Source organism: Lepisma saccharinum, chromosome 9, assembly GCF_977018435.1.
Source record: "Lepisma saccharinum chromosome 9, izLepSacc3.1, whole genome shotgun sequence".
Taxonomy (NCBI): Eukaryota; Metazoa; Arthropoda; class Insecta; order Zygentoma; family Lepismatidae; genus Lepisma; species Lepisma saccharinum.
In genome coordinates this window covers 68,959,485-69,096,350 of record NC_139237.1, presented here as the reverse complement: position 1 = coordinate 69,096,350, position 136,866 = coordinate 68,959,485, and the positions used below count along the sequence as shown (strand labels likewise).

Here is a 136,866-nt window from a genome sequence, read left to right as displayed (position 1 = left end):
GTAGGGCCTTAGGCAGGCAGGGTCCAGGGGGCTGAGCCTCCTTTGATACTGCTGTCAGTCCCACTGAAATTAGGTAAAATTATTGTAAAATTTGTTTGCAGTGTCGAGTGAAAATATAGACAGCGGATATTATTTTGTTTATAACTTGATGAGGGATAAATTCACAGAACACAAAGAGCAGCTTTATTTCCCTCTTGCTTATGAGCCAAAGTCTAAGTAGCGGAAAGTAATTAGACGATTCTCTGGGCTTCAGTTATGAGCGAGAAAAAATGGGATGTGACGACTCATTACCTAATTCCATATTTTCATTGCTTTAACTATCCAGTACATATTGTTAGGTGGATGAAATTTCTCTATCACTTTTTTGAACAGTTCTATTTTGCTCTGTTTTCGAAAAATGGAAATACTTGCAAGAAAAGGTATATTTCGTGACATGTAGAACAACGTTGATCATTACATTTAAAAGCGGCTAGGACAATATTTGGAAATTGCAGTTATCCATGTGCTGCAGTTATTTTGAAATGAATGCACTGCTTGAAGGGTTAAGATTCAGGAGAAGATTGTTGAGCGCCTCACAAGAAAGGGGAAAAAATACACAATTCCAATATTTTGTTATCACAGACATATTGTAGGACAAGAAAATTAAACATTTCATACACAAATGTTGTACGAAGCTATATCATCGTCTGAGTCTCTTCAATTTAACGATATTGAATATTTGTCAGACTTTGTAATAACCATTCGGTCAAAAGAGGAACTATATGATGCCAATGCAAAGCTGAATAAAGTGGATTCATCAAAGTTAAAATGGCCTACGAAGACATTTATGCTCTACATGCTGGGATAAGAACTTTGCATGCAGTACAGCGTTGTGTAAGTGTGAATCAACCCTCCCTGTGTTAGCCTGCATCAATAGCTCTCAGAGACTGTCAGTGTACAGCAAGTTCATATGGCTCCACTTAAAACCTATTGCCATAGGGAAGTCCCTTAATGGCTGCGGAATAAATCAACTTCCACTGACTCTTTATGATGCAATGGGACCATTTGGGAAAGCCTATGCAGTAGAAGTCAGACTGCAGATATGTCCAAAATGGACTTTAAACGTCAATGATTTAGTCGATAGAGAGGAACGTTTTCGGCAGTGGCGGCGATTAGGGGGGGGGGCGAGGGGGTGGTTGCTCCCCCACTTTTTGCTACTTTTGCCCCCACACTATGCTAAACCTTATCTAGCAAGCGAAAGTAAACTGTCCTTCACCCCCTCCCGCAGTTTTGGTTCCTTGCCCCCCTCTAGTTTTGGAACCCAATCGCCGCCACTGGTTTTCGGTAATGATTTCAGTGAGAAATTCAAGAAGGAGTTTTGAAAATTATCCTTTTCTTAGTATGTATTTTTATGTTTGCAAACATGATTTCGTTGAAATTGATAATTACGTACATTGCGCAACTACAGTTTTGTTTGTCTCATATTTTCTTCCTAAAATTATCATAGTGATACTTTAAGAATCAATATTTGTGGCACCAATTTGTTGCACATTTACCAAACTAGCTTTTTTGGTAAGTTTTGCTAAGTTCAAAAGTGCTATTTGCCACATTTCTGTTAATTGATAATTGATTTAGATTGTGATGTGCCGTAGACTGGCAGAGCTACAGTATGTAACATTCTTATTCGTAAACACGGATTTTCAAAGAAAATGCTTTAATATCTGAAAGGAAATACACTCTTTTGAAATTGTTTCTTTACAATTCAATAACAAATATCATTAGGAACATAAAATCTTTCCCAAATTCTGTATAACCAATGCCAATAATAAATTAAATGAAACTGAAAGAGAAACACAATTTTTTGTACAACTTTTCTATTCCTCCACTTAATAATATAAAAGAAAAAAGTATATTCAGAGCAAATTGACTGACAGTTCTAATACTTTGATGCGTATCCTTTGGCTTTAATTACTGCTTGACACCTGTTCTTCATAGAATTAACCAGTTTCCGACATGTTTCAGAGCTTATTTTATTCTACTCGGCTTGCACAACAGTTTTCAACTCTTGTTTGGACTTGACGCCTGCTTTATGCACTCGCCTCTTCAAATTTGCCCATAAATGCTGAATGGGATTTAAGTCTGGACTTCGAGCTGGTGTTTGTAGTAGTTTGGGCATATTCCATATTAACCAATTCATGTTAACTCGCGCCTTATGCTTACTGTCATTGTCTTGTTGGAATCTGTAGATAGACGGCATGTCCATTTTTTGGGCACTCCGCTTTACATTGTTCTTCAGTATGTCCAAATAGACATATGCATCCATGATACCATCAATAAACTGGAAGGTACCAACACCTTTGGACGACATACAGCCCCAAATCATTAATGACCCACCACGTGTTTAACTGTTGGAACTGTGTTAATGTGATCATTGTCCTTATTTGATTTTCTCCAGACCATATTTATCCCATCTGACCCGTATATATTAATCTTGGACTCGTCTGACCATATGACACTATCTCAAAATTCCTGGTCCTTGTGGATGTGCTCTTTCGCGAATGAAAGTCTATTCCTGCGATTCACCTTATTTACATACGGCCTCTCTCGTGGTATTCTGCCATGATATCCATGCTTCCACAAGGCACGTCGGACGGTTTGATCGGATATCATCTGGTCACCAACATTTTCTACTAACGGTCGTAATTGAGGAACACTTAGTCGGGGGTTTTCTCGCACTATTTTTAAAATAAAGCGTTCATCACGTTTATTCAACCGTCTCTCTTTTGGTTTTCTCGGCACATTCTGTGTTGAACCTTCCTCTCTAAATTTGTTTACTATGTATTGAACTGTGGAGTGTGATTTATTGACTGTTTGCCCAATTTTTCATAACGAATAACCTCTAAGGGCCAAATTTATAATAACATCCTTCAGATCGGAACTAAGTTCTTTCACCTTGCCCATTTCGAACACGCTGATAGATAGACGATAGGCATGCAACAATACCTACGCCAGCATTCCGCTTGACGGGAAGCGCGCCTGCATGTTCAAACTTGTTACGAAGTTGCAAACTGCACGAAATCGCCCGAATAGCGGTGGCGCTGTATGCGAGGAAGATTGAAACTCTTGCCTGTACGAATACCAATGTTGCATGAAACAGCGTGTTTTTCTCTTTTCACACAAATTATATGCTCTGTTTATAGACTTTGAACATACATTTTTATTGACATTTGTTGGTGAAACCTTCATTAACATTAATTTCCAGGTACATGTGAAAATAATTATACAATTTACTAGTAGATATGACATTTTTTCCTCGGAAATTCTATGTGTACGAATAACGATGTTACTGTATGTAATTGAGAATTGCATTTCCACTTGAATATTAAGAACGTTGCATTAAAAAATCAGCTTGAAGGTCCGACTTTGATTAATTTCCCCTGTTGATATATTCCTCTTTCCTCCTATAAAATAACATCCCATATAGAAATAAATATACGCAGCCAGAAATTATGGAAATTTTCCCGTCTTCATTGAAAAGAAATAAAAATCAAGCAGCTTTAGGAATGCATCATCAACTGCTGCCATCTGTGGGCCGAACAGCGAACTAGGTCTCGTTCCACATTTGGAGCTATGACGTAATGTCAACATGCGCGCTCCCTGTCTCTCTCTATCAGAGTCGTTTTCTTCCGACAATTAGTTGCAACATTGACCCCAAATAACAATTCTGTTTCGAAATTCTATTTTTGCTTAATAGCCTGTCGAGTTATAGCAGCTACAGTACGTAATGTGCAGAGAGGAAATATAGGTCAATGTGTTATGACTGAGCAGTGGATTTTTTCTTTACAGTTGCATATTTTTGTCGGCGTGTTAGTAAAAAGTTCCGTGAAGAGCAAATTAAATTACTTTTTCATTCAGAAAGTAGATAACTCGAACACAGATTACCCTGATAACGGATGACATTGACTTAATTATTACGTAATCAAAACAATTGCTTTTGATAATAATATAGGCCTAAAGCTTGAATGGCACAAAATCTAAACTGATTTGAACTCGTTTACGGAAGTTATGAAATCGAGAGTACTTTCTTGTTGGTTTGCTTACATTAGCAGATCATGATTTTGTGTAAAGTCTTAAAATTATTTTTAATTGCTAATAATCGCAAGAGTTTGTTACGTTACTCGGTTTTATTATGGTAAACATACACCTTCACTTCCTTCACGGAGAACAACAAGATGTTGTTCATAAACCTTTATGAAAATAAATAAAGTATGCATTATATCTTGTAACACTATTAAACAATAATAATCTGTTTTCAGTTTATATTTCCAACTTATCTTAAGTTATAACATTTTGGTTTCACTTTTCATACTCCCATGAACTTCTAAATCCGAACTTCTCATTCTTCTAACTCCAACCACAATCAGCCAATGCACAGAGTGCATTCGATTGAGGGAATCGTTTACGGAAGAACTGAAGGAAATCGTGCTGAGTTCGACTCAGTGTGGAAGGTGGGGTTCAGATTTCGATTCAATGTGGAAGGTGGATTGCAGGGTTCACCGTGGAGGAATCCATTACTTAGAAGACCCAATAGAATAAATCATAACACACATGACTTATTCACTAATCATTATATTAATTTGAACAAATTATTATATTAAAAAATCAATGTTACAGTATTCGATCCATTTGATTCATGGGCAATGCAGAGATCGATTTGTTCAAACATTAATCGATGCTTAAATATCAAACGTCAAGAGGAAAAAGTTCTCATAATTATCGTATTGTTTTTGAGGAAATCTCTGTCTCGCCTCCTCTGTATCAAAGAATTTCTCGAAACCACCGAAACTACGCATTCGAGCTGTGTTAGTATGATAAGCTAACAACCCGCCAGTATATTCAGTGATGTTTTTTCTCGCTGGACTGTACAGCGTGCAACACAAATTGTTCGAGACGAGACCATTAAGTAAATGGCTTTCCCAGAGTTGATGAAGGCTGATAATAGGACATATGCAGCGCTTCCAACAGTCTTGCAAACAATGCCGCCTGCAGGATTTTTGCTCACGGGGCAGAATAAGATTTCATATTTTGCCCGTCAGTCATAGAAACTTAAATTATTATTATCACTATTAATCAAAACTCAAGAGTCATATTTAATTTCATATATACACCTCCTCCTCACTACACTTCCAAGTTACATCAAACGTCTCAAATACAACAAATTCACTTACACAATGCAATATATACCAGCACAGCCTTTCTTCTCAAACCTCTGTCAACTGCGAGTATTGGATTTTGATTTTTCCTATTCATTATCTACCAACAAGTTGTTGGAACTGATAAATAAAATTGTATACACGTGTATGGCCTGTTTGTCACGTTCTGCTGTCGTTTATTTTTCATATCTCGTAACTTTCCGTAACGTGACAAATATTGATTTTCTTTGCTTTCGTGGTTTTTAAGCAAACTTTGTCTTTGCTTGTATAGATGTGTCTCTTTCGCTGCAGAGTATTAAATGTTCGTGAATGCATATTATTTGCATATTTCACCAACAAAAATTAAACCTAAATGAAATTAAAAATACTAAATTTCAGATTAATTCATTTTGTTAGCAGAACCACTTCTCGTGGAATGCCTCATATGTATGTTACATGTATGTATGTATGTATGTTAAAAATATATTACGCATCCATACACGAGAGAGAGAGAGAGAGAGAGAGAGAGAGAGAGAGAGAGAGAGAGTTAAAAATAATACAGTATCAGCAGTCGAGGAAGTCAATACAATAGTCATTCCTTCCTGGAAAAATATTTGTCTTCGGCATCAAGAGTGAAAATTTCAAATTGGTAGCCTTCTCTCTTCGAATACAGATAAATTAGCACTCTAATTGATAATTTCTTTCTGAAACCCGTGACCTTTATCGAACCAAACTAATCATTTCTGGACATTTGGACACAGAAACTCTATTCAGGACCTACAGCAACCTTCAAGAAAACAAACTTTCCCCAGGGTATGATGAGAATCTGTCTGCAGATAAAATGTTTCTTTTTACGAGAGCTTGAGACACGTGACAAAGCTGGAGGGATCCGTTGAAGCAAAAGATGGTTCTTCCCGCACTCCTCTGTCACCACCAACGTCCCCTAGAGAGAGAATAATATTCTCTCACCTGTAAATTCACTGGCAATCGCTCTAGCCAATGATAAGCGACTTCGTGTTTTGCCCTGCTTGGACTGTTGCGATTGCCAGCATAGTTTTGTGATTTCCGTGGAATTGGCGGGTGGTCGTGCATGAAAAAAGCTTCCAGTAGAGAGGATTATGCAAGTGCAAGGGTACCAACGTTGGAAAACTGTGTTGAGCGACACACTGAATAGAACTGGAAGTCTTCTGATTAACAGACTACCATGCATTTCGACTGAGTGTTATGAAGAAGTCTCAAAAGTCCCCTGTTCTGTTCCTTGCGCCATAGATAATGTGTCCAGATTTTTAAGACATCAAAGGGGAACATTTTTCAGATTTTCCTAGGAAGAACTGGACAAAAACAGACTGCAAGATGTACGCATCTTAATACAAAAACTTCTTCGTCATAAACTAATTAAATAAAGAAATACATGTTGTGTAAATAACTTACATAATATTATGATATGCACTGTACTCCAACCAAGCAGCCCCTTAGAATTAGAAGTAATTAACTGATATTATGACAATGAATGAATCTTCTTCAGTACATCCTTTTCAAATAACATTTTGTAATAGTTTACACACTTGTTAGTAAATCTCACCTTATTAATCTACTTCAAAGCTTGTATTGAAAGAGCGTTCTCATCACTTGTCTACAAACCATTCATGTACGAAAATACTCGTTCAGTGGGGGCATTAATTCCAGGCAAACTGAGAAGAAACGCCAGTATTTTAAGAAAATTGCAACGTGGCATATTGTTGACATTGAAATGTGAAATAATTTCTACCCAACAATACCATAATTCATAGTAATAGTAGAATCATTGTCACAAAAAGGAGACTTTTGGCGTTCCGTTTTACGTTTTAAAAAATCAGGACAGACTTTAAAAAAGGGGACTGCCCCGGCTAATACCGTACGTCTGGTCATCTTAGCCATAGCATGCGCCAGATGAGTGCCATAAATTAAAATTCGGGAAAGATTTTGACAGTCATAATTTTCATAAGCCTATTTTTATTGTTTCAGCAATGATGATGCGTGATTTACACTCGTGTTTAGAAATCTCTTGTTTCTTCCCTCTTGACAGGGCGGGATTAAGGTGGGTGCTATTGATACTGCAGCAGCATTCGGCCCATTCCTGAAATAGGCCCAGATGGAAACAGACGAGAATTTTCCGAAAGCTGAACAGTTTTCTTTTGCTATATTAACCTGAAAATAAATCTTAGAATGAAATTTGGAGCCCCAGTTTCGGACACCTAGACACAGGTAGTAAATTTTTCACCTTGAAAGTTAGTTGTATAGAAAAAATCGACGGTATACAGCATCAGGCCCAATTTCGACTTAATCCGGCCCTGCGGCCCTTGGTCTCGCATTTCTGAAATAAGAGACATTCCTAAGTAATTTTCGACACTTAAGAACATTTATACGAAACAATTCTCGACTGTCCATGATCTCGAAAATCAGGAAAATAATTTCCTGATATCGTAATATTGACAGGAAGATTGTCTTCCTGATTTCAGTACCAAAATTTCGGGATTCCATGTGCCAGTAGCGACTTTGACGTTTTTCCCATCGTTCGACGTTCCGCCCTTACTTTACAAGAGAGCTAGTGCACTTATGCACTCTCTGAAAGTTCAGTAGGGGTTAAAGAAACAAACATCTTATTGTTTTACAAGCATTCATGCGTAGTAGAGTTGATCTGTGACCCTGAAAATCCCGTCCCTGTGTACATTTAGTGTAATTTGAGGCGTAATTTTATATATTCATGCCATACTTCTGATGCAGAATGACACTTATTTACTGCAAGCAAAGGGGGCCCTAGTTTCGAATCCCGGCCTGGGAATTGGTGCTCTCGTGGGTGTAGCTTCATCCATTTCACCATATCACTCATCCTCATCTTCTAGATTAGCCAAAAGTGCAGAAAGGCGACGTTAAATAACCTAATTCAGTCAATCTCTATCTGCTTGTCTCCCTCTGTCTAATTTTGTTCATATTTCTCTCTCCTTCTATGTATGCTTCTGTCTCTTTTGTGTGTCTATCAATCTCTCTCTCTCTCTCTCTCTGGGTCTCGTTTATCTTCCTATTCATCTCTCTATCTATATCTATCTATCCCTCTGTTGCTCTTTCTATTTATTATTTATGCTGACTGTGTGTGTGTGTGTGTGTGTGTGTGTTGTCTGTTTTATTTTTATAATCTTCTAGCACTCTTGTTTCATCCCTTATTTTTCCCTCTTGAAACTTTGTTTCATCTTATGATGACAGCAAATTTTCAATTTGGACCTCTTCCCCTCCTCCTCCTGGAAAATTGTCTGCAAGTCACTTGATGAACTGCAGCAGTACAGGTTCACTACACATGCAAAAAAACACTATAGGTTACTTAATCTTGCAATTTCATAACCCAGAAGAACATACACTTATCTGTTAACAACTAGTTTTCATTTCGCAAACGTTTGAAACGAGTTTGTGACAGCGGGCACATCTGACGGAAATGGGGCATTCTTTTTTTTATCGTCAATCATTTCCAGGTAGCAACAACTACTTTCCACACTAGAGGTTCACGCACTCCTGTGTAATGTCGAGCGGTATACAGCGTCAGACTTGCAAATCAACTCGGAAAAGTGAATACCGGTATTTACTGTTATGGGAATTTGATTAATTATTGATTCTTGTTATTTAGCCTTACTTTTCTGCCACTTTTAGCTAATCGCGACAATGAGGATGAGTGATATGAAATTGATGAATGGACACACAAAAATCACTCAGGCCCCTGGCGTTGTAACGCGCTGTAATAACCATTCCCCCACAGGTGTCGGCTGAAAATTGAATACGGATTCTAGATATCAAGTCTTGAATCTCTATTTCGTCTGTTTCGCGGTTTTTATTATTTTTATTGTATGTTTATCTTTACAATCTCTTATTAGAGGATTTAGCGTGGGATACAGGAGACAAGAAGCTAAGAAGTTTCATGCCAGTCTCATATGGTACTTATACCCGTTGGAGGCACATACTGGTTCGGATCCAAATTTAAACTGTAGGTCCAGTCCCGATTAGCCTTACTGTGCATAAAGTAGACTTAAAACACCAAATCAATCAATCAATCATACGGTACTTATGTACAGTAACGGGCAATAAAAATGGGGCATCAATATCCTGAAATAACTTACTAGCTTAGATGCAATGCGTTATTTGTGTTGCATAAATATGAGGCGATAGCAGAACTTCCTATGGAAAAGATGCTATTGAACTTGGCCCAACGTTCTAGATTTAGACAACACACATTATGCATTGCAGGGCAGCAGGTATTTCAGGGTTGAAGTATGAAATTTCTTTTGCCGGTGACTATACGTCCTCACATCCGGATCGATCTCGAGCTTGAAATTTCCATAAGATTTTTTTACGTCCTCGGTTTCGGAATGTACGGAACTCACGGTCCTTAAACATGGCGACTGTACAAACACGATATATCACCTCAAAAGTTTAGATACTAACACCTGTTAAAGAAAAGGGAAAATAATATTTTCTCCAACAAATAATCAAATAATAACGTTGGCACTGTCGAAAAATACAGAATCTGTAGCAGTAGCCAATAGTAGTGGATGTGAGGAGCGAAAAAAAAACCCTTGCGGAGGCCGGTGTCTATTCTTGAAACTAGAAATCAAGTCGCCGGTGACGGAAGCCAGCTTCTTCTCCAAAGGTGGAGAAGGGTCGATGAATCTCCAAAAGGAGCTTGATCAGCAAACGAGAGAAATAAAAAGACAGACCACAGGACGGAAAATGGATGTACCTAGGTATTTTCAAGAAGGAGCAAATATACTTTCTTCTCTAGATGAAAGGTTGTGTTTTTGCTGAGTTCAGCTTCGTTATTAACTGTGGTAATCAAACTTTAAAAAAAAAAGAAAATCGGTAATTGTCTGTTATATCGGAGACACATTTCTATCGAATATTTTCAGTTTTAAATGGTTCGTACTTACCAATTGTGTATTGCGGAAACATAGTTTAAGGTGCCATTATGCTTTTTACACGAAAATAACTTCGATTTTTCACATTACGAGTAATTCTTTTGGGTCCTTTCTTCCGTTGCGGAACATACCATATGGCGCGCACAGCTGTGGATCATCGCGCGTCGTGCTTGTGTTTTGTCGATTTGGAGTGGGGTATGCAGTGTTTCAACCTTCTTAACCGAAAAATACCTACTTTCGTGTTCATTATGTAATCACAAACCATTGACGGATAGCCCCAAAAACCATTCACGATAGCCCCACAAACCATTGACGGATAGCCCCAAAAGCCATTCACGATAGCCCCAAAAACCATTCACGATAGCCCCATAAACCCTTCACGATAGCCCCATAAACCATTTCCGGCAAGGTTAGGTTAGGTAAGGATAGTTAAAAAAATAAAATATATAAAATTCTGGTAAAAAAAAAAGGGCACGTTTGGAAACACTGGCGAGACCGCATGACTTTCGACGCTCGCGGCATCTGCAGGTACATAACGGAAACAACGGCATAATGTTGTCGCTTTGCACAAAATGCAAGTTTATTATATCAAAAGTGCTTATTTCTTGTTGTGCAGCATTCTACGATGAGAAAATACCTCCAAGAACTTTCAAAATACTACAGAAACTCATTTTCGTAAGTAGTTTCTTCTGTAAAAATGAAGAAATGTGTCTCCGATATAACAGACATTTACCAAAAAATCTCTAACCTAAATGCCCCGTAGTCTCCACCGAATCCCCCCCCCCCCTCTTCTCCGAAACTCGTCCCAGCTGCGCTGCTGCACTTAATGCTAAAGTTTAAAGCTAATTGAAGATTAGAAATTGAAGTTTGAATATCGTCTTTCGGATTTCAGTAAGCTGCACAGATTGTAGCTTTCACATCTGCACGAGTCTGTCATTAGCATTTGATAATTAATGTTGATAGTGCAAATTTTGCCAACTGAAACTACACTTGGGCAGTTGAGTTAGAAATTCAAGGTCATGCGATTACTCACATTTCGTCGCGGTGCCTAACTACACACGTCGAGTATGTACCAGACTGTAAAGCGTGTCCTTTCACATTTTGTTGTCTTGAAACCACAACTGTAACTTGCAAAGAAAGTTTGAGACATGAGTGAGTCAGTTTGAACTTTCAGTATCCTAAGGAGAATTTGAGGCATAAACTATGAGTGTGTTGTGTGTACATGTGTGTGTGGGGAGGGGTAAGAAAATCAAAGTTTGTCAGATAGGCTAATCGGAATTTGATCTACAGTTTAAAGTGAGACATGGACCACTGTACAATGTGCAACCCGGGACCCTTGATTATAAGACAACAGCGTTGGCACTATACTATGACGTTTTTTAAGCACTTGATGTGAAATATATGAATATTACACGTCTCATTGCTTCGGTAAAGCACAAACGCAACCTGGAATAAAGAAATAAGAAACTACTTACAATTTCTCGATTTCAGGCTTCAGCCATCTTATTTTAGTAGTGATCATTGTTTCACCTCATTCATTATTGATATTTTTTTTCTTTCCAGAATCGGATACAAGTTGACATAATTTCTACAAAGTTTTATATTAACAAATTTGAAAAGTTTTTTACAGTATTGTCTAATTTTAACTTATTATTGAATAATTTGAAATAAAATAGGTTTAAAAAAATTGCTACTATGTTGGGATATGGTTTGCTATGGTGAACAATAGATGGCTCTAGACTTGTGAATACTTTTCTAACATTTTTCTTTATTGTTTCTGAATGTTTCACTGTGGTGGAAATGAGTTAATATCTTGATCTTTTTTACAGAATTTAGAATTTTATTTGAAATTGAGAAGATAAACCACATGTAGGAAGATAAGAAAGTTTAATTTCTAATTGCATAAAGAAAAATGTATGTAATTTCCTTTTATAGAAGTAATAAAGCTAAAATTTTTTTGCCAAATGGGTCCCATATCAATATCATTTGCATGATATTGATATAATACCATCGGGCAGAGTTGTGTGTGTGTGTGTGTGTTTGAAAACTCGTCAGATGTCATGTGATCTTTACTTACATGTTCATGATTTGAGATGTCGGCGAATTTCAGCATCCGGTTAACGTTCAACAGCGCAACAACATTTAGCATAGCTAATTTTGGAGTATTTTACATCATTTCAAACATACTATGTAGCTACACACATCCTCATTTGTACACTATTGAGGAATCGGAGCGCTGTGTACGCACGATTTCGGAGTAGTTAGAACGCGAATGTGGCTCAAAATGTCCTCACCAGCTACACACATGTAAAGGTGACCAGATATTTACAACAACAAAACGGGACAGTTTTCATATCTTCCTGAAGGAGAAACGGGACTAAACGGCACGGCAAAATGTACACATTTTAATATAAAAACTGTTTCGTCATAGATACTTACGCTTGAAAACTAATTAAATAATACTAAAGTAATTCTTGAAGTTTCCTGGCGGCGTCTTATGAAGTTCTCTCTCGGGATGTCAGCCAGGTTTTTCATAAATAAATACTGTTTAAATAACTTACATAATATGTAGTGCCGGACCTACAAGTCTTGCCCCCCTCCAAAAAAAAAGTGGTACCAAAGGCTCCCTCTACCTACCCTTATCAGAGCAGAATCCTGCCTAATTTCCCACCTGTTGTGTGCGAAGTTTCTGTGTGCAAAGGTTATGTAATATGTTGAAAGTTATACATTGGAACCCCTATGGGAGGGGGCAAACGAGAACTGGAGGGGCCCTGGCACACCTGGAACCCTGGTTTCGGCGCCCGTGGTGATGTGATATATATATATATGACACTGTTTTCTCACACCTGGAATATGATACATTTGTAACTATCATGTAGTCACAACATCATTTTTCTGATTAAAGATAGGTTGAAGAAACCTTCACCACTATATTTCTCGTGAAATTCTAGCCTAATTTGATTCTAGTCTGACTGCCACGCGGGAAACCCGGAGTGGGTGATCCAAGGTCGGATTTTTTCCGACTTTATCCCCGTATAAAGCGGCTCCAGGGCCCACCCAGCCTCAAATCAAATGGTACCGGGTGGGGGTACAGGCGGCCCAAGCGTGGTGGTGATCACATCACTTCCAAGATGTCCGATATCGAAAATATGTGGGGCCAACCCCCACATACCCTAAATGTGCCTTCATGGTACGGTGCTATATGCACATGGAACTTTAACTTTACCTGTATATATTGTATTCGTTTCTGTGCCCCTGAGTAACTACGTTTATTTTTTACATACGCATATACGAACCCTCTACTATGTCAATGGCTGAGGGCCCCATAAAGGCTTACTTGTCCCCGGGCCCCCCGCACTGCGGGGTTTTGCGGCTTGTAGATCTGGCACTGATAATATGGTGATATGCACTCCACTCCAAGTAAGCAGTCCTTTAGAATAAGTCATTTATTGGTATTTTGCAATCAATGGATCTTCTTCAGTGTATCCTTCTTTTCAAATAACATTTTGTAAAAATTTACACACATGTGATTGTTAATCAACATAGCTTTCAGAGTTCGTGCTGAAGGAGCATTCTTGTCACTTGTCCCACAAACATTCAGGTACGTAAACACTCCTTCAATGGGGGCATTATTCCAGGTAAACAGAGAAGAAACTCCAATATGTTAAGAAAATTATAATAGTAGATAAGGTTATTGTTGCAGTAATTTTACGCCGATAAGTCATTGTCACAAAAAAGGGGATATTTTCTCGTCCCGTTTTACGTTTAAAAAATCTGGATAGAGACTCACAAATGGGGACTGTCTCGACTAATACGAGACGTCGGTTCACCTTAATCTGTGTGCATGAATCTAAGACACATTCTCTCCTTCTGTCTCTCATGCACACATTCTCTTTCTATTACTCTGAAAACACCTTCACTCTGGGTGTCTCTCTCAAAACACATTCGCTCTCTGCGTCTTTTTCACACACAACACATTCTTATAGCCCTCAATTTATTTGAAGCCGACGACACTGTAGCCTTGGGATACTGAAGTTCAACCTAGCTCATATATGACTAGTGAACAAACTTTACAATTTTACAACTGTGGAACGTTACATCTCGTAAAGTTGATGCCGCCATTTTCTCAATTTCAGGCATCGATGTGTAGATGGCCTGCTTTATTTTGAGGTGGCAACACTGTACCGTGTAACCATACTATGCTCTTTTTTTGTGCTCATCACGTGATTATATTCGTGTAAAAGCATTTCGATATATGTCACTGGCTTATTTTAAAGGTTAATGACCCTTTATATATTATATAGTCACAATGCCCAAGTTTCTGGACCAATGAAGAGTCAGCGCCACTAGTAGTAGGTATGCGAAACAACAGATGCTTTTTTTCCTTTACGCTTTATCGGTTTCGTCTTCCGCTTCCTACGCTTTGTGATAACACGGAAATTGGATTTTGTGTGGCATTCATCAGACATAATGTATGGAAACATAATTCCGTCACACTGCTTCTAAAGTAACCTGCAAATCTTCTAGTTTTGTCTACATAGGCAGACAGGGCCAGATTACTTGATGCCAGCCGCTCGTCAGATATGGAGTGTACGTAGACCCGTATCGATTGGAGGGGCCATGGCACCCCTCTCGAACTCTGAAACATTATAATTTGAACCTATAAATACATATGAAAATAACATTGACGATTTTTCAGATTGTGCAAGAATTACGATTTTGTCTTTGGATAAATGAATAAGTTCTTTGTAGAGAGATACTGACTCCAGAAGTCTGCAGACTGTAACATTGAGTAAAGCCCCTATCGCACGGAACGGATTTCTAGTAGGAATGCCCTAGTTGGTGCTGAACTAACTTTCTAGGTAGCAATCATGGCCGCCTGGCTGACTGCTTGACTGATTTGGAGGAATAGGACAAGTTCTAATTGCTACTTGCTTTCCTCGACTGGATTCTGTGGAACAGCCAATCAGACGAAAGTTTCACCGTGTGAAAATAATCTGTCAGTGTGCAAAGGAGTGTTTTTGTCTGTGGTTTCCGAGTGTTACGCCAGCAATGTATAACGTAGACAGCATGAAAGGCACGTTGAGTTACACCATCTATGCTGAGTGCACGGTGTTTACCTTTGAAACAACTAAAATATTCTTCCATACGTGCACAGTAAACGTCGTAAAGTATGTATTTAAGCAGCGCCATTGTTTTGTACCTAATAACGTTTTATACGAAACGTTATTCCTCTCGGTTGAATAGTTATCGGCTTTTAAAAATGTGAAGTGATACATTGTTTACATCTCACGCGGCCGCCATTACAACTTCCCTCGTATGGGAACAAAAGTCTATCGACAAGTACATTCATAAGTATCGTGTGAGGCTAAAACTAGCAAATTGGTAGCCAGTCCAGCGCCAACTAGAGCATACCTACTGGAAATCCAGTTCCGTGTGATGCGGGCTTAATTTTAGTTTTTTAACCATAGGGGGTTATATCGATGAATTGATTTCCTCCGTTACTTTGGACCATAACCATTGCAAATCTACAATTGTACAACCAATGGCAGAGATTGTAGGCAAATTGTCCGTCACTATTTTAATTCTTTTCTTACTCTTCATCTTGTGTTGTTTTGAGTTGTTTGATACGAAGATCGACCTCTGTTTAGTGGAGTATTTTATTTCAATGCATGATCATCATTCATCACACTGTGGAAAACAGACTGAATTAAAATAGTAATGGACTATTCACCTACTGTTATCTTTGCAGTTGGATGTGCGCTTAGATCTAGCTGCAATACTACCATAGCATTGGTAGTCACGTATACTGTAACACCACTTCGCCGACACCGTGGCGGAATGGTTAGCACGCCCTGAGTCCCTGGTTCGAATCCCGGCCCGGACATGGATGTTCTTTGTGAATGTTCCTTCACCAATTTTGTCTTATCATCGCTCATCCTATTCGTCGCGATTAGCCGAAAATGGCAGAAAAACAACGTAGAGTAACGTAACTCAACGCATTTCGGATCTTCTCTTTGTTCCACATTTTTGAATCTGCCACTCCCCCTCAGAATGATAGAAAAAGATATTGAGATTCATTGCGCTGAAAGTTAAAATTTCCTTTTTCTTCTAACTTTCGTTAAGGAAGATTTCACACAGAAGCGACAACTAGACGCGACACTTGTCGGCTTGAGGATTTCGTCAATCCAACGCAGGTTTGTGCGGTTTGTCAATCTGCTACGGTGTGAAAATTTGCTGTTGATTGGTTCGTTCCTAAGCGACAACTGTCGCATGTCGATTCGGCCTGAAAGCTACCTAATACTTCATTTCCATTTTCAATATTATACGTGTAGGCCTAGGTCTATACCTGGTTTTGAAGCTTTTGCATCGAAGCAAAGTATAAACTGAGAGCTTCCCGCTTCTTTTTACCTGAAGAATCTTGTCAGCTTAGGTCTATGGGATTATTAGACTCAAAGTGTTCAGCCCCAAAAACTAACTAACTCTCTAGCCTTTTTAAACCCGAAGGTTCGTGGCTGCAGCATCAAAGGCCTTCCATCTGTCCCTATCCTGTGCAAGATCTATATACTCTTTTCCATCCCTACCGATTTCCCTTAGGTCCATCTCAACATTATCCTTCCATCTTCGTCTTGTTTTCTTCCTACTGGTCTCTTACCATCAGGTTTCCCAACAAGTATCCTGTAAAATCCTCTTTTCTCTCCCATTCGTGCCACATGGCCTGCCCACCTAAGTCTTCTTGATTAAATCATTCTAATAATATCTCGATATGAATACAAATTATGTAGTTTTAAATTATGTAACCTTCTCCACTCACCTGTCTCATCATCGCTTTTAGGCCCAAATATTTTCCTAAGGATCTTATTTTCAAATACTCTCAATTTATGTTCCTCTTTATGTGCGTTACCCCCACACCCCCTATACGCCTTCATGGCGTGGTGCTAAGCACAGGGGAGCACTTTACCTTTTTTTTTTCAATATAAGGAACTAAGTTTCGCATCCATATAATATTACAGGCAAAATTACTGTTTTGTATATTTTAACTTTCAGTTTCTTAGATATTAAACGAGAAGACAAAAGTTTATGAAGAGAAAAGTAACATGCATTTCCTGAATTAAGCCTGCTTTTTTTTTCTCTTTAATATAATTTTCATTTGTAAGTATTACTCCTAAGTACTTGAATTTGGAAACTGGTTCAAACGAGTTGTTATCAATAATTAGATTTGGATTTTTACCTAACACTTGGTTTCGGCCTGTAAGTATATATTTAGTTTTATCTTTGTTAACTTCCAAACTTATCTCTTTAGCTGCTTTGAAAAATATTTTTGCATTATTCTTAATTGTATTTATATTATCCCCTAATAAGACTACATCATCTGCATATGCTAACAACTGCGTCACACCATTTAATTTTAGTCCTTCTTTATTTTCTTTTTCCTTCCTAACAGCATATTCTAAGGCAAAATTAAAGAGCAATGGAGATAATGCATCTCCTTATTTTAACCCATCATGAATTGTAAATTTGTCACACACATTAATACCCACACGAATTATACTTTCTGTTTCACTGGTGCATACTTTTATCATATTAACAAGCTTCTTAGGTATTCCAAACTCTACTAATATATTATATAATTTATCTCTTTTGACTGAATCATATGCTTTCTTGGAATCAATGAATAGCTGATGGACAATTTGATTATATTCCAACTTTTTCTCAAGTGTCTGTCTGATGAGAAAAATTTGATCTGTAGTTGATTTGTTACGTTGAAATCCACATTGATAATCACCTATAATTTCATTAGCATATGGGGTTAGTCTTGTTAAAATAATGTTAGATAATATTTTATATGTTGTGGAGAGTAGAGAAATTCCACGGTAATTATTGGAGTTCATTTTATCAACTTTTTTAAACACAGGAACAATTATGGATTCTTTCCACTGTTGAGGGATTTCTTCTTTATTCCATATTAAACAAATTAATTTATGAATTTGACATATTAATGAATTTCCACCATATTTAATTAACTCAGCTGGTATTAAATCAATGCCAGGTGCTTTGTTATTCTTAAGCCTTTTAATAGAATCTTTAACTTCAGTCAAGTTAGGTTCTGGAACTAAAGGTTCTGCTGTGTGTACTTCATTTACTTCTGATTTATCTCCTACATGAACATTTAAAAGGTCATTAAAGTAGTTCTTCCATCTATTTAGAATATCGCTTGGATCGGCCAAAAAAGCCACCGTTTTTATCTTTTATCAAGTTTACTTTAGTTTGCCACCCATTTCTAAATTCATTTACACCTTTATATAAATCTCTGATATTTTTATTTTTGCTGTTTGTTTCAATTGCCTTAATTTTACTATTCAAGTAATCTCTTTTTTTACTTTGAAACGTGCGGTTAACTTCTTGCTTTATTCTATTATAATTGCTTAGATTTGTATCAGAGTTATTTAACCACCTAAGTCTAGCCTGATTTCTTATTTCTATTAGATTATGACATTCATTATCAAACCATGGTTTACTTTTTCTTGGTTTATGGTATCCTAAACTTTCATTAGCTGCTGATTCTATTGCATTACGTATGTGCTCCCAATTCTTATTTACGTCTGTTTCATTTATATTTTCATCATCATTTAAATCCTGCAAAACATCGAATCTATTTGCGATAACAAATTGACTGAAAGACAATCACAAGAAATATTATCATTAGTGATAGTGACCATTCCAAAAGAATGCTGGAGTGCTGCTTCATACAAATAAACGCCAATCGAATGTCATCCTTTCTTCGTGCTATCTACAGCTATTGTACTCGATGACGCATTTAGGTAACACGACTAGCATGGAATGTGTGGATTCCATGTTTTGATAAACACCATTGTCATTAAGTTCCTCTATGGCTCTCGATCATGGCTATTCCTGTTTTTATGGTGCTCACTGATAAGGTCTGCAAGGGCGATTGGAATTTATCAGCTTGCACCCCTTGAAGTTTGTCCTTTTGTTGAAGGTGTCGTGTCCTGTCTCCGATGCCGGCATCATAAAAACATAAAAGCCCCACGATTCTCTGGATAGGCTTTATAGAAGCCGCGACAGTGTCGTACCGGTGGTTGAGTCTCGCCCTAACACACCTGCTTACCATCCACTTCCCCGAACAACCTGAAAATTGCTTGTTCGTTGCCAAATACTGTCAACTGTTATGTGAACGTAATTCACTAGTCTCGACCAGAGGTCCAACGTAAGAAAAAATTGGGGGGGGGTGTAAGATCGGCATAAACAATACTTTATATATGTAAATATACAGAAAATATGTCCTTCTACGTGAATTTTGGGAGTCAGAAAAAGCCTTGCCCCGCAAAGTCTCTATGGTCTCGACCCATAGGCATTGTAAAGTTCGTTTATAGCGAACCATCAACTTCGGTTTTAGTGAACCTACAATTGAAATGTCCATGAAAATTATCATTGTTAGCATTACAATACAGTACTTCGGTACAAGCATTGGCGGCGATTGGGGGGGGGGGGACAGTTGATTCCCACTTTTTGCCGCTTTTGCACCCACACTATGCTAAACCTTATCTTACCAAGGGAAAGTAAACTGTCCTTGCCTCCCTCCCAGTTTTGACATCTTGATCCCTGTTTTGGAACCTAATCACCGCCACTGGATGCAAGCTATATATTAACATGAAAAAACTGGTTTTACTGACAGTTTTTGTTTTGGCAGTACTCAGTGCGACTAAAATTAGGGGGGTTGTTACCTAGAACGTAAACCATGTGGTGCGTTTATGAGTGTCCAGTAAAAATAGAAGGGGGGTGGGAAAGGCAAGTGTCAATAAGTGAATTACTCACACCATCTCACTATGAAACGTCCATCCCTTATAATTTTAATTATGACAATAAAGTAGCATAATAACTAACACAAAATTTATTCACCTTGGGTTCGTCATCTCATCTATAATGATATACTAAAGGTATCAAGTCATTATATGAAATTGTATTATTCATTATTACTTATTATTTTGTCCTTTGCATTTGTAGTTAAACAATTTGTGTATTCATTTAATTTTGTGTATCTCTTACAAGTATATATGTATCATTTACATGTAGCTTACTGCTCGATGTGCAGTTTATGATTTATGTAACGTTCTCGTACATTGACAAGGGTTAGGTGGCAGAGCAGCCTATAGGCTGAACCTATTATTATATTATATATTACTTTTTATCAGGTTATTATGTATAAAGTTTTTAAAAAAATCTATAACCAACATTACTCTGAATGGTCAACACATTTGAATATGTTTACCTTAGAAGAAAGAAGAAAAATGGAAAAGATAAATTTTGTAGAGAAGATCTTAACTTTCCAAGTTGATAGTGAATATATTTTTTAATAATATAGCTTATAAAATTCCCAGATATTCCCATAGGCATATCTCAATTCTCACATGCCTAAACAAGGCCAGAGGTTTAGTAGCTGATCTCTTGTTGAAACCTACAATTTGAATTTATGATGATGTATAAGATTGTAGGATCCACTATTTTATTTTGTAATTATGTATTCAGTTTCTTAATTTTGTATAACCATTTTTGACATAGTGATATACCTGATTGTTTAATCGTGATCATCACTTAAATAAATATGATTATTATTATGAGAACAATATACAGTTACTTGCACAATATTATATAACAATAAACAATTATATCAGAGATATAATGGATCTCGTTGAAAACTGTAACTTGAAGTGTAAATATGCTACTCTCACTTGTTGTTATGTTATTCTACAGCTTATGTATTTGACTTAGTGCTGTATTAGGTTTCATATTGTGCTCAACACTTAAAATAAACGATTATTATTAATAATGAAGACTGAATTACATTTTTCTTCACGTGCACTGCAACTTTAGGTTCCGTGCTACTTCACGCAAGAAATCCTGCTTTTTTCTTTTGCCGCCATTGTAATAAAAGATTTCAAAGCCTATGCTGCCTGTCTGTATAAATCATCCTAGTTTTCACGTCTTGATGACGTTCATTATAAACGGACCTGACTGTATAAACATCGCTCCGGATTCGCTAAGAAATTACAGCAAATTTCGAATTTTGATGTGTACGATCTGGGGAAAATTTAGCATCCACGAAGTGCAGAAAGGTTTATTTGAAATCTATATAAAAGCTTATTTCAGTTTCTATATGTGACGATGTATCGGGATCTGCCGATACCAGCGGCATCAGTATCGGAAAGCATCGATTGGAATATATTTACCGATACTTTTTCCGTCGTTTTCGCCTTTCCCAGAATCCACCAAATTTTCGCACAGTTTAATTATGCTAGAAATTATGGAAAATTTGAAGTTTTCATTTATTTTGCACCAGCATTTTGGGTGGAAATAGATCTTCATCCTTACTTTCAGTTAAGTAGACATTCGTGGCAGAGTCGCCGTGAGGGGTGTGCCACGCGTGCCACCACAAAGAGCCTCATGCTTTGAGGGGTCTTGAACAGAGAAAAGAACAGAAATTAAATTAACTCCATTTGTAATCACTAGGGCTAGGATTTTTAAGACCTAAAAATCATCAAAATATGCAATATAAAATATGCTCTTATGACCTAAAATTTTACAAAATATGCACTATAATTTGAAAAATATGCCTTTATAACTGGACTGTTTCTAACATCAATATCTAACTTATGCTCATACACATACTATTTTTAGTTCACTTAATGGGCCCTGATGAGTTGAAATGCACAATGAATACTTTCTGTAAATTTTCAATTAAAAATGAAAAAGATTTTGCTGCAGTCCAAATAAAAAAAAAACTCGAGTGAACGTGGGAGGGAGTAAGAACGAATCCACTTGGAAAATGACTGTATATTTCTTGAAAAAGCGAAAATATGCTGAATATGACCAAAAATTAATCAAAATATGCTTTATCACGTAGAAATGGCCAAATATGCCAAAATATGCCCTTAAAAAGCACCTTAATTAAATTAGTTTCTTCACAATATGAATTTCTATATATTTAGGGAACACATCAAATTACAAATATATATATACATATATATATATATATATATATATATATATATATATATATATATATATGGTAAGTCATTAATATCCTAACCCTAGTAATCATATCACCATACGCACTCAGGCACGTAGCCAAGGGAAGGGATCAGGGAGCTAAAGCCCCCCCGAAATCCTACAAATGTCTAATTTAAATAGTGTTAGTGGTAACTAATTTTACTCCCTTAGCAGGATTAAACATCTTGTATATAAATTGTAATGTACTGATAAATTCATCTTTCGGGGTTCTATCCCCCGCCCCTATTTCGCCTTTATATGAGCTGAGCTGAGCCCTCCCTGAAATAAGATTCTGGCTACGGGCCTATACTCAATACAGACATACAAAGTAGAATCTGAAAAACAGTGCGATGTACTTCTACGTGGATTCGAACCCGGGCCATCTTGGTTACAGGGCGACAGAATTGCCACTACATCATAGGAAAGGCCCACTGGGATTTCGAATAAACGCGATTCGGATAAAAGTTTTGATGTTATTAAGTGTCAATTAGAAAACAGACAATGATTGATTGATTTTATTATTTTACTTCGCTTCTCTGCTACTTTTGGCTAATCGCGAAAGCCGACCTCCGTGGCGGAGTGGTTAGCGCAACACGCTACGATGCCAGAAGCTGGTGTCGAATCCCTGCCTGGGTGAGTGTCCCTTCATCAATTTCATCATATCAGTCAGTGGCGGCGATTGGGTTCCAAAACTAGGGGGGGGGGTAAGGACAGTTTACTTTCCCTTGGTACATAAGGTTTAGCATAGTGCGGGGCCAAGTGCTCCCCCTCGCCCCACCCCTAATCCCCGCCACTGTCATCACATCAGTCATCCTCATCTTCGCGATTAGCCAAAAATGGCAGAAAATCTAAGTAAAATACTCAAAAGCAATCAATCAATCACGAAGATGCGGATGCGTGATGAAGATGAAACTGATGAAGGGAACATGAACACAAATAATACCCATGCCCAGGCCGGGATTCGAACCCGGAACACCTTGCGAGGAAACCCAGACTGAAAAGGGAATGAAAGATGAATGGATTAAAAGAAAGATAAAAGAAACATAAGATTGAGAGAGGGGCAGTGGCGGATTACCAAATAGGCCCACTAGGCACGTGCCTAGGGGCGGCAACTTTTGGGGGCGGCAAATCTTTTTTCCAGAATATCAAGAATAATAAAAAGTGTCTTACGTACACAGTGACAATTTAGCCCGACCCTGTGGCCGAGTGGTTAGCACATCGCGCTGCGACGCCAAGGGTCCCGGGTTCGAATCCTGGTCGGGCTTGGTTGTTTGTGAATGTCCATTCATCAATTTCATCATTTCATCACTCATCCCCATCTTCGCAAATTAGCCAAGAGGCACAAAACGCGAAGTAAAATAAACTAAATCAATCAATCAATCAACAGTGACAATTTAGACCTATGAAACCAATGTTTCAAATCAACGGGTTGCAACACTTTCGCTTCATACGAAAGAAACCTTGATGTATCGGATTTATGTGTTATCAAGAAATGTTTCGTTGCTCTGCCTCCGTCAGGCGTCAATCAATTTGTTTTTAACCCGTGCTGTGGCTTTTATCGCTTACAATGGCAATGCAAGCCTCCCCCTGCAAGCCGCCCCCAGCCTTTATTGGTTTGTTCTTGTAAATACATACCCCTCGATCTTCCACTAAGCGTTTGTTAATGGCCAGGCAGGAAAGAAGACTGATTGTTTGAAACTCGCATCTGTAACAATTCCAGTCTTTAAAAAAAAAATAAACACATAAACACTGCTGATCAGTGAGTGAGTGAGTGAGTGCAGCTTTCGCGTGGACAGCAACTAGTTTTTGTCTTACTGTATTCTCTGGCTGGTGCATTCAGTTTGTTGCTATTGCGTTTGCGATTTGGTGTTTTTTTTATGCAGCAGGCAGCATGAAGCGAACAAAGTTAAGTGGGGCGGCTTATCGTAAACTTGCAAACGAAAAGCGTGAAAGAGAAGCAACCTTACAGAAAAAGCTTGGTACAGTGGACACATTTTTTAGGCGAAAGGAACAAGTGATTTCCGAAAGCAGTTCAAAAATTGAAGTGGAACGGCTACATCGAGTGAACTCTGTGAAACGCAAAATGTCGAAAATATTGTGGGTTTAGTGGAGGAAGAAAGTGCACCTGAGGTTGTGTCCCCTCAGTTAGTAGGAGTTCCTGATTGTGACAGTGAGAGTGCAGATTTCGTTAGTGACGATCCTGCCGAGTGGTGTCTGAATGAGTCTACAATTGACATTCTTCTAAGACGTGGAATTAATCAGAATGCTGAAAACGATTTTTCTAAATCGCAAAGACTCATAGCAGGTAAGACAAGATTTTTAAATAATAGTGTTTTTTTTCGTAAACTTGTAAATGGAGAATCAATTTTGCGGAATTATTTGGTATATTCGTGCAGCACTGGTGCCGTTTATTGTGCATCATGCAGGTTGTTCAAGGGCAAGACAAACATCGCAACTCACGGCATTTCAGACTGGAAAAACATTTAAAATATTCTAGCATCACACGAAAATTCTGAAGAACACAAAAACTGCGAGTTGGCACAAGGCAGAAATCTGTTGGGACCTTGGAGAACCATTTTTAATCACATATTCAGACGGAACTTACGTACTGGGCCAGTGTCTTGAGAAGAGTTTTTGCTGTCGTAAAGAAGTTGACAAGTCGCGGGCTTCCCTTACGTGGTCACGAAGAAAAATTCCATTATCTGCACAACGGGCAATACCTGATGTCTCTAGAGCTTATTGCCGAGTGTGATCCATTTCTTGCAGAACACATTGAACGGTATGGAAATCCGGGGAAAGGTCATACAAGCTACTTGTCTTCTACAATTTGACTGGTGAGTGGTGAATTTAATTTCTCAATACATTACATAATTTTAGGTATAGCACATACAGAAAATGAATTGTTTGTTATTAATTTTTATCCTTTGTTTTTTATTTCAGTATGTTCACTAATTTTTATATTAGCCTGTAAAAATACTGCATATAAGTTACTACTTTTCTTTTGAGAAGGGCGCACATTAAGTTTGTGCCTAGGGGCGGCGAGGAAGCTTAATCCGCCACTGGAGAGGGGGAAGGGAGTCATCAACGCCTACTCGTGTTCCACTTCATTTGTTCGTTGATTGTCGACGTTCGAAAAGGATTAACCTGGAATTGTTCTTCAACAACCAATCAGAAACGAACACGTATGACCTTGATGAGCAAGCATGCAAGTGGGAGCTGGAGCACTTGTTCATAAAGTACATCCGTGCACGGCCTGTGACACTCAAATGCCTGGCACAAAATGTCATTTCCCGAACATCAGCTGGCAACATTGCCTAATGCTGTGTCCTTCCCAAGGTCATAAGACGATTGCATCATCCACGCCAGTTTCCTTCTTATCAGTATTTTTTTTCGGAGTTCGAAGTTCTGCAGTTGTATTCCTTGTTTTCAAACAAAATCACGTGACCGAGCCACTATTTGTAAGATTAGTTAACGTAAGAATTCAACAATATTTTGATACAAGTTCAGCATTATCAAAGAACAATCTTTGATTAACAATTGAGGGTTAATCACGACGATGTTTAATGATGAACTAAAGATGAAGGGGGACGAAGACATCCTTACCATGGTCATATACATACATAAAGTGTTTAATTTTCACTAACCAACAAATTTAAAATTTACTATATTATCATTATTATATTTTTATTAACCAGTTTACAGTTAGGCCTATGCTTTAAATTTACAGGTTACAGCTTCTCTGAAATGCTTTCCATATAAATATTAGTTTACGCATATTAATTACTTGTTGCGAAAAAAAAATGTTATACACTTAGAATTTTAAAAAATATATATTCATCAAAATAGCTATTAATCTTTTCGAAAATAGTTTAATTATTGCAAACACATTAAAAATTCTTAGTTTCTAATCCATAACATGATTGGAAACAATGGATATTTATAAGCCAACAAACGCTTACAAACGCAACATAACAGTAATAGTGAAGTAATTGAGTTCTGATTATAACAAAATTACATTACTGGAATCCAAGGAATAATGCCCATTAATGAATATCAGTGCAAGAAACCAGATTCCAGTTTTTAAGCCAGTTCTGGGCTCTTGTTATTGTAATTACATAATTAATGCAAAAATGGCTACTAAAGTGGTTCCTAAAGGAAATAGTCTTTTGAAATCCGAAACGACATAATCTTGAGTTTCAAAATGGAAGCCTGAAAAATTTATGAAATCGAAATTCGAAACAAACAAACAAAAAAAAGGTTTATGAAAAATCAAAATTAGAAAGAAATGTTTACAAAAAATCGAAATCCAAGAAACTACTTGTGATCTCTACAGAATCCATTACATAGTTGCAATTTTGAAATACAGATGTTTATTGAGCATGCTGGTTTGTGGGGCACGTCCATACAAGAGGTGTGCGTCTTTTGGTCTAATCTCATTGTTCTAATGGCCGGACCCTGTGGTCGACTGGTTGGTGACTCTAAGTAACCTCTAGGCAGATCCCACGGTCAAGCAAGTAAATGCCAGAGTAGTGTAGTGGTTTTCGTGAATGATTGGTATTCCGACGGTCCAAGGATCGCCAAACCTCCTTAAATATATATATAAAAGTAGTTAGCACATCGCGCTGCGACGCCAAGGGTCTCGAGTTCGAATCCCGCTCGGGCTTAGTTGTTTGTGAATGTCCATTCATCAATTTCATCATTTCATCACTCATCCCCATCTTCGCAAATTAGCCACGAGGTACAAAACGCGAAGTAAAATAAACTAAAGCAATCAATCATTGTTCTAATGCTTGAGTTTGTTTTGAAGTCCATGCGTTGCATAGAAAAGCTAAGCCTACAGTTTAAAGTGGGATCCAAACCACTATGTACCTCCTCCGGGTGATTGATTGATTTGGTGTTTTAAGTCCACTTTATGCACAGTAAGGCTAATCGGGACTGGACCTACAGTTTAAAGTGGGATCCGAATCACAATGTGCCTTCACCGGGTATCGAACCCGGGACTCCTTGATTACAAGGCGACTGCGCCATCGGGGAAGCCCTCCCTCCCGGCATTTGGATCTGTTGAACCATATTCATATATTCAGCCATGAGCTTTAACTAGTATTCACCTAGGACATAGGACTCTTGGAGAAAAATTCAAATCACGCCCCTACACAGGCCGATGATCATTTTTCTGGTCGATAGTTTTGCAATCTCTTCGTTACTTGCATAATGTCTTTGTGACTAAAAATCGTAAGAGCATTCCTCATACACTGAGCACTGTCTCTTTTCTAAGTAGCAACATGGCAGATCAAACAAATCGAACGTTGAGTAGGTAGCTTTTCTTTCCATTTAAATGTTGCATAATTTGCTTAAGTGTAACCACTAGAATGGAGAAAGGCTAAAGAGAACTAATTAGAAATTTCTGTGAATGCCGATATTGTGTTGATGAACTCAAATGAATACTCATCAGCTCCACCCTCGATTCGATAAAATTCTGTTACTTAAAAGAACACCGGATGTTATTTCCTCGGTCTTGTCTGGAGTTGTAAATGGTTGTTTCGTTCCCTGCCTTGTCTCGAGTTGTCAATGGTTGTTTCGTTCTCGGTCTCGTCTCGTTTATAAACACCAGCCTCGTTCTCGAAAGGCAGGTCTTGATCTCGCCTCGAATATATACCTAGGTAGTATCACACAAATGTTTACTCCGCAAAAACATATTTTCTTAAAAAGGTTTTACTGTTTTACATCTCGTTTCAATGCTTCGAGCCCTCGCAAAAAAGAATTTTATCCTGAATAATATGTGCAATAAAGAACAACAGGCTAACCATTACTACTAATGGATTGACCTTGTAATTATGTAATACAAGATTTCTATAAACAATCGGGTATGTCCGAAGAAGTCACATAGAAACATAAATTTGGATTGGGTAAATTGGGTAAAGTCGATCTAGACTACACCTACTAAAAGTGTCAATTTGTAATCACATGCAACCATAGTTTCTACCATGATTCTCATGTGTATACGTGCCAACCATTTTTTCGTAAGATTGTCAACTGATTTTTTCTTCTTCTACATAGAAACTCGCATTTGTACAGTGGGATCCATGAATATTATCGTGCAAATTGTCCATCACCATGTTCGTGCACTTTATTTGACCCAATAAGAGCTTCAAGAATTAAAAGAAAAGTCAAAACAAGCTGTTGACAACTTCTGCACCAGCATAATAAAAATCCATCGCTTAAAAAAACATAGGATGTAAGAAAAAAATTAATGAAAATAGTCATGGACAGTTTGCGTGGTAATACTCATGGATCCCACTGTACATAGCTGTTTCAGAACATAAATAAATTAATAGATATTTCGAAAATGTACTTACAGCAAGAAGAGAGAACCCTTCCGGCGCTGTCATCGAATTTTCAACTCTAAGCAAGCGAATGGAGCCTGGCTAGTGCAATAACATGCTTTATAATGTAATTCTGACCCTGCGCTGCAAAAATATCTGGCGTTCTCAACATGCTCTCCCCTTTATTCAGTACCAAGGCTTTGTATTATCATGAAGGGGTACACAGCGAAATAGTGTTGTTCACGGGACGGGACATGTCCCGTCTCGTCTCGTGTCTCGTCTCGAAAACGAGACGAGACACGAGACGGGACAAGCCTTTTGAAATTCGAGACGGGACGAGACGGAATGCCTTTCTAGTCTCGTTTTCGAGACGAGACACGAGACGGGACGGGACGGCTTTTGAAAAGTCTCGTCTCGTCTCGAATGTCTCGAAAAAATAAAAGCAAAATTTTTAATCAGTTGCAAATACTTGTTTGCTTGGAATAAAATATTTCAATTAGAAACGTTGATAAGCGTGTATTAAGTCAAAATAAGAAGACTATTCTAGAGAGAGGCATTGAATACCTAAACTTATTTCCTATACTCTTTAGAAACACAGCGTTACTCCCAATTTTTTTTTTAAAAATATATTCCAGGTTAATAACTTTATGTTACGATAGTACTCCAGATACTAATACAATTCTGAATAACATCAAGTAAAAGGGCAGGTAGAGAAGGTGGAAGGAGGGGCCAAAAGATCGTGGAGTGTCTGCGTCCGAGATTTATCTTGTAAAAATAGTCTCAGCTCTATAGGTTAGAAAGATAAACGGACCGACGGATAGGATTTATTATTATTATTATTTAAATTTTACATCAAAGGGTGTACAGAAGAGAATGTTATTAGGATGTAGGAAAAGCATTGTAGGAAACATGGCAGTACAAATTGATAAGGAGTTGTTGGGAAAGTTATTAAGGAGTCCAAGATATAAGCAAGACTAAGAGAAGGAGATAATTAGGGACAAATAATCTAGCATTATCCCACTCCGAACAGCTGAGAGCTAAAGAGGAGGAGAAAATACGGCAAATATGGAAAGAATGATTTGGTGATTTTAGTGTTTACAGGAACCACGACAAGATTTTACACATGATTATTTGCACGGGTTAAGAAATTATTAGAATGTTATGGAAATTTCGGATATGTCTTTGTTGAGAAAATTCTTGTTGTTTCCCTCAGGCATTCTGCAGGTAGTTGGATTCGATTTTTTTACGTCCGTTTGAAGATTATTTCCAATGTTTTTATTTTTTTATTTCTTATTTAAGGAGAATACTATTCATGCTAAAGGTCCCGGGTTCGATCCCCGGCCGGTTCAAATCCGGGAACTTTTCTAACGGTTGGAAGCGGCCCCGGCGCCCACCCAGCGTCGAATAACATGGGTACCTGGGGGAAACCCTGGGGGGTAAAGGCGGTCAGGGGCGTGATGCTGATCACATCACCCCCACTCACGACCGGATCAAGAAAGTGTGGGGCGTTACCCCCACACCCCCTATACGCCTTCATGGCGTGGTGCTAAGCACAGGGGAGCACTTTACCTTTTTTTTAAGGAGAATACTATTCCTTGGATTGTAATAACGAAATACTGAGGCTGATATAGAATAGATTACAAATGAAGGAAATGCACTAAGTTCTGTACAATCGTCGTAGAAGAAAACTTTGTTCTATGAGGGGACTCCCCGAGTACAGTGGTAGCATCGTCGCCTTGTATTCAAGGGGTCCCGGGTTCGATACCCGGTGAAGGCACATTGTGATTTGAACCCCATTTTAAACTGTGGGTACAGTCCCGATTAGCCTTTCTGTAAATCAGATGAAGGAATGTTGTAGCTGTTCTTTTTATTCTGTAAATTTAGCCTTCAAGTTTATGAGCAAAATACGAGGGTGATTCAATAATTATTGTCCCTGGCATATAAGCAGTATTATTTTTCCACAAAGTCCCCCTTCACAGTAATGCACTTCTTCCACCTATGCTGTAAAGCCACTATGCCAGCTTCAAAGAATGTCTGTGGCTGAGCCGTGAGCCATTCTTCCGCAGCGTCCATAACAGCAGCATTGGAGGGAAAATGCGTCCCCTTGAGGTGCTCCTTCAACTTCGGGAACAAATGAAAGTCACTAGGGGCGAGGTCGGGTGAGTAGGGAGGGTGTTCCAACACATGGAAACCAGCAGCATGGATTGCGGCACCAGTAACATGGCTTCTGTGTGCTGGAGCATTATCGTGGTGAAACAGCACTTTTCGCCGCAACATTCCACGCCGTTTCTCCTTGATTGCTTCGCGTAACTTAGGGATTAGGGCTGCATAATAGTCCCCAGTAAGAGTGTGACCCACCAGGTAGTCAATAAGGAGCACACCCTTCGCATCCCAAAAAATTGTGGCCATAACCTTGCATGCTGATTCTTACACCCTGAATTTGCGGGGGCGAGGTGAATTGCTGTGCTGCCACTCCATACTCTGTCGTTTGGACTCGGGATCATAGTGGTGGAGCCATGTCTCATCCACTGTCACAAATCTATCACAGAACTGCTTCAGGTCTGCCCCCATCAGCTCCAAACCAGCCCTTGATCATTGAACTCAGTTTTTCTGTTGTTCACGGGATAACATTTTGGGGACCCATCGCGCTGACACCTTTCTGAATCCCAAGTGTTCATGCACAATGGTTTCCACTGAGCCTACAGAGATGTGCATGATGTCTGCTAACTGTTGCACCGTGATTCTTCTGTCAGCCATAATCATGTCATGCACTGCATCAATGTTTTCTGGGGTGGATGCTGTTGTTGGAGGACCAGCACCAGGGGCCTGTTGACAGCTTTCCCTGCCGCAACGGAAATCGCGGCACCAATTTTTTACCACCTGGTAGGTAGGAGCCCCATCACCCAACACACTGACCATGTCCTCATGAATCTGCTTTGGGCTTAGCCCCTTTTTCTGGAGGTACTTGATGACAGCTCGTTGTTCGGTTTTCTCCATTTTTCAAACTAAGTGCCACCTCTAACACTTAAAACGAGAAAAACAAATTTACAAAAACTCCTACGGTTCTGAAATTTTGCATATAGGCATCTAAGACATTAGGCTACAATATACCTATCATTCATTGCAATTCATATACTTTAAGTATACCGGGGACAATAATTATTGAATTGCCTCCGTACATGTAGTAACATTTTCACTCGTTATTAAACACATTTCACAAAGTAGTTTTATCGAACTTCAGAGGGAAGCTGACAGCAATGTCAGGGTGGCGGGAGCCTGTTTACGACCAGGGTGTATTCCGAGACTATTTTTCACCGTTCCCCACTGACAAAGGTTTCGCTTTGAACAATGGACACCGTTGCTTCAGGGGGCAAACACCAAACATAGGGCGAGTTTGACCTGCAGTAGCGGGTAAGTGCCATAAATCCAGGCCTAAAGTAGGAATGAAAGTTGATGCAAGGGAGGGGCAATAAAAATTCTGTAATTTGGTTTGCTTGCTGACAGTAAGTTTTGCAGGAAAAGCTGAAAAGGAAAACGGCAGACTTTGAATGAAAGAGGGACAGTGAACACAAGTCCTTTGTATTATTCGCCGACACACAAGCTTCCATTTCGAAGGTGAGGCTATCAGCAGCAAAGTTATCAGAGGGTTGGAAGCAGTGACGACGCCAGAGGGGGCAGGGGGACTCCCCATATCAGACACTTCGCCCCCCCACCCGGGCCCCCCAACTGAAGTTAATTAAGTATCGAATAAAAAGAGAGTTCATTTATAAGAGTATGACGATTTTCACCTTTTCAAAGTGGTGTATTCTGCATGATATCACCTTCCTGCTTATAATACCAACTTGATTAACAAATATTAATTTGCTTCGTCCAAGATTCGAGCGCCAACCTGGGCATAGGTGATTTCTCATTCATTTATGTCCTGTAATAGCCGAGATTAACCTAAGTTTTAACCAGTCTTAAGAACTGGGAAAAAGTGTTGAATGTGGATGATTTTAAAACATCACGAATATTTTCAGGACCACAAGACATCATCTGTAGTACGGGCAAATTATTCTAATCGTGGTCGTTAGTGACAACGCTAAGTATTAAAATACATTCAAAGTTGATTCAAGATTTGGTTGGTTGGTTGATTTGGCGTTTGAAGTCCACTTTATGCACAGTAAGGCTAATCGGGACTGGACTTATAGTTTAAAGTGCCTCCACTGGGTATCGAACCCAGGACCAAAGGTGATCGAAGAAAAACCAACACTCCATGTCAGTTGTTGTGGATTCATTGCGGTTTCTTACTATTCAGGGACTTGAATTTCGAGATGATGAGTCTGAGGAAACCTTAACAAAGGGGATTTCTTCGATACTCTTGAAGCTAATGAGGGGATATTTTTTTGGAAATGTATTGAACGTGAACCTTAAAATGCAAATTACACTTAAAATTCGATTCAAAACATATCGCGGGCAGGTAAAAGAACGCTTATTAGGATTTGCCACTCTTCAATCATTAGATGCAGGTTCGCTCTTTCTCGTACATATCAAAATCGAAGAACTTCTTCCCACGAACACCATAGGTTTCTGTAATTGTGTAGCACTGCCATACGTTGGAGTGGTAGAGTAAGAGTAAGTAATGCCAGGGTCAGAATATTTCTTGAATTATGAGATAACTGTAACCTTTGTCTGATTTTTTATCCTGTGATAACATTTCCCTGAAAGGTGAAACACAAATTTTGCCTAAAACTCTTCATCGTTACGAAGATGGTTGTCCTTAAAATCTTTGAAAAGGCTTGCTCGAAACAGGATGCTGGATGCAAACTGACTCATTTGGCTGTTCTTGCCATTGAGGAGAAATGTCAAGTCCTGGACGTACCAAAGGTGCGCAATTTTCTTGCCAGGACAGCTTTTTTTTATGCGGATTTTGACGATCTTAACTACACGTAAGCTAGATATTAGCTAATATTTGTGCTGTTATATTACTATTCTTCTACCATCTTTGTAACATGTCATGCAATAACAATAATAGAATTGATTAATTTACATATTCAAGTGAATAGACCTATGAATAATATTATTGCATTAATTTAAACATTTGCTTAATTGTTGTCGTTAATGTTATTATTATAATTTTTTTCTGAAACACTTGGCTCAGACACCCTCCCCCGACATATATTTCTAGATGCGTGCCTGCCGAAGGATAAATTAGATCAAGCGGTGGTGGTACCGGACTTAGAGGCTAAAGAGAAAACAAAGAAGTATGTGCGTCATAAGCTGAGCATAAGAAACAGCACAATATCACAAAGAAACACTTTTCGAAACTTATGTCAGAGAAGATGTTTAACAATATTAAGAACAATAAATGCTTTCTATTTGTTATATACACTAAATATTGAAATTTTAAATAGTCTTTTGTGTTCGTACTACACATTTAAAAACTTTTTTGTTGCTCCCCAGCGCCAAACGTAGAATTTAAAGAAAAAATGTACATTTTCATAGTGCACGGAAGTTCGACATTCAGAAAGAAAGAAGGACTAGTGGAAAATATTTGAAGACTTCCAAAAGGTATAGCAGTAATAAAAAAGAGCACTCACTTATGTACGATGGATAGACAGTTGTATGGAAGCGAGAAAAAACACAAGGTAGATTTCATAAGATACCTAGCAATCAGTAACCAACAAACTGCATTTTTAATATTAATGTCCTCATGATTAACGAACCTTATTTATTCTCACCACGCAATGGGTAAAATATTTGGAGCTTTATCCCACTTTCCGGAAAAAATATTTCGTGTTTCTGCTATTTTTGACTTTTGTTGGCATGATATCCCGGATCACTTTTACGAGACGAGACGGGACAAAACGGGACGGGACGAGACGAGACGAGACAGAACCCTTCGAGACGGGACACGAGACGGGACAAACGAATATTTTCGAGACGAGACACGAGACGAGACAGCATTTTCACGAGACGGGACGGGACAGACCAAAGTCTCGTCCCGTCTCGTCTCGTGGGCAACACTACAGCGAAAGCAGAGTTTGAGTTTTTAAGTACACTCCACATAGGACTGAAACTACAATATAAAGTGGGATCCTAGCCATTCAGTGGCGTGCCCAAGGAGGGGGTCATAACCCCCCTTTGGCCCAGCATTCCTAAAAAGAAGAACGTCAAATATAGGAAAGGAGAGCAAAATGAGGACTGAATACCAGAAAAAAGTGTACGTAACCCCTCCTTGGGCATGCGACTGTAACCACTATGGGCCTCCATCGGATATCGAACTCCAAAAGTAGAACCGGCCCCCGTAGCGAGGTGGTTAGGACAGTAGTAATGGCAGCATTATATTCCTACGCGTCAGCAAAAATTTGATGCGGCTGGTGTTATGTTACATCCGGTCGTAGCGGGCCACGAGTGGTTTTATTGTTGAGTCAGCAGAACGTGTCTGATCACCTTGAAGACATCGGAAGCGGTGGGGGAGGGGGTCAATGGATTTGTCACGTTGTTTCTTGATGTATGCTAACCTAACACGTGTTTGAGTGTGTGTAGAGGAAATGCGCGCGCAACCATTGCGTATGATTCAAAGACATGAAGAAATGATTTAAAGATGGCGCCGAAGGTGTTGTACCCCGAAAGTTTAGCGGCTAAGGTTATTGCTCTGTAAAACAAGAGGCGTCGAGGGTTCGATTCCTGGTAGAGTCAATATTGATTGATTGATAGATTGAGTTAGTTTTTTTAAGTCCACTTTATGCACGGCAAAACTAATCAGGAGTGGATCTACAGTTGAAAAGTGGTGATTCGGACCACTATGTGCCTCCACCGAGTATCGAACCTGGGACCCCTTGATTACAAGGTGACGATGTCAATATTGAATGGTCTCGATTAGCCTGTGTGTAAATAAAGGCAACAAAATGGTTGAGTTCGAAAATCGAGTTGGGTTAGTGGTTAATGTTGTCACCTGGCAATGAAGAGGTCGCGGGTTCGATTCTCTAGGTAGTTAAATTAGGCCAATTGTTTAATCTCGCCATTATAGGTCCCCGATTAGTCCATCTGTGCATAAATAGTGTTTGAATAAAATCAATATGGCGGCCTTGGGGTTAGTGGTTAATGTTGTCGCCTGGTAATGAAGAGGTCGCGGGTTCGATTCTCTAGGTAGTTAAATGAGGCCAATTGTTTTGTCCCGCCATTATAGGTCCCGATTAGTCCATCTGTGCATAAATAGTATTTGAATAAAATCAATATGGCGGCAGCGTTTTGTGTTTAGCGGCGGCGGCGACCGGGGCGCGGGGCGGAGCGGCGCGGGGCGGGGCGGCGCGGCGCGGCGCGGCGCGGGGGTTGTTTTTTTATTCCGCGAGATGTTTTAACCAAGTGGTTGAGGGTTCGATTCCCAATGTTGGTGAAAATTGGATATTCAATTGTATTTGTTTAAAAGTTCCGATTAACTTTTTGTGCACAAAGAGAAAATGAACTAATTGGAAATAGGATGTTTATGCTGTAATGAAAAGGTCCCCGGGTTCGATTCACAATGTCAAATTGGCTGATAATGATGTTGTTTTTAAAATAAAATAAAAAAGAAGTGTGTTGAGTCCCCATTAGTATTTATGCAGGAACAGATATTAAAAATCAAAACAAAATGGCTGTGACTGGTGTTTAGTATTCGAAAGGTTCCAGGTTCGAGTTCCTAGTTATAATTTTTTTTTAGTTTACAGAATTAGTCCCCATTTATTGCGTTTTGGCGAACACGTCCTCTCTTTTTGTGGCATTTGGACATGTTGGAGATATACATAGAAATTGTTGTCAAAGTGGCTAATAATGATTTTCTGTTTAAATAAAAAAGAAGTGTGTTATCAGTCCCGATTAGCACGAACAGATATTCAAAAAGCAAAACAAAATAGCTGATATTGTTGTTTAGTATTCAAAAGGTTTTGGGTTCCAATGCTGGCAAATTTGCAGAATAACATTGATTTGTTTAAAAAGTGAGTTACTATTCCCGATTATTTTTGATACACAAATAGAAAATGGGGTGATTTTGGAGTTTTGCAACCAAGGGGGTAATGTTGGCGTTTTTTTAACGCAGTCCCGATTAACCGTAATGCATAAAGCTGTTTCAACGAATATCGAACCTGGAACCTTTTGATTACAATGCAAAGACTTTACTACTAATGTATGCTATGTTTTAAAACCAAAAATAAATAATAGTATCGATTTTTTTTTTTAAAAAAAAATGCGTTACCAGTCTCGATTAGCCATTATGCACAAACAGATGTGTTTTGAAACCAAAGGGGGGTCGAGGGTTCGATTACAACTGGGTATGTGTGTTGAGGAAACTAAAGGTCAACAGGCATGGAAAGTTTTTATTCGCCATCTCAAAATAAGTTTTTGGGCTTGGTACAGGTAGCTTTTTGTAGAAAGCCCCACAACGACATCAACGTGGCTACCATCTGTGGGGGCCTCTTTTTTTTTTTTAAAGTTGGAGAGGGGCACAAAGCCGTTTGTACCATACAACATTGCACCGAAGAACCAACTTGTCAACTAGTCACTCACTCCATCATTAAAGTGCACAACATAATATCAGATTTGCACTGATAATAAGCAAAAAATTATAGCGGCTGCATAATTATATTTCAATGACAGCAAATGGTTTCAAATGAATGGTTTTCACTTTTATTTTTTACTAAGTAACAGATTTGGTAATGAAAAGCTTTAACATTTGCATATAATATGAGATTTGTTTTGGTATCCAGTTTGTATGTTGACCAAATCACAGATATACTATTACTAAGGATAGCATTAACTTAATCTAATAAAAATATATTCCACTGCATTACAAAATTAATTCATTCTGTTTTCTGTTGTTTGAATCCATATGGTAAAGTCTCGAAACTTGATGCACATCTTTTTCTTTTGGTATATACCACTTGAAAAACCCTTATTTCCGGCTTACTAACAACGGAATGTGTTTTTGTGCGTACGATTTTGTTCGAGTTGAGTAAAGTTAAAGAGGAGGTGTTGTTGAGAATAGCATTGGTGAGTGATTCGAAATTGATTGTGCTGCTGTTTTTATGGTTTAGACATATGCCTTTCACCTTGCAAACAGTAGTAACATTAGTATTGTCTGGATTTACTACCACAAATGCATAACTTTTCGGCCCACTGGATGAAAATGCTCTGATATAAGCATTTTTCCCATAGAGTTCTAGTTCATTTGTTAACTCCCCTAGGTGGTCTCCAACAGGCAGATCAACATCACCTGGCCTTTGAATATAAATAACACTATCGGTATCATAGTACAATACATTTTCGCCTAATGTATCCAAATATTCATAAAGCTCTAATCGTGCATGTGTTGTAGTGTATGCTGCAATAACTACATTTACAGTCGATAATGGAAGTGCAGATTCTTCGAGATATTGCCAGTGAACAATCAACATATCTTCATTTATAGGTATAACTTGATGTACTTCAACATTGGGATTTTCTAGTTTATCGAAAAAATCCTTAGGATTGTTGATAATACTAACTTGACCAGGGTTTTCTCTCTGTCCAAATTTACCCCAAAATGAATTCAGCATAAGTTTTGCTAAGCTTCGTAATCCAGGATTAGCACATATTCTGTTTTCATCCAACAACACACCCTCCTTTTCAAAATAGTCAGCTATGTATTTTTTTTTGGATTCTTCATCAATACACCACAATGGCCAGCCGCTTGCTTCAACTTTTGCTTTGAGAAATGTATTGATGTACTCTGCAAAAACACCACCTGATTTTTTTGCAGGATCATATTGTTCAACATTATATTCCCATACCTCATGTAATTCTAAAATTTTGTATTTTTTTTGAACTGCCTTCTGAACTTCATCCACAACCCAGGTTCCAGTTATAGCTCTTTCCCTAGCAGTATGGTTACATTCCGCCTGGTTTATTTCATCGGCACAAGTTCTACATAGAGGGAAAGTTAATTTTGAATTGGTTCGATATGGTAACACAGGATGGTACAGATCTCTCGGTGGAAGTATTGTTGCTTTGACAAGTCCTTCAAAAGAATAAATATCGGGGCATTCTTCCCCCACATAAATTTTCACCGGATGGCCAACTGGAAACTTTTTAACTTTGCAACAATAAGGGTACAGGCTACATACATCCTTATATTGAATTGTTTCATTTTCTTTCACAGTGTAATGTAGTTTGGTAGCATTAGTTCTACCACCATAAAACGCCTCCCGGGGAATTATGGGGGCTTTAATTGATAACGGATGTTTTTCAACATAATGTTTCATGGTTTTGTTATTTCTCAACTGCTGGTGAAATTCGCACCCCCACATCTCATGGACAATGTAGTTAAGTGCTTTTAATCTGGTAATTTTATTTTCTGTTCTTTCATACCGAAAAGACAAAGTATCATATGGGTCATCATGAAGAGGTTCTGTACGTGAAGTAGGGAAACATTTGACACAACCATGTGTTCTGCATCCTTGATATTCAAATACATGCTCTTGCCCCTTTTGATCTTTAAAATATCCATCTACTTTCAAATTTCCTCCAACTTTTACTTCTGGTCCTCTGGCTGCATGTTGGATTTCGATTTTATGCTTTTTTTCCTCCCATTCCAACCATTGAATAGCCTCTATAGACTGAATATCACACCATCTGTATCCGTTTTTAGGAATAATTCCTATATGTTCTGCTTTCAAAAATCTTTTACGGAATACTTTATTACAAGCTGAAGCGATGGTGATGGCTTCCAATAATGGGTTCACTGTTGTTTCTTTTTCAAAAGTGGTCATGAATTTCAAACAGGCAGCACGTAGTACATTAACATCTTCTACACAGTATTTTCTCAACTCCTTCTGCATATCGAAAACTACCCCTGTTTTCTGTTGTTCACTATGCCATTCCAAAAAACTGGTTCTCTGATTCTCCATCATAGAATCAACAGCGTAAAATTCAGTACCAGGGATACATCCGACATATTCTTTATTTTTCAAAGTATTAAAAAAATGAGGAAAATACCCTTTGGACATTGGGAGATCAAATGCTTTCGGTAATTTGTTGAGCGCCATTGGAATAAAGTTGAGAGAATCTATGAAATGGATATTGTGCATCTTCAAAGATAATATTTTGGCTCCATTCATGATCACAGACGGTGTCCATTTCATTTTTTCGATCATAGTTTGCAGTACAAAGTGCGAATCATACCCTCTACTATTGTGTGCAATACACACAATATTGTTAATTTTGGTGCGGTGAGCTGAAACAAATTGCAGAAAATTGTAAACAGGTTCTGTACTATCAAAAATGTGCTGTCTTTTTCCGCATACACTGCACCATTGAGACATATCTTTGTTCTCAATGCAATTATAGCATACATTTTGGCACACCAAAAGATTTGGAATATGCAGAAATTTGTTTTCAGTGCCTTCTAGTTTTGTGTCCTGCCTCGATTCAATATCGTAGAAAACAAGCATTGCTTTTTTTGATATAAGAGAAGATATTTGTTTGCTATAAATTTTTTGGATGTGACATAGATGTTCAGATGGTACCATATTTTTACAGCTGACACAGAATTTCTCTCCACATATATGAGGATTTCTGTTTGTACGGATAGCATACGCTTTCAGGCATTTTTCACAACATTTTACTGTCTGACAAAGAGAGTTTTTTCTATTGTAACATGTTTTATGATTATTGTAACATTTTTGACCATAGAAAAATCTGTTACAATCAGTGCACTTTATTTTGGTTTCTGAAACAGTACATTTGGGCTTTTCTTGGCATTGTGAACAAACAACTGTACAGGATCCTAGATGTCTAGAAACATGATCATATTTTTTATGGCAAGTTTCACAATAGAAATTAGCGGAGAATGCAGCTGTAAGAGATGTTATAACATTAAAATGGTTGTTTATGTACACCAAATTTAAAGTTTCGCGCCTAGGTAATAAAGGACCTTCATATATCACATCACTCCCGGAAAATCCATTATATACGGTAATCTTGAAATCAGATAAATAGTCCTGAAATTTTTGAATTTCGGTAGTTCCTCCACCACCATTCAAATTTTCCCCAGCTTCTCTGCACAGTTTATCCACTTCTTCTTCCATAACACATTTATGTTGTCTAACATATTGATAACGTTTTTTAGGTTCATTTTTGTAAACATTAATACCTCTTGCCACAACCAACGCATAAGCCAAACACCTGCTATCGGAATTTTTAATAGTTATAATTCCTTTTTTTAGTTTACAGAATTGTTCCCCATTCATTGCATTTTGGCGAACACGTCCTCCCCCTCGTGGCATTTGGACATGATGGAGATATACATAGAAATTGTTGTCAGAAAGAAATGTTGTATTGCTCTGCAATACTTTTTCCAATGCTGCCCACAATATCTCCATATTTACCGCCTGTGCTTCCCGAAAAGATAACCAAAAAGGGCGATCAGGGTGATCTTCATTTCTGATAGTAATACCAACTTGGTCATGCTCGGCCACATCACGTAGAACATATTGGACCAGTTCTTGCAATCCCTCCTGAACCCATATCACCGGATTCTCATTGTGTGGTGCCCCCCGCAACCGAGCACGCACCATTCGTCCTTCCATATTGAATCTTTGGTAACGCCTTTTTGTCTCTTCTATAACTTCAACATGATGTAACACTGCATCATCGCCACCGCCTACCTGTTTGCACACTTCCGCTTCCTGAATACAATCCCGAAGAACCATTTGGTATAACGCTGGCGAAATATGATTTGTACATTGCTCCAATTCTCTAGTGTCTAAAACAGATTCTAAATGGAAAATATCTCCACATTTTTCATCGGTTGTTCCAATACACCCAAATATCCCTGTATCCTGGTTGTTATACTTGTTAGGAAACATTTCAACATGTTGGTTGGTCTCACTAGAAATAGAGACAGAGGGTCTGGATTGATTGCTGTTAATAGCAGTAGAGGTAGAGGGGGTAGAATGTTCTGCTGACTCAACATTAAAACCGCTACGACAGAATGTAACATAACACCAGTTGCATCGAATTTTTGCTGACGCGTAGGAATGGCGTAGAAATTATTCATTCCTACGCGTCAGCAAAAATTCGATGCAACTGGTGTTATGTTACATTCTGTCGTAGCGGTTTTAATGTTGAGTCAGCAGAACATTCTACCACCTCTACCTCTACTGCTATTAACAGCAATCAATCCAGACCCTCTGTCTCTATTTCTAGTGAGACCAACCAACATGTTGAAATGTTTCCTAACAAGTATAACAACCAGGATACAGGGATATTTGGGTGTATTGGAACAACCGATGAAAAATGTGGAGATATTTTCCATTTAGAATCTGTTTTAGACACTAGAGAATTGGAGCAATGTACAAATCATATTTCGCCAGCGTTATACCAAATGGTTCTTCGGGATTGTATTCAGGAAGCGGAAGTGTGCAAACAGGTAGGCGGTGGCGATGATGCAGTGTTACATCATGTTGAAGTTATAGAAGAGACAAAAAGGCGTTACCAAAGATTCAATATGGAAGGACGAATGGTGCGTGCTCGGTTGCGGGGGGCACCACACAATGAGAATCCGATGATATGGGTTCAGGAGGGATTGCAAGAACTGGTCCAATATGTTCTACGTGATGTGGCCGAGCATGACCAAGTTGGTATTACTATCAGAAATGAAGATCACCCTGATCGCCCTTTTTGGTTATCTTTTCGGGAAGCACAGGCGGTAAATATGGAGATATTGTGGGCAGCATTGGAAAAAGTATTGCAGAGCAATACAACATTTCTTTCTGACAACAATTTCTATGTATATCTCCATCATGTCCAAATGCCACGAGGGGGAGGACGTGTTCGCCAAAATGCAATGAATGGGGAACAATTCTGTAAACTAAAAAAAGGAATTATAACTATTAAAAATTCCGATAGCAGGTGTTTGGCTTATGCGTTGGTTGTGGCAAGAGGTATTAATGTTTACAAAAATGAACCTAAAAAACGTTATCAATATGTTAGACAACATAAATGTGTTATGGAAGAAGAAGTGGATAAACTGTGCAGAGAAGCTGGGGAAAATTTGAATGGTGGTGGAGGAACTACCGAAATTCAAAAATTTCAGGACTATTTATCTGATTTCAAGATTACCGTATATAATGGATTTTCCGGGAGTGATGTGATATATGAAGGTCCTTTATTACCTAGGCGCGAAACTTTAAATTTGGTGTACATAAACAACCATTTTAATGTTATAACATCTCTTACAGCTGCATTCTCCGCTAATTTCTATTGTGAAACTTGCCATAAAAAATATGATCATGTTTCTAGACATCTAGGATCCTGTACAGTTGTTTGTTCACAATGCCAAGAAAAGCCCAAATGTACTGTTTCAGAAACCAAAATAAAGTGCACTGATTGTAACAGATTTTTCTATGGTCAAAAATGTTACAATAATCATAAAACATGTTACAATAGAAAAAACTCTCTTTGTCAGACAGTAAAATGTTGTGAAAAATGCCTGAAAGCGTATGCTATCCGTACAAACAGAAATCCTCATATATGTGGAGAGAAATTCTGTGTCAGCTGTAAAAATATGGTACCATCTGAACATCTATGTCACATCCAAAAAATTTATAGCAAACAAATATCTTCTCTTATATCAAAAAAAGCAATGCTTGTTTTCTACGATATTGAATCGAGGCAGGACACAAAACTAGAAGGCACTGAAAACAAATTTCTGCATATTCCAAATCTTTTGGTGTGCCAAAATGTATGCTATAATTGCATTGAGAACAAAGATATGTCTCAATGGTGCAGTGTATGCGGAAAAAGACAGCACATTTTTGATAGTACAGAACCTGTTTACAATTTTCTGCAATTTGTTTCAGCTCACCGCACCAAAATTAACAATATTGTGTGTATTGCACACAATAGTAGAGGGTATGATTCGCACTTTGTACTGCAAACTATGATCGAAAAAATGAAATGGACACCGTCTGTGATCATGAATGGAGCCAAAATATTATCTTTGAAGATGCACAATATCCATTTCATAGATTCTCTCAACTTTATTCCAATGGCGCTCAACAAATTACCGAAAGCATTTGATCTCCCAATGTCCAAAGGGTATTTTCCTCATTTTTTTAATACTTTGAAAAATAAAGAATATGTCGGATGTATCCCTGGTACTGAATTTTACGCTGTTGATTCTATGATGGAGAATCAGAGAACCAGTTTTTTGGAATGGCATAGTGAACAACAGAAAACAGGGGTAGTTTTCGATATGCAGAAGGAGTTGAGAAAATACTGTGTAGAAGATGTTAATGTACTACGTGCTGCCTGTTTGAAATTCATGACCACTTTTGAAAAAGAAACAACAGTGAACCCATTATTGGAAGCCATCACCATCGCTTCAGCTTGTAATAAAGTATTCCGTAAAAGATTTTTGAAAGCAGAACATATAGGAATTATTCCTAAAAACGGATACAGATGGTGTGATATTCAGTCTATAGAGGCTATTCAATGGTTGGAATGGGAGGAAAAAAAGCATAAAATCGAAATCCAACATGCAGCCAGAGGACCAGAAGTAAAAGTTGGAGGAAATTTGAAAGTAGATGGATATTTTAAAGATCAAAAGGGGCAAGAGCATGTATTTGAATATCAAGGATGCAGAACACATGGTTGTGTCAAATGTTTCCCTACTTCACGTACAGAACCTCTTCATGATGACCCATATGATACTTTGTCTTTTCGGTATGAAAGAACAGAAAATAAAATTACCAGATTAAAAGCACTTAACTACATTGTCCATGAGATGTGGGGGTGCGAATTTCACCACTGTGTAGAAGATGTTAATGTACTACGTGCTGCCTGTTTGAAATTCATGACCACTTTTGAAAAAGAAACAACAGTGAACCCATTATTGGAAGCCATCACCATCGCTTCAGCTTGTAATAAAGTATTCCGTAAAAGATTTTTGAAAGCAGAACATATAGGAATTATTCCTAAAAACGGATACAGATGGTGTGATATTCAGTCTATAGAGGCTATTCAATGGTTGGAATGGGAGGAAAAAAAGCATAAAATCGAAATCCAACATGCAGCCAGAGGACCAGAAGTAAAAGTTGGAGGAAATTTGAAAGTAGATGGATATTTTAAAGATCAAAAGGGGCAAGAGCATGTATTTGAATATCAAGGATGCAGAACACATGGTTGTGTCAAATGTTTCCCTACTTCACGTACAGAACCTCTTCATGATGACCCATATGATACTTTGTCTTTTCGGTATGAAAGAACAGAAAATAAAATTACCAGATTAAAAGCACTTAACTACATTGTCCATGAGATGTGGGGGTGCGAATTTCACCAGCAGTTGAGAAATAACAAAACCATGAAACATTATGTTGAAAAACATCCGTTATCAATTAAAGCCCCCATAATTCCCCGGGAGGCGTTTTATGGTGGTAGAACTAATGCTACCAAACTACATTACACTGTGAAAGAAAATGAAACAATTCAATATAAGGATGTATGTAGCCTGTACCCTTATTGTTGCAAAGTTAAAAAGTTTCCAGTTGGCCATCCGGTGAAAATTTATGTGGGGGAAGAATGCCCCGATATTTATTCTTTTGAAGGACTTGTCAAAGCAACAATACTTCCACCGAGAGATCTGTACCATCCTGTGTTACCATATCGAACCAATTCAAAATTAACTTTCCCTCTATGTAGAACTTGTGCCGATGAAATAAACCAGGCGGAATGTAACCATACTGCTAGGGAAAGAGCTATAACTGGAACCTGGGTTGTGGATGAAGTTCAGAAGGCAGTTCAAAAAAAATACAAAATTTTAGAATTACATGAGGTATGGGAATATAATGTTGAACAATATGATCCTGCAAAAAAATCAGGTGGTGTTTTTGCAGAGTACATCAATACATTTCTCAAAGCAAAAGTTGAAGCAAGCGGCTGGCCATTGTGGTGTATTGATGAAGAATCCAAAAAAAAATACATAGCTGACTATTTTGAAAAGGAGGGTGTGTTGTTGGATGAAAACAGAATATGTGCTAATCCTGGATTACGAAGCTTAGCAAAACTTATGCTGAATTCATTTTGGGGTAAATTTGGACAGAGAGAAAACCCTGGTCAAGTTAGTATTATCAACAATCCTAAGGATTTTTTCGATAAACTAGAAAATCCCAATGTTGAAGTACATCAAGTTATACCTATAAATGAAGATATGTTGATTGTTCACTGGCAATATCTCGAAGAATCTGCACTTCCATTATCGACTGTAAATGTAGTTATTGCAGCATACACTACAACACATGCACGATTAGAGCTTTATGAATATTTGGATACATTAGGCGAAAATGTATTGTACTATGATACCGATAGTGTTATTTATATTCAAAGGCCAGGTGATGTTGATCTGCCTGTTGGAGACCACCTAGGGGAGTTAACAAATGAACTAGAACTCTATGGGAAAAATGCTTATATCAGAGCATTTTCATCCAGTGGGCCGAAAAGTTATGCATTTGTGGTAGTAAATCCAGACAATACTAATGTTACTACTGTTTGCAAGGTGAAAGGCATATGTCTAAACCATAAAAACAGCAGCACAATCAATTTCGAATCACTCACCAATGCTATTCTCAACAACACCTCCTCTTTAACTTTACTCAACTCGAACAAAATCGTACGCACAAAAACACATTCCGTTGTTAGTAAGCCGGAAATAAGGGTTTTTCAAGTGGTATATACCAAAAGAAAAAGATGTGCATCAAGTTTCGAGACTTTACCATATGGATTCAAACAACAGAAAACAGAATGAATTAATTTTGTAATGCAGTGGAATATATTTTTATTAGATTAAGTTAATGCTATCCTTAGTAATAGTATATCTGTGATTTGGTCAACATACAAACTGGATACCAAAACAAATCTCATATTATATGCAAATGTTAAAGCTTTTCATTACCAAATCTGTTACTTAGTAAAAAATAAAAGTGAAAACCATTCATTTGAAACCATTTGCTGTCATTGAAATATAATTATGCAGCCGCTATAATTTTTTGCTTATTATCAGTGCAAATCTGATATTATGTTGTGCACTTTAATGATGGAGTGAGTGACTAGTTGACAAGTTGGTTCTTCGGTGCAATGTTGTATGGTACAAACGGCTTTGTGCCCCTCTCCAACTTTAAAAAAAAAAAAAAGAGGCCCCCACAGATGGTAGCCACGTTGATGTCGTTGTGGGGCTTTCTACAAAAAGCTACCTGTACCAAGCCCAAAAACTTATTTTGAGATGGCGAATAAAAACTTTCCATGCCTGTTGACCTTTAGTTTCCTCAACACACATACCCAGTTGTAATCGAACCCTCGACCCCCCTTTGGTTTCAAAACACATCTGTTTGTGCATAATGGCTAATCGAGACTGGTAACGCATTTTTTTTTAAAAAAAAAAAATCGATACTATTATTTATTTTTGGTTTTAAAACATAGCATACATTAGTAGTAAAGTCTTTGCATTGTAATCAAAAGGTTCCAGGTTCGATATTCGTTGAAACAGCTTTATGCATTACGGTTAATCGGGACTGCGTTAAAAAAACGCCAACATTACCCCCTTGGTTGCAAAACTCCAAAATCACCCCATTTTCTATTTGTGTATCAAAAATAATCGGGAATAGTAACTCACTTTTTAAACAAATCAATGTTATTCTGCAAATTTGCCAGCATTGGAACCCAAAACCTTTTGAATACTAAACAACAATATCAGCTATTTTGTTTTGCTTTTTGAATATCTGTTCGTGCTAATCGGGACTGATAACACACTTCTTTTTTATTTAAACAGAAAATCATTATTAGCCACTTTGACAACAATTTCTATGTATATCTCCAACATGTCCAAATGCCACAAAAAGAGAGGACGTGTTCGCCAAAACGCAATAAATGGGGACTAATTCTGTAAACTAAAAAAAAAATTATAACTAGGAACTCGAACCTGGAACCTTTCGAATACTAAACACCAGTCACAGCCATTTTGTTTTGATTTTTAATATCTGTTCCTGCATAAATACTAATGGGGACTCAACACACTTCTTTTTTATTTTATTTTAAAAACAACATCATTATCAGCCAATTTGACATTGTGAATCGAACCCGGGGACCTTTTCATTACAGCATAAACATCCTATTTCCAATTAGTTCATTTTCTCTTTGTGCACAAAAAGTTAATCGGAACTTTTAAACAAATACAATTGAATATCCAATTTTCACCAACATTGGGATTCGAACCCTCAACCACTTGGTTAAAACATCTCGCGGAATAAAAAAACAACCCCCGCGCCGTGCCGCGCCGCGCCGCCCCGCCCCGCGCCGCCCCGCCCCGCTCCGCGCCGCGCCGCCCCGCCCCGCGCCCCGGTCGCCGCCGCCGCTAAACACAAAACGCTGCCGCCATATTGATTTTATTCAAATACTATGTATGCACAGATGGACTAATCGGGACCTATAATGGCGGGACAAAACAATTGGCCTCATTTAACTACCTAGAGAATCGAACCCGCGACCACTTCATTACCAGGCGACAACATTAACCACTAACCCCAAGGCCGCCATATTGATTTTATTCAAACACTATTTATGCACAGATGGACTAATCGGGGACCTATAATGGCGAGATTAAACAATTGGCCTAATTTAACTACCTAGAGAATCGAACCCGCGACCTCTTCATTGCCAGGTGACAACATTAACCACTAACCCAACTCGATTTTCGAACTCAACCATTTTGTTGCCTTTATTTACACACAGGCTAATCGAGACCATTCAATATTGACATCGTCACCTTGTAATCAAGGGGTCCCAGGTTCGATACTCGGTGGAGGCACATAGTGGTCCGAATCACCACTTTTCAACTGTAGATCCACTCCTGATTAGTTTTGCCGTGCATAAAGTGGACTTTAAAAAACTAACTCAATCTATCAATCAATCAATATTGACTCTACCAGGAATCGAACCCTCGACGCCTCTTGTTTTACAGAGCAATAACCTTAGCCGCTAAACTTTCGGGGTACAACACCTTCGGCGCCATCTTTAAATCATTTCTTCATGTCTTTGAATCATACGCAATGGTTGCGCGCGCATTTCCTCTACACACACTCAAACACGTGTTAGGTTAGCATACATCAAGAAACAACGTGACAAATCCATTGACCCCCTCCCCCACCGCTTCCGATGTCTTCAAGGTGATCAGACACGTTCTGCTGACTCAACAATAAAACCACTCGTGGCCCGCTACGACCGGATGTAACATAACACCAGACGCATCAAATTTTTGCTGACGCGTAGGAATATAATGCTGCCATTACTACTAGGACATCGCGCTACGACGCCAGCGGTCCCGGGTTCGAATCCCGGCCTGGGAATGTATGTTTGTGAGTGTCCATCATCCCTCATCACTATCTTCGCAAATTAGCCAAAAGTGGCACAAAAAAGCGAAGTAAAATAAAGTAAATCAATCAATCAGTCCGAAAGTAGAGGTGTAATATTTAACGTTGTTGAATTTTTTGACAACTAAGGTAGTGAGGGAAGCTATAAATATGGCAACGCGTGGGCTGTAGGGCCCAAGCAAAGGCGAATATTTTCGTCTGGGCTGGGCTTACTGCGAGAGGAGTAAACAAATGACTGTCCAGTTTAGTTCGCGAGTTAGCTGTGGTCTTTCTCTTTTCGGTACAATTGTAGTGCAATAACTTGCTTCAAGCGTGATTTCAGTAAAATAACATTTTTAATAATGTCAAAACATTTCGTCTTTTTTAATTTTCACATAACTTGCATTCTTGCTGTTGCACTATAAGTGTTTTGTTTATTATTTTCCTATAGGACTAACCTGGCACAGGTTCCCTTAAAGCGCAGGGTTAAAGGCGATGCCGCTGTTGCCCCTGCCCTCGTATAGCCAGCTATTTATCACACACAACCGCATGTTTCGCAAGTATTTCCCCAAATATCAATTTCTATCCTCCAACGGAAGATAAAGATGATAATACTAAAGATGATTTTTATACAGAGTTAGAACAGGTCTTTGATAAATTTTCTCAGTATGATATGAAAATTCTGTTAGGTGACTGTAATGCACAGATTGGCAAAGAAGAGACATTTAAACCCACGATTGGTAAAGAAAGTCTTCATGAATTAAGTAATGATAATGGTACAAGATTGATTACTTTTGCAACCTCAAAGAATTTAATTGTGAAAAGTACCACTTTTAAACATAAAGATATCCATAAATATACCTGGTCTTCTCCAGATGGTAAAACTCATAATCAGATAGATCATATTCTCATTGATAAGAGAAGGCATACTAGTATAATTGACGTTCGTACACATAGAGGTGCTGACTGTGCCAGTGACCATTATTTAGTAATTGCTAAATTAAGAGAAAGACTCTCAGTGATAAATCATAAGCAACAAAATCTAAAAGTTCTAAAATTTGATACAGGAAAGTTTACTGATGAAAGAATTAAGAAAGATTACCAAATTAAACTGTCAAATAGATTTGATGTTTTGCAGGATTTAAATGATGATGAAAATATAAATGAAACCGACATAAATAAGAATTGGGAGCACATACGTAATGCAATAGAATCAGCAGCTAAAGAAAGTATAGGATACCATAAACCAAGAAAAAGTAAGCCATGGTTTGATAATGAATGTCATAATCTAATAGAAATAAGAAATCAGGCTAGACTTAGGTGGTTAAATAACTCTGATGATACAAATCTAAACAATTATAATAGAATAAAGCGAGAAGTTAACCGCACGTTTAGAAGTAAAAAAAGAGATTACTTGAAAAGCAAAATTAACGAAATTGAAACAAACAGCAAAAATAAAAATATCAGAGATTTATATAAAGGTGTAAATGAATTTAGAAAGGGGTGGCAACCTAAAGTAAACTTGATAAAAGATAAAGACGGTGATTTTCTAGCTGACCCAAGCGATATTCTAAATAGATGGAAGAACTACTTTAATGACCTTTTAAATGTGCACGTAGGAGATAAATCAGAAGTAAATGAAGTACACACAGCAGAACCTTTAGTTCCAGAACCTAACTTGACTGAAGTTAAAGATGCTATTAAACGGCTAAAGAATAACAAAGCACCTGGCATTGATTTAATACCAGCTGAGTTAATTAAATATGGTGGAAATTCATTAATATGTCAAATTCATAAATTAATTTGTTTAATATGGAATAAAGAAGAAATCCCTCAACAGTGGAAAGAATCCATAATTGTTCCTGTGTTTAAAAAAGGTGATAAAATGAACTGCAATAATTACCGTGGAATTTCTCTACTCTCAACAACATACAAAATATTGTCTAACATTCTTTTAACAAGACTAACCCCATACGCTAATGAAATTATAGGTGATTATCAATGTGGATTTAAACGTAACAGATCAACTACAGATCAAATTTTTCACATCAGACAGACACTTGAAAAAAAGTGGGAATATAATCAAAATGTCCATCAGCTATTCATTGATTTCAAAAAAGCATATGATTCGGTCAAAAGAGATAAATTATATAATATATTAGTAGAGTTTGGAATACCTAAGAAGCTTGTTAGTATGATAAAAATATGCACCAGTGAAACAGAAAGTAAAATTCGTGTGGGTAATAATATGTCTGACAAATTTACAATTCATGATGGGTTAAAACAAGGAGATGCATTATCTCCATTGCTCTTTAATTTTGCCTTAGAATATGCTGTAAGGAAAGTAAAAGAAACTAACGAAGGACTAAAATTAAATGGTGTGACTCAGTTGTTAGCATATGCAGATGATGTTGACTTACTGGGGGATGATGTGAATACAATTAAGAATAATGCTAAAATATTTTTCAAAACTGCTAAAGAGATAGGTTTGGAAGTTAACAAAGAGAAAACTAAATATATGCTTACAGGCCGAAACCAAGTGTTAGGTAATAATCAAAATCTAATTATTGATAACAACTCGTTTGAACCAGTTTCCAAATTCAAATACTTAGGAGTAATATTAACAAATGAAAATTATATTAAAGAGGAAATAAAAAGTAGGCTTAATTCAGGAAATGCATGTTACTTCTCTCTTCATAAACTTTTGTCTTCTCGTTTAATATCTAAGAAACTAAAAGTTAAAATATACAAAACAGTAATTTTGCCTGTAGTATTATATGGATGTGAAACTTGGTCCCTTACATTGAAAGAGGAACATAAATTGAGAGTATTTGAAAATAAGATCCTTAGGAAAATATTTGGACCTAAAAGGGATGAGGAGACAGGTGAGTGGAGAAGGTTACATAATTTAGAACTACATAATTTGTACTCATGTCCAGATATTATCAGAATAATTAAATCAAGAAGACTTAGGTGGGCAGGCCATGTGGCACGAATGGGAGAGGAAAGAGGAGTTTACAGGATTCTTGTTGGGAAACCTGATGGTAAGAGACCTGTAGGAAGGCCAAGACGAAGATGGAGGGACAACGTTGAGATGGACCTAAGGGAAATCGGTAGGGATGGAAAAGAGTATATAGATCTTGCTCAAGATAGGGACAGATGGAAGGCCTGTGTTGCTCCAGCCATGAACCTTCGGGTTTAAGAAGGCTAGAGAGTTAGTTAGTTAGTTATCAATTTCTATCCCGAACGCTGTTGAAAATTCGAAAATAGAAAATATATTTTTCTATTCTGGCACTGTTTATTGAAATTCGCCGAGGCCACTACATGCGTTAGTAATTCACTTAGAATTTTCTGTACGTTATCTAATCATTAAAAATTGAAAATTTACCGTGGTGATAAAGGTTGTTCAACAACTTCCTTTAATAAACAGAGCGAGAGGGAAAGTACTTAGTATGGGGTGGTTGAACAGGCTCGTTTCAACATTGACATCCTTCATTTGATTATATTAAAAATAATCTACACGGTCAGATTCGAATCTTTACACATTCTGTATAGAATAAATGGTTCCATTGGAGTTTTCGAAATTAAGACTTTTACATGCACATCCATGCATAAACTTTATTGTTATAATTTCCCCGTAGTTGTGATTGAAGGTAGAAAATGTTTTACATAATAATGAATGGCTACATGTTAGGTTTGTTAATTCTTAGAAGTCTGAAAGAAAAGAGAAAGAAAAACAGTTGTCCAAGATATTATCTTCTCTAGTGTATCGATAATTGCTATTATTGATTAATCAACGCAACTGACGTCAGAAATTTTTATCCGTTAATTTTACTTTTTACTATTATTATTCTTAATATTTTTACTTTGCAACAATACTTTTCTCCATTTCGTATTCGATTCAAGTTTTGGTTTTAGGACCACTTTATATACAGAATGGTCAATCGGGACTGGACCTACAGTTTAAAGTGGGATCTGAACCACTTGTTCTTGTGCCTCCACCGTATTCGATTAGAATTAACGCTGACACGATCTTGTAAAATCTGCGTTAGAGCAACATACATATCCGCTCCAATAAATGTAATTTATTATCAATGGAGACTGAATTGATCTTCCGCAGAATGGGTACAGGCGGAAAACATGTTTCACAATAATCAGGTTTAGGAATGGCATAGAGAGTGAATTAGTTATTACTATAAAACAACTAATCCCCCCCCCGCCTAAATTTTGGCCACACCCGTAGTTGATGCTCAGAGTTAAAGCGTTGGCACTGCGTTTTTTAAGATGTAGAATTGCTCATTATACTTCTCTCTCTCTCTTGCTTTATGCTACGTAGACTGTTGACGAAATGTAAGGATGACTGTGATTGGTCGTTCCTTATACCAATGACACGAGAACAAGTAACTCAGCTGGGCTGAATACACACAAGGTTACTTTGTCAACTTCGTGTGTGTTTGTTGTCGTAAGTGACGGTACCGAACAACGCAAATTAGTAGCCTAAGGGAAGAAAGGTGGTAAGTTGCGTGTTTCTTCCTAAATGCCAAAGTATGATAGAGTAAAAAAACGCAAGTGTATCAAGTTTTGTGCAAAGTTCATACTATCATTTCAGCTGAGTTGGTAGGATAATATTTTGATGACCCATATTTGGAATCCAAATTCAAGATGTCAGTAGGATGTACAGGGAATATTTGAGTTGAGATTCGCATTTTGGTGTAAAAAGTTAGCTTTTACATTGGAGATAAGTTTGACGTGGCTCATTCGTAAGAATATAACCAGGTGAGTGGTCGAGGTTTTCGAATTTCATCAACCATGAATTTCGGACCAGTTGTCAATTTTCACACAGCATAATAAATCTACAATGTTTTCTTTTAAGTTGCATTACGTTCTACCTTTGCAATGTATGCTTGCATAGAAAATACTACATTACATCAAATAATTTGATGTGGACGTATTAATGTAACTACGAATGTAAAGCATTTTATCATTGTAAAAGTGTATCACACTGAAAGTGGATCTTCCAATTGGCTGCAGCGAATTAAAAAAAAATCGTATATACAAGAGAAATAAGCAAATATTTAAGGACTAAGTGCAACAGAGGGGGGGGGGGGGGTCATGTCACTATGTTTTATGCTATGATTTCATATGTTATGTTTAAGAGAGAAAAATTAGACATTTGGCAGCGTATTACTTTTGATTGTACATGCAGAGTATGATTCCGCCTTGATAGCAGTGTAGAGTTTTGAGGCAAGTGATTTATTTCCACTGTGTGTGCCAAATGTTTTGACCTCCCTGAATTCTTCGCAAGAGCTCAATTTATTCTTAAATTTAAGATTAAATTTACCATTACACCCCTCCAAGATGGGCATACACAACATCCCAGATGAACAACATTCTGGTTAATCACTTATTTGAGAATTGTCAAACTATGTGTAAATAATTCACAGCCCAATTTTAAACTAAACATGATGCACACATTGTTTATAACTTTTTCATAACTTCCACAATGCTACAGAAAATGATTTCCGTAAGTACTTTCTCCTGTAAATTTGAAGAAATCAGTCTCCCCTATACTATAATGTTAGCAACGATTTTTCCGGTACATATACTCTTATCTGCCATTCATTTGTTTTTGTTGTGCATATGTACTGCTGCTTCTAATAATCTGACGTGAAGTGTAAAGGGTATTACATCCCAAAATACTTTTGGGGGCCACCCACCCACTGTATCAATTGTGTTGATTATCTTCAGATTCTGATGTTTTACATAATATAAAATTGGTTCCGGTATATGGAAAACACAAATAACGGAGATATTTGATCTCAACATATAGCCCGCATGAGTAAACACCTGCCATCTCGGAGTACTTTAGCTGCTTTATTATTAGTAAAAGTCTTCCTCCGTAGCCGAGCGGGTTAAGGCGTTCACTCGTCTTAAGATCGTTCACTGCGGAACGGTGTAGGTTCGAATCCGGCTCTGGTCGGAATTTATTTGGCCTACGTATACGGCCGGTGGCAACCCACCATCGTGAGGAAATTGGGGAGCTTCGAATGAGTAAGCGGTAATCCGGTCCCGGAAACCTACTATAATGGCTGGGGATACGTCGGGCCGACTCCCCAACTATTCAACTACTGGTTGCAGATCTCCACGATTAGAGGTGACGAAGGAAAGCGTGGGAGGGAGACCGGCAGTCAGTAGGTAAGCCAAGGCCCTTTGGGGCTGATGCGCAAAGGATTATTATTATTAGTAAAAACCGTTTGTATACACACTAAAATAGCAAAATAATACGTCTGAAATTGCTGTCAGCCTCAAACCTTACACTCTTAACCTAACAATGTAAATTTATAGCTGCTATTGTGGAATGTTGTGTTGGGTGTATATATTCACTTGTGCGAAGCCCTCCGCCTGTTGTGGTTTAAGATAGGTAACAGACATATTTTATATAGCAATATCACATCACCCTGAGCTAGAGGCATCTCCTGAACGCATGCGTCAATTGTGTGAAAAAGGACAGCTTGCTCTGTGACGACATTAATGAGCATTTCTACATTCTAATTTCTTCATTTAGGAGAATTATTTATTTTACACGAGAGCGCTCAACTAAGATTATATTACATTTCTTGGATGTGAACTGAAAGAAAGTACTAATTCTTTTCCCACAATTGACGCATGCGTTAACAAGATAATCTTCATAAACCATGCCAAATATTACACTTTCTCGAGGGGGTACAAAGGGTGAAAGGTACCATGCTTTTGTTGTTAGCTTAGGCAGGCCAGGTTTAGGGCTGTCAGCATTTTAAAATAATATCCCTATTTACTTCCAACACACATCATGGAGTATATGGCCTTGAGCACGAAACCTTTGTACCTGAAAAATCCTGCTGAAACTCTGTGTCTGAGACAATTGTAAACAGAGAACAGTTGTTCAGTGCTAAGCATGGATGCTCATATAACTAATTTTCAAATCGCAATTTCTCTGGTAAGTAATATTTAGTGACACTTTTAACTAATTATAGTTTTTTCCAAGCCTTGAACATACCACCACAATCGTTTCCAGTGTTCTATAGCACTTCCTAACACTCTCATGTAACTGTTGCCTTATTGAATTTTTTTCTTTTTGAAACTGGTGGAGGAGAATATACCTGTCCAATAGACATACCTAAGGAAAAGTGCAACTGGTGAGGTATGACCCCACTCTCCCGTAAACTTTGGTTCTCGTGTGGACTTTCATAAATGTGAAAACATGTTGTGACAACAAAATAAGGATAATTGTTTACTAGCTTAATGTGCTTACCTGTTTTTTAGGCTGCAAGTTTTGCTGTCCCAGACTGTAAACCTGCATTGAAGTACACAATTATGCTCAACACCCAGATATTGTATAATAATCGTTTTGATAAAATACATGTTTTGATTTTACTACATTGACTAGGTTAGGGATTTGTTACCTTGATATTTCTGCATTTTATTCTCTTCCCTGTATATGTATTTTTTTCCCCTTTAGAATGTAGATGCAATTTTTTAACATGAAAAAGGATTCTGAATGTGGTAACTGCCAGGATTCTGTCTTCAGGGGTTTCAAGTTCCAAGGTTCTTTTGTTGTATTCATGATTTCATAGTGTTTGTATGACTTAAAACACTGGTGTTACCTTCCTAGACTTCTTAGTTGCCATACTATTCCTATCCTATGAGCTTTTTCCACTGCTTCCTGTACAGAATAAATCATACTACATATATTGATAATGACAACAACAGTGCATTATTATTGTGATGTACCTAATAAGTGGTTATAGCTATATATGTTTCTGTAAGAGGATTCAAATTTGGTGGCTGCATCTAGTTGGTTACACGGTGCAACACCGACTCGTCTACTTCGTCAATTTGGTGTTTGCACTATGTTCTGGAGCAGTGTAGCGTGTGTTGACAAGTTGCTTAATATGACTATACCTCTGTTCAGACAAGTACTTTCTGTAGCAGTTTTGCTATTATACTCCCATGTAACGTAACAAGTGGAGATCTGTGTTCCTTGGTTGCCCAAACTGCTAAGTTGTATCATTCTATACTTTGTGTAGTTCATCAATTGGCAGTAGAAGCCCCACAGCCTTGAAGTTTGATCAATAACTCCAATTCTTAGGGTAGAGGTCGTGCAAGTGCCTTCATACAGTTTCAGTATCATGTGCCTCACAGTTCTTGTGACCAAGCCTTAGGTGACTTGATTTTTTTTGTGTGCGTGTATTGTTGAGCTTCTGGAGAAATAAAAATATATTTTTTATCCTTGCAGGTAGCGCATCATTAGATTGTTATAGAGGGAGAGGCACCTTGACATCTTCAAAATGGCAGATGGAGGAGGATTTGATCCCTGTGAATGCATTTGGAGCCATGAATTGGCGATGAGGCGCCTCCTATCTCTGGTAAGTGTATCCGTAAATATAACATTTAAGCCCCCCGAATATATTTAATTGAAAAATTATGGATGATCAATGATGCCAAATAGCAGTGTTGCCTTTTTATGCAATGTTATAATTTTTTTAGAGATACTAAGCAATCATGTGATTTTGTTGTGCTTAAATGCCTCGATTGTATGAATTGAGCATCTTATTTCTCAGTTCCCCATTTACAGTCATGATGTGATGGGAATATTGTTACTTTGACCTGTATAATCATGCTACATAAGAACATGTATATATTGTTGATAGAAAGGGTGTGCCTTTGGAATGTTTTGTATATGGAACTGTGATGTTCCTGGCCAAGAGAGAACCGTCCACCATGTATCAAAAATCTTTCTTTTCCAATCTAGAAGGGCATATGAATGATTTTAGGAGGTGTGGACACATAAATTTAGCTTCAAATTAGACATTTGTGAACACTTTTATGGGTTTGTGTGACCACTATGCCATCAGGGAGGCCCTCGGTACCATTAACTATAAACCTGAAAATTTGCTGGGGCAAGTACCCTTTGACCCCGGAAAGTTTCGCCCATGGGATAGTCCAATTACATTGGATATAATGCTGCTATTTGCAGCAGTGGGACTGACCACGCAGGATGTGTGTTTAAATAGCCACTTGCTTTGGCTCCCGTGTCCTCCCCACGTACAATTGTGGAGAAATCAAAGTTATCAGAAGGGTGCGATGGAGAATGAGTAGTGGTGTACATAACCAGTCTTTAAGCTCTTTATATATAAGCTCTTTTTTTTACCAGTGATAACGTGGTAATAGAGAGAATACAACATTGCATACCATCTTGTATTGTTGAGGAAAAGCAATGTAGTTTGCTATGTAAATAGAGAATCGCCAAATCCACAATGAAATCAGATTCAAAGGTAGACAAGTGTATTTGAATATTAGATTCCTCATCTCAGTTTTACTACATAACGTTACAGAAGAAGCAGAAATCATGAAAGCTTTGTTGTTAAAGGTGACCTGTTACACTTTAAAAAAAAAAATTGGTTTCATATATTTATTACTCATTAGTTCTTGATTTCCACAGTTTACATCAGTTAGGAACTCTGTCGTCATTGGCACCATTTCGTGGTAGTTTGTTATGGGATTCTCCTTTGTTTAAGGCAGTCAGAATCTTGTCTCTCTTTTTTTTTATGTATGTTTTGGCCTTTTGCCAATGTACAGATGGGATGACATTGAGCTGTTACTGGCCACTGCTTATTCATATTGCTCAGTCACTTTTTTGAAGTTCACAGAATGTTCAAATGAGGCTCCTTCCCAGTGCAAAGTGACCTCTCATCTTCCTTTCAAGGTTCCTCGTAACAATAAACTTGATGTATGTCAAAGAAAATTTTGTTTCCATGGTTGAAATAGTTTAGGTGTCGATGGAGAATTATTTGCTTTGACAATTGTGTGTTTTATGCCTGGAGTAATTCAAAATGTAATTTTGTGTTTTATTTTTGCAGCTTCGACAGTCTCAGGCCTATTGCACTGATACAGAATGTTTGGATGAAAGTGAGTATATTTTCATTGCATTTTGTTAAGATTTTATTAATTTAAATTAGAATGACACGTAAATATGATGTACAATATCCTGCACCTTCCTGACATAAAGAGGCCAGATCCACAGAGCACAGCCTCAATTTCACTACCTCATTGTCACACAGTGTTTTCATTTCCTTACACATTAGAGAGGGCAAATTATCATTGTTAAATACTTTGTGGATATCATCCAATACAAGGTTTTCCAAAGGCCTTCTCACATTTAAATTCACTCCAACTTTGTAATGAACAGAGACATTTCAGTGAAATAAAGTTTGTACTTCACAGTGGTCTTTAAAGTTTTACCTGGCAGCACTGCATGTCTGTCTTCCTCATTGCCATACCTCCAACTGGGCACCATTCACATCGATGCATTCCTGCAATTTTGTCCTCAACCCACGATGACTGTAGATATCTTTGCTTTGAGGTCATCCAGATCTCTTGGCTTTTTCGCATACACTTCCATCTTGATATTTCCCCACAGCCAAAAGCCACACAGAGTCAGGTCTGGCGACCTTGGAGGCCATGATTTAAGTTCTCTGCAGCCAATCCACCTGCCTCCTGAATAGATGCAATCTTGTCTGAATTCATCTGATCGCTTGCAGTCGCCTGATCCTTTCAACGTACAGTGTTGCCATGTAAAACTTCAAATACTACTGTGCAGTACAATCTTTATTTCACTGAAATATATCGGTTCGTTACAAAGTTATAGTAAATTTAAATGTGGGAAGGACTTTTGGAAATTTGGAATTTGTGAAATTTCACATAATTTTACTAGTCACATGTTTGTATAAATGTTGTAGAATTGATTGAACACTGTCATTTGATATGAAACATCACCTTTCATATTACCTGGCTATAATTGTGGTGCTATACATGAGTTAAGCTTGAGTGGAATCTTGAATGTCTTCGTGGAATATTTGCTGTTTTGTGTTAGAACTGCATGTTGGTGTCACTAAGAAAGTTCATATTGAAGAGGTTTTATGAGTTCTAATCTTATAGCCTGTACTTAAATGTACTGCATTTTGCGACCTCTAGTCCATCAACAGTGGCGTAGCAACATATCGCGAGGTCCCCTTCAGTTTTCTAAATTTGAAACACAGTGTTGTTCGATACAAAATCCCCAGTCATACGTTAGCAAAATTTTAACAACAACAACAATAATAATGAACTTATGAAAGTGAAAATATTATCATTTTATTTTACTCACCTTAAAAATGTCATTCTCTGCTCTTCCTGGAGCTGAATTTGCTCACAATTTCTGAATAGTCCAGAGTTGAGGCGATATCGTTCTCTATCAATAGCATGGCGAGTTTTTTAGCTTCCTGAATACGTGACTGTGTTACGTGGTCAATAGAACTCCCTTCTAACAAACGCTCTTCTAATTCAAGCTACTTTAACATGAAATTGATGTGACTTTCACTGTTTACATGACTCTGTAACACACTGCTCATATGTTTCCAGTCATGACATCCGCTTAGCATTAGGGAGGTCTGCGTTAAAGAGAATAATCTACATGAAAAAAATAAACGCAATTGTTAGAGACGGAATATACTAACCAACGTCTGATCAAGTTCTCACCAGTTTTCATTATTCTGTGATAGTGAAAATTGCTAAAATGTCTACTCTGATCATCCTTTGGGTACTGTGTCTGGCTTCAAGGCTTAAATATGTCAGCAGTGAAGATCTTACAGTTACAACAATCACAATAATGCTTGTGTTTAACAAAACTCCAAAACAAAGAAAAATTGTTGGATTTTTTCAGTCTGTTTTGTTGTCGCAGTGCCGCGTAAGGTTTGGATTTCAATGCATTGCGACATCTACCGCTGTGGGTTGCAAGTTTGTAACAATAAGTAAGACTATTCTTTCGTTTGAGTTTCATGATATCAGAATTCAGATAAATATATAACACACTGCCTTAAAATCTTTCGTCAAGCTTAAACCAAGCATACCGTCGGAGACAGAAACTGGCTCGTTTTATGTTCAGAGGTTTCCAACATTGCTTCCAAGCACATAAAACGAATGAATTGATTAAACGGAAAATTATTTTATTCTTAGTTAGTTTATAGAGACGTGGCTTCTCAAATGCTAAACATGTAACGTATTCAGTATTACTTTTATTGCCGTGCAAACAATATAACTTTTTCACATATTTTTCTCACTTCTAATTATTATATATTTTTTCGTACAAACCTGGGAGTGCGAGGCCCTTTTAGGCACGAGGCCCCGGGCAGTCACCCGCTTCGCCCACCCCTTGCTACACCTCTGTCCATCAATGTGATACTGTAGTTCTCAAACTGTGGTAAGCATACCCCCAGGTGTACGTGAACGATTTGAAGGATGTATGTGATCAGCTTGGAAGAGGGATGTCGAGAATCGCACTTCGTTGTTTCAAACTCCATAGTTTTAACACTAAACACAAAAATAAGGCTGATTTGTCACTGGCACTCTTATCTTTGTTTCATATGTTTTGTAATAAAATACTTGTTCGAAATCTATAATTGGCTAAATTTGAAAGTGGATCTCCACTTGAAAGTTTCAAGTGCACAACCAGACATCAAGAAACTGTGACAGGCTGTGCAGGTACATTTATCTCACTAGAAACTTTGAGGATTTACAACAAAAACTCCAAAATTGTGCTTGGCAGTTTGCTTACAAACTTATTCTTATTCTTTACTTTTAAAGTTTTTAATATACTACTTAGCAGACATGTGTTTCACATTTTTATTTTCGACACTAATCATAAAGATTGCAAACATAGGAACTCCAATAAAACAATAAATGTAGGATTCCAATGTTTATTTGTCTACCAGCTTTCCATATACAGCCCGAATCCCATTTTGCTCTATTGCACACACACGCCTCCAACGTATATATATATATATATATATACCATGTGTGCTAGCATTGGCTAAAGTGAGTGTCATGATAACATACTTTTAGTTTCATATGTTGATGTAGCTGTTTCTTGAAATTTCAGTGCCAAATGTACCTGGGGATAGGAGTTCAGAAAATAGCTTTTACCTTATGGCTATGTGTTGGTTTGCTATTGCTTTGGCCCTGTATTTCCTGCGACCTTCTGTCATCCGTGGCGAAAGTGATGATGATGCAAAACCACATAATGGACAGGTATGGGGTATTATTTTGTAAACATTATCTACATGGCCACAAATTAGTCTCCCACAAAGAAAGTGTGGCAGTTTGATCAGTGATTAGAAGGATCCTCTTGCATGATAGTGAAAAGTCATATGTGGAGTATGTCAAGTCAATTCAGTTCAATTCACAAAACCTGTTCCGTCTATGCGAAAAGGTCAAAATGCCAGTTTCCACATTATCTTCTCTCCAGATTTGCAGATGGTTCATTTCCAGTCAGATCTCTATATTAGACAGTCCCAGAATTTTTATAGGAACATTGAAAGGATTTTTCTTTTATGTACGCATTGCTTGCATTCTAGAATTATTTCTCTTGTAGTCTATAAAAACACAGGTTTTTGTTGCTAAGTTTCAGGAGAACACATGCTCCCTTCATGAGACATTTATTTTTATTTGACTAAAGATACAGTTATAACAATGGCTAAGAATTTTTTTTAAACTAAAAAGAGAATCTGTTATACAATGGATGTTGTCAATGTTACATTGTTGTAATATAGCAACTTAACTTTGAAAAACAAAGAGTCTGTTTTATTTTTATTTCAGATAAAAATTTTGATCACATTATTTTTTATTTTAAAAATTATGAATCCCAAATATCATCAGGCAATTCAAAATTATCATTACTGTCACAGAGTTTCTTGATGTTTTCTGTTACATTAAATTTTAGAGATGGTGGCTTACTCCACTTGTGAAAAAGAAAACTCCATAGTGGATCTATGTTACCATTTTCATTATTCTAGTGTTCTGCAATGAACAAAGCTTCCCAGACATTCAAATCTGTGTTTCCCATCACTCTTTTTATAACCTTTCTCTTTTTAATCAAATGTTTCTCTTCAATGATGTGAGCTGACAAACCTGTTCTTGGGTTTAGATTTGTAATGTCTAAATCGTTTTTGTGCCATCTTTTTGCCATTTTCCTTACTGTTTGTCCTACATAATCCTTTGAACATGAACAACTTATATTATATATTCCTGTGGTTTCCACATCTGGTAGGGATTTTCTCGTTTTGTATTCATTAAATGTACATTCCAAAGTTCTTGGTGATCTTAAAACAATTTTGAAATTAAATCTTCTAAAAAAATTTGCAATTTTATATTAGACAAAGATGAGAAATCTGTTTTTAGAAGATTTAATTTCAAAATTGTTTTTAGATCACCAAAAAGTTCGGAATGTACATTTAATGAATACAAAATGAGACAATCCCTACCAAATCTTAAAGTATAGATTCCACAATTCGGGACCTAGAATGGATCCTTGCATTGTTGATTTTGAAGCCGTGAAGTTAGACATCTAATGTGCTTTCCATCTGATATGGTTCATGGGCAATCTATGTCTCTCAAGGTCCTGAAAAGATGGGGCCAACTAGTGTTGGTACAGGTAAATGTTAGTTCAAAGCCTCACAACGCCGTCAACGTCTCTACCCTCTGGGAGGGCCTCTTTTTTACAGTTGGAAGAGGGACACAAGGCCATTTGTACCTTACAGCATTGCGACGGAGAACCAACTGCAATCGACTTGATATATAGCTTGCAAATACACTTGATATATATGTCGATTGCATCTGTGTATTACAGGATCTCGCTTTCATGTCCACAGCGATCTCTTGTAATACACCATTCTTCCTTTTGAGTCTGCGAATACTGGCATACATAAATATAAGGTAATAAAAATTGCACAAATCACCCTATCCCTCAACCTAACCTACAAGCTTAAGGAATTACTTTGCAGACCCAAAAGAAAGAACCATTAGTGGTTTTACATTATATACCTACTACTGTATCTGCATACCTACATACACACTGGCTATCAAGGCTTTCTTCATTACACACCTACATTTACCTGAAGTGACATGGGAGGACTCATGGATTACTGTAATTTTACTGTGGCAAGCTGGCAAGTTCACCCCAGCATAACAGTGGATGCTGAGCAAACATAGGACCTTCCCGACCCAACAGTATTCCAGAGCAGACGAACTCGTACTAGCTTGGAAAACCTTGTGTACTATCACACCTAGTATAGGGCCACCAACGTGGAGGCAGACTCATTGTCCTAGGTGGAATTTCCACGAGGTCTCCTACTAAACGGTAGGGAAAGAACCTTATCGGGAGAGATCCTATAGTTTTTCTTGCCATCCAAATAGCAAGGATTCATGAGATATAGGGTGGAAACGTAACGTAATGGGCTTTTGATTATATAAAAAACCTGCTTTGGTTAGCAACAATAGTGTGTTTAATATGGAAGCAATGCATAAGAATCCAAGTTACTTCAGGAAAATCCTGTGTATATAACTAGTAGATAAAATAGCAGATAAAGAGAAAAACTAGCATTCATTCCTCAATCTAATCTATCAAGTTGTATACAGTAGCGGTAATGGGATTCTGTGAGTTCATTAGGTGCCATCTAACTGAAATCAGGTTGGCTGGCTTTGGTACTCTTTAAGCCCTGTTGGCCACAGGGTTTATCTATTTTACAGACAAACACCTTTGAACATATATAGTATTAATAAAGATCCCTGGTTTGAATGTCGGCATGGGAATGGGTGTTATTTGTGACTGTCCCTTCATCTTCATCTTCCCAAGTAGCCACAAGTGGCAGGAAAGAAAAGTAAAATAAGCCAAATCATTAGCATTAGCCAGAAATTACAACAACTGAAAATAGTAAATTCAAAACTTACGTACTATCCTGCAGCTGCCAGCATCTCTCCATTTTTGAATGGAAATTCGATATTGAAGCTTTAGTCAGTGGTCAGAAGTAGCGAGCTACTTGTAGCGTCGCTACTGTAGCTAGCTACAAAATTTGTAGCTGTAGCGATGCTACATTTTGAAAATTGTAGTTGTAGCGGTAGCGAAGCTACAAAATTCCTGTAGTTGTAGCGAAAATTTTGCTACAGCTACATTTTTCGTGACATTTTGAGGTAATTTTTGAATGTGGCAACAGTGTCAGAAAAAATCAACAATAACCCTTAATGTTGCAGGAGGTTCATAAAGACAGTCTATTACATGGAGATACAGATTATCTAGAGTGTAGATTATAGATATCTGTGTAATTTATTTAATTAGTATCTGAAGAATTCAGATATCCAGATAACTAAGTGACATATATGAATATATTCCTGCTAACAGCTACGTTTTTTTAGCTGCATCGCTATTTTGGGGAGAAACATGCCTCGTTTGCTGCACCACTGGAAAAAAGTGCCTCGTTTGCATCACTCCCGGAACAAATCCTGTGGATATTCATGGTGTAAGAGACACCAAAATGTCATTAATTGCTGTGAAAGACACAACTTGCAGTGCAAAAACGAGCAATGGAATATCCACTGCACTGACAAGGGAATAGTGCCAGCAATAAATGGCTCAGTACGTTAACAGCATTGATCATCGTCAGTATATAAGATCTCACCAGCAAGAAATTATTGTTACAAGAATGATAGAGTTTCTGGAATTACAGTTATTTTCGAGATAGTATTTGTTCACAAATTTTAAAATTACAATACGTTTAGAACACTCAGGTTTACACGACAGTTTCCTCAATAATTTTATCATATTGCAAAAAGTATGTACAAGTTATTGACTTTCCTGCAGAAACGACAATTTTCTTTAGTTAATATACATAGTTTTCAAATTTATGTATTTCTCCTACTTTTGCGTCACTTTTCTGTAACTTTTGCTAATCATGACATCATCATCCTTCGCTGTTTCCTGCCTCTGGCTGGGTCGGCATAGAAGTTAAGCCTCTCCATTTTTTTTCCTGGTCTTTCACAACTCCTTTCTTTCCAAGGTGTTCCAATCTTGTCTCCTAACACTCTCCACTATCTGCTCTTTCCACCGACATCTTAGTCTCCCCCTTGGCCTTATTCCCACTCCTTGTGCATTGTAAGCTCTTACTGGTAGTCTTTCTGCATCCATCCTCTTCATGTGTCCGAACCATCTCATCTGTGCCTGATCTATTCTGTCCTGAAGCTTCACTACACCCACTGTCTGTCAAATCTCCTCATTTCTCATTCTATCCCTTCTAGTCTTCCTCACAAGACTCCTTAAAAAATTAATCTCCACTGCCTACATCTTTTCTTTGTCTCTCTATGTCATTGTCCAAGTCTCTGCTCCATACGTATTTATTGGCACATAGTATGTGTTACATATTACCTTCTTGCATTTCATAGGTACATCCCTATTCCATATTAATCTTCAAACGCTTTGATATAGTCCACCACCATACATTTGTACTCCTTTGTTTACCTCCTCATCTATTCTTCCACTTCTCTCAATCATGACAATGAGGATAAATGGTTTATTTAATTATTCTCTTATCCGTAGTTGCTTTCTGCCACTTTCGGCTAATTGTGAGAACGAGGAAGAATGATAATGAAATATTTATTCTCAAGAAAAATATGTTGATGTGAACATAAATACTTAATTCTACCAAATTTTATTTGTGTATAATTGTAATAATTATGTAATTTGGGTAACACCCTAATTGCAATATTCATATATCAAATTTGAATTGACATGCCACTTGCATAGGTATGGTATTCTCAAAAACTATAGTAAAAATAAGTAACTGAAGTAACATTGCTATCAAAATTATCAAATGACTGGAATCATTATAATGAATAACAGAATCTATTTACCAGTAGTAGGGGATTTTTTTAATACCCATATCATTGTTTTTAAGTTGTTTTTTACGCAGAAGTAGCACAAAAAGTAGCGAGTAGCGAACAGCGAACAGGAGTAGCGTAGCGAGCTACTTTTTGGTAAATGTAGCTGTAGCTGTAGCGAAGCTACATTTTGGAAGAGTAGCTGTAGTTGTAGCGAAGCTACTTTTAAAATGTAGCGTTCTGATCACTGGCTTTAGTTCAATACAATTCTTATGCATTCTAGTTTTTGGACTTTTAACCACTGTTATTTTTAAAAAAATAACTGGTTAAAAGTCCAAAAACTAGAATGATATGTCGTCAATTTTTGGATGTAGTTTCATAGGTACTGTAACGAGCTTCAACAATGAACAATCCTTTTTTATAATATAGCCATTTTGACATCCTATCAGTTCATTTTGAATTCCAGAACGTGGATATTTATTTTGTACATCTGGAATGTTTTTGTGGTAATTGGTCATCTTTCAAAAGAAATTTCACCAAATATGTGAAGTTTCCTTAATTTTCTGTTGTTTCTGCTGTGTATAATGTTACTTTCCTTTCCTGTAGTTTACGGTTATTACAAGCATAAGAAAACAGTTTTTCTTCTTTGTGACGTTTCAGGAGAACACACGCTCCTTTCATCAGACATTTATTTTCATTTTGACTAAAGATACAGTTATAACAATGGTTAGTAATTTTTAAACAAAAAGAATCTGTTATATAATGGATGTTGTCAATGTTACATTGTTGTAATATAGCAACTTAACTGTGAAAAAAACAGTCTGTTTTATTTTTATTTAAATTATGAATCCAAAATATCATCAGGCAATTCAAATTCATCATTGTTTTCACAAAGTCTCTTGATGTTTTCTGTTACATTAAATTTTAAAGATGGTGGCTTACTCCATTTGTGAAAAAGAAAACTCCATACTGGATCTATGTTACCATTTTCATTATTTAATTTATTCCAGTGTTCTTCTGCAATGAACGAAGCTTCCCAGACATTCAACTCTGTGTTTCCCGTTAATCTTTTTAAAACCCTTCTCTTTTTAATCAAATGCTTCTCTTCGATGATATGAGTTGACAAACCTGTTCTTGGGTTTAGATTTATAATGTCCAAATCGTGTTCGTGCCATCTTATTGCCATTTTCCTTGCTGTTTGTCCCACATAATCTTTTGAACATGAACAACTTATATTATATATTCCTGTGGTTTCCACATCTGGTAGAGAGTTTCTCATTTTGAATTCATTAAATGTACATTCCAAACTTCTTGGTGATTTAAAAACAATTTTGAAATTAAAACTTCTAAAAATTTTTGCAATTTTATGTGAGAATCCCTTGTGGAATGGAATGCACACAAATTTCTTTTCAACAGATTTTTCATCTTTGTCTGTATTTCTCTTTTCCTTTAGTTTTCTTGCAACTTGTTTTTTGATTTGGTTTATTCTGTTAGTGTGAAAACCATTTTCTTTTGCTATATTAAAGAGCCTTTCTTCTTCATTTTTGATATCCTCATCATTAGAACATAGTCTTTGTGCTCTCAGGAAAAAATTTAAAAATATGTTATCCATTGTTATACGCGAATGTTCTGATTTGGCATGGATATATTTTTCCCCCGCTAATTTTTTCCTATGGACTGATGTTTGAATTGTTGAGTCAGTTGTCTTAATTTGCAGATCAAGGAAAGAAATTACATTGTTATTCATGGGTTCGCAAGTGAATTTTATGCGACGATGTGATTCATTTAATAATTTAAATACGTCCATGATGGTGTTCTCATTTTTAGCGATAATTAGCACATCATCTACATATCTGATGTAGAGTTTGATATCCGCACCTATCGCATTAACAATTGGAGATTCTATGTAATGAAGGAAAATGCTGGAGATGATTCCGGATACTGGGTTTCCCATTGATAGACCATTACTTTGCTGATATATTTTGCCATCAAATAGAAAGTAATTGTAATTTGCACATACAGTAAACCATCGAACCATTTCCCATGATTCTACTGGGTTAACCTTCATCTCAATAAGCCATCTGTGTAATGCATCTGTGGCACCTTCTATTGGGACACTAGGATATAAATTTTCAACATCAAAACTTGCAATACGATACTCATTATTCCAAACAATATTTTTTAGTTTCTGTTTCACTTCAAATGCATTTTTAACACTGAATGGTGTTTGTTGTTTAATTATAGCAAGTCTTTCAACTAAATATTTGGATAGTTTGTATGCAGGATGTGTGAAAGTTGCAATGATGGGTCGTATTGGAGTTCCCGGTTTGTGAGTTTTTGGTAGTCCAAAGGCAATCGGCAGGGTTGAATTCTTGACAATGAGTTTTTTCTTCATTTCTCTTGGTATCGTGATACTGCTTTCAATTACTTTCTTTACCTCATTTATTATTTTAGTTATAGGGTTTCGAGAGGTTTCTGTGAAATCGTTTACTTTGAAACATTCTTCCATTTTTTCTTTATAGTCCTTAATTCGGATAAGGACAGGTTTATTTTCCTTGTCCGATTTTATTAAGAAAATGTCGTTTTCTTTCAACCAGATCTTGAAACTATGAACTTTTTTCCCCAACCTTATATGCTCTTTCTCCCGTTCCGTGTATTTTGGACCTCTGTTATTTCTTCTGTTGTATTCAAAACTTAACCGTTCGTCAAGAGCATCATGTGTGAGACTTCGTAATTTTCTCTTTTCCTCCTCATCATCTAAGAAATTCAGTGCTTTCTCTATTGAAATCACAAAATCTTCCTTGTGTATATAAGCACTACCAACTGAAAATTTCATTCCGAATTGAAAAATTTCTATATACTCATCAGGTACCTCAATATCCGTAAGATTTATAAATAATCTGTTGTCAATGTTCTTAGTTTTTATTTTACCAGTGACATTAACTGCTTCCCTTCTTTCATTGTTGTTGTATATAACTTGTTCTTCTTGAATTAGCTGGTAGAATTTCCTATCAAGTCTCCTTTCTGAAAGCTTGATGTAGTGTTGTACAACTTGTTGTGTAGCTCTGTTTACTTTATCCCATATGAGTGGATGCAAGGAATTTGACAATGTTATGTGGAGATCATATGTCTTTCGAGAAAGGCTGTCCAATTCTGAGTACGAGTTCCTGATTAGTCGTCCTATCATTAACATTTGTAGCTTTCCTTTAAATTCACTGGTGTAGGTATTACGAGTTCGAACTTTCCACTTCAAAAAATTTGGCACTATATTGTTTAACTTGCATCTTCTCAAAAATCTGATTCTCTGAAGTGTTGTTTGAATCTTGATTTGATATTGCTGGAATGTACGTACCTCTCTCCCCGTAATAGATGAATAATAGTTTTTCTTGTATGTACGCATTGCTTGCATTATAGAATTACTTTCCTGTAGTTTACGGTTATTACAAGCATAAGAAAACAGTTTTTCTTCTTTGTGACGTAAACTACAGGAAAGTAATTCTATAATGCAAGCAATGCGTACATACAAGAAAAAGTGTATAATGTTTCTTGATGTTCTCGAATTACTAAATTATGAGACGTCAAAAATTGGGTTTATGCTTTTCAATCTTTGTAAGAGAATGTTTCAGTGTTGTTGTTGTTTGGCTTCCTGAATATTCTAAAATCAGATGGCTATCAGCCAGTTTATTTAAAACACTAAATAGTTGACGTATTCATTCAAATTGTAATGTTTCAGTAGAATTTATAACTGGTTAAAAACAGTGTGTTGTAGTTTTATCGCAGACAAAAATTAGCCCTTTCCATCTATTTTTCTCATGTCTATATATACATTTTTTTAAAAAATAATGAGCCCGTGGGACACGAGGTCTCAGGTGCTCGCCCATCCTTTTCTACGCCTCTGTTGTCATAATTCCTCCCGTTGTCATGGTAAACTGAAGGGCAGATGTGAGAATTAATAAGAATAAACAAAGAAATAACATGCATTCTCTGCAGTGGTTTCAAGTCAGATTCCCTTTTAAGGCACCTTGTAGACTTGTTCTGATTCAAATTTAAACTGTAGGTCCAGTTCCGATTAGCCTATCATGAGCATGCAGTGGACTTCTCGAACCTGTTAAACGTGGTGATAAAAATACAGAACGAATGAGTCTTAAATATTATTAGGCATAATAATATAGCTAAAAACATGGCAGTTGTGAGGGGCGATCGCCCCTTTCGCCCTACCTGTGGATCCACGTCTGACAGCTTGTATCATTGTGATAGGAGGAAGTGTGACGAACAAGTAAGATAGTTTTTGGCAAGGCATTTGAATGACATTTTAATATTCAAATGCCATTCATGTTAATTTTGTGTTTTTTCAATTGTTGTAGAGTTAAACATGAAAACAATAGAAAAACTGGAACAACCAAGGAAATATTTCTAGCACAGAAGTCAGTTTGTTTTAAACCCTAAGTGGTTCTTTTAATTGCCTCCTGACAAATGACCACAGATCAAAGAGCAGAAGTCAACAGCTGTTCATGTTTTGATATTTTGCTTATGACCATTGTTTCCAACTCTGTATCATATCCCTCTGTAGAGGCGAGCACTACTTCATTCAATTTTGAGTGTGCATTGAGACCTGTCGATGTAGTAGGTATGTCCATTACTGACATATTTTCATGTTGGACAATGTTATGGGCAGAGATTTCGAGTATTACTGATAAATTATTGCCAGTGCATAAGATGTTCATTCTTGATTCTTATTGCATTTAGCTTTGTTTTAAAACTTCCAAGATAAATTTCTAGTCATCGTTCCATATTCTGATACTAGGGACAGAAGAAGTGTGTTTTTGTGCTCGCCAAATGCCTTACTCTTTTGGCTTCGGGATATTATTAGATTGTATTAATTTGTTTTGTGCATGTGATTTGCAGTGTGATGAATTTTTTGATGTTCAGTACTAAAACGAGTGTGTGTAATGGGGTGTCGATATAGATATTGTCTAGTAATTGTAAATAAATAAATAGAGGTGAGCAATACCACTTTGAACAGATACCCACCCATAAGGATGCTGTTATTCCTAATGATCCCCAATGCTTGAGAATTGTAATAATTAAAAGTTGTTCAAACTATTGATGAACAATATCGTGTAAATATTCTACTCCAATTATATGCATCAATTTATCAGAGTTTTCCTTTTTAAATATTCTAGAATTACATCACAGTATATTAAAATGCATGTTATGCACAAAATCGAGTTTTACAAACGAAACTGGTGTAAAATAAAAATGTGCCATGTGGCATCCTATGAAAGTCTAAAATGCTCGAAGAATATTGGTCAGTATTGATATATAAATTTCAACCAATACTTTCCGCTATCATGTCCACTGGTATCGGCCAATAGCAATTCATCAGCTCGGGCCTAAAAGTAAATTATTATTAATGTAGAGTAGTAATGTACGCAAAGAGAGGGTTGAACTGTAAGATGACATGCTTGAGATTTAGTTATTGTTATCCATTAGTTATTATGTAATGAAATAGTGAAATGTAGGTCAATAGCTTTCGAAGAACACTTTATTTAGACTTCATTGTGTTGATATATGCTGGTAGTAGTGTTCATATTTTAATGATGTGACCATATTATGACATTAGAGATTCACTCTTCATGTTTACATATTATTTCCAATCTCATGATTTATTTTACTTTTCAGGGCCCAAGGGGTGCTCCCCCAGCTCCTCCACCAGCAACACATTGAGAGTTGCTCTAACTTAGAATGTGAATCACTGACGAGGATCACAGGCATTCATTTATGAAACAGCAGCACTGGGGGGAGAATATTTATACAATACAATGCACAAACAACAGTGATTCAGAATGCTCTTCAGATTACCCCTGAACCGTGTTGGGAAACACGGCTTTAACTTTCAATATAAGGACCGACAGCAATATATATTAGTTTATGCTGCACTGTTTACTTTTTATTATTATTTATCTGAAGATTACATTAATAAATGCAGTAGCTTCTTTCGTTACTTTCAGCCCCTACTGGATATGTTTGATCATTTTCCACTACACTTCTTTTTTTTTTTGTGTGAATTTTTTTTTCCATTTTTGGTATCAGCATTGAGATGATATTTACACACACAATATTTTTTGTGCACATGGTGTCTATTTTTAATTGTTGGAAAGAGTATATGTAAAGTGTGCGTGTGTGTGTGCATTTTTGAATTGTTCATATTGTTGACATTCCTTTTTCCTACACCTAACAGTATTCTCTAAAGGAATGGCCATCTTTTCAGAGAGGATCATTTCTCTTTGTTTCAGTTCTGTCTGTGTGAGTGAGTGATTGTTACAGTGTATATAGATACACCTGTAAAGTAAATGGAAATTAATATGAAGATATGTATATGTATATATATATGTACATATGTATGCGTAAGCATAGATACATTTGCAGATGCGAGAGTGTTTACAGCTGCTAGATTTGTGACCGATTTGTGTAAATTTTGAACTTGTAAGTATTAGATCTTCAAATCGTGTGTATGTAGCATGTATTGGCTTTATTTCTGAAATATAATTATTCCTATCCTAAATGTTGTTTTGTTTTAATTGATAAGTTTTTTTTTTCAGTCTTGCACTCTCGCTTCAAACTTAATTGTAAAATAAAAATGGATAATTCTTTATAGTATGGTATCTGCCCATTTCTTTTATCTAAGGTGATCTTCTTCCTTAAAAGGGAAACTCAAAACATTCCTCAATAATTTGTCAGTTTTCATAGGGAACCACACAAAATTTAAAACGTACGTACCTTGTATGTTGCAAAACAAGGTTTGTCTAGAGCATATGCTGAAAGTGTCCAACTCTAGCATCCAGGCAGTTTTGTATGAGAGTGCAAATTTGCAAATATATGTGCTAATATTGCATCGGTAAGAGCATCAACTTCTCGATAATATCACATCTTAGAGGGTTCAATTCAGTGGCGTGCCCAGGATTTTCGAAAGGGAGGGGTTATGTATACTTTTTCTTGGTAGTCTCCCTTCTTTTGTCATATTTTCCTACCTTTGACGTACTTTTTTTTAGGAATACTTGGCCAAAGGGGGGTTACCTCCACCCCCCCCCCCAGGCATGTCACTGGTTTAATTGTTTGTGGCTTTTTGCTTTATTTAGTATGTGTGACATATTGTGCCGTATTGTTGATAATGTGCCTTCCAGTTATACCTCCATGGTAGCAGTTTTGTTTAAAGATGATGGAACAATAATTAATCTACAGGATAAGCCACACACCACACCCTGAATTTCTCCAGAGAGTAAAGCCACTAAATTTCATTTCTTCTACCCATACGTGCCAAGATGTACGTGTCCTGCAATGTTCTCTTCGTGCTCCTGAAATTTTGTTTATAAATCACAGAAATTCAACAGATAGTGCTGGGATGTGAAAAAAATTGAATTACGAGATGCACGTGGTTCAAAGAAACAATTCGAATTAGAAATTCTTTGAGATGAGCACAGGATAGAAATATCCGCTCTTGTTTATTTCTGTTGGTGAATTAGAATGTCAACAATTAGCTGTACTGTAAGAGTAAACAAACACAACAAATAACTTCATACAGTGTTCTTTATTAATATTTTTGAAGTTGGAAATGTCAGTTGGGTAGATGTTTTATTGAGCCTTGGGGTTAGCTGGGGGGGAATGCTTTATGAAATTTGTAGTGGAAATTGCTAGCTGAAGGGATATTGAAAAAAATTACCACCAAATTATGATACCGTAGCTGTATGGTCTAAGGTACAAGCTTTGGGTTCTGGCTGCAGGATGCATGCAGGTTTGAGTCTACGGAGCAAAGCATAACAACTTTTCTCACGAGATCTCGGCCTGTTAAGGGACCAATGGCCACCTACCATTGTGAGGAAATTGGGTAGTTATGAATCAGTAGCAAAACCTACTACGACGACTGAGGTTTGTCATGCTGACCACACATCACCATGTCTCTGGTCTCTCTGGTCTGATGCTCTCTCACCTCTGGTGGAAGTGAGACTGGCAGTTGGTAGATAGGCACTGGTCCTCACAGTCTGTTGTGGCATGGATTATTATTATCAAAGTTCACAATATGAAAAGAAAACTCCCATGTCCTGGTGGCAACAACCTTGTTCAGGTCAAGTCCTTCCAATTCACTTTCCATTGAGTGATACTTGATCATTGAAAAAAGATCCATCACTGCTCTTTTTCTTTTTGATAACTTCCAATTGACCCTGTGATTGTGGGTAAACACCAATAGTCTAGAAGGTCCAGTTAATCCCTTAGCACTGAAATTGCTTGAGTATATTTGTCGCTTAGTAGGTGAATGAGAGTGACTTTTCCTTTAAATCTTGGGTGGCGCAGACTCAATCATTTTGGGGCTGAAGCCCCACCTACAGCAGTCGACTCACAGGAAGATCCCCAAATGAGGGGAGATGGGGTAAAGGGAAGGACCAGTCCATTTGCAGATTTAGGGGTACCAGAAAGTCTGCGGTTAGTGTCTTTTCAGAAAGATGATTTGTGTCAATCTCACACTGTGTGTGTGTGCGGAAACTGGTTGCTGCTGTTTTTTTTTTAGTGTCCAGAATAGTTGTGTATTACCACTCTGGTATTTACTTATACTGTACATTATTTAGCCTGTATTTCAAAGAAGTTCAAAAAGAATATCCGGCAATGACTTGCGTCGCTGCACTATTACAGCGAGGCCAGCATGTGTTTCTGACTCAAGGTGCACTTCCCCAACCCTAATAGTGGAGTCGCCTGTCACTTCTTCTGTCGGGGATCTCCTGAACTCTCAGCTGTACCTAGAAAGCCTAAAGAGGAATGTTTACTATCCTTCAAACAATTCCCCAAAACAATATTTTTTGAATGAATGTCTGATTATATATGAAAAATAATTATTTTTAAAAAAATTCTATGAAGCAAAAAAATACAGAAGATCATGCACTAATTTTTTGGACATGTAAGGCCTCCCCTAACTTCAAGAAATAATCCTGGCTGTGCCATGCTGAAGAAAATATTTCCAGTTATTTATCCAAGATTCATATCATTCAGATATTCTTTCCAGAAACTACTGCCCTGATATATAAGTCCATAACAAAATATGATTGAAAGGTATTTGGGGTTAGTTTATTTTCTTGCCCAACTGTGGGGGTAGGAGGTTAGCTAACTATTGTGCATCCATGCACCCTTCTGTCATCATCATCAATGGTGCATACATTACAGTATTCTCTATTTTTTTTTTTAACTAAGGGTCCCAATACTTTTGGGAGGGTGGGAGCACAGAAAACTACTCTATGCCATTGATATATAAATGATAATTAGATACACTTTTTAGCCAAGAGTTGTAATGACCCTGCGTGGTCGCCATTCCCTTATTATTAGACCTTGCACGGTCCCTATATTCTTTTTAATTTCGGATGAAAGAGTTAAGCGGAATGTCCCTGAGAGGCGTACGATTTTAGTTTAAATTTATTCTGTAAACGTAACTGATCCACCTCTACGTTTATTAGCTTCACTTATTATTAGACCCACGCTATAGTCTTTTTTATCATTTACACTTCAACTCGTTTAGAATTGCAGAGTCCTGCGAGGCTCATTATTAATTGTATTGTCTGAATGCACACAGTTTTAGTTTATATTGACACGTGCATCTAGTGATTTTCCCACTAGTGATTTCTCAATGTCAAAACCTTGATATTTCTCAGTACGAAGTTTGCAATATGTAAAAAAATGAGTTAGCAACGCGTAGTTGTAGTTAAAATTTTCACCACCCATGCACCATCGCGAGTATAAAGCCAGCGCAGCGAGGCCCAGAGCCCCATCCACACACTCATCCACGATCCAGTGGAGTCCCTGGTGTGGTGGATACAAAGCCACACCAGGGGGTTACAGAAGATGTCGCCTAGTTGTGAAACCTGTGCCTAGATGTCGGACAAGCAGAAAATTTCGTTAGACCGCATTCCTTCCGGTGTGTTGTTCATCTCTTCAGCCATGGGTACCGAAGGAGGACGCGACTGGTCAGACGAGGTCGAGATGGAAGAGAACCTATCAACAGTGACTGCCAACCAGGAAGAATCTCGCAAGACAGAACGTCAACAGTCGATTTCCAGTGCAGACCAAGATACCAACTCCGATGGTTTTCAGTTAGTGAATCCAAGGAAAGCTGCGAAGCCTAGTCAATCTGTGCCGCGTGCTGCCTCAGTGCCAGTGTCCAACGCATATCAGCTTCTTCAGACTTATACCAAGGACTCTGATTCTATGGCAGGAACATCTGCCACCAATGGACATCAAGATGGAATTGAATTCGCGGGTGAAACAACTTCGTCCAATTGCAAGATACCTCCGATATTTATTTACAATGTAGCGTCCCCGCACACATTTGTGGCTACGCTGCACAATATTCTGAAATCCGAACCGCGAATTCGATATTCAGTTAGCAGTATCAGAGTTCACTGTCAAACAATTGCTGACTTCGAATCTCTCGAACGCAACCTCACCACCAAGAAGATTGAATTTGCAAGTGCACCGGTTCGACAAGATCGTCCTCTGAAGGTCGTAATCAGGCAATTACCTATCTACGTGCCCTATGATACTTTGTTTGCGGAGTTGGCAAAGAAAGGTTACGATGTGCAAAATGTACAATGCATAACGCAGAGGGACCGAAAAACTCACGTCCGGAAGCAAATACCTCTGTATCTGGTCACACTTCGCAGGAACGAAAAGTCTGCTGACATCTATACAGAAGAGTTTCTTTCCTATTATCGGATCAAGATTCTGGCATATCGACCACCCAGCATCCTACAATGTCACTGATGTCAGCGCCTGGGCCACACCCAAAGTACCTGTGCAGCTCGACCACGTTGTGTGAAAAGTGGAAATGACCACCTTACCGCAGATTGTCCAAAGAGGGACAGAGAAACACCCGCAGTCTGCTGTAATTGTAAGGAAAATCGCCCGGCAAATTACCGTGGTTGCCGATACTTCACCGCCATGGCGAAACGGCAAACAGTACAACCGACACAGTCTACACGCGCGTCGAATGCGAACACAGAGTCCTTGACCACTTCAGCCGTAACCTCCTCTCAGGATGCCACCAGCTATGCAAATACCGTGAGTAGTGTTGCAGACAACAGACGACGACAGCTTATTAAGGTTAATGAAGAAAACGAAGAAGATTTGTGTTCCATACTCAAATCTCTACTGGATATGGTTAATAAAATGCACTTCGAGAAGATATTGAAGCACATTAATAGAGGACTCCAGCGAATGTCACGCGCTACAACCAGCATGAACTATGTCACGATTGTTCTGCAAACACTCATTGAAATGCAAAGTGATGGGTGCTTTTAATTGCAACAGACTTCTACGTCAGATAAATCTGCTTGTCTTTAATGCAAATGGCATCGAAAAACAGACCTTATTGCTTTAACATTATTTATACTGACGGAATATAGATGTTGCTCTTATCAATGAGTCTCATCTTAAACCTCATATCACGTGGACAGTTCCCAAGTACAAAACATTCCGGGAAGATCGAATTGGTCGTCGTAAGGGAGGTCTGTTAATACTTGTTAAACGTGACCTCACTGCTATCAAGATACCAGTTCCACCTTTAGCTTCGTTGGAAGTCTTGGCGGTGAAGCTCCATGCACCAAATGAAGACCTGGTTGTCAATTCAGCATATAAGCATCCACAAGAAGTTCTGGCCACCAACGATTTCCTTGTACTAGAAACACTTGGCGATAGAATTGTACTGGGGGTGACTTGAACGCCAAACACGGTGACTGGCATTCTATAACCTCCAACACAGCCGGAAACGTTTTGGCTGGTATAATGGATCAGCTGGCTTTTTCCATCTCTGCTTCTCACGAACCGACGCATTATCCACGCAATGGAAGTCGCCCCGATGTGCTAGATGTCATCCTGACCAAAGATTCGGCCTCAGCACTATGCCATTCGTAACTTGGGACCTCGATTCCGATCATCTCCTGTCTCTGCTTCCATCGGATACGGTTTATATCAACATCAGTTCCGCACCTTACGAGAAGCTATTACTGATTGGACTCTCTTTACCGCTCGTGTTCACAATTCCGTTGACCTAACTACTCCGTTGTCATCATCTGCAGACATCGACAGGGGTGTTACTATCTTCACCAACGTCATTGCAGATTCCTGGCGCCAATCCACGACATTCACCAGAGATCCACTCTCTACTCAGGCTAGTCCAGTTTTGTACATTTTAACACGACTTGTGCGTTGAGCTCGCCGACGATGGCATTGCTCCAGATCGCCCATCCACCGGGGAGACTGGATGCTCCTTCAGCGTCACCTTCATCAATACTTACACCGTGAACGAATCCACCAATTGGATCGCAAATTTGGCCAACTGACAGAGCTTGATCCTACATTTTGGAAGATTGCTCGTAACTTAAATAATAGACAACAGCCTACTATGACGGCCATTAATAGCCCTGCAGGCCAAATTATGGATCCCCAGAGGCAGGCTGAGCTTCTAGCCGATCATTTTTACGATCAGTTCCAACCAAACAATGATCTCCATGACGCTGTTACAGAACAGATCGTCGATGCTGCTTTCCAACGTCTTCATCGCCAGCCTTCGTCGTTGGATGTTCCACCTGTCTCGCCTCGCGAGGTGGCAAATGCAACACGGAAACTGAAAAACAACTCTGCTGCCGGCTTAGATGGGATACCGCCAGCTGCACTGAAGCATCTGTCCCGTAAGGGTTACGTCTTTTTGGCGAAGTTATTTACAAATATCCTGAAGCTTGGTTACTTCCCACTTCAGAGGAAATTGGCGAAACTCATCGTATTACCAAAGCCTGGCAAGGATCCACAAAATGCCAACAATTACCGTCCCATCAGTTTGCTTTCTCATCTTAGCAAGCTTTTTGAACGAGTTACGCAACGACGACTTCATGAGATCATATAAGCCAACCATCTGCTTCCAGATCACCAATTTGGTTTTCGCTGTTCCCATGGGACGAACGAACAACTAGTTCGCGTCGTTGACTATGTAGCGATTCGCCTTGACTGGAAGCGCCGAGCATTAGGGTTATTTCTCGATGTACAAAAAGCGTTCGATCGAGTTTGGCATGCTGGACTCCTGTATAAACTGCGACGAATGAGGTTGCCACTCAGCTATAGAAAGGTCATAGCCAGCTTTCTGTCTAACCGAATTTTCATTACGTCCATAAATGGGCAGAAATCGACGCCAAGACTGGTGCGTGCTGGGCCACTCACACTCGAGACACGCCTGCATTTATATAAAATGATGGTGCGGCCGAAATTACTATACGCCAGTCCCGCCTGGCAGCATGCAGCGAAGTCTCATTTAATTAAACCGCAAAGAGTCCAAAATCGAGCTGCCAGAGCAATTGGAAGGCATCCTCCTCTTACTCGCATAATCCAGATACATGAAGATCTGAATTTAGAGCTTCTTGATGTAGCACTACGACAAGCCAAGTATCCTTTTGCAGTGGCGTCTCGTGGCCTCAAATTTGGCCGGGGCTTATTTTTTCAAGAATTTAAAACATAATGACAATTCACATGAATTACAAAAACAGGTATTTTTTCTTCTAGACTACAAAACTGGACTTAGTTTCTTGAAAGAATTTAAAATGTAATGACAAATTACATGAATTACAAAAAAAACGGGTATTTATCTTCTTCTAAACTACAAAACTGGCCTTATTTTTTAAAAGAATTTAAAATATAATGGCAATTCACATGATTACAAAAGAAACAGGTATTGTTGTGAAACATACCTTTCTACGAACGTTGATTCCTGTTGTTCTGCTCAGCAAATTTTGTTATTACTTTTTCGTTGAAGCCCTCTATGTAAGCAAGTGCCAAGGCATTTGGTCTGTCTTGTCCCATTGCATTTCTTAAGCAGTTTTAATACGCTTCAATGTGCTGAAACATCCTTCAGATTCAGCTGTTGCCACTGGAGTTATTAAAACTATGTTTGTCATTTTTACTGTTTCTGAAAAGGTACCCTCTAAATAATTAAATAAAAAATGAATGCAATCTACTGATAGAGTTTATGTTTTTCAACTCTTCGCTACAATAAAGAACACAGTTCCCTTTAGTTTTCCCTCTTCTGTGAAGGGTTAATAAATCTGGGAAGATGCCTCTGTTTAAAGATTGTTCTCTTTCATTATGTCCTCGTAGAGCAAGTTCATGTCGACAACAGAAATTTAGCAATCGTAATTCTATTTAATATATGACTATTTTTCCGGACAAATTCATTGTGCCTTGTAATTGACAGCCTATGTCCTTCATCAATTTGTGTTCGAACATCAACCCTGCCAAACTCACTCGAACATAGCGAATGAAAGCCACCAAAACACTACAGAACAACACGCGAGATCGAACGCGACGCAACGGAACTAAGCCGCGCGTCAGGCTAAGTTTGCAGCAGGTTTTATGTATCAATCCGCGCGGGAACTGAGCACAGAATCTTCCGTGCCAGTCTTGCCTCAACCGCCGAGCTGCTTACATCGCAGACACTGAGAAAATCCACAGTATTGCCAACCGCACAACACATCAAAACCCGCATGCATGTCAAGCGGAATATATTTGTGTTTCTTTTTGTCTCCTGAAACATAACATTTTAGAAGTACTTTCGGCGCATAAATTATTTAAAAAAATGTGTCATTACTTAATATAAATGCGAAATATCTTCGAAACATGAGAGTATTTTTCCCAGGGGGGCAAACAAGTCACATTTCCCCCAAAAGAGTGTAGTTCCCTAATAACATTGCTTAAATTTGAATTTATTGTGTTAATGCAATAATTAACACATATTATTGTGGCTAAAATGAAATTATATGTGTGAAATACATAATTTTTGGTTGACTTTCATTTTCCAGGGAGGGAACGGCCCCCATGCCCCCCTTCCGGACGCCCATGAGCATGTGTGTATATTTCGAGCACGCAAAAATAAAAATAAACAAAGATATAAGTAAACAACGGCAGGCCCTCTTGAATTTAATGACAAATTATTGTTTTTGGTTTATAAAAAAATACGTTTATGAAAACCTTTGTTACTGTAAGACACACGCACTTCAAGTTATACCAGCAAAAAAAAAAAAAAAAAAAAGTATGATTTGTTATTGTGGATATATACAATCAGGTGCATTGTCTGCTTCTATTATTCTGGTTACAATTTATGAATCACTTCACTAAACCAGGATTCAAATCTTGGTCTGTCCATTTCTTGCTAATCATCCATCCCTTTCCTTGCACGGAACAGTAAATATATGCGCCTTCAACAAAGACGTCATTGCCGTCAGTGGGTGAAACAATAAGCCTCCCCCTTCCCCTCTCCCTTTCTCGTCGGTTTCTTCAGCCCTGGCGGTGGTTTTGCATGGTGATATATATATTAAAAAAAAATCAATATAACGCCCACGCCCCTCCCAGAGTTAAAGCACGTCTACTCCAAATAATAAACATGTTTCTTCTCACGGGGATATCTTTTAATACCGGGGACATTCTTTTGTAGTCAAACAAACAATCGTTTCCTCTTCCTAAACTCAAACCGCAAATCATTCAACACCCGGGATACAGTTCGTGCGCCCATTGACGGAAAATCACCTCACGCCCTGTTTTACTTTGATCTTGTTTCCGTAAGGAGGATTATGCATTTTAAACAACTTGCTTGATTTGAAGAGCTTTTCCCTTCGGATGAAGCCCACAATAACACTCGCTGAACAGGAGACCTTGCTTGATTCAGCCATTCTCGCCGCTGTATAGCACGATTATTAATCACAATAAACATAGGGTTAAAATAGTGGGATGTGCAACACTGGTATCACGGATTCCACGCGCTCTGCAACGTATTCAGTCTTGCTCGACTCGCACTTGGGCTTCAGGGATTCCTCAGCTCAATACAAACTCCAGTTGGCGAATCTGCGGATACAAGTTCGTCTGCACAGTGATTGCAACCGACCAAGTCCACACCTGCTAATGGATGTATTATTTTGTCTGTATTTTACAAATTAAATAACTGTTTTCTTGCAAGTATGCAGTTGTGTCGGAATAGAACCCGTCTCAGTGGAACTATATTCTTGCGCGCACATTTGGATCTACATATGCGAAAACCTGCTGCAAGGTTAACCTGACGCTTGGCTTAGCCCCGAATCAGCACTCAAATCCATTGCACATTGTAGGCCACGCCTTCCTTTGCGACGTACCCCGGAAAACGATAATTGACATCAATGCCGCTAGGAGCGCTGTCGTATCCATTGCACCAGACGATGAATTTACGTGGGTAAAAATCGCATTTTAAAAGACTGTCTGATAGTTATGCGTTATGGTGATTGATAATTACGTGAATACGTCCGTTTTTCTTTAGGGGCTAAGCCCCGGAAGCCCCAAGGGACGAGACGCCACTGTCCTTTTGGAATAAAATAAAAGGACACACAAATCCATTAATTAGCATGCGGGGGTCGGAGAGGCCTCGTCATTTCTGCATTAAACTCCCGAGATTGGAGTATTTTTTTTTACTTTTGTGTTATGTATGTGGTGATTGTAATTGTTTCGTTCACTTTGGGAACACAATATTTTAAACTTTGAGCGACAGTTGCCGAAGCTCGTTCTTGTTATTATGTATATGAAGTTAATTGTTAAAGATGTTGTCTACAGAATATAACAGATTGGAGTCAAATATAAGTATGACAATCCATATCGATTATGATATATTACCGCACCGCACCGCACACCCGGAGCTCAGTTGGCTCCCTGATGTCAACAGGCAAACATCCAGGGTTAACTGGCCTCCCAGCCTGAGAACTAGAAGCCATCCCAGAAGGAAGGAAGAAGAAAGAAGAAGAAGAGCCTAGCAGCAACCTACCTACCTGGTCCGCTCGCTTCGGCTGATAGGTGCTCAGGTTCTACCTGCCCGGCTTGACTGGGAGTACCCGGACCTTCCTTTCTAACTTGCCGTCCCTGCATAGGAGACACCGGTTGGCTCGCCAATTCCCCGCTAACGCAGGGAGGTGTCGCGGCATCCTTTAATCCTTTTACCCATACCCCCCTCCCTGGCACCACACTGCGAGGAATAAATTGGATGATCCCTGCCTCTCTTTTATCTCTTCGAGACCAAAAGTGTGTGGTAAGGGTTACAGGTAAAGACACGTGTGTAAGTGTGCTAACGGACACCCTTGTGTTGAGATTATAATAAACATTGTGTGTGTGTGTGTGTGTGTGTGTGTATATATATATATATATATATATATATATATATATATATATATATATAAACCTGATTTAACCTTTCAACCTTTCTTTACACCCAGCAAGCCCTGAGATAATTCTAAGTCCTTGTTCTACGACTGATAAGCAGTTAGCACGTATGGATAAACTTTTGCCGTCCACCTAATTGCAGGGTTTAGTGTTTGAACGCAGCCAGTGCCAGTACTCCTGCGCTGTGTTGTTGTAGTTACGTTAGTGCTGTGGGCTTGGGAGGATGTTGCAGAGTCAAACCTGAAAACTTCAGTGGCAAGTTTGCTAGTCAACCACTTGGCTACAAAAGCGGCAGCATTGCTCTGTCGTGGAATGCTGGATCAAGGTAACAGGTCGCCTATAATTTATCACCCATATACAGGCACGTATCTAGAAATATGTTTCGTGGGGGAGGGGGGGTCCGAAACAAGTGTCTAAGGAATAATAATAAATATTATTATTACGAATAGGTAAAAAGCCTGTAAAAGAATAGAGATATAACAGCGCATATTCATACGTAGTTTACCTGTAGTTAAGATCGGAATAATATACATAAAAGCAAGTGCCCTGGCAATGGAATTAACGTCAAATAGATGAATATTTATCGAATAACAAAAATGATTTTATGCATATTATTTTCATAGTAGTGTACACAAAATCTTCTTTGTAATGTCATTCAAAGCTGTATGATCCCAATATAATCCTTCCCTTCTAAAAAGTTCAAAGGAAATTAATAACCATCGATTATGCAACAAATGCTAATATTTTCATTACATAATAAAGTTACTTGGTAAGTCTTTCGGGGTGTCCGGACCCCTAGACCCCCCTCTAAATACGTCCTTTCTGTTCTTCAAAGCCGTATGATCCAAATATCATCCTTGTTTTCCAATAAGTTCAGAGGAAAATTATACAAGAAATGGTAAAGGAGTATATTTTCATTCAATTTTCGTACTTAATTAGTCTCTCGGGTGGGGAGGGGGATCCGGACCCCGTAAATACGTCCTTCCTGTTCTTTAAAGCTGTATGATCTCAATATAATCCTTGTCTTCAAATAAGTTCAGAGGAAATTATACAAAAAAGGCTAAACGAATATATTTTTCATTTAATTTTTTACTTGATAAGTCTTTCGGGGAGTCCGGACCCCCCTAAATACGTCCTTGCTTATATACTCTTCCACTCAGTAGCGATGTTAGAGAATAATAGAAAGGGGTTAGAGTGACACAAAAATCAGAAGTTGAGAAAAAAATATTGTATTAAAAAAATGGCAATATAAAACTATAATCAAACGATAGACAACTTTTTTCAAGGAAATCTTTTCCTTCTGAGGACCGACAGTTTTTGTGACGGCTGCGGCCCACCGTGTCCCCATTTAGCATCGGCACTGTTTCTCAGTTCACTCTTTCGTAATGAACTGCTGATTAACGAAAATTGGGGAAGGATTTGCCCACCACTCGAAAAGTTTCTCCTTACGTTACTTTTTGCCAGCTTTTAGCCTTTTCTTTTTCTTCTTTTTTCTAACGAAAGTCTAGGAAGAGAATATAAAAATTACTATCAACACCACTATCAGCAATGGGTAATGAAATAGTCTGTGGCGAAAATTTTGTGTGTGTTCGTTTGTGTCGGAAGAACTGTGCAGTAGTGCAAATTTTAAAAATATTTGTTTACCGAATGAAAGAAGTATGGGAATAATATCTCCCCACGCGGTTAATGTTAGTGGTAGCAGCATGAAATGTAGGTAACTGGCAGTTTATGAACCTTTAACATGGCAGGAACTGATCCCACACTACTGTTTGAATTCTGTACTGAACCAAGTAAAGAACAAAATGTTCAGTTAAAAAATGGAAACGCGACAGATTCAACAAGTTCTGACACTGAAAGTTTATCAAGTCAAAAACATGATACTGTTGAAAGCGTGAAGCTAAGTGACCAAAATGTGCAAAGCATGAAGTTCAGTGCCCAAAACAGTTCAGTGTCAACCCTTGAATTGCCAAAGTGTAATTCTGCTGAAGAAGAGACAAATAAAATTTTGGAACGTGCAGGTAGTGAAATTAGTGGATCTTCAGATGTATTTACGAATAAAGATTTGATTGAAGAAAATAAGAGACTAAAGGATGAAATACAGAGATTGAGGCACATGAGTGTGTACAGTACTTGTAGTAAAAGTATAAACACCCAAGAAGTTTTGAAAATAATATTCAGAAATTTGGATGTAGCAAGGTAAGTGCGAAATTTGGTAACAGTTCGTTATATCGGAGACACATTAAAATCGGTTATTTTGTGTTTCTCATGGTTCGTACTTACGAATTGTGTATTGCAGAACATAGTTCAAGGTGCTATTATGCTTTTTACACGAAAACAAACGCAATTTTTCACATTCTCAGTGCTTTTTTTTTTCCTGTCTTCGCTTCTGGAACACACAATATGGCGGGCACATCTTGACTTGTTGTGGGTATGCAGTATTTCAATCTTCTTCACTGAAAAATACCTACTATCGTGTTCGTCAACAATGGAAATTATACATTATGCATGGATAGCTGACGGATAGCCCCATGAACCATTATGCACGGTAGCTGACGGATAGCCCCACGAACCATTTCCATAAGGTTAGATTAGGCAAGCATAGTAAAGAAAAAAAGGAGTTTGAAACAGTGACAGTGGGTTACGTCATCGAACGTGCGGAGCATGCAGTTCACGTAGCGAAAGCAATGGCAATTGTGCGTCGGTGAGTTATTTCTCTTGAAAAATACATGATTTCCCGGTCAAATAGATTCCACGATAAAAAGAAAATACCTCGACAAACGTTAGCTACCTTAGAGAAACTCATTTCCGTAAGTAAAAATGGAGAATTGTGTCTCCGATATAACGAACTGTTACCCGAAAGTTTTATGCAATTATTTCACCTCCAAGATAGAAGTAATGAAGAAAACACACACTGTCACCAATGGTGGTGTTTTTGGTAATTATGCGATATCGCCCGAACACCTCTCGTTAATTTTAGCATTATTCTGCATTGTGGAAGATTCTTTAAGGTGAAGTTATGACTTTTTCCATAAAATAGTGTCAACTTTTCATATTAAGAGTCATTATTTGTCTTCCTTGTTCTGTTTGGGTAACAGACCATATGGCATGAACTCGTCATGGATCATCGCGCGTCGTGCTTGTGTTTTGTCGATTTGAAGTGGGTATGCATTGTTTCAACCTTCTTAACCAAAAAATACCTACTTTCATGTTCATTATGTCATCACAAACCATTGACGGATAGCCCCAAAAATTATTCACGATAGCCCCAAAAACCATTCACGATAGCCCCACGGACCTTTTCTGGCAAGGTTGGGTTAGGTTAGGTAAGCGTAGTTAGAAAAAAAAATCGTAAAAAGGCATGTTTGGAATCACTGGCGAGACCGCGTGACTTTCGATGCTCGCGCCATCTGCAGGTACATAATGGAGACAACGCCATAATGTTGTCGCTTTACAGAAAAATGCAAGTTCCTTACATAAAAAGTGATCATTTCTTGTTCTGCAGCATTGTATGGTGAAGTTTTCAGTTTCCGCGAAAGAAAATACCTCGAAGAACTTTGATAATGCTACAGAAACTGATTTCAGTAAGTAGTTTCTCCTGTAAATTTGAAGAAATCCGTTCGGGCGATATCGCATATTTACCGTGTTTTATATATATATAAACATATTTACAGCCATTCTGATTACTTACTCCGTGCTTTGTGCAGAATAATTTTTTACTTCCACATTCTCCTATGTGTATATTTATTTGCAAGCATGTATTCCTGTACTGTTGTAGATATGGACAGCTGCTGTCATCCACACAATACTTCACTTAAGGAGCAAAGGAGGTTTTTTTTGCTTGAGACTTGTTACCATATAATTACTTGTTGTGCATGTTTTCATTATATCGTCATAATGTGTGAAGATTTTGGAAAGATGTGGAATATGTATTGTTACAATGACAAAGATATATAGGCCTATCTTTATCCATACCAGACAATGTCGCTGACTGCAAGCCTATAAACATTTTGGCTTGTTCCAAAAGTACTATGTCTCCTTTGTTTACTAGCCTAGACTAGTGCCGAAGCATTCAAATACTTAAATCACAAAGAAGTAAAATATGCAAAAAATGAAGGTACTAATTTACTAGTTTTTCTTGTATGTACGCATTGCTTGCATTATAGAATTATTTTCCTGTAGTTTACGGTTATTACAAGCATAAGAAAACAGTTTTTCTTTGTGACGTTTCAGGAGAACACACGCTCCTTTCATCAGACATTTATTTTCATTTTGACTAAAGATACAGTTATAACAATGGTTAGTAATTTTTAAACAAAAAGAATCTGTTATATAATGGATGTTGTCAATGTTACATTGTTGTAATATAGCAACTTAACTGTGAAAAAAACAGTCTGTTTTATTTAAATTATGAATCCAAAATATCATCAGGCAATTCAAATTCATCATTGTTTTCACAAAGTCTCTTGATGTTTTCTGTTACATTAAATTTTAAAGATGGTGGCTTACTCCATTTGTGAAAAAGAAAACTCCATACTGGATCTATGTTACCATTTTCATTATTTAATTTATTCCAGTGTTCTTCTGCAATGAACGAAGCTTCCCAGACATTCAACTCTGTGTTTCCCGTTAATCTTTTTAAAACCCTTCTCTTTTTAATCAAATGCTTCTCTTCGATGATATGAGTTGACAAACCTGTTCTTGGGTTTAGATTTATAATGTCCAAATCGTGTTCGTGCCATCTTATTGCCATTTTCCTTGCTGTTTGTCCCACATAATCTTTTGAACATGAACAACTTATATTATATATTCCTGTGGTTTCCACATCTGGTAGAGAGTTTCTCATTTTGAATTCATTAAATGTACATTCCAAACTTCTTGGTGATTTAAAAACAATTTTGAAATTAAAACTTCTAAAAATTTTTGCAATTTTATGTGAGAATCCCTTGTGGAATGGAATGCACACAAATTTCTTTTCAACAGATTTTTCATCTTTGTCTGTATTTCTCTTTTCCTTTAGTTTTCTTGCAACTTGTTTTTTGATTTGGTTTATTCTGTTAGTGTGAAAACCATTTTCTTTTGCTATATTAAAGAGCCTTTCTTCTTCATTTTTGATATCCTCATCATTAGAACATAGTCTTTGTGCTCTCAGGAAAAAATTTAAAAATATGTTATCCATTGTTATACGCGAATGTTCTGATTTGGCATGGATATATTTTTCCCCCGCTAATTTTTTCCTATGGACTGATGTTTGAATTGTTGAGTCAGTTGTCTTAATTTGCAGATCAAGGAAAGAAATTACATTGTTATTCATGGGTTCGCAAGTGAATTTTATGCGACGATGTGATTCATTTAATAATTTAAATACGTCCATGATGGTGTTCTCATTTTTAGCGATAATTAGCACATCATCTACATATCTGATGTAGAGTTTGATATCCGCACCTATCGCATTAACAATTGGAGATTCTATGTAATGAAGGAAAATGCTGGAGATGATTCCGGATACTGGGTTTCCCATTGATAGACCATTACTTTGCTGATATATTTTGCCATCAAATAGAAAGTAATTGTAATTTGCACATACAGTAAACCATCGAACCATTTCCCATGATTCTACTGGGTTAACCTTCATCTCAATAAGCCATCTGTGTAATGCATCTGTGGCACCTTCTATTGGGACACTAGGATATAAATTTTCAACATCAAAACTTGCAATACGATACTCATTATTCCAAACAATATTTTTTAGTTTCCGTTTCACTTCAAATGCATTTTTAACACTGAATGGTGTTTGTTGTTTAATTATAGCAAGTCTTTCAACTAAATATTTGGATAGTTTGTATGCAGGATGTGTGAAAGTTGCAATGATGGGTCGTATTGGAGTTCCCGGTTTGTGAGTTTTTGGTAGTCCAAAGGCAATCGGCAGGGTTGAATTCTTGACAATGAGTTTTTTCTTCATTTCTCTTGGTATCGTGATACTGCTTTCAATTACTTTCTTTACCTCATTTATTATTTTAGTTATAGGGTTTCGAGAGGTTTCTGTGAAATTGTTTACTTTGAAACATCAAAAAACAAGTTGCAAGAAAACTAAAGGAAAAGAGAAATACAGACAAAGATGAAAAATCTGTTGAAAAGAAATTTGTGTGCATTCCATTCCACAAGGGATTCTCACATAAAATTGCAAAAATTTTTAGAAGTTTTAATTTCAAAATTGTTTTTAAATCACCAAGAAGTTTGGAATGTACATTTAATGAATTCAAAATGAGAAACTCTCTACCAGATGTGGAAACCACAGGAATATATAATATAAGTTGTTCATGTTCAAAAGATTATGTGGGACAAACAGCAAGGAAAATGGCAATAAGATGGCACGAACACGATTTGGACATTATAAATCTAAACCCAAGAACAGGTTTGTCAACTCATATCATCGAAGAGAAGCATTTGATTAAAAAGAGAAGGGTTTTAAAAAGATTAACGGGAAACACAGAGTTGAATGTCTGGGAAGCTTCGTTCATTGCAGAAGAACACTGGAATAAATTAAATAATGAAAATGGTAACATAGATCCAGTATGGAGTTTTCTTTTTCACAAATGGAGTAAGCCACCATCTTTAAAATTTAATGTAACAGAAAACATCAAGAGACTTTGTGAAAACAATGATGAATTTGAATTGCCTGATGATATTTTGGATTCATAATTTAAATAAAACAGACTGTTTTTTTCACAGTTAAGTTGCTATATTACAACAATGTAACATTGACAACATCCATTATATAACAGATTCTTTTTGTTTAAAAATTACTAACCATTGTTATAACTGTATCTTTAGTCAAAATGAAAATAAATGTCTGATGAAAGGAGCGTGTGTTCTCCTGAAACGTCACAAAGAAAAACTGTTTTCTTATGCTTGTAATAACCGTAAACTACAGGAAAATAACTAATTTACTATTCATCGAATAGATTTCTTCATTTTTACACAAGAAACTACTTATGGTAATAACTTCCTGTAGCATTGTCTAACATCTGGAAGGTGTTTTGTGTGATGTGGGAATGTTTCATAGCGGAAATTCATGTTCTTTGTTGAAAATTAATTCTTCGATGGACAATAGCCTTTGGTGCGTACACCTTCGTACATCATCATGCGTCGTGATTGTGTTTTGTTCATGTTTATTGTGTATCCAGCGTTTCGAACTGTCTGTGTTTTCAACGAAAGTTAGAAACATGACATGTCATTGATGCGTGGTGAAATTTGTACCGGGTGTGGAAGATCCTGTGGATTTTTTAAATTTAATTGAACACGGGATTGTGAAGAAAGGAAAGGAATGTCGAAAATGTGGCAGTGAATGTAAGCTACTCGTTAGAAGGAATGGGGTGTGGGTATATGACGTGTCGTGGATGCGTGGTGAAATTCAGGTACTTTTTCTGTATCCTGGAAATGGATTTCTTCAAATTTAGAAATTTGGGGGCATGTGACTCTGGCCAATTTCTAACGTACCTTTACCAGGGAGTCTTTAGAGAAAGCCGGGGAGTGGAGGCGGGGCCGTGGTAGCGGTAGGTCAATTACCCCAGAGGCGGAGCCCGGAATCGGTGGGAAATTTGGACTAAAAAATTTCAAACAAAAATAATTTTTTAGTTTAAATTTCCCACCGATTCCGGGATGAATAGCACCACGAAACATTACAATTTTCTTCGTAAAACAATGCGAAAAAGTTAAAAATAGATCAGATGAGTTTTTTCTCGGGTATTTCTTGGGTTCCGAAGGTTGAAACACTGTATAACGAATGGAAATAGACAAAACCAAGCATGACGCGCGATTATGTAGGAAGGTGTACGTGCCATATTGTGTCTCAGTTAAGCGAAAAGATTACGAGAAAGAAGTACTCGTAATGTGAAAAATTGCAATTACTTTGATCAAAAAACATCAATACACCTTAAGGAATGTTCCGCGAAGCAGATAGGTAAGTACAAATGTCAAAAATTTAACGAAACGAAGAAGTTATAGGTGTCTGATGGATAGTAAATTTTTACCAAAATAAATAAGTATCTAATAAAAGGTTTCAAATCGCCTATGGCTAAATCATTATTTGGAACATATTCAAAATGCTTGTAACCATGTAAATGGACGTTGACAACATCATCCATATTTCTGTCTTCATGACAAAAATGAAATCCCTCAAACGTTTAACAATATGATTGTATATAGAAATATATGTGCATCATTGAAAGTACATATCAAATCACTTGGTATAATTGTGGCATATAGACCCCCAAATATCCTCTGCACTAGGCTGTCAGCCCTTGAAAACTGCATTGCACATGTGTTTCCTACTATGGATAATTAATTGTAGCCGGCGACATGAACTGTGATTATTTATCACCAAATAAACCGGAAACAGCTTTTCTCAAATCAATGGTAGACACCTTCGGCATGACAGAAGTAATTCGAATACCCACCAGATGACACAAAATTTGTAACGTTAAGCATGTTATAGGTTACAATTATATTTGTGTATAATATTATTCCTTCATAGTAAATATTAAGGTCAAAATTGTGTACCCTAAACCCTCAAATATGTTAGGCTTAGTGGGAAACTTTTTGGTGCATGTCATTACAATGTCCGCCATCTTGGATCCAACTTCATTTCTTTAAATGGGAAGGGGGGGAATGTGAGGTATAGTTTTGGGCTAGAATTTCACCAGAAATTCAGTGGTGAAGTGAGATTTATGAAAAACGTTCCAGCCACAATAACATCTCAGGAAAACATTGTTGTGCGATACTTAATGATCCACCCTCGTACATAATTTATTTTTTTGACATTATAATTGTGTTACCAATCAATGAGCAGGCTAGCTTTCTGTGTGTCAAGAATTTATATTTTCTGTGGACCATTTGATAGGCTATTGCATTCATATTAAAATCAGTGCCTCCCTGATAGCGTAGTGGTAATGTCGCCTTGTAGCCAAGAGGTCCAGGGTTCAATACCCGGTGGAGACACACAGTGGTTTGGATTCCACTTTAAACCATAGGTCCAGTCCCGATTAGCCTTTCTGTGCACAAAGTGGACTTAAAACATCAAATCAAATTAAAATAAGTTACTCTATATGTGTCAAAATATTGTTTTGGGCGGCAGGGGTTGATGAACCAATTTGGGGTTGATGGGCACCCCTGAAAGTCGCTAACAGTTGATTCGTGGAGTATGAAGTGTCTGCACTATGAAGTTATGTTTGCTTGTAGTTTTAGAATACCCATTGAGATGTTTTTTCTTAAAATGTAACATTCCCACATATTCTTTTACAGAAAGTACAAAAGTGTCGTGGTGAATTCATTGGGAAAACTAGCTCCAGATGGTGATACACAGTTTGATATTTCTGAAGATGGTGAACTATGCTTAACAGTGTCTGAGATTATGGCAGCATCAACAGAAGAAAGCCAAGAAGAAGATGATGAGCCACCTCTCTTCACTTTGGACAATACACCTGTTTCTGCTCAGAAGAAGTTCGTTGTTCCTGCTTACGAACAGGTAAAATAATGATTTTCTTTACATGGAAATTTAGTGAGATGTGAAACAAGATATGCTTTTTTTAGAACAGCCATCTACCAATATCACAGGTATCAGAGAGTATTGGATGAATTTAATCACTGATACTTTTCTGATGTCTGTGCATAGCACGGGGTTGCCGAGAAGCGACATGTTGCAGTGTACAGTATGACCGGAAATAAAGCATACTGAAAGTTAGCAACACTGTTCATCCTTGGTATTATTATTATTGAATTGCTTCCAACAGAAAAAATCTCTCCAATTACAGGAAAGTTTACATTTTTCTATTCAGATAAGGAACATGTAACAATATACATTAATATAGTCACACACACAAACATAACATAAAGTATAGCACATATATACAACTATATGAATATGTAATTTAATAATTCTCCACATAATCTTAAAATTCCATATAAACAGTCGGACAAAAGCATAAATACACAATATTTTGGTTGGATGTATTAACATTCTAATATTGAATATGCTGTGCATATATAACATATATATTCACTATAGGTATTTAAAGAGTAGAACAAGGTAAAATAATGTAATTTTATGCAGGGTAAATGGACTCGCATATAAGATAACTGGTATGTTTCAAAAATTGGTCTTAATGTTTTTGTATACAAAGTAAGTCTGAGACTGTAATTCAAATTTTTCATGTCATCGAGATGTATATTATATGTAGAACAGATTCTGAATAAAAGCAAGGGTTTGTATTTTTCTGTTTTCCGGATATTAGAAAGTAAATGGTGTCATTTTAAGGTTAGATGCTACAGTGTGATATTGGTTCTTGCAGAGAAGTTATAGTACACAGCGATCCTCAATGAACTTGAGTGTTCGAGAGAGGTTTGTTGAGCATTATTTCCGCTGATACGAAAGTGACCATTGAGGGGGCCACTGGGTACAACACAGTGCACTTTGTAGAAAAATGCAAGTACCCACAAAATCCTTTTCTTACTGTACTCTCATTATGACAGTACCTGCAATTGTACATGGTCAGGAATGAATATTTTATTATTTTTAAAATTATTTGTTTCAGCTTTTTATTATCAATTCATGTCCAAATTATATATATGAAAATATCACTATTAATTTCTATTTTACAGAAATTTGACACCCTCCTTCAAACTTCATCAGACGATATTCCACAGAAAGGAAAGAAGAAGTCGTGCCCTCCGAAGAACACTTGCTTCAACTGCCTTGGAAGCCATATGCTGACAGAATGTTCCTTGCCACGGAACAATATGAATATTACGAAGAATAGACGTTCATTTCTTATGCAGCGAGGGGGAACTCCAAAGAGCGGGTTAGTTGCAATATTTATGTGTTACATTTAGGTTTCAGTTCCTGGTATGTTATCGTGTTTTATGCTAGGTTGCAGTAATGTTTACATGTCCTTGAGTATTGAGGTCCAAACTAGACTTCAGTGTTATTCAGGGAGAATACCATTTGTGACTATAATGTCCACCAATGCAACTGCAGATATTGGTGTCCTAGTAGTGGTACAATTTTAGTTGTGATGTAACTGCTGTGTGATTTGATTTTTGTTATGTATCATCGCTATTTTACCACTTATAGGTAATCGTGATGATTAGATGAAATTGATGAAGATACAAACAGACTGGAATTCGAGCCCGGGAACCTTGGCATCAGCACTCTGTACTAATCACTTTGCGAAGAATGTCTGCAAATGCTGTATGAGTAGCTGCCTGTCTCGTAGCCAAGTTACGAATCATAATTCTGCTTTGCATATTTGTGTGTGTTACATTTCTGTTGCTATCAACTATAATTGCCATTGGGGCATGCTTATTTTGTTTTTGAGAGATTGCATATTGTAATGTTCATTGTTGGAGTTTTGGAAAGATGTGAGGTAAATTGTCTTGCGATATTTGCCACAAAATTAAGCACAATCAAGTGGAAAATATGGGTTAATATCTTAAGAGAGCTTCAGATAAAAGCGACAAGCAACAGGACAAGCTTCACTTGCTAGTTGCTCAGATTGAGTTTTTTTTTTATTGTGTCGTGTCACCGTGGTCTGTTGTTTGCCAATGCATGATAAATGCTTGATTATAAACTACGGAGCCTGTGCCGCTTTGGTAAAAACCCACCCTGTCACATGTCGCTTCAGTCTGAAATCTCCCTTTTAAGGTCTGGTTTCTCTCACTTTCATAGTTTGGCTGTTCTGTAGGGATGCAATTGTATGGTAAATCAGAGTGTCTACCAATCAAGAAAGTAAAGAAAATTCAAGAAAGAGTCAAGAAATTGAGCTTTTGATCAAGAATGTTTTGCTATATACCTGTACTGGGATTTGATAAAATTGAATATTTGGAAATCTAAAATTGTATTGAGTTCTGATTAAGATTTGTTTCTTAAGAATTGCATTCTTGTATGCGTGAAGTTTTGTAAGAATATTTAATGAAGTAATGTGGCCTTTTCCCATCCAGGATGAAGTCTGAAGCATTAATTTTTACATCCATTAAATAATTAAAGCAATTCTAAATCTCTTGTTAAAGCACAGCTTCAGTTTTCATCTTAACCTGCCGTGTGGTAGGGGTTTTCATTGAATAAAAATATATATTTCCTTAATTTCCGACTATACCTAAGTAGGGGGCTATTAAATAAATGTTAAGAAAAAGGGGAAAAAAATGGATTTTTTATTTTGGTAGACACCCTTTAATTAAAGCTTGACAACCCATTCTACTTCCATGTCTTGTCAAGTTTAATTACAGTAAAAGCAGAGCTGGAGCTCTTTCTAGGTTAGTCGGACAGTCATCGAGACTGGATGGGTGGGGAAAGGAGATGATACTTGACATTTGTAACTTGTCACAAATTGGTAATGCAAACACACAGCCTTCATTGTTGTGTATCACAGGTTTTTATGATGTAATTTGGTAATATTTTGTAATAGGATGTTATTGTAAAACAGACATTTTGCAAATAAAAATTTAATGCATATATCTTCACTGGGGATGCTAGTATTTGCAGTACCCTACAAATTACAAGTTTTTCTCATTTTCGCGGATCGTGAAAATTCAGTGTCCCCACTGATCGTTATTCACAAGTCTGATCTCATGAGAATTATACAAATGGCTTCAACACTTTGTGAATTCATTATGGTTTAGATGCTTCAATGTATCGATGAAATTTCAGCCGCTATCATGATGAAGAAGACTCCAGATTCTCTCAGTTCCTGCCTGGCAGAATGAGCAAGGGATTGCGCAAGGCTCTGGACTTAGACGAAGACCAACTCCCACCTTACATTTATCGCATGCGGTCGCTCGGGTATCCTCCCGGATGGCTTGAAGAAGCTAGAATTAAACATTCTGGAATAGTTCTGTTTGATTCCACAGGAAATGGTGAGTTTATAACAGAAATTGTATTTTTTTAAAAAATAATACTTCCTCTATCTCTTGATGTTTTCAGTTTAGTAGGGTATTGTGTTATTGTATTTAGTAGTGTATTAACATTATATCAGATACAACTCTTTGACAACTTTAATTTGATGTTAAACAACTCTAAAGCTTTATATGCAGATCTAAGTGAAGAAGGACACCATTTATAGAAATATAATTTTGGTAAAATATACCTATCTTAGCTGATACAAATAGAATGCCGGTCCCAAATAACATTTCAATTCAGGCAAAGTTAAATTTTTGATAAATTTTCTTACATCTAACCATCCCCTGCTGAATGTTGCTAACAAAATAACGAATTCAGTACAATATCTCATAAGAAACTTCTTCCCGGTATCGGACCACATAGAAGATACAGTGCTATTTCTTCACATTTCTTTCATAAAATGTGCTTCCACATGGGTTTCTTTTCCATCTTGCTGTTGTGACATAGCTGTAAAAAGGTCCCATATTTCAGATCTTTTACACTTTGCAACTCAACTGCTAGAAGAGTCCATCAATCGAGGAAATTATTGTCTAATTCAAATCACAAAGTTTAATCTTTAATTTTTTTGTAACAGTGAAATTTTCCTTTCATTAAATTAACAATTAACATTAACTATTTTTTATAACTCCATTTCATGTAAACCAATTCTTTATAATGCAAAATACAATGAAAAGCGCAACATAATAAATTGACTATTATGGACCAGGGGAGAAGTGGGTGTGGCCATATGACCGAGAATTTCTACGAAAGAGTTCCTTAACCCATTAATGCATAAAGTTTACAAACCCCTTTCATGAAATTTTTTTCATGGTTTTGGTATCAGTACAATTCAAATAAGACACACTATCCGATACATTTTTATTTTTACAATGTATGTAAGAGATACAGTGCGTCCGATAAATCGGACACTGTGCACTACGATCACTTCCGTGTGTCCAATAAAGCGGACACTGTGCACAATGATCACTTTCATGTTTTGTCTATAAATAGCTGTCCCAAGGAAAAAGTATTGCTGTGGAAAATATGTAACCAAAAGAAAATAAAACGCTTATGATCAGTCATGTGCAGTGGCGGATATTGGGTTCCAAAATGGGGGGAGGGGCAAGGTGCCAATGCCAAATGTAGGAGGCAAAGACAGTATATACGTATTTCCCTTTGTAGAGAAGATCTATCATAGTGCGGGTGCAAAAGTGACGAAAAATGGGGATGGCAACTGCCCCCCTAATCGCTGCCACTGGTCATGTGTATGTTTACATACATACATAAATACATACACATATTTCGAAGAAACAATACAAAAGGAAACGTTTGGAATAGAAATCAACTAATTACACAAAATTATTATTATTAATAGAGTACAGAACACAATCGTCCGTTATCAGTTTGTATCTGTGTACAACTGGAAATCTATCATGTAACCACTACTAGAGTTTTTTTGCCCAGTTCTTGAACCCAAAACGGATCAGCTTTGCTCTAATGAACTGTTTTGCGTAGTGCCTCCTGTAGTACGGAATCATACTCTCGTCGATGGAAAGCCTTTCGTCCACACCCCCATGCTGTTTGAAAGATGAGGAAAGTTTCTCCAAATATGACCGTATCTTGTACAGATGATAGGACTCATCTATTTGTGTATTGTCTTTCAAATGAATATTATGCAGAATAGTCTCAAACCGACCACAACGAATGCTTTCAGAAAGTATCGAAGGAGTATCTTTTTCTTTTGACCAAAACATACATTTGTTTGAATATTTTGGATAACCTGACAACAAGAGACCACCAAGAACAACAAGAAGTTCTTCTTTCGTCAAATCAAGATCAATATTTTTGTGCGAAGCATACAATTTGGATTTATTTGTTATAAGATTTAGCATGTCCTCATCAAAACATAAATTACAAAAGTCTAATGGTGATTCACAGTTTCGTGCTTCTTCAGATGGTTCAATAGGGCAGCACTCAGTTTGTAATTAGAATGAAGGTACACTTTTCTTCCACAAGGGTCCTGATTTAGTCTGAAGACGTATTCTTTTTTTGAAGCACCAGTGTTATGTGTAGTGGTAGATGTAGACTCTACATTACTGGATGAACCTTCACAATCAACACAACTTCGTATCTTAGTTTGCACCTCACAAACGCTCATTAGCGTAATTATTTTGCCAAAAATTGTTTAGATTGGCCGCATGCTCACCTACAGATTTATCACAGTCTTCGTCTGTATCCTTGCCATCCACTGGTGGTGTAACATAAATGAGTTGAGTTGTTCCTCCTCCTCCTCCACATCTTCATTCTTCAAAGTAGTCAAAATTTGATCACACACACACACGCAGGCACATATACACACACATACACACACTAATGCACAAACACGCACACATTCACACTAAAGCATAAACACGCACACATTCACACTAAAGCATAAACACGCACACATTCACACAATGATGCATAAACACGCACACATACACGCATATATGCATACACATGCAGACACACAAACTAATGCGCACACACATAAACACTCACACATACACATAAATATGCACACATACACACACTAATGCACAAACACACACACACACACACATACATACATATATATATACATTGACAATGTCTAAACATCAAAGGTATCGAACATTTTACAGAAAATTGAAAATATGCATAAAGTGCTCAATGTGCATAGAGTCCGATATATCGGACACTATATTTTCTCTCGCAATAGCAGCTCAGGGATGAAACTAATGCACAATTTATTGTTACATATCTGATTACTAATGTTTCTTACGCATATTTGTCAAAACACATCTCGGATAAATGTCCACTACTACATATGAATTGAAATTAGCTTTCCCGTTACGCAGACACGCAGTACAGCTCTCTCTCCATGCTTCACTCCCTTACAATTTTGCGGGAAATTTACAATGTTTCCAAGCTCGTGGGGTAACATATGCATCACAGAGGTGCCAAAGAACTAGATTTGATAAATATAACCAATTAAAGTAAAACAGTGTTACAGAAAATGTAAATATGTCAACGTCCGATTAATCGGACACCATGCATTAATGGGTTAATGCATGAACTAAGATAAGAGTGATAGGAATTTTGAATAAACTAATGATCTAATAAGAAAAAATAAATAAACAAAATAAATTATAGGAACCCTATTCTACACCAATTCCCAATCATATAACCACACTCACCTCACACACATATATAGTAGCTCTTTCCCCAGTGATGGTTGCCTCAAAACTGAACATGCTCGTTTCCTCCTTGAGGAATCTTTTTTTGTGTGTGTGGCAAAAATTACAAATCTTTCAGTTTTTTTTTAAATTGTGAGTAAAGTGTATATATTTTTTTCTTTTTAGAACTGCAGCTTGTGTTTTTTGTTTGTTTTTATTACTTCCTTTTGAGGGATACATGGTGATACTTGTCAGTGACAAGCTGCTGAAGAAAATAAACACCATTTTGTTAAACAAATTAATAATAATAATACAAGCACAGCAAGATAGAAAAGGGCACTAAGATTCTCTCCTGGCTTTCAACTCCTTCCTGGGGTCCATCATCTGCAAGTGTAGTTTGTAGTTTTAGACGACAAAGAATAATATGGGAGTCATCATTGCAAAATTTGTGCTAGAAGAAGAGAACTAGAAACTATTTAGAAATGAAAAGAGTTTGTTAATGACTCTTTTATACAAAAACAAAGCACAATTAAGACAAGTTTGACTTGTTTCTTATTATTTTTAAGAGGAAATATTTGATACTTGAAATGATCTTGTACAATAATGAAAACATTCTAATCTTCATAAAAGCATTTAGTTTTGTGTTCAGTAAAAAAAACCATTCAAAGTTTGTTTATGATAATGTGGACATCAGGCAATATATTTCCAATGAAACCCCAGTTTTTATTTAGAATTCTAATTTATCGCCAGAGTGTCATGAAATTGTTCAGGAATTAGTCAGCATTTGATCATTTTTTTTAGTCAGTGAAGTCAGTAATTTTGACCGTTTGACTATTTTCAACTCTGTACCACTCCCTATTCAAATGGTCGCTAGTTCATCCTGTCATGCAGCCTAGAAACAACTTTTGAAACTTTGAGAGCAGGATCATTTTGAATGCTCTGTATTTAATCACATGGCTGCAATGGACTTTGTCTTGGATACAAGAACCCTGTATTCAGACATCCACTTCACAAGACTAGAGGACATAAATTAACCTTTATATTTAGGGGGAGGCTACTCACCGGGAATTCTGCGTGAATTTTTTTCTGTAGGCATCAAAAATTATAACTTTATTAATCCAAATACCATTGAATTTATACATATTTATTAATGTCCTGAGGCAAGTTTTTCCTAGTTTAGCTTTCGTTTTCATCAAGTAAGGGAAAGAAAGCTGCATGGAAAATAAATCAGAATTCTCTGAATTTGTTTATTTTGAGGGTCCTTTGCAGAACAGTCTTTCTGACAGACTGAAGATTATTGCAAGTTAAATATCTTGAAGTTGATAGGCAAATTTGAGTTTGAAATTCTTTTAGAATTGAGAATTTTTTGTAGATTAGTGTATCTCATAACATTTGATACGTGCTTGTAGATGTATTTCTAGTCTTAGGATGTGAAATGGCAAATGTAAACACCGCACCTTAAATTAAATCTTTTAAATATGTACTGTTTAATTGAATTGAATTAGAATTTTTGGATACATTGGAATCACACAAACCCTATATATTGTTAATAATTTGTGTGTGTGTGTAGGTGGCAAGAGGGGTTAGCACATAAAGTTGACATAGGAAAAACATCTGCTTGTCTCCTTGAATTTTTTGAAAGCTCTACTTAAGAACCGGGAATTATACTTAAATTTTATCATGGTCCTAGAATGGACACCCTGATTCATTAAAGGAAATAACAAAATGAACTGGAAAAAAAACTTTGTACTGAATTGCAGGCTATTTATTAGGGATGGGCTGATATGAAATTTTGGCCTATACTGATAAAGTACCAATATAAAATTTACTAATTCAGATATTGTACCGATCCAATATAAAATTCCAAATGGTTTTTCAAGAAACAATGGTTCAATGACCTCCTTAATAAATAAATGTTTATTTCCAGGTGACTGCAGTATAAAATAAGTTGCATATTTAGACATTCACTTTTTTATAATGTAGGGCATGGAGATTATCCATAAAAATTATAACAAAATGGCAGAATTTTGCACTAAATTATAAGATGTTTATAGATATTTTGGATTGGTTAATACACAGGCTCGTATGGATAGAGTACAGATTAATCTGTCTCATCCCTACTATTTATAGAAATATCAGTTTGCTAAAATTATCCATAATTTTACTGATACTAAGTATACTTATGTCAATGGAATACCAATTAATATGTTTGAAATGTAGGAAAAGTGTAAATTCTTGATAATATACTCTTTTTTCTATTTATTTCAGCTGTGGCAGATCCTGAAGATGAGGATGGTGAGATCGTAGTCGAGGGTGCAAGAGATAAGTATGACGTGAAGAAAATCATAGAATTCCCTGGCTTCAACGTAAGACCTGAATCAGGAACACTTGATGTAAGGAAAATTTATTTATATGGGCACATAGCAGTGAGATGCTGCATATACAGGGTGATTCATAATTCCCCTGGATTTTCGAATGTGTATATAATAGGGATGGGACCGATTAATCGGTACTCTATCGGTATCGGCCGATATAGGTATATCGGTGTATCGGTTTATCGGTAAAATTACCGATTATTTTGCCGATCCGATATATCGATAAATATCTGATAATTTAGTGCAAAATTCTGCCATTTTGTTGTAATTTTTATGGATAATCTCCATGCCCTACTTTTTAAAAATGTAAATGTCTAAATATGCAATTTCTTTTTTCACTGCAGTCACATTGAAACAACACATTTATTAAGGAGGGCAATGAACCTTTTAGGTTCTTCAAGGACCATTTCTAATTTTATATCGGATCGGTAGAATATCGGTTATCGGTATCGGTAAATTTTATATCGGTACTTTATCGGTATCGGTCAAAATTTCATATTGGCCCATCCCTAGTATATAACATACAGCCAAAGGTGCATATCAGTACATAAAGAATCTTTCAAAGTTTGGTACGCACCTTTCAGGTGCTCGAAATGTACACCCCTGGTGGTGCAGCAGACATCAAACCTGAAATCAAGTTCCTGCCACACACGTCTCGCAACTGACTCACATTTAGCGAATTCCAAGATGCAGAAAGCTTTGTAGCCCTAGCAGCATGTCAAAATTGCAACTCCCATTTACAGCTCCGAATTGGGCCACACCTAGCCTAGTGTTGTCACTTGTTTTAAGATTTGGACTTTTGCTCCTTGTTCACCAGTGTATGCATTACACTGCCACCTAGCGGCTAAATCTACAATTAAGTAATGGGACCTATTACGAGTGCACACTTAGGGAGATACTTTATGTACTTATATGCACTTTTTTGCTGTATGTCTTATAGTTCCTGTACTATCAACATTCAAAACCCTGGAGGAAATTATGAATCACCCTGTATAATGTTGAGATTGATCATATTCGTATTTGTCAACTGTTTAGTGAGTAGGTGACTGAGAGAGAAAGAATTGAGAGAGGACCTTGAACTCGGACAAAGTTTCAAGTCTACTTTATGCAGAGACATGACCTACAGATTAAAGAGAAGACTGAAATACCAAAAACAGGGCCCTTGTATAAAAGTTGTTTCTAAAGGTAGAGGTTCTACTATGAATGAAATGGTAGTTAAATGAATAAACGCAACTGAAGTAATTTAACAGACCACCCTGTCTAACACCTTATACAAAAATGAATTCAATGGACATTGCTTTTTCCGGTTTTATTATATGCTGGAGAAAGGGTATGACAGCAGTATACATGTAAAATTGTATTTGTTAGGTAGAAAAAGCTGTATTAAATTGTACAGAAGTTACACATTTTTGAACTACTGGTTATGTGGTGAATCAGACAATTCATTCATAATTCCTAGAATTCAAGGAATTCTTAGTCGTTAGATATTCTGTTGCATGAAAAGGTTAAACAGAGCCTTTCCGATGGCACAGTGATAATGTTGTTGCCTTGTCATCAAGGGACCTCGGGTTAATCCCAGTGGAGGCTCATTTCACACTAGTTTGGATTCAGTGTTAAAATCTGTAGGTCCAATCCAGATTTGCCCATCTGAGCATAAAGTGGACGTACAAACACACTTCGGGGTATTCTTGTATTTATTCATACAGTGTGACAATTAATGAACTATATGAAATAAAACCATCATCATTTCTGAACGGTTCTCGTGATGACGTCCAAACTGCGTGTCTGGCCACAGGGCATGATGGGAACGTGTTGATGTCGGCCATTTGCAAGTGAAAATGTCACGGTACAGCGTGCAGGAGCGTATATCACTTGTGAAGGCCTATTATGCGAGCAATAACAGTCCGATTGCGGCGCAAAGGAAGTTTGCGATCAAGTACAAGTTAAAGACAACTGGTCCAAGTGTGCTAACAATCAAGAATTTGATTCGCAAGTTTGAGAGAACAGGTAGTGTTTGTGATGTGGTTCATGCAAGATGGAGCTCGACCCCATCGGACCATGAGAGTGTTTGACGTCCTGCAGGAGTATTTTGGGGACCGCATTCTGGCTCTGGGGTAGCCAGAGGCCACTGGAAGCGGACTCGCTTGGCTGCCATATTTCCCTGATCTGAACACATGTGACTCATTTTTGTGGGGCTATGTTAAGGACAAGGTGTACAGAAATAACCCCAAAACCATTGCCGAGCTGAAAACTGCCATTCAGGAGGTCATCGACGGCATCGATGTTTCGACACTTAGCGGGTCATGTAGAATTTTGCTGTTCATCTGGGCCACATCATCGCCAGAGATGGCAGACATATCGAACATGTCATAACCTAAATCCGAATGTCTGTAGTGCCGTTTACTTGTGCAATACAGTTTGTGTACTTCGTGGTTTGTCACTAATTTCAGTTCTATTTCATATAGTTCATTAATTGTCACCCTGTATATACAAGATAGAGAAATTTGAGGGTCAGAATGATTTTAAAATATTGAATCATTATGAATTCCAGTATTGGTTCGAATATGCCAATTCTGAAATGAGTTTCTTCGCAACACTAGTTTATTTCTTAACACATTCTTTATTTGCAAGCTTTGCCTTTTATAGTTTTCACAAAAAGATATCTACCATCTCGGTGGCTGAATGTATCAAGTAGTCGACTTTCGGACTCACCACCAAAGTTGTCAGATTCAAGACCTGATCGAGACATGGGAATTATTTGTGAATGTCCCTTCATCAGTTTCATCTAATTATCACTTATCGTGGTCACAATTAGCCAGAAAAGCGATGATATCCAAATTTATGGAACCATATCCATGTTGGATAATGAAATTTTAGGATATCTGGAATATATTTTTAAACATATATGTACTGTGCATGAAAGAAAAAAAAATCAGGGAGGCTAGTTTTTAGTGTATATTCTACACAGTGTAATATGATTAGGTATGTTTTTACTTTTGCTTTTTTTTAAGCAATATTTGTTACATTTTATTTTCCAGGAAACTGATTATTACAGAAGCCCTCAAATGGACACTTGCCAGAGCAAAGAAACCATGCTTCACACTTTAAAGCCAAACGCCATGACTGCGTACAAGAGGAAACGACTCAGCCTGTTACAGAAGAGCACATCCTCCCCTTGCGAGTTGAAGGAGGCAGACATGGAGGTGGAGGAGATAGGTAGAGAGTTTTTCTTTATTGTGTATGCTTATTAGTAGGGAATAGATTTTTAGGTGCTTATAATAAATTAATAGGCATAATTATTAATTAATAACAATTTAATGAAATAGCTGGTTTTAGATACAATTTGTATGCAAAAGTTACTATTTTTACTGCAATGAATACTATTCGTTGATATGAAAAATATTCAATTTATCCAATGTAAAGACTTTATCATATTTCGAAGTACTACACCACCATATGCTTTTCAATGTTCTCTGTGGTGAAGTTCTTCTAGTCGTCTGCGAATAGGTGCTAGTACGGTCACAAACCCTTCTGGATTGTAACAATCCCATTAACTTTCAATGTGATCGTTGCAATCCAGAAGTGTCCATGGAGAACTTTCTCTCCATGCCGTAGGAATTCATACTTCATAAATGCAAGTACTGCTGATTCCTGGGGTGTAAGGGGTGATCTCTTTCCACGTAGTACACCCATGTCAACCTCACTTCCACGTAGTACACCCTGGACAGCTTTGTGCAGACTAACGAGGCTCTGGCGACCGGCCCTATGACCAGTATAATTCTGTGTGTGTTGTCCTGTCTTTTGTGCTGAGTGCCAGTTTACAGCCTCAGCTTTTAACCTAAGTCGGAATGTTTTAAGATTTTAGTTATGCAACGTTACAACTATGTTATTTTTTATGGTAAGGGGCTGGACCCCATATAACGTGACGGGTACAAAATAGCCCAAGTGCTGACGCACCCATAATTTTATATTCAATTTCAATTTCAACTGCTGATTCCCAAGACAGGTTTGGGCTCTCCGAAGCATAGTTGTAACATCGTCGCCTTGTAACAAAGGGGTCGTAAGTTCAATATCTGTAGGTCAAGTCCCGATTAGTCTGTCTGTGCATAAAATGTGCTCAAAAAACTCAAAACCACAGGAATATTTGCAGTGGTCCTTTTTCCTTGATGCACAGCCTCTATACTAGGGCAGTTGCAGTTTCCGGCCCAAACCCTCCCCTTTCACCTAACTGTTGTGTCAGTGGGAGAAATAGGCGATGTGATTGGCCACTTGCAGAGTTGACTTTCCTACTTGTCATAGCCAATGAGACGGAGGTTTTATTAGAATCTTCCCACACTGTTGGAGGCCAGGAAGAATTCCTACCTTGTTTTAACAACTGAAGCATTTTGTAGCTAGGATTCAATCCCAAAACAGCCCAAATTTTGTTTAGTATGCTAACAAAACTGAGATTGCCTCATCCAACCAGTTTGCTCCAAATTTTTCCCAATATCGTGATGCAAGCTGCAAGATGGCAGCAGTTTGCACAGATGTTGACACCCCTTTCTGTTGCATTGCTTCTTTACTGATCGGATCCTTTCAACTTCTCAAAGATCAAGGGTCTCAAATCTTTGTGGTGGAAATTAAATTAAAGTTATTTTTAAAGTCAAAACTATGGCTATTAGGCACTTATAAAAAATTATAGTTAATTTAGGCATTTTAGGTCCTATAGAATTTCAGTCGAGGTGTGGTGTGTACATGAAATGCAAAGATCTCTAAATAGCATACGTCTAGGATGTAGCAAAAAAAAAAATAGGTATGGAGCTAGAAGTCCGTTCCCTACTTATTACATACAAGTAGAACTGTAGGAATTAATGAAAATTATTTAGAGCTTTGGGGTTGAATAAAGGGGTCTCCGGTTTGATCTGCAGTGGAGAGTGGTTCAGATTTCTGTCTAAACTTAGGTTAATTCCCAAGAAGCCTACCTGACCTGAGTGGTGCAAGTTCAGGGTGGCTAGTCACTGGGAATTATGCATGAATTTTTCTCTGTAGACATGAAAAAATCCAACTTTTATTAATCCAGATCCCATTCAATTTATACATATTTATAAATGCCCTGAGGTAAGTTCTTCACAGTCTAGCTTTAATTTTTATCGAGAAAGGAAAGAAAGCTGCGTAGAAAAAAAAAACAGAATTCTCTCAATCTGTTTACTTTGTTAGCGTCCTTTTCAGGACACTCTATCTGACAGAGAGAAATATTATTGCAAGATAAGATATCTTAAAATTGATTTAGGTAAATTTGAATTTGAAATTCTTATACAGTTAACAATTTTTTCGTAGATTAGTATATCCTGTAACATTTTTGACTTGTGTTTGTAGAAGTATTTCAAATCTGAGTATGGAAAATGGCATATGTAAAGTACGCACCTTATATTAAATATTTGAAGTATATGTACATGTATATACCATTTAATTGAATTGAATTATAATTTTTGGATACATTGCAATCACACAGACCCTTTATATTATTAATATACTTGTGTGTAAGGGTGGTGAGAGATGGTGATACATAAGGTTGAAATAGAGAAAACATCTGCTTATACCCTCGAATTTTGGAAAGTTCACCTTGAAAACTGGGAAGTATACGTTAGTTTTATCATGGTACTAGAATTCTACAAACTCTTTTCGGTGACAGAAACATCATCTACAGGGAGATACAGGTGTAACATATGGCCACTGGGGCCTATTCAACTCCCAGGAAAACACTGGCATCAGTGCTTCTACCTCAATTGGCATCCATGGTGGTGACTTCGAGTTTTTTTATTTGGTGAAAAATTATAACCAGCATCACATTTTCATTAATCTAATGAATGCTATAACTTTTACGTAAAGGAAGAATGTCTTTCAGGCTTATCAAACCGTTATCTGGGAAAACACTAGGGCTGTACAGCTTCCAATGTTTTGGTATTTGGTATCTGAAAGTAGTGCTTGAGATTGACTAACTGCGTCAGTGTTTGCTATTTCATTTTTCCTCTTTCTTTCTCTTTAATACATATATATGTAAATAATATCTGTTTTGTTGACAATTGACAGCCCCAGAGCCAATTCCTGTGGAAGAGTTTGAAGACAATTGCCGGTTCATTCCTCCGCTGCCGAAGGAGACGCCACCCAGAGCCCCTCCACCACCACCAGCATCCACAGACAGTGAGTCAGAAGTTTGCGAGATTGTGAACTTGGGTTCACCTTTCTCAACTGTAAGTATTTTCTCTTTCGTAAAAATAAAATGGTGTGAGGACATTGTTTTTCACTTCTTTTATTAGTATTATTGGGAGAAAAGCAATGCCAAATAATAAAATTCAAATCAAATATTCATTCATTTTATGAAATTTGATGTATTCTATATCCCCTCCAAGCTATGGTCTTACCACCGCGATGCCACCCGAAAAAAATGCCAGGTTGCAGAGGTTGTGGAAATATTGGGTCGGTGCATAAGTTTGTACCGTTTTGTTATGGGTTGGCAACACTGTGTTGCCAAGAGTCCCTTGTTCATTATTCCATTGTTTTTGCTTAGTTTGTAGTTTTGTGTTCGTGAAAACACAGTGTATTCTAATTCTGAGTACATTTTGCCTATTTTGTGGACGAAACAAGATGGAGTGTCAAGTGGACAAAGTTGAACATTTCCAACACATTCTGTTCGAGTTTAACCAAGGATCAAGTGTAGCTGTAGGAAGTATTTCCTAATGAAGCTGCTCTTGACTCAAAAAAATTTGTGCTGTGTACGGAGCTAATGCCATATTCTGAAAACACAGCAGTTCTACAGTCAAGGTATAAAACTCCTCCCCCAACATTGGCAGATGGTCATTGACAATGGAGGCGACTACATTACTGACTGTGTGAGTGTTGTGACTGTGTATTTCCAGACTACAATAACAATGTTTCATCTTACCATTTGTGTATTTGTGTTAATTAATTACTGTATTCCTGTTAACGTATGTTATAAAATGCTACAAACTTTTGCACCGACCCAATATTTTCTGAGGCAGTCATGATATATAGGGTCCGGCAACTGAAACTGATGGTTTTTTAGTTACAAATAAAAACAAAACTCTTTCATGCAATGAAGTCAATGTAATACTACATCCCAAATCATTTTAGGAAAATTGCAGGAGTGGCAGTTCCTTGACAAGGACAGTTCATTTTTTTGAATAGTACACCTGTGAGGTGCGGCAACTATATCTGATGGTTTTTAAATCAACACTGAATGGAACTGCATGTTCCCAGTCAGAATACCATTTTACTGTGGGTAAGGAACTTCAAGGAGACTGCACCAACAATGAAAAGAACACCTGGTGGACATCGTAAGGATCGCACTCCCAAGAACATCGAACGAGTTTGCGTCTTAGATTTGAGTAGTCATTCAAAAAATAAACTGTTCTTGTCAAGTAACTGCACGAAACTTCCACTCATGCTATTTTCCTTAAATGCTTTGAGATGCAGTACAACATGTATTAAATTGACTTCATTGCAAGAATGAGTTTTGTTTTTATTTGTAATTAAAATTCTGCCAGGTTCAGTTGCTCCACCCTGTATATAGTCCTAATTACTATACAGGAATGCATATTTGAGCTTAAAAGACATTTTTTTTGTTCCCTGGTATGGGTGATAAGGGGACAGACCGGTTGACAGGGTGGTTCCTCACTGCTCCAAGGCACTCTCGCTGTTTTCCATGTATGTTGTTGCAAAGTGCCTCAATGTAAAAAAATAAAATGAAGCCCTGAGCAGTGATTTCTTTTGCCTTGTCCTTTGGGGAGGTAGGTCATCTCCTGACTCCTTTGACCACTCTTGGGGGAAGCTAGTGAGGTTAGTCCTTCATGTAATAGTTCTCATCACCCACAAATTTTGCCATCTCCCTGTTTTTAACACTTGGACCTCCCCCCCCCCATTCTTTCAGCACCTATGGCAATTGTGTCCTCCTTGTCACATGTGTCCAACTGTGCAAATTATTTATCAATGTATCAAAAAGATGAAATGAGGTTCTCAACAGAAGTTGCCAATGGGGATGGCCCCTCCAACCCTCATTTTAATAGATCCTTGTCAACCTGTGTAAAAAACACTGCCTTAATGAAAGTCCCGAGATAAGTGCAGAAATGTTGCCACCTGTTCAAGTGTGATCTGAATGTTTATGCAAGTGTAATTCAACAAGCAAGAAGAATGAATTTATATTAATAGAAATGCAAAAAGTGTGATAAATTAAATACTATTTGCAAATATATGTGGCTGACAGAATTATTGTCGTATTTAACTCTTTCGCTGCAGGATTTTGGCACACTAATATAGCTTTCGCTGCATAGTGTTCTGGGCAAATATTCAAGAATTGCATAAATTTATGAAAGGAAAGTATTCTTAACCTTTTGGCGCCCAAGGCCATTTTCACATGTAAGCCTCTCGGTACCGAGCCGATTTTGAGCAAAATGCAGAGTTTCAATTAAATGAGTGTAGATCGGAGACTAATTGCCCTAGAGAGATGAGTGATATACCGTTGTACGCGGAATGAACCAGAGATTCAGACGATATATAATTTATGCACATTCGGCGTATATATGGAGGGGGAAAGGGGGAAATCCCCTGAAAATACTTTTTCTTTTAAAAAATGGGGTTTCGTCCCCCTGAAAAAAAGGATATGAAAAGTTCAAAATGCACATAGAAATCATCGCTGGAATGTAAGAAACAGAAAAATATTTGCATCATTGTCGTATGACCAATGTAACTTGAGTTGTACCCCCAAAAGGAATGGTGGGCACGCCACTGATTCAAGCTTCAAAATGCAGCGGTACCTTGAAATGACTATAGCTCGGAAACTAAATGCCCTATAGATATGAAAGATATACCGTTGTACGCAGAATGAATCACAGATTTAGACGATATATAATTTATGCACATTCGGCGTACATATGGAGGGGGAAAGGGGGGAAATCCCCTAAAAAATACTTTTCTTTAAAAAAAAATGGTGTTTCCCCCTCCGAAAAAATGTCAATGCACAAAATGCAAAATTTATGCAAATTTGGCGTATATATGGGGGAAAGGAGAAAACCCCCAAAAATTATTTTATAAAATTGTCACTTCACCCAAAAAATGTCCTCGCACTTGGGCACAAAACGACACCTACGCACAACATTCACGGACGAAAAGCTAGAACGCAGTGAAAAATGAGCGGCGATTCTTGCAGCTGCTTGAAATTCTATTTTTAGACAATGCAGGGTAACCCCTGTCGCAACTTGTGGACACTTGTGCTAAAAAAAAAATGTTTCCTTCAGTGTGCTTCGAAATTCCATTCTCACAATGCAGATTCAACAACCAGTCTTCCCCCTCCCCCACCCTGCACCCCCTGCATGCACCCTCACGGAAATCTTTCATTTTGACATCGGATACTGATAAACAAGTTTCCTTCGAATGCAGTTAACAGACGGGAGTGAAAAGCATTGCTTTAGAACAACAAAGCCTGTCTTCCTTTATCGGCAAAAATTTGACGTTGAAAAGAGCCGCAAAAGAGAAGTACCTTTTCCCGCCTTTTCCCCTCCATTTTCATGAAGACAAAAAAAAATGCAAAAAAAACATTTCTGTTAAATACATGTGTTAGGAACAATATAAAAAAATAAAATTGAAATTCTAGCCAAAAATAGAAACGTTATAACGTAAAAACTACGACCTTGACACAGCGTCTCGATCGAGACGCTTGGGCGGCAAAAGGTTAAAGTACTGATATGAATTCTTCCACTATTCTTTGAAAAAAAGGCATAGCAGGAGTCCCGTCCCCTTGGTGTGAAATTTTCATTGTTATTGAATTTGCTACAGTGGCGTTCCAAAAGGGGGGGTTGGGGGTTGGTATAACCCTTCCTTTTGGTCCTTCATTCGTAAAAAAGATAATGTTAAAAGCAGGATGGATAGTGATATGAGGGCTGACTACTAAAAAAAAGTATAAAAATAAAAAATCTTGGGCATGCCATTGGGCAGATAAATAATCCTTGTTGCCAGTGTTGTTTACGTACACACGGCAGTAAATCTTTTTCATTTGTTCATAACCAAAGCAAGTTATTTCCTTGTAAAATAGTACAAATGACAGAGACTAGATGGCAGCATTTTCTGGTAATGCTATTTCTTTGTTCGCTCGACACCAGCAGTGACGAGAATATTCAAAATCCACTGCAGTAGCTTTCCGTAAGTTACGCATATTGAAGCAAATCGACTAAAGTTGCTTGCCACAGCGAAAGAGTTAACAGTTACCTTTATCAGCAAATACTGATTCAGAACCAACCAATTAATCTGTCTCATTCTTATACAATATAAATGTTCCCACTAAGTTGGAAATCGTGGAAAAGTCAGATTTTTTTTAAAATTTTTTTTTAAAAAATTTTAAAAGCTTGAAAAGTAAATGAATATTAAATATACGAGGGTCATTCGGAAAGGTACCGCCATTTGGCTGTAAATAAAAAACCACATAGATACAAAAGATTTTACTTTATGTCTGATAGGTACAGCTGTCCTCTATTTTTCAACATAGTCGCCATGTAAATTCAAGCACTTGTCATAGCATTTCACCAACTTACCAATCCCTTCTGCATAAAACTCGGCCGCCTGTGAATTCAACCAACCTGTCACAGCATTTTGAGATACTCTTCATCAGTGAAGTGCTGTGCCCCAAGCCACTTCGTCATGTGAGTGAACAGATGAAAATCAGGAGGAGCCAAGTCCAGGATGTATGGGGGATGATCAAAAATGTCCCATTTGAATTGGTGCAAAAGGTCTTGTGTTTGCCGAGCAGTGTGAAGGTGAGCATTGTCATGCACAAATACAACCCCAGATGTCAGCAGACCGTGACGTTTGTTCTGGATAGCTCTTCTCAGTTTCTGCAAAGTGTTACAGTAAACTTCAGAAGTGATTGTCATACCACGTTCCATGAATTCGACAAGCAAGATTCCCTTAGCTTCCCTAAACACGGCAGCCATAACTTTCCTCGCTGACAAAGTTTGACGGGCTTTCCTCGGCTTGTTTGGAGAACCGGTATGACCCCATGCCATTGACTGTTGTTTTGTCTCAGCATTCACATACGCCACCCAAGTCTCGTTGCCAGTCACTATTCTGTTCATAAAGTCCTCCCCTTCCGTGTTGTACCAGGAAAGAAAGTCTAAGGCAGAGACCATTCGACTGGTTTTGTGGATCTCCGTGAGAATTTTCGGGACCCACCGAGCACAGAACTTCTGGTAGCCTAATTTTACAACACAGAAGTGTTCGTAAATTTTTCAAAAAGTTCCGAGATTGTGAATAGACAGTTCTCATGAACTTTGTCGTCAATTTTTTTGACGAGATCATCACTCACTACAGAAGGCCTACCACTGCTAGGTTCATCATGAATGTTTGTTCTTCCTGCTTTGAAAAATCGGATCCACTGATGCACAACACCTTCATCCATAATGTTTGGGCCGTGTACAGCACACAATTCACGATGAATGTCTGCCACTGACAGATTTTGTGCACAAAGAAATCTTTTCACCCCGCGTACCTCGCATTTGGCGAGATTTTCGATGACAGCACACATTTTGTGACATTATAACCAGCACACATGCGGCACTATGATGTTCTCACTATCACAGCTGGAAGCTTACTGAATCACAGATTGCGTGATGTAACAACGGTTGTTCTCTGGCCACTACTACTAGTGCCATGCCACAATGGCAGCGGTTACTTTCCGAATTACCCTTGTAGTTTTCTGGTGCAGTGGTCCCTCTCATAATGAATGCAATGCAGTCCAGTACAGCGTTCATTACGCAGGATGTTATTGACCATAGGTTACTACAGGAATAATTTTAATCTATTCTCGACCCCAGTCAAAATTTGCAAAACCCTAAAAAAATTGAAGGGGAAATAAAAAGAAAACATATTTTTTTCAATGTTTACTTGCTGCTGGCAGTGTCCTACATGTGTGAAATTTCTGTATGTGGTAACAGTGCTATGCGTGAATATGGTTTTATTCTTTCTGTTATTTTGTCTTTCAATGCTTTGGTTAGTCTTTCTTGTATTGCATTTATAACAATAGTTTTTTTACATGAATTGTAGCCAGGCTGCTGCTTGTGTGTAAGGTACAGTACCATGCGTGTGTGCTGAAGGGTTAATCATCATTGGGAACCTGGAATTGTTGAAACTGGTGAATGGAGTGAGAATAAACATTTGAGACATTGTAGTACTGAATTTGGTTTGGGCTGGCATAAATGTTCACAAGTATATATTGTATAAAGATTTGGCAGTTATTTTCTAGTGTATGGTTTCTAATGCAATAATGTGTGTGTAATGTATTTTTCTAATAGCGGGGAGCCAGGTTTTTATTAAGCATCCCTGGGTTGGTGTTGAGAACAGCAGGGGTGGGTACTATTGAGTACACCTCTCTTGATAGGCTCTCTGATGTGGATCCAACTTGCATGACTATTTTTGCATGGTGGTTTATTGTGTCTCCTTCGTCGATGAGGTGACAAGTGAGGCACATTTGTCTCCTTCCAAGTCAGTGGTCTGCATCATGCTCATTGAGCCTATCTTCCAGCCGGCACTTGGCCATACCCATGCACTTTCTTCCACAGGTGCAGGAGATCACATAAGACAGCACTTCTTACATTCCGGTTGGTGTAACAGAGCTTGAAGTGGGTTAGGTGGGAGCCTATGTAAGGAGGGCGTTGGTCACCTATTTTGAAATTTTATTTTGTTAAGAATTTTTTGTTGGTTAGGCCAGGATACTAGGGAGGCCAATCCACTTTTCTTCTGGTTGAGTCCAGGAGGTGGTTGCCTATTGTAGCCATTACTGATGCCAATGTTGGTACCAGGCAGGTGGCAAAAACGATTGCGATAATAATAATAATAAGAGAAGAAGAAGGTGCAGAAAACTTGAAGTGGATGAGGATGGTTCACGAGTCTTTCTTTCTTGTTCACAGGGACCAAGCAGCCAGTCATCATCCCGAGCACCATCTCCTTCTTTATCAGATTTGGAAACTAAGAAGAAACTGCTGCTGGCGGAACTGGACAACGGCGGCTCGAGCACGAAGGAAGAAGCTACTGAAAGTCCAAGTACTCCTATCCGCTCGTTCGGAGTCGTGAAAACCGTAGAGTACGGAACACCAATTTTTAACAGCGTTTCATCGTACACAGCACTACCAGACCCTGTTAAGTTCTCAAAGGATATATGCGACGTGATTAACTTTGAAAATCTTCCCGATTCGACAGGAAAGTATGAGAAGATGGTTGGACTTATAGGAAAGGTAAGGACTGTAGTGACACGAATTCAACAAGACGACAAATGACATGAGTTTATCTGAAAAAAAAAATGAAAAAAATCCATGTTTCGATCAGGAAAGCAGGATTTTTTTTAAGTGCAAAGTGCTGCAGGAGGAAGATTTTGAAATCAAATAAATGTGAACTGTGTAATTAAAAGTAAATATTAAGTATTGACAGTACAAAAATGTAATTAAATATAAAAAAAAAACATTCCTTGAGTGCGATATATGCATAGACATTAGTAGAGAGCATGTCCTCCTTTGATTAATATGTTGTTGTTTTTTTTTAAAAAAAAAGAAAAACAGCTTGTCAGGCAAGTTTTAAATTTTTACTTCATTTTACATATTTTATTTCCTTTTCTTTTATATAAGTTGAATGGAAAAATATAAATTCTAATCCTATTTTTTTCTGAACATTTAAATGTTTTACATGTTGAATTAGTAATTAAATGTGTTCAAGAATTTGGATAATATTGAGTTAATTTGTTGAGGGACAGGGGGGACAATTGACAGCATATGAGTGTACTGCCATAAATCACTTTCTCCAAGCAAACTGTGTACAGCAAACTTTTAAAAACAAGTAGGTTTATAAGTAGTTTGTGAACTTGATGATAAACTTGCACATTAAATAGATTTTTAGATATGATTGGAAATCATGTCATGCAGTCTTTATTTATGCCCTTCATCAAAATACACCATGATTCATTTAGCCTACCCTCAATGAAATTTTTTTTACATCATTGTTTGTAGGGATGAGATATTTGTGATATACTTGATTAGTATTGCAGTGTACCAATTCCAAGGCTTATGTAAAAAAAATTAGGTCAATTAGAATAATTTTTTAAAATGTACTATTGTATGTGCCTGTTTCACTCTCTACATAGTCATTGTTCTTTTCTGAACCTTTTTTGTACTGAGAAACAAATTTTTGTATGCATGAAAAGCATAAAAATCTTCCACCTAGGAATTAAACCACATTAGCTCTTCAGCTTTATACTACTTGCGTTGGTTATTTTGCATGCTGTTTACCATATCCTAATTCTTCAGCAGTTATTGTGTATCCCTTGAAATGTCCAGAAATTCAATGCTTGTCAGTGCTCGAAAAGGGGGGGGAGGATTGGGATGGTATCCCCCTCCAGCTAGCAAAAGTTTCTCAAAGCATCCTCTCCACCTGTCTCATTGCCACTGTATTAAACCATAGGAGCACTCCCCCCAGCTAACATTTTCCACTTCAAGCACTGATGCTATTAACATTGATTGAGCCAAGCATATTAAATTATTGACACTTGATCCAGGTTTTGAGTCCTGGCCTTGGTATGGTTGTTCTTTGTGAGTGTATGGTTGTCAATTTTGTCTAATCATCACTCATCCTCATTATTGTGATCACCAGGTGTGCCTGTTAATAATTCTTAATTGATCTGAAAGAAAACAAGTGTATCTGGGGAGAAAGGTAACAAATGCTTTATTCAAAGTATGTGCGATCGCTAGCTATACGTTTTGCCCATCTGTCCCTCAAATTGTGGATGCCCTACCAGAAAAATTGTTCACATTTTGAGGTGATCCAGTCAGCAAGCCATTGTTCGACATCTTCGTAATTGTTGAAGTGTTGCTGGGAAAGTGAGTAAGACATTGATGAAAACAAGTGGTAGTCCGAAGGGGCTAAGTCTGGTGCATATGGCAGGTGGGGCAAGAATTCCCAGCCAAGTGCAGAAATGGTGTGTCTCACACCTTTCGCTGTGTGTGATGAGGCGTTGTCGTGCTGCAAAATCACTTTTCCATGTCATGTTGCCCAATTTGGATCTTTCCCATGGTATAAAGACGATCAGATATGGTTTGGCAACCAACATTTAACTTCTCTGCCAGTTGTTGTTGCGTTTGCGTATCGTCTTCGTCCAACAGTGCTTGCAATTCGGTGTCTTAGAATTTTTTCGGCTGGCCCAGGCGATCTTTGTCTTTCAAGTTTAAATCACCACTTTTGAATTGTTGATTGAACAAGAAAAGCAGGATGTGTCGCACATGCTCCTTATTTCGTTTGAAGGTCGACATGTTTACCACACAAACCCAATATCACGATCACTCGCACTCGGTTGCATATCCACGGCATTTTGACAGGTACTGTCCTGGCAACACACTGACATAACAGTTGTGACTGTGCACCAACCCTTGCTTCCAGCGCCATCCAGTGACGAAATTAAGAATTATTAACCAGCACACCTGGTAGCCGAAATGAAATGGCAACTTTTTGCAATCACGTGCTCAATATGGCTATGAACCCTCCCCTTTCACCCCCCTTTGTGAATGTTCCTTAAACTCACGATACCACTGTCTGACTTTTCTGTTGCTCATTACTAAAACCACATATTTATCGTGAATGAAAGATCAAGATTTTGATAGAGAAACTAGACACATTTCGGGATCAAAAGTGGTGTCTAAAATGGCATTTCACTGTTAAAATGGTGAACATAACCAACCATAAATTTGATTTTCAGAACTACCCTTATTAAACCTTTTCCTTCTAATAGCGCATCTATGAATGTCTAATTTTGCTTCCCAAATATTTGCAGTAGATTTAATCAATTTTCTTAGAATTCCTTCCAGAGCATTCACATGAATCTTCACGCACTTTGCTTTTGCTCTTGTCCAGATATTATCACTAGTTTAATAGACTTACATAATCACAAAACTATTGGGAATATGTAACAAAAGCAAACCACATGTAGATTTATGCGGGTGGTCTAAAATAAAATCTAAGCCGATGTAATTTTCGGATTTTGGAATATCATAGCAGTTGCTCAAAAGTAGAGGAAAATTTAAAAAATGAAGAATATGAACGGTCCACCCGAGCCTTAGAACACTGTGGTTACTCACTGGGTCTTCCTTGAATTCTGTGTGAATTATAGGGTCCAGAAATTCTGCATGAATTTTTCTCCATAAATGTGATAAGTTGCATCTTTTATTAATATAAATCTCATTGAATTTACACATATTTATAAATGCCCTGATGCATGTTTTACATGTTAGAAAAGAAAGCTGCATGGGAAATAAAACGAATTCTCAAATTCCATGTACTGTGTCAGTGTTCTTTGCAGAACAATCTATCTGACAGACAGATTATTGCAAGATAAGATATCTTGAAGTTGATAAGTTAAATTTGAGTTTGAAGTTCTTGTACAAATAACAATTTTCCGTTTAGTAGTGTATATGAGGGTCACTATTTATATTTTGAGCCTTGGCATCACTGATTGAAGTTAGGTGCGATTTGACGTTTGCACGGAATCGTCCGTCATTATTGACCATAACGTACTTCAAATGTTTTGTCAATAGCTTGATTTGTGTTGTTTATGTTGCCTTGGAGATTGCGCAACAACAATAAAATGGAATTAACTCGTGAACATTTTCGTGCGATGATTTTTTACGATTTTCGATGTGGATTATCAAGACCCACCAGCATATATAAAATATTACATGATCATTTAGCTGTGAGGAAGGTGTGTTCTCGTTGGATCCCACACAATTTGACAAAAACTCAAAAAGACGCTCGTGTAAATTGGTGCAAACAAATACTCAATAAATACAATCGTGGTGCTTCAAAAGAAGTATATAAGATTGTAACAGGTGACAAATCATGGATATATGCATATGAGCTGGAACGTAAACAGCAGTCGACTGTATGGGTGTTTCAAGATGAACCCAATCCAACAAAAGTTGTTCGCGCTCAAAGCACATCGAGACAAATGGTCGCCTGTTTTTTCGGGAAAACTGGTCATGTGGCAACTGTGCCTTTAGAGGAAGGTAGAACGGTCAACTCTTCGGTCAAATACGAAAAACAAACAAAAGCTGTCGGATCATTCTTTATCAAGACAATGCCAGCTGTCACACATCTCGTCTAACAACCGACTTTATGAACAGTCAAAAAATCGAATTGATGGGTCATCCACCATACAGTCCTGATTTGGCACACAATGACTTCTTCTTGTTCCCGAATGTCAAGAATAAATTGCGTGGATAACGATTTTCGTCGGCGGAAGACGCCGTTGATGAGTTCAAAAACCATATTATGGAGGTGTGTCAAGAAGATTGGAAAAACTGCTTTGACAAATGGTTCGAACGAATGCAAAAGTGTATTGACCATAAGGGAGAATACTTCGAAAAACAATAAAGCAGTTTTCAATGCCAAATTCCTGTTTTTTCATTGTTAGGCTCAAAATATAAATAGTGACCCGCGTATCACGTAATATTTGTTGCTTGTCTTTGTATTTCGAGTTTGAGTATGTGAAATTGCAAGTGTAAACTCTGCACTTTAAATTATAAATTATAAATATATATACACCATTAAATTTTTGGATGCATTGGAATGACACAGAGTCTTCATATTATTAATATACTATTTGTGTGTGTGTATGTGTGGGTAGTGAGAGGCAGTAATATGTAAGGTTGAAATAGAGAAAACACGGTGGCTCAGTCAGTAACGCGTCTGACTATCATACTAAAGGTCCCGGGTTCGATCCCCGGCCGGTTCAAATCCTTGAACGTTTCTAACGATGGAAGCAGCCACCCAGCGTCGAATAACATGGGTACCTGGGGGAAACCCTAGGGGGTAAAGGCAGTCAGGGGCATGATGCTGATCACATCACCCCCACTCACGACCCGATCAAGAAAGTGTGGGGCATTAACCCCACACCCCCTATTGGTGCTATGCACAGGGGAGCACTTTACTTTACTTTACTTATCTGCTTGTAGCATTGAATTTTTGGAAAGTTTGCCTTGAACAGCAGGAATTATATTTGAATTTTATCATGGTCGTAAAGTGGTTACCCTGTAAGAGTTTATTGTGCATTTTGAAGTTCATTCTGCATTGTGACAAAATAGGGTAGGAAAATGCACCTCACACCTTTCAAAAACATGATAAATGAAGATTATAGTGTGTTATTTCACGTCTCCATGAAAAACAAAATATGCTTGCCTCTACTCATTACATTAAGTCTCTAAATTTCACACAATTCATGGAGTATTTCAGTAGCACTATGCCCTTTTGTTTTGGGGGGAAAAAATCACTTTGCAGACCTCTGAAAGGTAAACAACAACAATCTGATTAGAAAATGTTATTAGTAGCCCAATGAAACCGTTAAGTTTTTTCACTGTGTAATCAACCCCATTGTTACCAACCATTTTGTTATGAGAAAACAGCCATTACTTGTGAAGTGCACCTTGTAACATGATTTAGAAGATTAATTGATTAACCTCTAGCTGCTGGGAGCCTTTTATGCATGTGCCGTCAGGAAGTTTTAGGTAGCCTTCAGACTGAAGTGACCAGCAACATTTGTCCCTTGCAAATGAGGGAGGTTATAAAATGGTAAAGTAAGGTTTTTTTGTTTTGAATGACTGCATTTTGGTGAGATACATGGCTTTTCAGTCTCTTTAACCGATTAACGCCCATGGGGGATCACACAAATATTGCTTCACTGAGAATAATGTATTGACAATTTTAATAATGTATTGACAATTTTTTTCTTCTTCACACATGGACAAGGTTTTTCTGGCATGACAAAACTAAAAAAACAGTTAAAACATAAATTTTAAATATATTTGTAGATACAGTTATGGTCAAAAATGCAATATTTTCATCAGTCAATTTTTCTAATTTTAAAAATAATTTTTAAATGTAATTGTATAAAGTTTTTAATTTTGATTTTTTTAACAGAGTATGTTTATTCTTTCTACATATCACCCTCATCAAGATCTTTATGTATATGAGACGCCATTTTGTTGTACAGCAAAATTTGTGGCATTGCCATGTAAAAAAAATCACCTTTCTGTGGACGTAAATTTCCCCTTTTGTGTAACAATAAGAGTTTGGTCTTTTATTTCAATGAACAATCCTCCCCATAGTAAGCATAATGAACTCTCATAAAATCAGCTATATTCTGCCTCGGATATCTCTGGAGCAAGGCCAAGAAAGGGGGGAACCTAGTGGGCAGAACAAAGCAGTACACGCTGTTGCGTAGGCTGGTAACTGCAGTTGCTTTCCTCCTCTCCATGCAATCCCACTCCCTCTCACATGTTCATGGGTAAAGCTGTCTTACGTCAATACTTGCACAGTGACTTGTTTTCGTTCCCTTCCTCCAGAGACACCCATAGATTTGCACAATCACACTATAAGTCATCAAATGCAACAATGGTGTTTCTCAGTTGAATCGTGTTAGATGCAACAATGAGTCGGCATATGTGTCTGATCTTGAATCAAGCTTTAGATCTTTTGGAAGACCCAGACTTTGGTGTTAGTGGCAGTGATTCAAATGAAGAACATAGTGGTACAATAGATATTGTGGAAATTATGCCAGAAGACGTGAACATTATTTCAACAAACAATTGGGAATTTGCGTTACAGGAACTGTTCGCATCAATCGAATGAGTAAGTAGCCAGTAAAAAGCAGACAAAACACTGAAGAAAGAACCTCGTGGCACACATGATTTTGGACTTGACATTAGCAGTGAGGTCCTCGCTATCACATGGAAAGGCAACAACATAGTGAAAGTGATGTCAAATCATCAGACACTGCATTCATTTCTGCAAGTGAAAAATGTCAAAGCCAATTGATAATAACAAATGCAATTGACATAGCTGAGGTCAATAGACTGTACTGTATTTATTACTTCAAGGCACTTCTCACTTTCCGTCGGATGATTGCTCGAACATATCATCAGCTGACCTTTTTAACTGACATCAAAATCCGAGCGAGACCATCTTATCATAAAGGACCAAAATGTGTTTTGCAGAATATTCGAAAAGATCTATTGGGACACTTCATACAAAGGACTGAAGAGGGAAAGAAAAGAAAATGTGGAGTTTGCAAGAATAATGTTGGAAAAGAGTGCAAGAAATGCAATGTTAGGTTTTCAAGTCGGTTGCTTCGAAGTGTGCCACAAATAGATATTTCAGTCGAAAACTTAGCTTGTTGATTGTTTTGACGTGGAACAAATAAAAAATTCTGTAATTAGAACAACATTACTGTGTGTTCATAATAATACATCTGTGTTGTTATCATTGTCAGTGACGACAATTTGGTTCCAAAACTGGGTAGGGCAAGGACAGTTTACTTTCCCTTGGTAGATAATGTTTAGAATACTGTGGGGACAATATTGACAAAAGTGGTGGGGCAACTGCCCCCCAAGCCTCCCACCCCACCCACAATCCCTGGAACTGAATGTTGTTATACATGTATGTTATATATATATAAATCAAAGAAGGAGAAAGGAAACTCTCAGCTTAATTGTAGCATCTTCAGAGTAAGAAGAAAGAGACTGAACCGGAGGTTGGAGCCCAGCAGAGTTGCCAGGTCTTGATCGAAGAGGAAGTGGTGCGTAGAACAGAAAAAACACTTTCTTCACCAGGCTTGCGAAAACTGAGTGGGTGGGATGGGCTGGGTTGGGAGGGATCGTCGGATGAGGTGGGGAAGTTACTGGGTAGTCTTGTTCAGGCCAGGTGGAGTGGTTGCACTCAAGGCTGATATATAGGCCCCTTATCTTTTGCGAACAGAGGTGTTGGCTGGTCGGGGTTAAAATATGGATGATCGCTACCCGGAAGCAATCATTGAGAGGGATGATGTGGTGGTTGGTATGGGCGGCGACTGTGAAGTCCAGATTGTTGGTGGAGGAGCGGTTGAGGGCAGTTGATGTTTCCCCCAGGTAAAAATCACCACAGATGTTGCAGGTGAGGATGTAGATCAGGTTTGAGGTGTGGCAGGTCCCTGTGGGATGGAGGGTAAATTTGCCAGGCCCTGTGCACCTGGAGGGGGTGTGAGGTAATGAGGATGGGGCAGGTTTTGCACCTAGGGCAGTTGCATTTATGGGCAGGGGGTGTTGGTTGTGTGGTGAAGGAGTGTTGTGGACCAGGATGTTTTGGAGGTTGGGGGGGGGGGGGTGGATTTGAAAACCACTCTGGGCTTGTTGGGAAATATGTTTTTGGTTTCAGGATCACTGTGGAGAATGGGGAGAAGAGAGAGTAGTGTGTACCTGATTTTGTTGAGGTGGGGATGATATTGGGTGATGAGTGCAGGTGGGTTGGTGGTAGTGGTGTGTGAGACAGCTTGCAATATTTGTTTGGTGACTAGGATGGAGGGATATCCACAGTTTACCAGGGCTTGGTGTAGGTGGAGGTTACAATTCTGGTGGGAGGTGGGTGAAGTTTTGAGGCGCTGTCCCCTGAGGGCCAGGGAGAATGGAATGCCTTTTTTGGTGTGGAACGGGTGGGAGCTGGAGAAGTGTAGTTATTGCATGTGGTTGGTGGGTTTTATGTGGATAAAGTTTGTCAGATGTCCTCACTCGATGTGCACATCCATATCCAAGAAGGTGATCTTATTGTGGGAGTGCGTCCAGGTGAATTTTATGGAACGGAAGTGATTACATTGGTCAGGAAAGCTGATAAGGATGTTTCTCCATGTGTCCAGATCATGAAGATGTCTTCGATGAAGCGGAGCCAGAGGAGGAGTTGGGTATCCAGGAACTCTTGCTCAAGTTTGCCCGTGAAGAGGTTTGCGTAGGATGGGGCTATTCTGGTACACATGGCTGTACCTCGGATCTCTAGGAAATGTTGGTTTTCAAAGATGAAATTGTAACATGTGAGGACAAGGTGGGTCAGGAAGTTGGTGCTGACTCTTCCAGGTATTTTACATAACTAACGATTTAACATGCTAAAAAATAAAGAGTTACACTTCAACTTTGTAAGTTAATCAAATGAATCACGTTTGTTGAACATTTTTGAAAATAAATGAAAGATCCTTTTTTTAACCCTTATGCACACGCGCTGGGGTGTAATCCACCCCAGACAGTCTCTCTTCTTTACTACGTTTAAAAGTGTTTTGTTTCTGTTGGTGGCCTTCCAGGTACCTTTCCGTTGTTTGCCCCTCTAGTCATTGACTCAAGGTCAATCAGTTTGCGCGCAGCTGTCACTCAGTGAACATCGTCAAACTTGGCCAGGGGTGCTTTACACCCCACGCGTGTGCTTACGTTACACATTTCCAAAATGCAGCTTTTTTAGTTTCTGTTATTTGTTTTAACTAATTGTTACGTTTTTTTATGAACTGTAGACTAGATGGTGTTTTAAGTTGCATATTTAAAAAAAAACCTCCAAAAATGGATAATTTGGGTAGCAAACAAGCGAGGATTCTGTCCATGTTGGATGAGTGTGGAAGTGATAATGAATCAATTGTCGGCGAAGATAGTGATGCAGAACAAGACAGTTTACACGAAAGTGAACATGATACAGAAACTGAACAAAACTGTGACAGTGGTAAAAGTGAAGAAAGTGACAGTGACAGCAAACTACCATTGGCTCACAGACTTAACACTTATATAGGGAAAGATTAAACTACTGTATGGAAGAAACAAACACCACCACAAAACGCAAGGACAAGAGCTCATAATATTGTAAGTACACATCATCCTACTGTAAAAGCCGCTGCTAAAGAAGCCAAAAACCCCACTTGATGAGTGGTTGTGTATGATAGACGAAAGCTTAATAGACAGCATTGTAAAGAGCACACCTTCATCTACTGCGAAGAATGCTGCCCAGAATAAATTTGAACATTCACTCACAAAAACCTTTGTCAGTAGCTAAGTAACATGTTGTAAATTTGATTTAAATTTTATAATTTTTTATAAATGTATCTCTTTAAATAATACTATTGTTTACATTTTATCAAAAATTAAAAAAGCACTCTAAAAATGTTGTTGGTTTGGGAAAAAGTTTTTATGATATTATAAACAGCTGGCTAAATTGACCAATACTCGATGGTGATTTACTAATAAATTTGTATAATAAACCTATGACTAAAATACCTTCAGTTGTTTCATTGCCCTGTCTTGTAACCACATGCAAGTAAAAAACTATTTTTTTTGGGTACAGTTAACATTTTTACTTCTTTTTTAACGATACTTTAAAATACAGAAGAAAAATGTAACTGTCTAATCAAGCATTATTCAAACCACTATACAGTTGTTTTATATTGCTAAAATATGTTTAACTATTATGGAAAAGACTAATTGTTAACAAAAAAACAACAGAAAACCTTTTTTACTCATACATTTGTAAAAAACTGCAATATAAAGTGTGGGGTGGAAAACACCATGCATGTGGTTGTGTCACAAATATTCACGCGTGTCCATAAGGGTTAAGCAATATTAGCCAAAAAGAAACATTGTTCAGAAGATAAAACGAAACGTGTTTCCGGTTACAAATTCTACCAAGCAAAAAATCATTTAATTCCCCCGACTTTTCCAGGTTTAGAAAGCTTTTTTAAAAAAAATCATTCGTTTCCAATGACCTCAGTCCTAGCCTTGTTTTCCTGACTCCTCCACTTGTCCAGGACTTTCGAGTCAGTGCAATCCCTGTAAATAAATTATCTGAAGGGAAACGCTAAGTGACTTCACCCTGCCAGTGTGTCTGCTGGCATAATATTGTTTCTGTGGTGTATTTTCGCTTTTAGAATCTTATTCGACGACAGTGGCAACCAAGAAGCTATTAAATGGGGTTGCATACCTGTGGAATAGAAAATGTCATTTTCAATGGCTGTAGGATCGAATTTTTTCGCCTTGATGTCCTCTGCACACTGTGAAAGTTGTCTGTTGTACTGTCACACCCCACTGTGTATTTACGTTCAAGACAATTACAAGTAGAAAAGTTGCAGTAAAACAAATTCCGATTGACAGAATTTAGTAAATAATAATGTATCTAATTTCTTGAGTGTTTTGGACAAGTAACAATATATGTTAAAAGTACTTCAGGCAATTTTTTGCCCCAAAAATCTAGCAACAATTCTGCTGTGATGTGGATTTTCCTATTTACATATTATTAATTAACCCTAAGCCATTGAGTGTCAGAATGGACATCAGTTCCAGAAAACCCCTGATATTGGAGAAAGAAAACATTTTTTTTTATCTTTCTGCTCAGTGGTGACAAAAAGGGATCACAGACCTTGTGATTTCGGGTGGAGAGCTAAATACCCCTTATATGGTTGGCTTTGTATTGCAGTCATTGAGGAACTTTTCTTCCATAATGTAAAGAGTGTAGAAAATTCCCGTCTATTTTAAGGGGTTCCTATTTGTCGAGTGTCAAATAACCGTTTTTGACTCCTAAAAAGTTCAGACAATTTTAACAAAGTACACAGTATGAAAGTCCTACAAAACCAGTACAATGTCTGTAGAGGCGCAAGTATTTCTTCCCTTATAGCAAGTACTGTCCGAGCCAAGACGAGAAAGTCAGGACATGGATTAAAAGGTTATATAGACGGTGTTAAAGGCGGAGCTACTGCGGAGCATGAGCACTCGCTTGGTCCCCCTCGAACATCCGGTTACGCTTACGGTGCTATGGACGTTAATATGAAAGAGCAAAGTGGAGATTCTTTTACAAGGAAATAGGGTGTCAGCTGTGTAGTATATGGTTGCACAGTTCGATCGGGAACAAATTTATTGAGTCAAGTATCACTTTGTAGGTTTCCGAAGGATGTAGAGAGACGAAACCTGTTGATACAAGCATAACGAGAAAGGATTGGTACCCGGAAAAGATTTTTACGACTTGCATTTTGTTACAAGCATGTGGATCGTTTATCTGCGTATTGTTTTGTGGTGAAAAGCACCCTCTTAGTGAGGTTTCAAACCGAAGCGACACGCGATCGCAGTGGTTCGTACCGAAGTGACAAGCGACACAGGCCCATTTAGTCTATAAATAAGCATTCACCGCTCATGGGAAGTGAAGTCTCAGGCGGCACAATACACGCCATTGGGAATCTGAGCGACACGTGCAGCTTGTGTCGCCTTGGTTCGAAAAATTTCATTGATTACTGAGGAATCACTTTATTTTAAGTGGCAAGGAGATTACAGACCGTAGCGACAAGCAACAGCCCCTTTACCCTAAAGGAAACAATTCACCTGGCATATGAGTACAACAGAGCGAGGCGACACGATGTATGATACTGAAAAAACAACAGTCCAGTCCAAGCGACACGTGCAATTTCTCGTGATGAATTGGTTCGAAAGGAAGCTTTCAGACTGCAGCGATACGTGTCTCTTGGAAACCAACATTACAAAATAAACACCTTCCAAACGACAAATTGCAGGTGTCGCTTGTCGCTCGGACTGGGCCGTTTTATCAATACCGTGCATTGTGTTGCCCCGGCCTGTTATTTGCGCAAGCATGACTGATGAATGGTTTGCTTTAGATCGAATGCTTCTGTACGAAATCCCGATATCGCTTGTCGCTTCAGTCTGAAAACTTCGTTGTTGCTTGAAGTAAATTCGTGCAAGTGAAAGTGGCATGCCATATCATAGGTTTTCCCTAAATCCCTCAGGCGGAAAGGCGACGTTGAAAGCACATATATTTACTAGCATTTGTTATTGTCATTACTTCTGCAGATTTGTTGGAAAATATTAATTTAAGCATACTTTATAATATAATAATATCACTAGTTTTATAGAATTATCTTTCCCTCACTTTGCCATTTACAAAGTAATTGAATATATCTCAATGTTCGTCGTGCGTGTACATGAGATACTTGTATGTATGTAAGTAGTGGGGTTGGTGCTATAACCAGGACCACTTACAAGTGTAGAAAAGAAGAGGTTATTTGATTGAACAATCCGATTTGCCCACACTTAAAACAATGCCAAGAGGGGCTTATACCCCAATTCTTTAAGTGTGATATGCTCATAATTTTAAGAAATTTTGAATTCTAGTGTAGAAAAGATGAACCCCCCTCAGACAGATTTGCCTATACTTAAAACAATGCCAAGTTCCCATATCATCTTATTGTTTATAGTGTGTTTTTCTGTCAAAATCCCAGGAATCTTGAATTCAAGTGTGGAAATGGTGAGCCCCCCTCAGATTGATTCTGCCATGTATATTAATATAAAGCTCATAGCTCCTGGGTTCTGAGACCTAGTGGAGTATGGTGCATAGTCCCATGGTTTTTATTGTCTTGGAATCAAGAGGCTTCTGGGTTTGAGTCCTCATAAAATGTGAGGCCTCCCCTGATTGCAAAATGTTAATATTATTGTCTTGTAAACAAGAGGCTCGGGTTTGAGTCCTGATAAAATGTGAAGCCTCCCCTGATGGCAAAATGTTAATATTGTTGCCTTGTAAACAAGAGGCTCGGGTTTGAGTCTTGATAAAATGTATAAGATTGAAATACATGTGGCAAAATAATATCTCCACATGTGAGATTTTGAGAATAATTACTGCTAGTTGATATACAACTGATAGCTCCCAGATCTGAAACCTGGTAAAAAGTGTTGTACAACAGCATAAAAGAACAAAATTATTTTATATTGGGGATCTCCCGAGCCTAGTTACTGCTGTTGTTTGGGTATAAAAGCACCAGCTCAGCCATTAACTGCTGTTATAATTGTTTTGACATATTGTCCATAGTTCTGTTTTTTTGGACCAAGAAATTTTATATAAATAAACAACAAAAATGCCAAATCAAAAATATTGCAATCAGTGTAATAAAAATATATCTAGTTCTAATTGGGCTAGGCATTGCCATATTTGTGACCGTAAGAAATGCAGAAAAACCACAAAAATGTGTCCAAGATGCCATAAAATATTAAGCAAGGCATATTACAAATGGCATAAGTGTAATTCTTATGTACAGTCATCAATATTGCCCCCACAACCATCTACATCTGGTCTGAAAAGGAAGCATGAAGCACCTGTTAATGCTAGAGCAGCAAAACAGCCATGCTATGCACCACCTATCCATAGCAGTTTTGCTGGCCAACTTAGGGATTACCGGTTTGTATCAGAGCCAAGATGCGGTATTAAGAATTTTTTGGACAGTATAAATCCTGATGTGCAGGCAATTCTAAATGCACAAAATGGCTCTTATAAGCTGTCCCTCAAATTGTTTACACAATATAAGAAACCAAATGGCACAAAATTTACACAGCCCCACATAACAGAAACTGTACCTGTATATTCAAATGCAAATTCAGACAAAATAATAAGTAGTTTGATAGATCAATTAAATATTAAACACACTGAATTTGCAGCAAAAGAGTTTGGATGGAGCCTATGCGGTTCTCCACACAAGTTATATGTTAATATTTCTGAATTCAGCCCATTACAAGGTTCTACATATTTGCCATTACCTGCCAATATTAAAAACAAAACAGCCGTGGTTAATATAGAAAATAATGATGATAAATGCTTTTTGTGGTGTATTTTAGCTGCTTTGTTTCCAGTTTCAAGGCATCCTGAGAGAATAACTTATTATAAACAATATGAACACAATTTCGATGAAGCAATGAAGGGCTTAGAATATCCAATGTCTGTTCAGAATATTGATAAATTTGAAAAAAAGGCCCGGGATATTAATGGTAAACAATTATCTATTAATGTATTTATTTGTTCTACTGGCCGTGGCAATTGCTTGATAGCACCTCTCAGAATCAGTACATTTGATGATGATTCTGCTGTTCCGATTGATCTGCTCTTAATTGAAGGGAATGATACACACCATTACACTCTGATACATAATCTTGAAGCTTTAGTGAGAACACAACTAGACAAATCTAATAGAATATTTAAGTTGTGCAGAAGATGTTTAACTGTATTTGATGGTAGAAAAATGGTGAATGGGGTTCGGGAAGTGAATGCAGAAATTGCTAAAAACAAGTTAATTGAGCATCTGAAATACTGTGGCAATCATAAACCTGTTCATATGGTAATGCCCAATCCAAGAGAAAATGCAAAATTCAAAAAGTTTGAAGCCTTGTTGGAACACCCAGCATATATAGTCTGTGATTTTGAATCAAATCTCAAACCTCTTGCATTCTGTAGCCCAGACCCTGAGGAATCTTCAATTACACCATACCAGTTACATGAACCTTCCAGCTTTTATTATGTGATTGTACAGGATGGTGTTGTTAGTAAAAAAGATTCATACATGGGAGCAGATGCCATCAAAAAATTTGCACATAGAATAGAAAATGAGTGCTATGACATAGCATCTAATATCTTATTAAAATCAAAACCCATGTTGCCTTTAACAGAGAAACAGATTGAAGATTTCAACAATGCAGAAAAATGCCCGGTATGTAATTCTGAATTTTCAGATACAAAAATCAAGGTGAAACACCATTCTCATACAGATGGTAAATTCAAAATGGCCCTGTGTAATAGCTGTAATATTAAGATCCAGAGACCAAAATTTGTCCCAATATTTTGCCATGGAGCATCCAATTATGATTTTCATCATTTGATCAGGTACGAGGGGTTTGACAAGCAGAATTTAAATATTTTAGCTGAAAATGATGAAAAATATATTGCTATTAGCAAAATAATTAAAGTTAATGGTGTTCCTATTCACTTAAGATTTCTTGATTCATACAGAATTTTATCGGCTAGCCTGGCTACACTGGCCACTCAATTATCTGATGATCAATTCAAAATCACATGTGCCATGTTTCCAAATCAGGACCTGAAATTAATTAGGCGGAAGGGTGTATATCCATATGATTATGTTACAGATTTTTCTAAATTTGATGAGTGTTCTCTGCCACCACAACAAGAGTTTTACAGCAAAATCAGAGGATCTGGAATCACTGATGATGATTATCACCATGCCCAATTGATGTGGAACAATTTAAAATGCCAGACATTTGGTGATTATCACATGGCATATTTAAAACTTGATGTGACCCTCTTAGCTGATATACTGCAGGCATTCAGAAAATCTTCCATGCAAAATTATGAACTGGATCCAATATATTTTTACAGTGCTCCGGGCCTAGCATGGTCTGCAATGTTTTTAAACACTGAAATGCAATTGGATCTGATCCAAGATCAGGACATGTATCTGTTTATGGAGCAATGTATAAGAGGGGGCATGGTGCAATGTTCTCAGAGATATGCCAGAGGTAATAACAAATATATTCCTGATTATGATCCAGCATTGCCATCAAATTATATACTGTATGTGGATGCCAACAGCCTCTATGGTTATGCTATGATAGATAAACTGCCATATGCAGGGCTTGAATGGGTCGAAGATTTCAATATTGAAGATCTTAAGGATTTTGATGACAGTAACTATGGCCTATTCTTAGAGGTTGATCTGACAATTCCTGATAATCTGCCCCCAATTCCCGAGGTTCAGTGCTCACCTGGCTCTAAACAGAAGAAATTGATGATGACACTGGAGCCAAAACAGGGTTATGTCATATATTACAAAAACCTCCAGTTCCTGATGCATCATGGTGTTCAAGTGACCAAAATTGGCAAAGTTTTGAGGTTCAGGCACTTAAAATGGTTGAAGCCATATATTGATACAAATACAAAGCTTCGAACATCTGCAATGAGCCAATTTGATAAGGCCTTGTTTAAATTGATGGTCAATTCTGTGTATGGCAAAACTATTGAAAATGTCAGAAAACATACCGATGTTAAAATAATTACTGACCCCAGCCTGAGCAAAAAATTGGTTGCAAAGCCTAATTTCAATTATAGAAGAATTTATGATGAAAATATGGCACTTTTCAACATGAAAAAAACAAAGATTAAATTTGATAAGCCTATTTATGTAGGGGCTGTGATATTGGAATTGGCCAAATTACATATGTTAAAATTGTATTATGATGTGCTGAAACCTTTTTATGGTGATTGTGTAAAATTGATGTACATGGACACAGATAGTTTTGTTCTTGACATTCAAACAGAAGATGTTTATAAAGATATAGCACAGCCTGAATTGCTTGAATATTTTGATACCAGTGAACATACAAAGATTCAACCCCACAACAAAAAGGTGCCTGGCAAGTTAAAAGATGAGACACGTGGTGATGTTATTGTGGCATTTGCCGGGTTAAGGGCCAAGAAGTACAGTTTTGAAACATGTAGTGGTGCTGTTGCAAAAAAAGCCAAGGGCATTGGCAGAGTAACTGTTGAAAAAGAGCTTGAATTTGAAGATTACAAAAATTGCCTCAAATTATGTAGCACCATCAGAACATCAGAATTCAGAGTGTGGATCACTTGTTGACTACAAATATTGTAAGAAAAGTGGCTCTGGACCCACATGATGATAAGAGATGCATTTTATCATGTGGCATACATACTTTACCATGGGGTCATTGTGATTTGAAAAATGGCAATCAATGCCCAATTACAGAGCATGATTTGAAATAAATAAACATGCCTATGAACTTATTTGGGTTCAAAAAACAGGCTATTATGGAGCTGCCAACACCACAACCCTCTTCTGATATGATATCTAAACTAAGTGCTTTGTTAATTATTCATCTGAATAGCATACTTACAGATATTGATGATAAAACAGGTAAAAAATTGTACATATTTAACAATAATTTAAATCATTACCAATTACCTGTAGGTGGGCAATTGCAATTTATTACAACCCCTGAGGGTGATGTCAAAATTTCAGTAGGGAGAAATATTTATAGAATTAAGCACTCAAACATGATTTCTGGCACTGTATATACTGTTTCTGCTGGTGACTGCTTATATATTGAGGTCCCTGGATCCTATGACAAGCTTATACCCTTTTTTATAGAATTAAGAATCAGATATTCAATAATAAATAACCACTAAAACAAAATGCCTAATGATATATTTGGCCATACAAGACATGAAGATCACAGTGATGAGATTCTGATGCTTGACGTCAGAGTCAAGAAATTAAGAAGTGATTTACAAGCTTTACAAACCACACTCAATGCCAGTCTTCAATTAGAAATTACAAATTTGCAATCACAATGCATGGACCCTCTTCTTAAAATTGATTCTGAACTCAAATTATTGCTTCAGAAATATACTGATTTGGCCACATTGGATAATTTTCAAAGTTTAGAAGAGGCTGTAGCAGCTCTTCAAGCCAAATTTAAGACCCAGGCTAACAACTCTGAGCAATTGAAACAACAATTGGAAGAGCAGATTAATAATGTCCAGGCACAGCGCCAAACAATTGTCAAAAGCATAAAATCACAAGAAGATTTTGATCTAGTGATTTCCACTCTAAAGGAACAGATTCAATCATTACAGATACCTAATCTGGACCCCTTGAACAATGCCATAACCGAGGTTAAAGAAAAAATTGAGACACTTGAAAATTTTATGAACAACTTGCCATCTTCTGATGCTTTGAGTGCAATAACTCGGAGTGTTGCAAACATTAAGCTGCAACTTGAAACATATGAAGATTTTGGAAAAATTCAAAGTACCATAACCCATCTTGAGGGTACAATAGCAGCAATGCAAAGTGATTTGTGAAATGTACAAGAATCTCGCCTGCCCGGTATTGTAGATACCCTTGTTAGTGTCCAGCAACAAATCACAAAGCTTGAAAACCTCAACACTGAATCTGAGCTATCTCATTTTCATCATTTGATTGATGATATCCAAACAAAGCTTGAAATTTTACAACAATCCACACCCACTCAGGCAGATATAGCCCTGCTCCAAGATGCTATGCAAAGTGTGGCTGATGCTTCTGAATTAAACAATGTAAAATTGGCACTTGAATCTTTGCAAAATACAGTATCAAATCTGCCTACATCACAGGAACTTAAAAATATAAAGAGGGCTGTGAATAGGATATTGAAATCAGAAGATATCAAGAATATCCAGGCAGAGATCAGACATCTCACTCAGACAGTGGCCACTCTTCCAACTAATCAACATATTAATGAACTGCATGCCCTGTTTGAGGATATCAGAAGACAAGTCCATGATCTTACTGCACAAAATTCAAAATTGGCAGTTGTTGAAAATTTACAGCAAATTGTAGCTAATATCAAGCAACAGCTAGGGACCATGGAATCCAATCAAGCAAATGCTTTGTCTGTTTTTGCCACCCAGCTACAAGAGATTGTGCAACAATACAAGAAACTTGCTGTTGACATAAGAATCAAGCCGGGGCACGATGAGATTGTTAGGACTATCAATGAGCACCTTGAATCTGTAACAAGTAGATTGCTCACAGCAGAAAAAGAAATAACAGGCATAATTGAAAATCCTAAACATACAGTAATTCTTGAATTGTACAGCATCCCCAACAAAGAATATGATTCACCATTTACACCAGGCGGCAAAATATATATGCTGTCCCCTGCACAATTTTATTACCAGTTTTTTGTTGGGGGCACATTGAGACCAATGAAGATCAAATATTGGCTTCAACCACAGGCACACCACTACCCTACCTTATCAATAACAAATGCTGATAACAAAGTAAAAATCACCAGTGTAGAATTAGAGGATTTTACAGATCCCAATACATTAGAAACAGCATATGTTGAAGATGATGGCTCTCTGGAATTTAAAATACAAATAGGGGACAAATTATATTTAGAAAATCCTGTAGTATCAGCTGCTGAACACCCCATAGTTGCAATATTCTTGTTTACATATTATGTCTAGACAAATTATTGTTGATGAATTACACAGACAAGCCGGACATAATTTTAAGAGACTGCCAGTAGTCACAAAGGGCATAGATGATTTATGGCAGAGCGACTTGATTGAAATGGCAAGTGGACAGCTGAAAAACTTAGACAAAATCAACAAGGGCTACAAGTATCTACTCACTATCATAGATACATTTTCAAAATTTGCCTGGGCTGTGCCACTCAAATCCAAGACTGGAAAATGTGTTACAGAAGCCATCAGAACAATCATCAATCAGAGTGGAAGATCACCGCGCTATTTGCAAACAGATAATGGCAAAGAATTTTATAATTCTGTGTTCCAACAATTTATTAAAAGCCAGGCAATGCAACATTACTCGAGTTACAGTAATCTCAAGGCCTCAATTGTAGAGAGATTCAACAGAACCTTAAAAAATCATATGTATAAACAATTTACACTTCAAGGTAATTATAAATGGATTAATATTCTTCCAGAACTTCTACATAAATATAACAACTCTGTCCATTCCACAATCAACATGAAACCCTCTGAAGTAACTTCATCTGATGAGGAAAAATTGATCAGCACTGTTTATTATCCTAAATATCAGCCAACAACAAGAAAAGCCAAATACAAGGTGGGTGATCAAGTAAGAATCAGCAAATATAAGCACTTATTCAAAAGAGGCTTTACAAGAAACTGGAGCACCGAATTATTTACAGTGGTTCAAGTTAAACCCGGGACCCTTAACACATATATAATAAAGGATCACCGAGGAGAAATTCTCAAAGGCAGGTTTTATGAAGAAGAGCTCAGCAAAACTAAACAGCCTGACACATATCTCATAGAAAAAATCATCCGCAGAAAAGGCAACAAGTTATTTGTCAAATGGCTAGGACTTCCAGAACACAGCTGGATCGATGCAAACAAAGTGATAATATAAACACCTGGGATGTTATAAAAAGGCTGCCAGAACCTGAACAGCAGAATAAGAGAAATGGAAAATTGCTGCCTGATAATATTAGGTGTCTTATTGTTGGGCCATCTGCTTGTGGTAAAACTACACTAATGGTTGATAATTTTTTATTGGCACCCAACTGGTTAGATTGGAAAAACAGGCACTTGTATGTCTTTTCTAAGAGCTTGGAACAATTAAAATATCAGCAGCTGATGAAGCTATATGATGGATTGGATATAGCCACTTTTGAACCAGATGTTAAGCCACTTCATGAATGTCTCGATAATTCTGTTGTTGTGTTTGATGACATTATACTGGATAATCAAAATAAGGTTAGGAATTTTTTTACACAGGGGCGACACAAAAACATTGATTGCTTCTACCTGGCACAGACTTTTTCAAAAATACCGAAGCAGCTGATCCGAGACAACAGCAATTTTATATGTGTGTTTCATCAAGACCATACCAACCTCAAACACATACATGATGAATATGTAGGTGGGGACTTGAGCTACAATGATTTTTCCAAGTTTTGCAGTTGGTGCTGGAACCAGGACAGTTATGGGTTTGTCACAATTGATATGACAAGAACACCCAATAGTGGCAAATACAGAAATAAAATCAACAATTTTCTAGACATTGAAACATATATAAATAACCATGAAAAGGCCAATCATTGATGATCTTAAATTAAGAGATTATCTTGTAAAAAGATTTAAGGGATGGAAATCAGAGAACCGAGGAATTTATGAAAAACACAAACAAACAGAACAGCCTGTTATTGATGCTATGAGTGAATTAGGTAAAAATATCAAAACTGTTACAGAGCAAAATCAAA

The 136,866-nt window shown here is 37.6% G+C and overlaps 2 protein-coding genes across 3 annotated transcripts; both read left to right on the top strand.

Moving 5' to 3' along the window:
* The first annotated feature begins 53,282 nt into the window (after positions 1-53,282).
* LOC145992715 (small integral membrane protein 14) lies at positions 53,283-73,179 on the top strand. Of its 2 annotated transcripts, none has more exons than XM_083129099.1 (5): positions 53,283-53,407; positions 57,169-57,298; positions 58,793-58,841; positions 61,849-61,997; positions 72,297-73,179. In XM_083129099.1, the coding sequence occupies exons 2-5, from the start codon at positions 57,221-57,223 to the stop codon at positions 72,339-72,341; spliced, it is 321 nt and encodes a 106-aa protein (XP_082985225.1). In that variant the 5' UTR covers positions 53,283-53,407; positions 57,169-57,220; the 3' UTR covers positions 72,342-73,179. The 2 variants fall into 2 exon arrangements, with proteins under 2 accessions (XP_082985225.1, XP_082985226.1); XM_083129100.1 differs by lacking the exon at positions 53,283-53,407 and adding an exon at positions 53,648-53,669.
* A 12,253-nt stretch (positions 73,180-85,432) lies between these two features.
* LOC145992117 (zinc finger CCHC domain-containing protein 8 homolog) lies at positions 85,433-116,738 on the top strand. Its single transcript, XM_083128363.1, has 8 exons — positions 85,433-86,063; positions 93,168-93,390; positions 94,524-94,723; positions 96,568-96,773; positions 102,261-102,385; positions 105,406-105,583; positions 108,437-108,597; positions 115,318-116,738. Exons 1-8 carry the CDS (start codon positions 85,609-85,611, stop codon positions 115,681-115,683), a joined length of 1,914 nt encoding a protein of 637 aa, XP_082984489.1. The 5' UTR covers positions 85,433-85,608; the 3' UTR covers positions 115,684-116,738.
* Positions 116,739-136,866: the final 20,128 nt, after the last annotated feature.

Coding starts and splice junctions, on each gene's coding strand:
- LOC145992117 (XM_083128363.1), top strand. CDS start 85,609: ATGGCAGGAACTGATCCCACACTACTGTTTGAATTCTGTACTGAACCA. Junction 86,064..93,167: donor AGAAATTTGGATGTAGCAAG/GTAAGTGCGAAA, acceptor ATTCTTTTACAG/AAAGTACAAAAGTGTCGTGG. Junction 102,386..105,405: donor CTGAATCAGGAACACTTGAT/GTAAGGAAAATT, acceptor TTTATTTTCCAG/GAAACTGATTATTACAGAAG.
- LOC145992715 (XM_083129099.1), top strand. CDS start 57,221: ATGGCAGATGGAGGAGGATTTGATCCCTGTGAATGCATTTGGAGCCAT. Junction 58,842..61,848: donor TACAGAATGTTTGGATGAAA/GTGAGTATATTT, acceptor TTGAAATTTCAG/TGCCAAATGTACCTGGGGAT. Junction 61,998..72,296: donor CAAAACCACATAATGGACAG/GTATGGGGTATT, acceptor TTTACTTTTCAG/GGCCCAAGGGGTGCTCCCCC.